This window comes from Mobula birostris, chromosome 1, assembly GCF_030028105.1.
Source record: "Mobula birostris isolate sMobBir1 chromosome 1, sMobBir1.hap1, whole genome shotgun sequence".
Classification (NCBI taxonomy): Eukaryota; Metazoa; Chordata; class Chondrichthyes; order Myliobatiformes; family Myliobatidae; genus Mobula; species Mobula birostris.
Genome location: NC_092370.1, coordinates 140449647 through 140590478, shown reverse-complemented (window position 1 = coordinate 140590478; position 140832 = coordinate 140449647). Strand labels below are relative to the sequence as shown.

At 42.6% G+C, this 140832-nt stretch overlaps 2 protein-coding genes across 2 annotated transcripts; one reads left to right on the top strand and one right to left on the bottom strand.

The window, feature by feature from the left end:
- Positions 1–28451: 28451 nt before the first annotated feature.
- On the top strand, positions 28452–78407 carry cyb5a (cytochrome b5 type A (microsomal)). The gene is made up of 5 exons (XM_072262612.1): positions 28452–28629; positions 62206–62334; positions 69938–69967; positions 71289–71323; positions 71856–78407. The coding sequence occupies exons 1-5, from the start codon at positions 28504–28506 to the stop codon at positions 71935–71937; spliced, it is 402 nt and encodes a 133-aa protein (XP_072118713.1). The 5' UTR covers positions 28452–28503; the 3' UTR covers positions 71938–78407.
- A 31816-nt stretch (positions 78408–110223) lies between these two features.
- Positions 110224–136332, bottom strand: LOC140206091 (uncharacterized). The gene is made up of 8 exons (XM_072274271.1): positions 136157–136332; positions 131459–131594; positions 125854–125998; positions 124558–124662; positions 117792–117936; positions 115209–115357; positions 112506–112645; positions 110224–110840 (listed from the first exon to the last, which is right to left on the bottom strand). Exons 2-8 carry the CDS (start codon positions 131562–131564, stop codon positions 110740–110742), a joined length of 891 nt encoding a protein of 296 aa, XP_072130372.1. The 5' UTR covers positions 131565–131594; positions 136157–136332; the 3' UTR covers positions 110224–110739.
- Between the last annotated feature and the right edge of the window lie 4500 nt (positions 136333–140832).

Here is a 140832-nt window from a genome sequence, read left to right as displayed (position 1 = left end):
CATTTCCCAAACATCCATGCTCACCCCAGCTTCTCACTTAACAGTGATAGAGTTCCTCTTGTACTTACCTATGAGCCTTCACATTCGACACATCAACCACCACCTCCAAAGGGATTGGACCATTAGTCATATCTTTACTTCCACCCTTTCTGCTTTCCACAGGGATCACTTCCTCCACAATTCCCTTGTGCATTCATCTGTCCTCACTAATTTCCCTTCCAGCATTTGTCCCTGCAAGTGGCATAAGTTCTACACCTGCCCATTCACCTCCTTCCAATTCCATTCAGGGCCCTAAACAGTCCTTCCAGATGAGGCAATGCTTCACCAGTGAATCTGCTGGGGTTGTCTATTGTGTCTGGTGCTCCCAATGCAGCCTCCTCAACATAGGTAGAGGAATAAAAAGGGGGACCACTTCGTCAAGCACCTCCGCTCCATCTGCCAAAATTGGAACTTCGTGGTGGTCAAACATTTAAATAACAATTCTCATTTCCGTTCCAACACGCCAGTCCATGGCCTTCTCTTAATTCAAGATGAAGCCACACTGAGTAGAGGAGCAACACATTAAATTCTGTCTGAGTAGTAAAATTTTTCTGACCCTCCCCACCCCTCTTCTTCCATTCCTCACTCTGGCCTTTTACCCCTACTCACCTGCCTATCATTTCCCCTGGGTTCTTTCCTCCTTCCCTTTCCCCTATGGTCCACTGTACTCTCCCATCAGACTCCTTCTTCTATAGCCCTTTATCTTTCCCACCCACCTGGCTTCATCTCTCATCCTCTAGCTATCCTCCTTCCCCTCCCTCCACCTTTTTATTCTGGCATCTTCCCTCTCAACCTTGAAGAAGGGACTCAGCCTGAAATGTTAACTGTTTAATCATTTCCATTGATGCTGCCTGACCTGCTGAGTTCTTTCAGCATTTTGTGTGTGTTATTTTGGATTTCCAGCATCTGCAGCTTTTCTCTTGTTGAGGAAAGGCTGTTACAAAACAAAATGATATGCAACTCACTACTTAGAGGATGGTGCCCAGGGTTATGGGGAAAGAGTAGGAAAACAAGGCTGATTGGATTATCCCACAATGATCTGGCAGTTACTTAATGGGCTGAATGGCATCCAGCAGTACTGTAATAATTCTCATTCTATATCCCCTTCTGGCTTTTTGGTGAAGATTATTGCAGTAACTGAAGATAATGGGTTCTAGAGCCTTGCCCTGACAACCTCCTACAGCAATGTCCTTGTGCTAAGGTAGTTGACCTCCAGTGACCACAGCTGTCTTTCTTTGAGCAGTGGATAATTTTTGACCTTGGTGCTCACTGCCAAGTTTTATCAGAGCTCCTTGATGCTTCACTTGCTCAAAACCAATGATATCCAGGACCGTTGCTCATTCATCTCTAGAATTTTGGCTATTGTCCACATTTGTGATCTGCAGCTGAGTCCTGTAAGCTGTAAGTTAAACTTTGGTGAGCAGGCGATATTGATCAGTAGGGCAATTATGGAATTATTGATCTCCAGGGAAATTAGGGAAGGGCTCTGTCTGCAAGCCCACATCCCATGAATGAATAAAAGTGTTGTTAAATAGCACTGGCAATGATACTCCATTATTGTATTGAAGGTTGAGAATAGATTGAGGTGATAGTAATTCACAAGACTGGATTTCTCATGCTTCCTTTGGGTGGGATGTACGGTGCCATGTTAGGGAAATTAATTTGCGAAGGAAATTCAATTTAAGTTAATCACAAGTAAATTAGATACGGACTTTGATGTAAAGAGAACTTTATTCACGATGTCGTGGGGAGTGGAACCTCTAACAGTGGGTTTCAAACGACAAATAATACAGAGGTCACAGCTGCTTTTATACATGTACAAATCAATTGCAAAAGCAAAGGCTGTTCGATTAACCCTGTGAATTAGAAAAGATAAGTTAGGTTCACATGCAAGCAACACACACAAAGTACTGGAGGAACTCAGCAGGCCAGGCAGGCAGCATCTATGGAAGAGAGTACAGTTGATGTTTTGGGCTGAGATGGGACAATACTTCAGAAGGGGTCAACCTAGTGGTCCTATTAACAATTTCTCAAGGTATACAGAACAATCAGCAGCATCTCAGGCCATTTCGGTGTTGCCTTTGGCATACTTTGGCCAGAATGTCTTTCAGTATTCCATTCATCCTTTCCGCTGTTCCAGATGACTGTGGTTGATAGGGCACATATCACTCCCAGGAGCATCCCTGGCCTTGCCCAGTGCTTCAGTTAATTTCCCCATGAAGTGATTCCTTACAAGGAATCCCAAATCAGGGAATAATCTTCTTCATCAGTAATTTAGCTACTGTCCTGGTGTCTTCTTTTTGTGTGGGAAAGGTCTCTATCCACTATTGCTAACAGATATTTATATCCCCCATAGCTGGCATATGTAAAAAGTCTATTTAGTCAAAGCACAGACTCATAAATTGTACCGTCAGCTAGGATGCAGGATCTAGTGAGAGCAAATATCTCAGCTGCTTGCTTGATGTTCCTGAAGGGAGATAACCCGCTTCCAATACCTCATGACAAGTCACCAGGGCATACCCAGCTGGTGTCTCAAAATCATTAGGTTTACACGATCAACCATCAGTAAAAATAATTAGATCTGGGTTATTTAAAGGGGCAGAACTCACATCAGGACCAGAGTAGGTAATGGCTTCTACAGTTTACACACAATCATTTTGTATGGCGTCATCGTGAATGGTAACAAGGGTGCTCTTTTAAGAAGCAAATTTGGCTTTGATAATAGCAAACACTGTTTGCCTTTCTGCTGTAAAGTGCTGTCAGCCGCTGAATTGAGGAGTAGCATTACTGCGTCAGGAGTCAGTACTGTGCAGAAGTGTTCCAATATTATAGGCGTTGCCTTTTCGATCATCACTGCTGTCGCCGCTGTAGTTCGTAGGCAGCCAGGCAGGCCACGTACCATGGGTGGTAATTGAGTGGAGTAATATGCCACCGGTCTTTTCAAGCCACTGTGTTCCCGAGTCAGCATGGCGAGGGCAAATCCCTCCTTTTCATTAGTATATAACTGGAAGGATTTAGAGCAGTCAGGAATGCCCAAGGCTGATGCGTGGAGCAATTCCTTCTTTAGAGCCTCATATGCCTGTTCCATTTCTGGGCTCCAATGGATTTGTGACGGTGCCTCCTGTAGTACAGCTGACCATAGCACAGCATCATAGGTCCTGTATTCAGGAACAGTGTCGACAGTAATCTGTCATTCCGAGAAGTGCATCTCTTTTTTGACATTTTCTGGTCTACGAGATTGTGTGATAGCAGACACACGTTCAGGACCAAGTCTCCCAGTGCCTTGCTGCAGAACATAGCCCAAGTAGGTAGCAGTTGTTTGGCAGAACCGTAACGTAGATAACGAGGCTCGGTGTCCATGGGCGGCCAGATGGTTTAACAGTGTTACAGAGTCTTTCTGGCAATCTGCCAGTGTCTTGGAGGCCAGCAGCAGATCATCAGCATATTGTAAAATGACACTGGTGCCTGGCAACAGGAACGCATTCTAATCGCCTCGTACTGCAGCTCCGCATACCGCAGGGCTCTCGGTATAACCCTGTGGTAAATTCGTCCAGGTATATTTTTGTTCATTATACATAAAGGCGAACAGGTATTAACCGTCCTTGTGCAGAGGGACCAAAAAGAATATATACTGAATGTACTGTACACCCTTTTCTCAGTATGTTTATTCATCGGACCCTTTGTCGGTGGATCGGCAGGCCTCGAGGCTGTGTTTCTTATCTGCGGCACAACACTGGTGGCATTTGCATATTTACTTTCATTACTACCCGTTCTTACCTGTTAGTTTTAGGTTAACCTGTAATCAAATTTAGTTTTCAATCACAATACAATTTCCTTATCCTTTTCTTGCCAGAATTTATCTCAGTCTTCGAAGTTCCTAATGCCCTTTAATTTGACTATTCACTGGACTCGCTGTGGGTCTTGGACCTTGTCTTCCATGTTCCGTCTTGCCCCTCTCCAGGAGCTCAGGGATGGTCATCCCTGGAGACTCAGGGCGGCTCACGGTCAAACGTTCCCACGAACGTTTCCCACATTGTCAGAGAAATTTGCCTTCGCCCCGGTTTGCTTGGACCCCGTATCTATAGGGATCCCATTCTTGTCGCCAAATTGTTAGCAGATTAATTTCTCTAACAATGGCCACAGCTGCAGTTTTGTCTTTGACAGCTGTTCTCTGCAGTCTTGATATCACATTGATTGAATCAAATTGAGCATTGGCTTCTTGTGCTAGTGGGAATATCGGGATGGATCAACCAGATGATGGTTAAGGCTGGGCTTTGTCTTTGGCAATCACATGCTGGCTCTGCTTTTGCTAAGAACTGAGATATTCTTGGAGATTTCCACCATCTCTTTATGGTATTCTTCAGTCATTCACACCTGAATGTGGTATTTCTGCAGAGCTATGATTTGATGCTTTGGTTGAGGGATTGTTTAGCTCCGTCTTTTCCATTCCGTTTTAGCTGTTAAGCACATATATTTGTTGTTGCACATTCACCAATTTCACGCCACATTTTATTTTTAGGCATACAGTTGATTGCAGTTAATTGGGATACATCGGGACTTGTATATGAGAACATAAGAAACAGGAGCAGGAGTAGCCCATCTAGCCTGCGGAGCCTGCCCCGCCATTCAATATGATCATGGCTGATCTGGCCATGGATTCATCTCCAACTAACTGCCTTTTCACTATAACCCTTAATTCCTCAGTTATATTTAAGACAAAACTGGATGCAAAAATCTATCCAACCTTATTTTAAATATATTTACTGAAGTAGCCTCCACTGCTCAATTGGGCAGCGAATGCCACAGATTCACCACTGTCTGGGAAAAGCTGTTTGTCCTCATCTCCATCCTCAACCTACTCCTCCAAATCTTGTGGCTATGTCCCCTAGTTGTAGTCTCACCACCAATAAAAACAACTTTCCTACCTCTATCTTATTACCCTTTCATAACTTTATATGTTTCTATAAGATCTCATTCTTCTGAATTCCAGCGAGTACAGTCCCAGGCGACTCAATCTCTCCTCATAGTCGAACCTCTTCAGCTCTGAAATCAACCCTGTGAACTTTCTCTGCGTCACCTCCAAAGCCAGGATATCCTTCCTCAAGTAAGGAGTCCAGAACTGCACGCAGTACTCCAGGTATAGCCTCACCAGTACCCTGTACAGTTGCAACATATTCTCCGGCTCTTATATTAAGTCCCTCTAGCAATGAAGGCTAACATTTCACTTGCCTTCTTGATTGCCTGCAGCTCCTACAAACCAGCCTTTTGTGATTCATGCACAAGCACTGCTAAGTCCCTCTACACATCAGTATGCTGCAAATTTGTACCACTTAAATAATAATCTGCTCTTTTATTTTCCTTCCAAATTGGATGACCTCGCTTTTATCAACATTGTACTCCATCTGCCAGACCCTTGCTCACTCACTCACTTATCTATATTTCTCTGCAGACTCTCCATATCTTCTGCACAATTTGCTTTTCTGGTTAACTTAGTATCATCAGCAAACCTATATACACTACACTCCGTCCCCTCTTCCAGATCGTTAATGTATATCATGGACAGTTGTGGGCCCAGCACTGACCCCGGTGGCACACCGCTCACCACTGATTGCCAACCAGAGTAACACCCATGTATCCCAACGCTCTGCTTTCTACTTGTTAACCAATCCTCTATCCATGCTAATACATCACCCCCAACTCTATGCATCCTTATCTTATGAATGTCTTTTATGTCGCACCTTATCGAATGCCTTCTGGAAATCCAAGTAAATTTAACGTCCATCTGTTTCCCCTCTGTCCACTGTGCTCATTGTATCCACAAAGAACTCCAGTAAGTTTGTGAAACAGGACCTGCCTTTGCTGAATCCATTCTACATCTGCCTGATGGGTCCATTTCTTTCCAGACGCCTTGCTACTTCTTCCTTAATGATTGCTTTAAGCATTTTCCTAACTACAGATGTTAAACTAACTGGCTCTGTTTACCTGCCTTTTGCTTATCTCCTTTTTTGAAGGGTGGCATGACATTTGCTGTCTTCCAATCTGCCAGGACCTGCCCAGAGTCCAGAGAATTTGGTAAATCATCACCAAAGCCTCTATTATGACTTCTGCCATTTCTTTCAGTACCCTGGGATGCAATCCATCAGGACCAGGGGACTTAACTAACTTCAGGCCCACAGGTTTGCTCAGCATTACCTCTTTAGTTCTAGCTATTGTATCGAGGTCCTCACCTCCCATTGCATCCATAACATCGCTCTTTGGCATGTTAGATGCATGCTCCACCATGAAGACCAACACAAAATACATTTTGGCCAAATTAAGCAGCTTCCCCAATCAGTCAGAGTTTCATGAAAATAGTTAAAAGGTTTAAAAAAGACAAATAACTATTTAACTCAGTTACAAATTATGTATTTAAATGAAATACAGAACAAATTAGAACACAACCAATGCTACTGCAGTACCATAAATCTGTGTATTAGTTCCTAATAGTTATTGACAGAGGTATTCATACAGTGTATATTGCCGTGAATGGGGTGTCCAGGGAGAGGTCACACCTCTGGTGAAGGGACTTGTGTCCATTCTGGGGGAGCTCACACACCTTGGTCCCCGCTGGACACTCATCTCTCACCTGTGGCTCCAAGTAGCTGCTTGCTTGCGACAGCAGCCACACACCAGTACACCACTTTGCAGACAGTCTAAACCACAGGAGGATAGCCTGAAATCCTCATACCCTGGTGAAATAGGGAAATTCATATGAAGTCAGCTTCAGCTGACTGGGCGGATAAGATCACCAATAATGCATTGATGAGATCGATGGCCAAGAAGATGGTTCTGCATCACTTTGTGATAAAGCACAGAAGAAGTCATGATTATCCACTGTAACCAAGGAAGACCCCAGTTTGTGACAACAACTCGTACAACTGCACCAGGCTTCTGAGGTTGAGAGTGTGGAACTGTCCCAGTGCAATGGCTTTTCCATTTTCAAAACTTTGCTGCACAGGTTTTGCATTCACTGCCATATACGACGGACAACCAACACTTTTGATTGACTGTAAATGAACAAAATTAACCAGTGCGGACAATGGACTGTCTTCATACAATGCTTTGACGATTGCATCCTTATCTTCATTTTCCTTGTAGCTTTCAAGATGATTGTGGTACCTCCAAATTCTTTGTAGTTCCTCACTTGTTGAAATAGTAAAGTTGTTTCATTTTCACTTCCAGCCGTTTCTGGCATCTCAAAGCCTGAATGCTTGAAACCACAGTGAGCAAAGCAACTCTTAAATTGTTTTACTACTTATTTCTCGTCAACTATCACTGGCAAAAATCACTGCTATTTGAAGACACACAAATAAACCTGTTTAAAAACTGTTTGCTCTAACGATGGTGTAGTGTCTAACAGCCACCCACGTTCACACAACTGGTGCTAGCTAGTTAGAAAGTGTTACATAGAAACATAGAACATAGAAAATAGGTGCAGGAGTAGGCCATTCGGCCCTTCGAGCCTGCACCGCCATTTATTATGATCATGGCTGATCATCCAACTCAGAACCCCGCCCCAGCCTTCCCTCCATACCCCCTGACACCCGTAGCCACAAGGGCCATATCTAACTCCCTCTTAAATATAGCCAATGAACTGGCCTCAACTGCTTCCTGTGGCAGAGAATTCCACAGATTCACCACTCTTTGTGTGAAGAAGTTTGGTTATAGTCTCCTGTCCCAATTAAGTGGCATAGTGTCCCAAATAAATGAAGGGAATCCTGGCTATTTTCTCGATTAATTTTTCTTCTTTAAGAGTTGTGCCAAGTAACCAGCTGCCCCGATTAAATGATGGACCAATTAACCAGAATTCAGTATACTCAGCACTATTCCCAGCATATCTGACTGAATTACTTGTTATGTTATGATGTATCTTGTGGCATGATAGGTATTAGTACAGTGAAGGATATGACAAAACAATGTGATAGATGGTGATGAAATATAATTGTCTGACATGATAGCTAACTAGTAACCATGCACAATAGTCAACTTTAAACACTGTTTTATTGAGTCTGTCTCAATTTGCATAATATTTATGCCCCATGATGTGATAAAGGATTATCTCAGTATAAAATACTTAAATTAATGAGCTAAGGGCTGCTGGAAAAAATGTTTTTATTTTTCTGAGAGTTTTGAGGTAACTCTCAAGTTCTGAAGATGTCCATGCATCAATACTGCTTTAAAAAAAATAAATACTCCTTTATTTTGACAAATTGTTTAATGTTAAAATATGTTATTAATATGGTAAACAGTTTGTACTTTTATTATTTTATTATCTGGTTTGTAGCTATGAATAACATTCATAGGTTATATGTGTGTTAAAAATTCCAATGCCGTGAATTCCAATTACAGATTTGTTCTGTAAGGATCATAATTGTACTGCCTTCTTGCAGACGTATTTTCTACTGGAAAGCTGCTTCCAAGGATTTGATAACAGTTCAATATCTTACTCATGATTTCCATAAGAGAGCAGAACTAGGTCATCTGATTCCAGTGAAAATGATGACTGTCACAGACCTTCCATATCACACTCTCAAGACTATTTCAGACATTGATCAGTTCTTGCTTGTAGAAGTGTTCTTGATATCAGTACTGAACCTGATGTCTTTCCGAACACTTGCCTGCAGCTGCCAGGTAACACGTCAAGGTCTTAGATTACCTCTTAAGTTTTGCAGCAAAAATAAATTACGTCTCTTATTATTCACCTCCTTTAAAACTTTTAATTTAGCTTTTACTCACATTAGAACAGAACATGAAAACAGAACACTACAGCATGAACCCTTCGCCCCATGATGTTATACCAAACTAATTAAACCTATAGGAGCTACGTATCTAGTTTTGGATCTGTAGGAGTCATGTATCTATTTTTCATCTGTATTGTATTTTGTGGCACATTTATTATGATAATCTGTCATGTGGGTTGGGGCTTGGGAGAAACAAATGAGTATAGTCCTTACTCACAAATTGAGCACACCCCTCCCTTCTCTACATATTCATATGTTGATCTAAGAGTCTCTGAAACACTCCTATGCTATCTGGCTCTACCACAACCCCTAGCAGTGCATTCCTGGCACCCATCACTCTCTGTATAAAAAATCATGACCCACACAACTCCTTTGTACTCCCAGCCCCAAACCTTAAAGGATGCCCTTTAATACTAGACCTTTCAATCCTAGGAAATAGATACTGGCTGTCTACTCTGTCTAGGTCTTACATTATTTTATAAACTTCTAACACATCTCCCCTCAGCCTTGCCACTTCTGCAAAAACGTTTCTCCAGTTGACCAATCTCTCCTTATTGTACGCGCTCTCTAATGCATGTAAACCTCTTCTGCATTCTCTCCATATCCTTCTTATAATGAGGCAACTAGAATGGAATACAATACTGTAAATGTGACCTAAACAGAGTTCAGAATTTTATAAAGCCCAAAGATAACCTTCTGGCTCTTGAACTCAATGCTTGGAAATGAAAAGTTGATTACTTTATTCCAACTGAAGAGGGAATTGCCCCTAACCTGATGCAATCCTGGTGTACATTAGGGTTTAGGTAAATCTCCCTGCTTTCTCCTGCTCCTTCTGTTTTAAAGACTTCTCTTAATACTCTTCTCATTGACAAAGTTTCTGGTTATTTGCAAACATTTTCCTTTGATGGCCCGATATCAAATTTGTTTACCTTTGGCGTCCAACAGTCTGTTGATCTCCACCTTGAATATTTCTTCTCTCATTACAGGTTCCTATTGGCTCCAAATCTGTATCATCAAGCAGGTCATTGGAAAATTTATATCAGTTAAAATTGAATACTTTAAATCTGAAAATTCTTACAAATTGTAATCAAGTGACATGGTTGACAATAGGGCTTTGTTTCCAGGTTGCCTCACTGTCTTTTATGCTCACTTTGACCATCAAAACATGGAAGAACCAACTACCACAGCATCCAATGACCCTGTGTATTTTTGATATTTTATGGTGTTAACCACTTGGTTCTATTGCCAAAAGGAACGCCTTCATTTATGGAAAGAAGAGTCCAACTCTGAGCCACGCATTCAGTGCTTCCTTTTCGATATTTAGTCTGCTGAAGTTGTAGGGATGTCTTCCATAGAGGGTCATGCTCTTCCATTGGTTAACTTTTTCTTCTATAATAATAATTTCTTCATTTTTCTGTGTTGTGTTTTCATTTAAGTTTCGTGGTGTGTACCTCTTATCAGAATTGCATATGATTGTCTGGAATGCTGAATTCTATTTTTTGTTGATGAAACTATGTCCTTTGAAGTTTTATCTGACTGTTGCATAATTTTTTTTTATCTCTGTTATTCCTTTTCCTCCTTCTGTCCTAGGTAGTGTTAGTCTAAGTGTATTCGAGTGTACATAGTGTCTTCTAAAATTTGACTTTTCAGTTCTTGTTTTTCTTTGTAAATTTTCCAGATGGGTTTCAGATCAAAATATTATGACAAAAGAATACATTAATATAGGTATTGCAAAAGTGCTTATTGCCAATGTTATATTTTTACTGTTGAGCTCTGTTTGGCAGATTTCCTTTAGCCTTGAAGTAAATTCTGTTGAAAGTTTTCCCTTTATTGTGAGGTCAGGCTGGGTAAATTCCTTTAATTAATTTAATTAACTTAGGAGTAAGTAATGGAGGCAGCAGTTAGGGCAGTCGAGTGCTCTATATGCAGAATGTGGGAAGTCAGAGACAGCACAGTTGTCCCTGATGACTACACCTGTAAAAGGTGCATCCAGCTGCAGCTCCTGACACACCGAGTTAGGGAACTGGAGCTGGAGCTGGATGAACTTCGGATCATTCGTGAGGCAGAGGCAGAAATCGACAGGAGTTTCAGGGAGATAGTCACTCCTAAAAGTCAGGAGGCAGGAAGCTGGGTGACTGTCAGGAGAGGGAAGGGGAGTAGACAGAAGGAGAAGAACACCCCTGTGGCCGTTCCCATTAACAATAAGTATACCGTTTTGGATACTGCTGGTGGGGACGACCTACCAGTGATAAGTTGTAGTGGTCACGTCTCTGGCACTGAGACTGGACCCTCAGCTCAGAAAGGAAGGAGGGAAAAGAGGAGAGCAGTAATGATAGGGGATTCGATAGTTAGGGGGACAGATAAGAGGTTCTGTGGGAGAGATCAGGAACCCCGGATGGTCTGTTGCCTCCCTGGTGCCAGGGTCCACGATATCTCGGATCGAGTTCTCGGTATTCTCAGGAGGGGGGGTGAGCAGCCAGATGTTGTGGTCCATGTAGGGACCAATGACGTGGATAGGAAGGAGGAGGAGGTCCTGCAAAGACAGTATAGGGAGTTAGGTGCAAAGTTGAAGGACAGGGCCCCTAGGGTTGCAGTCTCAGGATTGCTACCCGTGCCACATGCTAGTGAGGCTAGAAGTTGGAAGATAATGCAGCTAAATACGTGGCTAAGGAGATGGTGCAGGAGGGAAGGCTTCATGTTTCTAGACAATTGGACTTTGTTCCAGGGAAGGTGGGACCTGTTCCGACAGGACGGTTTTCACCTGAACTGGAGGGGGACTAACATCCTTGTGGGTAGATTTGCTAGTGCTGCTCTGGTGGGTTTAAACTAGATGTGCAGGGGGAGGGGAACCAGAGTGTTAGAGCAGGTAGTGAGGTGGAGAAGGATAAAGGTCATGCGAGGACTGCATGTGTAGACAGAAATCAAAGGTTTGTCCATGATAGAAATGTTCTCAGGTGCATCTATTTCAATGCAAGGAGTATTGTAGGTAAGGCAGATGAGCTTAGGGCATGGATTGACACGTGGGATTACGACATTATGGTATTAGTGAGACTTGGTTGCAGGAGGGGCAGGACTGGCAGCTTAATCAGAATCAGAATCCTTTATTATCGCCAAGTATGTGGACACATACAGGGAATTTGATGTCGGTTTGCCTGAGCTCTTGCTGTACAGAATCAAAAAAGCAAACATTGTTTGCTTAATGATCCAGGGTTCCGTTGTTTCAGATGTGACATAGGGAGAAGGATGAAAGTGGGAGGAATGACATTACTAGTCAGGGAGAATATCACAGCTGTGCATAGACAGGACAGCCTGGAGGGCTTGTCTACAGAGGCCATATGGGTGGAGCTGAGGAATGGGAAAGGGGTGACCACACTAATAGGGTTGTATTATAGACCGCCCAATAGTCAGAGAGAATTGGAGGAGCAAATCTGTAGAGAGAGAGCAGACCGATGTAAGAAACAGAAAGTTGTAATAGTCAGGGATTTTAACTTTCCACATATTGACTGAGACTCCCACACTGTGGAAGGGTTAGATGGCGTGGAGTCTGTCAAATGTGTTCAGGAAAGTTTTTTAAATCAATATATAGAGGTACCAACGAGAGAGGATGCAATACTTGATCTCATATTAGGGAAACAGACAGATCAGGTGACAGAAGTATGTGTAGGCGAATATTTTGGGTCCAGTGACCATAATGTCATTAGTTTCAAGTTAATTATTGATAAGGATAGGTCTGGTCCTCGAGTTAAGGTTCTAAATTGGAGAAGGGCCAATTTTGAGGAAATGAGAAAGGATCTAGGAAGAGTGGATTGGGATAAGTTGTTTTCTGGCAAGGATGGGTTCAGTATGTGGAAGGCATTCAAAGGCGAAATTTTGAGAGTGTAGTTGCATTGTTCCTGCCAGGATTAAAGGCAAAGTTAACAGACATAGGGAACCTTGGTTTTCAAGGGATATTGACGATCTGGTTAAGAAAAAGAGAGAGGTGTATAGCAGGTATAGACAACAAGGAAAAAATGAGGTACTTGAAGAGTATAGAAACTGAACCAAATTGGTAAAGGTGCTGAGGAAGAGGATTTCTTGGAATGTACGCGGGATGGTTTTTTGAACCAACATGTCGAGGAACCAACTAGAGAGCAGGCTATTCTAGACTGGGTTTTGAGCAATGAGGAAGGGTTAATTAGCAATCTTGTCGTGAGAGGCCCCTTGGGTAAGAGTGACCATAATATGGTGGAATTCTTCAGTAAAATGGAGAGTGACATAGTTAATTCAGAAACAAAGGTTCTGAACTTAAAGAGGGGTAACTTTGAAGGTATGAGATGTGAATTAGCTAAGATAGACTGGCAAATGACACTTAAAGGATTGACGGTGGATATGCAATGGCAAGCATTTAAAGATTGCATGGATGAACTACAACAATTGTTCATCCCAGTTTGGCAAAAGAATGTCAAGGAAGGTAGTGCACCCATGGCTGACAAGAGAAATTAGGGATAGTATCAATTCCAAAGAAGAAGCATACAAATTAGCCAGAAAAAGTGGCTCACCTGAAGACTGGGAGAAATTCAGAGTTCAGCAGAGGAGGACAAAGGGCTTAATTAGGAAGGGGAAAAAAGATTATGAGAGAAAACTGGCAGGGAACATAAAAACTGACTGTAAAAGCTTTTATAGATATGTAAAAAGGAAACGACTGGTAAAGACAAATGTAGGTCCCCTACAGACAGAAACAGGTGAATTGATTACGGGGAGCAAGGACATGGCAGACCAATTGAATAATTACTTTGGTTCTGTTTTCACTAAGGAGGACATAAATAATCTTCCAGAAATAGTAGGGAACAGAGGGTCCAGTGAGATGGAGGAACTGAGCGAAATACATGTTAGTAGGGAAGTGGTGTTAGGTAAATTGAAGGGATTAAAGGCAGATAAATCCCCAGGGCCAGATGGTCTGCATCCCAGAGTGCTTAAGGAAGTAGCCCAAGAAATAGTGGATGCATTAGTGATAATTTTTCAAAACTCGTTAGATTCTGGACTACTTCCTGAGGATTGGAGGGTAGCTAATGTAACCTCACCTTTTAAAAAAGGAGAGAGAGAGAAACCGGGGAATTATAGACCGGTTAGCCTAACGTCAGTGGTGGGGAAACTGCTGGAGTCAGTTATCAAAGATGTGATAACAGCACATTTGGAAAGTGGTGAAATCATCGGACAAAGTCAGCATGGATTTGTGAAAGAAAATCATGTCTGACGAATCTCATTGAATTTTTTGAGGATATAACTAGTAGAGTGGATAGGGGAGAACCAGTGGATGTTGTATATTTGGATTTTCAAAAGGCTTTTGACAAGGTCCCACACAGGAGATTAGTGTGCAAACTTAATGCACACGGTATTGGGGGTAAGGTATTGATGTGGATAGAGAATTAGTTAGCTGACAGGAAGCAAAGAGTGGGAATAAACGGGACCTTTTCAGAATGGCAGGCAGTGACTAGTGGGGTACCGCAAGGCTCAGTGCTGGGACCCCAGTTGTTTACAATATATATTAATGACTTGGATGAGGGAATTAAATGCAGCATCTCCAAGTTTGCGGATGACACGAAGCTGGGTGGCAGTGTTAGCTGTGAGGAGGATGCTAAGAGGATGCAGGGTGACTTGGATAGGTTGGGTGAGTGGGCAAATTCATGGCAGATGCAATTTAATGTGGATAAATGTGAAGTTATCCACTTTGGTGGCAAAAATAGGAAAACAGATTATTATCTGAATGGTGGCCGATTAGGAAAAGGGGAGGGGCAACGAGACCTGGGTGTCAATATACACCAGTCATTGAAAGTGGGCATACAGGTACAGCAGGCGGTGAAAAAGGCGAATGGTATGCTGGCATTTATAGCAAGAGGATTCGAGTACAGGAGCAGGGAGGTACTACTGCAGTTGTACAAGGCCTTGGTGAGACCACACCTAGAGTATTGTGTGCAGTTTTGGTCCCCTAATCTGAGGAAAGACATCCTTGCCATAGAGAGAGTACAAAGAAGGTTCACCAGATTGATTCCTGGGATGGCAGGACTTTCATATGAAGAAAGACTGGATGAACTAGGCTTGTACTCGTTGGAATTTAGAAGATTGAGGGGGGATCTGATTGAAACGTATAAAATCCTAAAGGGATTGGACAGGCTAGATGCAGGAAGATTGTTCCCGATGTTGGGGAAGTCCAGAACGAGGGGTCACGGTTTGAGGATAAAGGCGAAGCCTTTTAGGACTGAGATTAGGAAAAACTTCTTCACACAGAGAGTGGTGATTCTGTGGAATTCTCTGCCACAGGAAACAGTTGAGGCCAGTTCATTGGCTATATTTAAGAGGGAGTTAGATATGGCCCTTGTGGCTAGGGGGATCAGAGGGTATGGAGGGAAGGCTGGTGCAGGGGTCTGAGTTGGATGATCAGTCATGATCATAATAAATGGCGGTGCAGGCTCGAAGGGCCGAATGGCCTACTCCTGCACCTATTTTCTATGTTTCTGTGTTTCTATGTAAGAAAATACTAAAGAAGGAAGTCAGGAAGGCAAAAAGAAGAGATGAGGTTGCTTTGGCAGATAATGTGAAGGTAAACCCGAAGGGTTTCTACAAGTATATTAAGAGTAAAAAGATAGTAAGGGACAAAATTGGTCCCCTAGAAGATCAAAGTGGTCATCTATGTGTGGAGCCTCACGAGATGGGGGAGATCTTAAACAATTTTTTTTCATCAGTATTTACTCAGGAAAACGGCATAGCATGTATGTGTACGGGGCCTTTTTTATGTTAAATTTAAAATGGCTTCTTTGTTATGTTAAATGCTGAGAAAGTCTCTAGCTAGACATTTGCTTGGGTTAGTACAGATAGCAGGGTGCTATTAGCCAATGGGTGGTCATGTATCATTTTGTTTTCAGATGATAATGCTGTATCATATGACTAGGGACGGGGTTTTGGCGGAGAGTTGGAGGAGAGACGGGGAGGATGGCGGACATGCGGCAAGGCTCCGGTTGATCACTTCGGGTGGTCCCGAGCTGTGAGTCAACAGGATTTGGGTGGTCGTCAGGAATCGATTGAGCTCCAACAGTTGCGCGCGAAGAACTTGGACTTTGATAAGTCTTGGCACCTTTTTTTTTCATTACTTCCTTTTCTGTATGGAATTTATATTGATGTCATAGAATTAGTAATATCTATAAAGTGTACCTGGTAAAATGTACTGCGTGTGCTGGCTGATGATTGATGTTTGGGATTGATTCGGGCGGCAGTGCTTCAGCAACCGACTCCGTGGGAAGCGTTGAGGCAGATGCTGGGTGGGATTTCCCCTAGACATATATGAGCCAATATAACTGAGCGTTACATATGTAAAGGAAGGGAAACAAGCAGCAGTGTCATGGAACATTTAGAGACTAAAGAGGAGGAGGTGCTTGCTGCCTTACAGTGAATAAAGGTAGATAAATCGCCCGGGCCTGACATGATATTTCCTCAGACCTTGAGAGAGACTAGTGTAGAAATTGCAGGGGCTCTGACAGAAATATTTAAAATGTACTTAGCCACGGGTATGGTGCCGGAGGATTGGAGGGTAGCTCATGTTGTTCCGTTGTTTAAAAAAGGCTCCAAAAGTAAACCAGGTAATTACAGGCTCGTGAGCCTGACATCAGTAAGTAGGTAAATTATTGGAAGGTGTTCTGAGAGATTGGATATACAAGTATTTGGACAGCCAGGGTCTGACTAAGAATAGTCAGCATGGCTTTGTGCGTGGTAGATCATGTTCAATGAATCTTGAAGAGTTTTTTGAGGAGGTTACCAAGAAAGTAGACAAAGGAAAGGCTGTGGATGTTGTCTACATGGACTTTGGTAAGGCCTTTGACAAGGTCCCACATGGGAGGTTAGTTCAGAAGGTTCAGACACTAGGTATCTATGGAGAGATTGTAAACTGGATTCAAAATTGGCTGTGTGGGAGAAGACAGAGAGTGGTAGTGGATGATTGCTTGTCACACTGGAGGCGAGTGACTAGTGGTGTGCCTCAAGGATCTGAGCTGGGACCATTGTTGTTTGTTGTCTATATCAATGATCTAGATAATAATGTGGTAAATTGGATCAGCAAGTTTGCTGATGACACTAAGATTGGAGGCGCTGTGGACAGTGAGGAAGGCTTTCTGAGCTTTCAGAAGGATCTGGACCAACTGGAAAAATGGGCCAGAAAACGGCAGATGGAATTTAATGCAGACAAGTGTGAGATGTTTCATTTTGGAAGGACAAATCAAGGTAGGACATACACAGTAAATGGTAGGGCACTGAGGAATGGGGAGGAACAAAGAGATCTGGTTCAGATACATAATTCACTGAAAGTGGTGTCACAGGTAGACAGGGTTGTAAAGAAGGCTTTTTGGCATCCTGCACTCATAAATCGAAGTATTGAGTATAGGAGTTGGGATGTTATGGGGAGGTTGTATAAGATATTGGTGAGACCAAATTTGGAGTACTGTGTACAGTTCTGGACACCTAACTATAGGAAGGATATTAGTAAGATTGAAAGAGTGCAGAGTAGATTTATTAGGATGTCACCGGGTCTTCAGGAGTTGAGTACAGGGAAAGATTTAACAGGTTAGGACTTTATTCCTTGGAGCATAGAGGAATGAGGGAAGATTTGATAGAGGTTTAGAAAATTATGAGGGGTATAGACAGAATAAATGTGAATAGGCTCTTTCCACTTTGATTAGGAGAGATAATATGAGAGGACATGGCTTTAGGGTGAAAGGGGAAAGGATTAGGGGGAACTTCTTCACTCAGAGAGTGGTGGGAGTGTGGAACAAGCTGCCATCTGACGTGGCAAATGTGGGCTCACTCTTAAGTTTTAAGAATAAATTGGATAGACACATGGATGGGAGAGGTCTGGAGGGTTATAGACTGGATGCAGGTCAATGGGACTAGTGGAATAATGTTTCGGCACAGACTAGAAGGGCCGAATGGCCTGTTTTCTGTGCTGTAGTGTTCTATGGTTCTGTGGTTCTATTGCACTATCTATTTTCTTTGCTTGTTGACATCCCGAATACTTACATATTTCATTTTTATCCATCTGTTGTATCCTGCTGCTCTGTTTTATATTCTAATAACTCTGTTGCACCTTTCTTTATGTTTAATATAATAATTATTTTTCTCTATTTTTATAATTGCACAGTTTGTTATCTTTTGCACACAGCCAGTTGGTGCAGTCCTTCATTGATCCTACAATGGTTATTATGTATGCCCACTAAAAATGAATTTCTGGGTTGTATATGGTGACATATATGTACTTTGATAATAACTTTATGTTTAACTTTGAACAGTGCTTTTCATTTGCCCATGATAAGCTCTACCTGCCACACTCCAGCTGAAAATTGCTGCAGTCAATCCATCGATTGGAGTTGACTGTCTCTGCCAAAAATGCCATCTAGTATTCTAATTAGACTATGACTATTTTACATTTACAGTAGCAATTTACACTGTTGCTGTATAAAGTTTGAAATTTATATGAGGATGGGGAAAAAAAGGAATCAGCAAAGAGATATATTTGAAAGCCAGGATGCGAATTGGAACATGTCTTCCATTTCTCTGAAATTGCTGGTCATCCACTGTTCCAGCATGGATCCAGAACAGATTTTCGCTAGGAGTTCATCTCCTAGCAACTTATTATGGCTGAATGCAGAACAGGGACTGTCAGCACAGACATCTTGCTGGACTTGCAGAGTTATCTTACTTACTTTTAATGTACTAATAGATTCTGTCCCCACCACCATTAAAGCTGCCTCTGTGACAGAGGTCAGAGAGTTAGGAAGCCTATTGAAGATAACACTGCCCATGAGACTCCATGAGGTGCTCAATAGATCTCAATAGAGACAACTGCAGCTGACTGGAGCAAAAAGATGCCTCTATCTGGACGCATTAAGGCTTGGTATGGCAACTGCTCTGCAAGTGACCACAAAAAACTGCAGGGAGTTGTGGAGAAAGTTCAGCACATCATAGGATCCAGTCTCCCCTCTATGGACGCTGTCTATAATTCTTGCTGCCCAGGTAAAGCAACCAGAATAATCAAAGACCCCACCCACCCTGGATGTACTTTCCTCCCCTCACCCATCAGGCAAAAGTTTACAAAAGCTTGAAAGTAGATACTACCAAGCTCAAGGACAGCCTCTATCCCATTATTATCAGACGCTTGAACATACCTCTAGTATGATAAGATGAACTGTTGGCCTCACAATCTACCTTGTTATAATTTTGTAATTTATCAGTTATCTGCACTGTACTTTTTTGGTAGCTTTTACACTTTGTTCTGCATTGTTATTCTGTTCAATTCAAGTTTAATTGTCACTCAACCATACATGACCACACAGGAATACAGTCAAACGAGACAGTGATACTCCAGGGCCAAGGTGCAAAACAAAGCGCCGATGGTCGCACATAGCACATACAGTCGGCCCTCCTTATCAGCGGGATCCGCATGCGCGGTTTCAACCAACCATGGATCGAGAAAACCCCGAAGTTCTCTCTCCAGCACTCGTTTATTGAGCATTTTTTCTTGTCATTATTCCCTAAACAATACAGTTTAACAACTATTTACGTTGTATTAGGTATTATAAGTAATCTAGAGATGAGTTAAAGTGTACAGGAGGATGTGCATAGGTTATATGCAAATACTACGTCATTTTATATAATGGACTTGAGCATCCACTGTACAAGATAGCAAGCACATGTAAAATATCAGTAAAATACAGCACGCAAAAAAAAAATAGTCCAGGCACTGTGTCCATGAATGCCGCAGAGATCTGCAGTCGACCACAATACAGGTTGTCTCCTACTGAGTGAGCACTGGAGGGGCAGAGGGCAGCACAGACTCCAGCCTGGATGCTGTGCCACACTGCCCCCGGTGGACCACACTGGCTTCAGCATGTATTGATTTACTTTATTCAGGCTCAATGCACTGTGTAGCGATTTGATCTGTATAAACGGTATGCAAGACAAGCTTTTCACTGCATCTTTGGACATGTGACAATAATAAACCAAAGGCAATACCAACACCCATGGGCTGACACCAACGCTGAGTGTTGATGCGCAAGTGGAAAGCCTATCCCATTGTTTTAACTAATACTAAGCACACAGGTGATGATTGATTGGGCGATTTAAACTAGGATATGGCAAGTAAAAGTTTAGATGCCCTCTGTATTCTAGCTGCTGGAACAAGGAGTTGGTGGAGTTTGTTAAGTGTGTTTGAGAAGGTTTCTTGACACAATATGTAGATAAGCCTACAAGAGGAGAGGATGTACTTGATCTGGTATTGAGAAATGAACCTGGTCAGGTGTGAGATCTCTCAGTGGGAGAGCATTTTGGAGATAGTGATCACAATTCTACCTCCTTTACCATAGCATTGGAGAGGAATAGGGACAGACAAGTTAGGAAAGTGTTTAATTGGAGTAAAGGGAAATATGAGGCTGTCAGGCAGGAACTTGGAAGCATAAATTGGGAACAGATGTTCTCAGGGAAATATATGGAAGAAATGTTCAGGGGATATTTGTGTGGAGTTCTGCATAGGTACGTTCCAATGAGACAGGGAAAAGATGGTAGGGCACAGGAACCGTGGTGTACAAAGGCTGTTGTAAATCTAGTCAAGAAGAAAAGAAAAGCTTATGAAAGGTTCAAAAAACTAGGTAATGATAGCGATCTAGAAGATTATAAGGCTAGCAGGAAGGAACTTAAGAAAGAAATTAGGAGAGCAGAAGGGGCCATGAGAAGGCCTTGGTGGATAAGATTAGGGAAAACCCCAAGGCATTCTACATGTATTTGAAGAGCAAGAGGATAAGACGTGAGCGAATAGGACCAATCAAGTGTGATGGTGAAAAAGTGTGTATGGAATCGGGGGTCATAGCAGAAGTACTTAATGAGTACTTTGCTTCCGTATTCACTACAGAAAAGGACCTTGGCAATTATAGGAATGACTTACAGCGGACTGAAAAGCTTGAGCATGTAGATATTAAGAAAGAGGATGTGTTGGAGCTTTTGGAAAGCATCAAGTTGGATAAGTCACCAGGACCGGACGAGATATACCCCAAGCTACTGTGGGAGGCAAGGGTAGAGATTGCTGAGCCTCTGGCGATGATCTTTGCATCATTAGTGGGGACGGGAGAGGTTCCGGAGGATTGGAGGGTTGCGGATGTTATTCCATTATTCAAGAAAGGGAGTAGAGATAGCCCAGGAAATTATAGACCAGTGAGTCTTACTTCAGTGGTTGGTAAGTTGATGGGGAAGATCCTGAGAGGCAGGATTTATGAACATTTGGAGAGGCATAATATGATTAGGAATAGTCAGCATGGCTTTGTGAATGGCAAGCCGTGCCTTATGAGTCTGATTGAATTTTTTGAGGATGTGACTAAACACATTGATGAAGATAGAGCATTTTTTGAGGATGTGACTAAACACATTGATGAAGATAGAGCATTTTTTGAGGATGTGACTAAACACATTGATGAAGATGTAGTGTACATGGATATCAGCAAGGCATTTGACAAGGTACCCCATGCCAGGCTTATTGAGAAAGTAAGGAGGCATGGGATCCAAGTGGACATTGCTTTGTGGCTCCAGAACTGGCTTGCCCACAGAAGGCAAAGAGTGGTTGTAGACGGGTCATATTCTGCATGGAGATCGGTGACCAGGGGAGTGCCTCAGGGATCTGTTCTGGGACCCCTACTCTTCGTGATTTTTATAAATGACCTGGATGAAGAAGTGGAGGGGTGGGTTAGTAAATTTACTGATGACACAAAGGTTGGGTATGTTGTGGACAGTGTGGAAGGCTGTCAGAAGTTATAGCTGGACATTGATAGGATGCAAAACTGGGCTGAGGAGTGGCAAATGGAGCTCGATCCAGATAAGTATGAGGTGGTTCACTTTGGCAGGTCAAATATGATGACAGAATATAGTGTTAATGGTAAGACTCTTGGGAGTGTAGGGGACCAGAGGGATCTTGGGGTCCGAGTCCATAGGACACTCAAGGCTGCTGTGCAGGTTGACTCTGTGGTTAAGAAAGCATACAGTGCATTGGCCTTCATCAATCATGGGATTGAGTTTAGGAGCCAAGAGGTAATGTTACAGGTATATAGGACCCTGGTCAGACCCCACTTGGAGTACTGTGCTGAGTTCTGGTCGCCTCACTATAGGAAGGATGTGGAAACCATGGAAAGGGTGCAGGGGAGATTTACGAGGATGTTGCCTGGGTTGGGGAGCATGCCTTATGAGAATAGGTTGAGTGAACTTGGCCTTTATCCCTTAGAGTGATGGAGGTTGAGAGGTGACCTGATAGAGGTGTATAAGATGATGAGAGACATTGATCTTGTGGATTGTCAGAGGCTTTTTCCCAGGGTTGAAATGGCTAGCACAAGAGGGCACAGTTTTAAGGTGCTTGAAAGTAGGTAGAGAGGAGATGTCAGTGGTAAGTTTTTCACGCAGAGAGTGGTGAGTGCGTGAAATGGGCTGCCGGCGATGGTGGTGGAGGCGGATACGATGGGGTCATTTAAGAGACTCCTGTACAGGTACATGGAGTTCAGAAAAATAGAGGTCTATCAGTATCCCTGGGTAATTTCTAAGGTAAGGAATACACATCAAAGTTGCTGGTGAACGCAGCAGGCCAAGCAGCATCTGTAGGAAGAGGTGCAGTCGATGTTTCAGGCCAAGACCCTTCGTCAGGACTAACTGAAGGAAGAGTGAGTAAGGGATTTGAAAGTTGGAGGGGGAGGGGGAGATCCAAAATGATAGGAGAAGACAGGAGGGGGAGGGATAGAGCCAAGAGCTGGACAGGTGATAGGCAAAAGGGGATACGAGAGGATCATGGGACAGGAGGTCCGGGAAGAAAGACAAGGGGGGGGGACCCAGAGGATGGGCAAGAGGTATATTCAGAGGGACAGAGGGAGAAAAAGGAGAGTGAGAGAAAGAATGTGTGCATAAAAATGAGTAACAGATGGGGTGCGAGGGGGAGGTGGGACCTTAGCAGAAGTTAGAGAAGTCGATGTTCATGCCATCAGGTTGGAGGCTACCCAGACGGAATATAAGGTGTTGTTCCTCCAACCTGAGTGTGGCTTCATCTTTACAGTAGAGGAGGCCGTGGATAGACATGTCAGAATGGGAATGGGATGTGGAATTAAAATGTGTGGCCACTGGTAGATCCTGCTTTTTCTGGCAGACAGAGCGTAGATGTTCAGCAAAGTGGTCTCCCAGTCTGCGTCGGGTCTTGCCAATATATAAAAGGCCACATCGGGAGCACCGGACGCAGTATATCACCGCAGTCGACTCACAGGTGAAGTGTTGCCTCACCTGGAAGGACTGTTTGGGGCCCTGAATGGTGGTAAGGGAGGAAGTGTAAGGGCATGTGTAGCACTTGTTCCACTTACACGGATAAGTGCCAGGAGGGAGATCAGTGGGGAGGGATGGGGGGGACGAATGGACAAGGGAGTTGTGTAGGGAACGATCCCTGCGGAATGCAGAGAGAGGCGGGGAGGGAAAGATGTGCTTAGTGGTGGGATCCCGTTGGAGGTGGCGGAAGTTACGGAGAATAATATGTTGGACCCGGAGGCTGGTGGGGTGGTAGGTGAGGACCAGGGCAACCCTATTCCTAGTGGCGTGGCGGGAGGATGGAGTGAGAGCAGATGTACGTGAAATGGGGGAGATGCGTTTAAGAGCAGAGTTGATAGTGGAGGAAGGGAAGCCCCTTTCTTTAAAAAAGGAAGACATCTCCCTTGTCCTAAAATGACAAGCCTCATCCTGATAGCAGATGCGGCGGAGACGGAGGAATTGCGAGAAGGGGATGGTGTTTTTGCAAGAGACAGGGTGAGAAGAGGAATAGTCCAGATAGCTGTGAGAGTCAGTAGGCTTATAGTAGACATCAGTGGATAAGCTGTCTCCAGAGACAAAGACAGAAAGATCTAGAAAGGGGAGGGAGGTGTCGGAAATGGACCAGGTAAACTTGAGGGCAGGGTGAAAGTTGGAGGCAAAGTTAATAAAGTCAACGAGTTCTGCATGCGTGCAGGAAGCAGCGCCAATGCAGTCGTCGATGTAGCGAAAGTAAAGTGGGGGACAGATACCAGAATAGGCACGGAACATAGATTGTTCCACAAAGCCAACAAAAAGGCAGGCATAGCTAGGACCCATACGGGTGCCCATAGCTACACCTTTAGTTTGGAGGAAGTGGGAGGAGCCAAAGGAGAAATTATTAAGAGTAAGGACTAATTCCGCTAGACGGAGCAGAGTGGTGTTAAAGGGGAACTGATTAGGTCTGGAATCCAAAAAGAAGCATAGAGCTTTGAGACCTTCCTGATAGGGGATGGAAGTATATAAGGACAGGACATCCATGGTGAAAATAAAGCGGTGGGGGCCAGGGAACTTAAAATCATCGAAAAGTTTAAGAGCGTGAGAAGTGTCACGAACATAGGTCGGAAGGGATTGAACAAGGGGTGATAAAACTGTGTCGAGGTACGCAGAAACGAGTTCGGTGGGGCAGGAGCAAGCTGAGACAATAGGTCGGCCAGGACAGGCAGGTTTGTGGATCTTGGGTAGGAGGTAGAAACGGGAAGTGCGGGGTGTGGGAACTATAAGGTTGGTAGCAGTGGATGGGAGATCCCCTGAGCGGATTAAGTCGGTGATGGCGTGCGAGACAATGGCCTGGTGCTCCTTAGTGGGGTCACAATCGAGGGGTAAATAAGAGGAGGTATCCACGAGTTGTCGCTGTGCCTCGGCAAGGTAGAGGTCAGAACGCCAGACTACAACAGCACCCCCCTTATCGGCGGGTTTAATTATAAGGTTAGGATTAGTGCGGAGGGAGTGGAGAGCAGAGCGTTCCGAAGGAGTGAGGTTGGAATGGGGACAAGGTGCGGTGGAGTCGAGACGGTTCTAAAGTAAGGACATGTTTGGCACAGCATTGTGGGCCAAAGGGCCTGTATTGTGCTGTAGGTTTTCTATGATTTCTAGATGTACCATGGAGTGCATCACCATCTGGTATGGGGGGGTGGTGCTATTGCACAGAATCAAAGTAAGCTGCAGATAATTATAAGATTCGTCAGCTCCATCATGGGTACTGGCCTCTGTAGTATCCAAATACTACAAAGATCGGTGACTCAGGAAAGCGGCTTCCATTATCAAAAATCACCTCCACCCAGGACACGCCCTCCTCTTGTTGCTACCATCAAGAAGGAGGTACAGAAGCCTGAAGGCACAGTAATTCAAGAACAGCTTCTTTGCCTCTGCCATCCGAGTTCTAAATGGACATTAAATTGATGAACACTATCTCACTGCTTTTTTTCTTAAATTTCTGTTTTTGCACTACTTATCTTAACTATTTAATAGATAGATCCTTTATTAATCTCAAAAAGAAATTACAGTGCCACTTTAGCATTATAAGTAGACAGATACACAAATATTAGAAGTAAGTAAAAATAAAAAATAAATTACACCAGTCTAACAGGAAGGGGTCACCAGTACCCCAGCAAGAGGTTGACTCATTATAAGGCCTAATCGCCGATGGTAAGAATGATCTTATGTAGCACTCTTTGGAGCAGTGCAGTTATCTTAGTTTATTACTAAAATGCTCCTCTGTTCAGCCAAAGTAGCACGCAGAGGGTGAGAAACAGTGACAAGAATTACCAAGATTTTCCGTAGGGTCCTTTGTTCTACTACAGCCTCCAGTGTGTCCGGTTTGACTCCAATAACAGAGCAAGCCTTTCTGATCAGTTTATTGAGCCTGTTGGTATAGCTCATGTTGATGCCACGACCGCAGCACACCACCGCGTAGAAGACTGTACTGGCAACGACAGACTGGCAGAACAAGTGAAGGAGAGGCTTGCATACTCCAAAGGACCTTAGTCTCCTGAGGAAGTAGAGACAACTTAGGCCCTTCTTGTACACAGCCTCTGTGTTGGTGCTCCACTCAGGTCTGTCATCCATGTGCACTCCCAGGTACTTGTAGATTCTCACCAGATCCATATGCCCACCACAAATAGTAACAGGGAGCAATTTAGTCTTCCTGAAGTCCACCACTATCTCCTTTGTCTTACTGATGTTGAGCTGCAGATGATTCAGCTGGCACCGTATGTGTTAATATACATATATACAGTGTACTCACTGTAATTTAGTTTTTAAAAAATATTTATTATGTACTGCTGCCACAAAGTTAACATTTCATGATATATGCCAGTGGAAAAGTAAGCAGTGAGACGGATATTAAAATGTCTGCAAAAGCCACATCGGAGGGTTCAGGACTTAATGTTTAATTTTGCAACTTCCGAAAGCGACATCTGAAACAGAAGTAGGAGTAGGAGTAGGCCATTGATTCTCTTGATCCTCATGCTCCATCTTTTTATCTCAGAGTCACTTCCTTTTCAAAGTTTAAAGTAAATGTTATAATCAAAGTCCATATATGTTCCCATATACAACCCTGAGATTCATTTTCTTGTGGGCATACTCAACAAATCCATAGAGTAATAACTATAACAGAATCAATGAAAGACTGTCCAACAAGGGCATTCAACCAGAGTGCAGAAGACAACAAAATATGCAAATGGAAAAGAAGAAACAATAATAATAAATAAATGAGCAATAAATATTGAGAACATATTGATGAAGAGTCTTTGAAAGTGAGTCTATTGGTTGTGGGAACATTTCAATTATGGGGTCAGTGAAGTTGAGAGAAGTTATCCCCGTTGGTTCAAGAGCCTGGTGGATGAGAGGTAGTAACTGTTACAGGAGTCCTGAGCCTTCCTCCTTCCTGATGGCAGTAGTGAGAAGAGAGCATGTCTTGGGAAGTGAGATTCCCTGAGGATGGATGCTGCTTTCCTGCAACAGCATTTCATATACAGTAGATGTACTCATTGGTTAGGAAGGCTTTACCCATGATGGACTGAGCCAAATCCATTATTTTTTGTAGGACTTTCCATTCAAGGACATTGGTGTTTCAATACCAGACTGTGAAGCAGACAGTTAATATACTGTTCACTACACATGTATAGAAGTTTGTCAAAGTTTTACAAGTCATGCCAAGTCTCCGCAAACTCCTAAGGCAGTATAGGCATTGCTGTGCTTTCTTCATAGTTGCACATACGTGCTGGGCCTGGGACAGGTCCTCTGAAATAATAAACTAACAATTTAAAGTTGCCAACACTTCCCACCTCTGATTCCTTGAGTACCCATTTCCAGCATTAATCGCTGATTCGTTAATGCCCAAAAAATGTGTTCCTCTCAGCTGTGACTGATCATAGCAAATCAACTTCCATAGCTTAGGGGTAGAGAATTTTTAAATATTCAATTTCTGCAAGTGAAGACATTTATCCCCAATTTAGTATCAGTGGTGTACCCTTATTCTCAGTCCATACCCTGTGACCTAAACACCTCATTCAGGAGAAAATTTTCTGCTTACATCTCTTCTGGAAGTCCATCAAGAGTTTTGTAAAAATCAAAGGGGGCTCCTCTCATCTTCCTAAACTCTAAAGATTACAATCGCTATCTACTCAATTGCTTCTCGTCTTGTAATCCCAGTATCCCAGTCTAATGAACCCTTCTTCTGATGATGATGGCTGGGTTCTTCGCTTGCGAAGTTCTAGAGGGAAAACTCTATCGTTGTAGGACTTTTCTTCCCGCCTGCGTGGGCTTAAAGTGAGGATCGGTGTACACTGACCGAATCCTCTCTTTAGGCCGGGGGACGTTTCACAGTGGCACAGTGAGATGCTAGACAGACTTCCTGGCAAGGTTAACAAGCCCCATCTGCCCAGCTTTGAAATCGGAGTTGTCTTTCTCCTAGACTGGCCGCCAACCAAGGCTGATGAGCCCAGCCTGCCTGCCCAGTTATACCGCTGAACACTCGGTCCAGCCATGACATAGCAAACTCAGTAAGAACAGGGACGCCAAGTGAAGGCATTTCTATGGACACAGTAGTGTAGGAGAGGCTGTATGCAAGCGACCTCCTGCATGGCAAGCCGAAGGGAGGTCCTGCTGCAATCACTACATCTGGAAAGGAAAGGCTATGGAAGATGCATCACCTTCCAGCAGGACATCCAGCTCTGGGCTCACACGCCCCAATCCTTGCTATACTTCTATGGTAAGTACCTCTTTTCTCAGGGAAGGAGACCAGGACTGTATACAATAGTCCACTGTCGTCTCACCAAGGCCTCATACAAATGCAGAAAGACTTTTCTACTCCTGTAATCTCTCATTTTCAAGGGTAATGTACAATTCCCCAATGTATGACTTGCTGCTCTTTCAGGTCAGGTCCCTTGTACGTTTGACAGTTCTGGTCATTACTTTTACAAGAAATTTTATAATTACTGTCAATCACCTTTTGACAGGATAATTCTTGGAAGATAAGCAGTATGAATCCCTAACTTCATAAATTAATTCAGGTAGGTAGCTACTTTCTATTAAATGCATTTAAGACTGAGATGGGGTTCATTTGTTCAAGGCCGGTCATCGAATTAAGTACATCAAGATATTCCAAAGTCGGACATTTAACCTTTTTTTCGCAACTGGCTTTATATCCCCGTTTCGAACTTTGGATAGTGTGATGTCATTTGAGTAGCACGTCGACTAACCAATGGAGCTCCGAGACTGGCAGTAACCCGGTAACTACCAATAAAAAAACGAGATCTTTAGCAAGTTACTTGAAGTGCAAGTCAGTGCTCTTAGTGGAAGTTCGTCTAACATGGCTGAGGATAAGGAAGAAGTGAAATATTACCGACTGGAAGAGTTAAAGCAGCACAACAGTGGCAACAGCGCGTGGATTCACGTTAATAACAAAATATATGACGTGACCGAATTTCTGGACCAGGTATTTTGTTTAATGCTCCGACTTCCTTCAATCCCCTTTCCGCAGCTCACCACTTTGTGTTCGCATTTACTTTTGATGGAAGTGATTTCGAATAGTTGTTGTGTGGGGCTCCGTTTATGGTTTAAATCCGAAACTCAATTGAAGCCGCAAGAGATTTGCATGGTTCTTGTAAACAAGTTGTCCTTTTCGTGCTGCCTTATAGTCAGTTTGAAAAGTGCTCGCTCAGTTTGTGTTTGGGAATTGTTTTCAGTTCCCTAGGGGACAAGTACTGAGAGGCATTCAAAAGTCAATCCAGTTTCAAATTTCCTGAATGAAAATCTTTGCATAAAATCCAAATGTTATAAAGATTGATATATGTATGTATGTATGTGTGTGTGTGTATATATATGTGTGTGTGTGTATATATATGTGTGTGTGTGTATATATATGTGTGTGTGTGTGTATATATGTGTGTGTGTGTGTATATATGTGTGTGTGTGTGTATATATGTGTGTGTGTGTGTGTATATGTGTGTGTGTGTGTGTATGTGTGTGTGTGTGTGTATATGTGTGTGTGTGTGTATATGTGTGTGTGTGTGTATATGTGTGTGTGTGTGTATATGTGTGTGTGTGTATATATGTATGTATGTATATATATCAACCTCCCTTGTGCAAAACAGACTGGTGAATCTGTGGTTCCATTTTTTTTTGGTTTTGGTGTTGTAATTTGTCTAAAGAAATGTGTTCCAACAAGTGCCATGAGCGGATTTCGATGAAATATTTGGGCTAATTTTTAATATCCATTTTACTGGACCAAGCAGTAGGATCTTCTGAGGTCTGTTATTTGACCCAAGAGTAGAGGGAGAACGGAAAGAGTTTGGGGGAGAAAGTCACGGCTGCGCTTGGAGACGGTCTCATCTACTGAGGCAATGTGGGGGGGAGCTCAAAATGGGAAAAATGCAGTTACACTTAGGCAAACTTTGGAAGGATTGAAAAGCAACAGGGTTGCTGTATTGGGTGATTTTTAAACTTCCTCAATAATTATTGGTACTTGGTGCAAGAGGCTTATTGGGGCCAGATATATTCGGTGCTACTGAGGTTTTCTTGAAATGGTATGTGGATTGGCCGAGGGGAGGGTATACTGGACCTTGTATTGAGAAATGAGCCTGACTGTGACTGGCGTTCCAGTGGGCCAGCATGTTGAAAACACTGATCATGAAGTTATGAATGTGGACAAAGTCTGGTCAAATTGCAACATCATTAGGTTTGGTGATATAAATTGAGAGCAGCTGTTATTAGGCAAGTCACATCTGATGTGGGAGTCATTTAAAGAACAACTGAGCAGAGTTTTTAGAACAACTATGTTTCAGTAAGGAGGAAGACAAAGGTAGTAAGGGCAGGTCATGACTTGGCAATTTAAGGTTCTGAGGAAGTGACTGAGGTTTTTGCACGAAGGGAAGTAGTTGACATTTAAAAAGGCTCCTATAGAAGGTTGATCAAGAGAATTAAGGTTCATTGGATGCATGGTGTTATGATGGTGGTTTCAGGATGGGTTTTCCCATAGGGGGCAGAAAATGGTGGTGAAAGTGGGTGATTCTGTTTGAAGGTCTGTGACCAGTGGTATTCCACAGGATTCATGCTGGGGGCCCCTTTTTATGATATAACTAAATTAGTTGGATAAAATACAGATGATTAGAATACATGCAGGCAATGCAGAAATTGGTGCAGTTGTGCAAAGTGCAGAAGGTTGTCAAAGAATGCAGCAGGATATAGATCAGTTACAGTTATGAACAGATATGGTAGATGGAGTTTAAACTGGGCAAATGTGAGATGTACCTTGGAAGGGCAAACGTGTGCAGTTGCAGGACCCATACTGATGTACAGGGGGATCTTGGGTCCAAGTCTATACCCCTTTGAAAGGGGTAATGCAAGCAGGCAGTGGTTAAAGAAGGCATATGGCATGCTTAGCCTAATTGCTAGGAGCTTTGTGTATGAGTCAGTAATATTGTGTGGAATATTGTGTGCATTTCTGTTCACTCCATTACAGGAAGGGTGTGAAAGCTTTGGAGAGCATATGCAACCGGATACTGGCTAGTTTATAGAGGGCATAAGGAGTACTGGACAAACTTGAATTGTTCTCCTCAGGAGCATTGGAGGCTGACAGGAGGCCTGATAGTTTATAAAATTGAGAGGCATAGATGACCAGAATCTTTTTGTCTAGGGTAGAAACATCAAAAACCAGAGGGAGTTACTTCAAAGTGATGGGAGGAAAGCTTATTTTTGTTTTTAAAAACAGTGATAGGTGTCTGGAATGTACTGCCTGGTGATAGTGGAAGCAGATACACTAATGGTGTCTGAGGCTTTTGAGTAGGCACATGAATATGTGGAGAGTAGAGAGATGTGGATTATCTACAGATAAAAGGGATTAGTTTAATTTGGCATCATGTTTGGCACCGATTATTGTGGGCCAAAGAGCCCATGCAGATGCTCTACCTAATATTCTAGCGGTCAGTAGTCCGGGGATGCCTTTTGTGAGGCCTTTGCATAAGCCTGTGATGGTAATGTGTATTTGGAGGCCTGTGTTGGATAGTAATAGTAGCACCATGAGATGTATCAGTCTGGTCTAATTAAATGGACTGATACACTCTGAAAGATAATTGAAATTGGCCAGGTTGCTTGGGGCGGGGTGGGGGGGGGGAATTTGGTATGGATAGAAAAGGTCTATTTGGCAAATCTTCTCTTGAGATGGCCTAGGAAGGCTCTGAGGTATTTAGGTTTGGTACATTTTTTCTTTTTTCTGTGGTTTGGAAAAATAAAGCCTTGCTCCAAAATATTCAATATAATCTGGTTGTTATTATTCTTGTATTTTAAAAGGCTCTGAGAATGATACCAGAAAGGAATAAAATGATGGAAGTACTCCTTTCCTAGAGATGTTGAAGTTCAATGTAAATTTATTATCAGTACATGTATTGTATACACCTATCATGTAAGGAGGAGGAGAAGCTGGTGGCGCGACGCAGCTTGCACGGACACTCCGGTGAATGATATCTGTAATCTGTCAGGTAGGGTGCTGTGCACAATCCTGATTTGGTAGAGACAGATGTGAGAGGACGGAGGAACATCTGGAGAAACTTCTGAAATGCCTTTCTCGCTGCCGTTGTTACTCTGTGATCCAGAATCTCCGGAGGGAAAGGCCCTGAGTCCTCGGCTTTGCTTGTTGCTTGGTGGCCGGGACGGGGTCGAAGCGCTCGGCAGAGATGGTGCTCGATGTCGAAGGGCTGGTCGGAGGCTCGAAGTTTTCGGACGGACTCAGTCGTCTGTGGTCGGGTACTTCCAATGCATTGGCAGTTGTCGGCGCCTGGAGGTTTATGGCAGAGAGAGTTTCTCCCTTCTGCCACCTGTTATCGGGGACTATCAGGAGTTGATCGGAACTTTGAGACTTTTTTTTTACTGTTCCCATGGTCTGCTCTTTATCAAATTATGGTGTTGCTTTGCACTGCTGTAACTATATGTTATGATTATGTGGTCTTGTCAGTGTTAGTCTTTGGTTTGTCCTTTTTGTGATATCACTCTGGAGGAACATTGTATCATTTCTTGCATGCATTTCTAAATGACAAACAAGGACTGAGTGTCCTCATAATCTAATCTAATATTCATTTTCTTGCAAGTATTCACAGTAGGACAAAGAAATGCAACAGAATCAATGAAAAAAAATATAAAAAGGCTAACAAATGTTCAAAAGATAAACTGCAAACAAACAACTACTTAAATAAGCAAACAACTAAATAAATAAAACTGAGGATATTAGTTGTAGAGTCCTTGAAAGGAAATCTATAGGGTGTGGAATCTGTTCAGTGTTGAGGTGAGTGAAGTATTGGTTCAGAAGCGAGATGGTTGAACAGTAGTACAATGCCTTGAAAAAGTATTCACCCCCCACAATTATTTTCATATTTTACTGTTTCATTTTCTAAAATTAAAATGTATCGAAGTTTTCAAGTTAATCTACAAAACATTGGGCATCATGTCAAATCAAAAGAAGAATTCCAAAGCCTGTCAACAATTTACTAAATTAAAAACCAATATTATAAGTCTGAAAAAGTATTCAACCCCGTTGTAATTACTATGCTAACTTTCCGCAGTGCAATACTGTATGTTGTCTTACCAACTCGCCAAGTTTGTTCATGTAGAATATTGGAGGATGACCCGTTTTCAAGGATTCTTAGGAATAGATACACCCCTCTCTCTGTAAGGTCCAACAGAATGATAGATTTTCAACAGACCAAACCAAAATGAAGACAAAAAAGCATTTAAGGCAAGTTAGGGAAATGATAATAGAGAAGCACAAATCTGGGGAAGGGTACAAGTCTATCCTCATAGGCACTGATCTTGCCTCCTGAGAGTGGAGAAGAAAAAACATGAAGCACAGCCACATTGCCTAGGTCAGGCAGCCTCTCTAAACTTGGCCAGCAGTGAAGAATGGCACTTATAGGAGAGGCTATCATGACACCAACAAGTGAGCTGCAGAAGTCGGTGGCTGCAACTGGAGATGAAGTTCGTGGCTCCACAATACCTAAGGCCTTGCACAGAGGGTATTTATGGAAGAGTGGCAGGGAAGAAATCCTGGCTTTTTAAAACAAAACATGTCCTTGCCTGTAAGGACTTTGGAAAGCATCACTTAAAAGGTACTGTAAAGATGTGGAAGACGTTCTTGTGGTTGGTTGAGACTAAAGTGGAAGTTTTTGGCTTCATCATTAAGTGGTACATGGGGCATAAACCTAATACAGAGCATCAGCCAGGTAACACATCCCTTCTGTAAAAGATGGTGGAGGTAGCATCATGCTATGGGGATGCTTTTCAGCAGCAGGGACTGAAGTCTGGTTGGAATTGATAGAAGATGAATGCGGTTAAATACAGAGATCCTGGAAAATGTGTTGGCTGGGGAGGAAGTTTGTCTTTCAGCAGGACCGTGTCAGAACCATGAAGTGGCTTCAGTTGAAGAAAATTATGTCCTTGTGTGGCCCAGTCAGATTCCTGACCTTGACCCAAACAAACATCTCTGGCAAGCCCTCAAGATGCTGTCCATTGCTGCTTCTCAATTGACCTGACACAGCTTGAGCAATTTTGCAAATCTTGCTTGAGCACATTGTGCAAAATTTATGGAGACTAACCAAAAAGACTATTGGCTGCAAGAGGTGGACTTTGTTCAGTACTTAGAATAAAGGGCGATGAATACTTTTGAACTGCATTTGTTTTTGAGTATGTTTTTCATTATTTACAATTTTCTGTTTTTGGGCTCTATTGTAGGGATAGGGTGGGGGGAAAGGAGCATGTGATTCATGAATAAATATTCTCAATTAAATTGATGAAAATCCCTGGTTTTAATACTCATTTATGTGAACAAAGGGTTGGGGGCTGAATACTTTTACGAGGCATTGTAACTTCCTAAACCTGGTGGTGTGGAACCGAAGGCTCCTGTACCACATCCCTGATGGCAGCAATGAGAAGAGTGTATGGCTGGGATAGTGGAAGTCCTTAATGACTTTCCCATGAGAGTGAGCATATCTACAAGGAACAATAGTGGGAGTGAGCTTTTTCTATGATGAACTGAGCTATATCCACTACCTTTTGGAGGCTTTTCTGTTCTTGGCCATTGGTCTTTCCATACCAGGCCATGATGCAGTAAGTTAGGATTCTCTATATATCTATAGAAGTTTCTCAGAGTTTTAGGTGGCTAACAAATCTACATAAACCTATTAAAGCAGAGAAGCTGCTGTGCCTCCTTTGTAATGGCATTTAAGTGCCTGTCCCAGGACTGATCCCCTCAAATGATAACACCAAGAAGATTAATGTTACTGACCCACTCTGTTATGTTTTGTAACTCCAGACACTAATCAGAGGAAAAACATGGGAGCATGGAATAAACATGTATTCTTCGTTTTGAGGTGAGCACTTATGACAATGGCATAATGACACATGCCATTCACATACTTCATACATATAAACCCATAATGGATTGTGTAAATGAACATGGAATGCTTAAACAACATATTTAAAACATTACTCAAATTACTGAAATATTAAATACACCACACTCCTCCCTGCTTGGCTGTAAACTCCAACTCCACATAGAATGCATCTTAACTCAACTGTAATGTATTGCTCTCTAGTCATATATAATATATACAATGACAGACAAACACAATCTGCCTGAGCTAATAGTACACAGACAATTCTGCTTCTCATCAATACTGAGTACACCATTTAAGCAATCAATCTGAGTTCAAAAGAATTCCTTCGGCATCTGTGACCTAGCTTTCAGGCTGCTTTATCATGAATGGTATTAGGAATCAGACATGCTCTGTAAAACTTTGTGGCGTATTCATTAACACTATCTTACCTTTGATATGTTTAAGTTTTCTAATGCATTCTTGAACACTGCTGTGATGCCATCCAGTACCATTCTTAATTTACTTTCAGTTGCCTATTGCTGGGGAAGCGGATGTATCTCAACTCAAGTTGTAGTTGCCTCAGCAGCTCAAGTGGGGGGCACAGTGCTAGCCCCCGCCCCCCCCCCTGTTTTTTTTTTAGTCTACATAAAAGCTCAATGTAGCTTGGTTGTTGTATTTTACTGTTAAGAATGTCATTCCCACAGGAGTTATCTCTTCAGTGTAAGTTCTTGGATAGCTGCAGGCTACAGTTCGGTATCTTTGAAATGGTGCTCAAACTCATTTTGTGGAATGACTGAAATGTCCAAGCCAGTGTCCAATTCCATTTTGATTAATTTGCTGTCTTCTTGTGTAAGCCGTATTACTTGCCTATTATTAGTTTTCAAACTTTTAAACCTCAAGGTTACCAGTCCAGTGTCACTCATCATTATCAGGTTTTTTCATCAACAGCATGCAGATTAGTGCTCCTCTGGAACTGCAACTTGACTTGTTATCTTTTTCTCTTCCCTGTGCAGTGCATTTATTTTTGTCTGCCCAATATGCTCTTCGAATGCTTTTTGGATTTTCTGCAAATTTCACCTTTAAACCTGCAAAGGTCTGATGTATGACAGCCCTGCGTAATGGTAATGACCTCACAGTGCATCACTGAACTGACTGCGCAGGCCACTTCCTGAATTTACATTAAAATGGACTCTCCTTCCTTTGATTCTGCTTATGAAATGTAAAGCATTCTGCAATTAACAATAACTTTGGCTCTAAATGTTCCTGCATTACTTTCTCACTATCTGCAAAGTTAGAGCAGTTAAACTTCTAAGCAAGTTGTATGCTCTTGTATTCAGCCAAACTAGCTCTCGGTTCTCATCTCATTTGCTTTAAAATACTGCTCAATTCATTCAGTATACATGCCTCTGTTACTGTTGTGCAATCAAATGCCTGCCTTTCCAATGGAGCCAGCGTGTTGTGTGTGTCGCTGTGGGTAGTCATCTTGGTTTGATTTAAAACTACCTCATCACGGTTATGTTTTGGTAACTCTTAGAAACTTTTCAAAAGAAGAACACAGGAGCTTGGGATAAATGTGTTTGTTTTACTTTAGTGAGGCACGCACTTATGTGATGGCATATTGATGTATGCCATTCGCTTACTTCATACTTATAACTCATAATGAATTATGTAAACAAAAAATGCCTAAACAACATATTTACAATATTAATCAACTATTAATACACTACACTTTCCTGCTCCAATCCCCTGGTGAGATCTGGCTCATGATCCTCTGACTTCTTCCTCCTGTAGCCGATAATTAGCACTTTGGTTTTGCTGACATTGTGTGGAAGGGAGGTGATAGGCAGATGAGGAGAAGAGGTAGGAGACCAAAGTGGGGAACAGAGGAGAGGAGGGGTGGGAACCTTTCAAACTCCCCTGCTCTGAGAATGGCCTCATCGTGGCAAGTGACAAGGATACAAGCCAACATGCTAGAATTGGGATGAGAATGGAAATGGTTGACCGCTGCAACATTATGCTTTTGATAGGTGGAGTAGTGGTGCTTGATGAAGCAGTCCCCCAGTTTACGTCTGGTTTCACCAATGTAGAGGAGGCTGCATTGGGAGCAACGGATACAATGATTGACCTCAAAAGATTTGCAGGTGAAGTGTTGCCTCACTTGGAAGGACTGTTTGAGGTCCTGAATAAGGGCAAGGGAGGAGGTAAGTTGGCAGGTGTAGGATTTCAGTCACCTGCAGGTGTATGTACCAAAAGGGAGATTAGTGGAAAGGGATGAGTGGAGAAGGGAATCATGAAGAGAGCAGTTCCTGCAGAGAGTGGCGTGGGTATGGGAGGTAAAGATGTATTTTGTAGTAGGCTCCAGGTGAAGATAGTGGAAAATGATGTGCTGAATCCGAGGGCTCATGGACTGGTGGGTGAGGACACTTGGAGCCCTTGACCTGCAACTGCATTATCCCTTCCCATCCATGTACTTACCCAAACTCAAATGTTGCAATCAAACCCACATGTACTACCGCTGGCAACTCATTCCACACTCGCACAATCCTGAGTGTAGAAGCTTCCCTTAAATATTTCACGTTTCACATTTAACCTATGACCTTTTGTTCTTGCCTCTCCCTACCTCACAGGGTAAATGCAGCAGGCTTTTTCCAATCTATACCTCAATTTTGTGAACTTCAATCAAATCTCCTCTGTTCTCCTACACTCCAGAGTATAAAGTCTTAACCTATTCAACCTTTCTCAATAACTCGGGTCTTCAAACCCAGGCAACATCTCTGTACTCTTTCAGTCTTGATGTATTTCCTGTAGGTAGGTGACCAGAGCTACACCAACATTCCAAATTTGGCCTCACCAACATCTCGTACAACTTGAACACTACATGCCAATTCTGTACTCAATAGTTAATTTTATGAAGAATAATGTGCCAAAAGCCTCTTGCAACCCTATCTACCCGTGCTGCCACTTTTGACGAATTATGGACCTGTAGTCCCAGATCCCGTTATTCTACCACGCACATCTCAGTGCCCTACGATTCATTGTGTAAGTTCTACCTTGGGTGGCCTCTCACAGTGCATTAAATTCCATTTCTATTGAATCAGCTTTTTTTTTTATTTAAAGCTAGTCCAGGTCCCTCTGCAAGGTTTGATAGCCTTGCTGTCCATTACACCCCCATTCTGTGTGTCATCCACAAATTTTCTGATCTGGTTTACCACACCTTCCCAGTCTTTAATATAGATAACAAACAACAATGGACCTAGTATCCTTGTGGTCTAACCCACTAGTCACAGGCCTCCAGCTGGAGAAAAAGCCACCTAAGCAACTCTTTGGCTTCTCCTGCAAAGCCAATGTTGAACCCAACTTTCTACTTCACCCTGAATGCCAAGCAACTGAACCTTCTGGATCAGACCCCCATGTGGGCTTTGTCAAAGGCCTTGTATTTGCATTCTGGAATATCTGTGACAACTTTGCCTCCATGCCTCCCTGTAGATTGTAAATGGTTGCAACCCCAGCACTTACCTTTGCAGGATTACAATGTTGTAACCAGGCAATCACAAAGTGACCCATTATATTTAATGAAGCAAACACTCTCATATACATAGTAATATACATTATACCCTGACATGTAGGCTTGACTTCTAACTACTAATGGCAAGTCAGAGTAATAGAAAGAGTGTAGTGTTGTGGTGTCATGACAGTGATCTTTGCTTCAGTGTCAACAAAACCAGTGGGCAGGTCATTGACTTTGAAGTTGTGGGGTGGGGTGGTGGTGGGAGGCTGTGCATTTACTCCACTTTGCATCAGCAGTGTAGAGGTTGAAGGCTTCATGTTCCTGGGTGTGATCATCACCTGCCTGGTCTAACCACATTGATGTCACGACCAGGAAAACCCACCAATGCCAACAACAAGTATCACCAATACTTCCCCAGGAGTTTTTTTTAAAAAAAAAAGATCATGGGCTCATCCCTATTGACTCAACAAATTTTATTGATGCCCCAATGGCTTGGTACTGCAATTGCACTGCACCTGACTATAGGAAACTGCAGAGAATTGTGGAAGTGGCTGAGCACATCACAGAAACCTTTATGGGCTCTGTCTATACTTTTCACAGCTTCAGTAAAGCATAATCAAAGACCCCACCCACCCAGGCATATTTTGTGTTTTTTTTTTTCTCCCCCCTCCTCCCCCTCCTCCCCCTCCTCCCCCTCCTCCCCCTCCTCCCCCTCCTCCCCCTCCTCCCCCTCCTCCCCCTCCTCCCCCTCCTCCCCCTCCTCCCCCTCCTCCCCCTCCTCCCCCTCCTCCCCCTCCTCCCCCTCCTCCCCCTCCTCCCCCTCCTCCCCCTCCTCCCCCCCCTCCTCCCCCCCCTCCTCCCCCCCCTCCTCCCCCCCCTCCTCCCCCCCCTCCTCCCCCCCCTCCTCCCCCCCCTCCTCCCCCCCCTCCTCCCCGCGTACCACTAGGCTCAAGGCTAGCTTCCATCCGACTGTAATCAGACCCCTGAATGGATCTCTTGTACAATACAATGAATGCTTGGCCTCACAATCTACCTTCTTATCAGCTTGCACTTTATCATTAATCTGCTCTTCACTTTTTCAATAGCTTTTACAATTTACTTTGTATTTTTATACTTGAATTTGTAGTGCATTGCACTATAAGTTTTAATTTTGTAAACTGTGTAAGACAAGCTTTTTACTGTATCTTGGTGTATGTGACAATAACATAAAACTGATGCCAATCTCCTTAAAGTCTGCAAGATCTCCAACCTCCTTGGCTTTCACTATACATACAGACTCGCCTAGCAAGCTTGGAAATGCTATGGTTTTTCTTTCTGGCAACTCAGTGGTATTCTGATGATGTGCTCTGTTATTGTATTCTTCATTGTAGATTGCAGTGTTTTCCCTATCACTGATGTTCAGCTTTGTTTTGTTCTTATTGCTGCCAAGTAATAGGATCATATTTGCTGTTGGCCATTCTTCAGAAACTATTCCCAAATCTGCAGAGCCTTGGGTGATTAACGTTAGGAATAGTGGATGGTGCCACCTTTAAAACTGCAATATAGATCAATATGTCCTTGGAATTCAAGTTCTAACTAATTTGAAAACTTCTCTTGCAAAGTATTTGCACACCCCTACCCTGGAAGTTTTCTTGTTTTATTGTTTTAGAACATTGAATCACAGTGGATTTAATTTGGCCTTGGTCAACAGAAAAATACTTTCATGTCAAAGTGAAAACAGATCTCTATAAAGTAATCTAAATACAAATGTAAAACACAGAATTGCATAAGCATTCACCCCTTTCAAGTCAGTATTTAGGAGATTCACCTTTGTCAGCAATTACAGCTTTGAATCTGTGGATAGGTCATCTTTGCACATCTGGACACTGCAATTTTTCTCCCATTATTCTTCACAAAACTGCTCAAGCTCTGTCAAATTGTATGGGGATTGTGTGTGAATAGCCCTTTTCATGCCCAGCCACAAATCCTGCATTGGATTGAGGTTTGGACTCTGACTTGGCCTCTCCAGGGCATTAACTCTGTTTTTAAGCCATTCCTTTGTAGCTTTGACTTCTGCCAAGTAGTCTGCCTCAGGATTAGGACATCGGGAAACTCAAGTAGAGTCTTTAGATTTAATGCTGTGTTTAACCACGCATACATCAGGATGCTTTTTTTTTTGACTTCGGCCTAGCACTCAATACCATCATCCCCTCCAGACTAATGAATCCGCTTCAGGATCTTGGCCTCAATGTCTCCTTGTGCAGTTGGATCCTCTGTTTCCTCACTTGCAGATCCCAGTCAATTCAGGTTGATAACAACTCCACAGTCACTGCTGCACCACAAGGCTGTGTGCTCAGAGCTCAATGAGATAGTCGTCATTGGAGGATGAGAGGTGGAGAGGGTCAACAGCTTTAAATTCCTCAGTGTTTTTATTTCAGAGGATCGGTTTAGGGGCCAGGGCTCCAACACCACCCCCACCCCCCCCCCAACACACACACACACACACACACACACACACACACACACACACACTTTTTCTACTCACTTTATACTTGTGACTATGAGGTTAAACACAGCTCCCAGTGGCAAACTTAGTTTGCTGATGACACCACTGTTATTGGCTGAGTCAAAGGTGGTGACAAATCAACATGTAGGAAGGAAATTGAAAATCTGGCTGAGCCATGCTGAAACAGCAATTTCTCGCTCAATGTCAAGATCAAAGAGCTGATTATTGACTTAAGGAGGAGGAAACCAGAGGTCCATGAGCCAGTCCTCACTGGGTGAATCAGAGATGGAGAGGGTCAGGAACTTTAAATTCCTCAGTGTTATCAGTTCAGAGGATCTGTCCTGGGCCCAGCCTATGAATGAAATTATGAAGAAAGCACAGCAATGCCCCTACTTCCCTGAAAGTTTGCAAAGATTTGGTATGACATTGTAAACTTTGACAAACTTTTATAACTGTGTGGTAGAGAGTATATTGACAGGCTGCAACATGGCCTAGTATAGAAACACCAATGCTTTTGAATGGAAAATACTACAAAATGTAGTGGATGCAGCCCAATCCTCCCCACCATTGAGCACATCTACACCGAGTGCTGTCACAGAAAAGCAGCATCCACTACCAAGGCCCCCACTACCAAGGCCATGTTCTCTTCTTGTTGCTGCTATCAGGAAGAGTGTACAGAGCTGTGGGACTCTCACCACCAGGTTCAGGAACAGTTATTACCTCCTCAACCATCAGGCTCTTGAACCAGAGGGTATAACTTGCCTCGTTCCTGAACTGTCCCACACCATATGGACTTACCTTCAAGGACTTTTTATTTCATGTTCTCGATATTTATTGCTTATGTTCAGTTTTGTATTTGCACAGTTTGTTATCCTTTGCTCATTGGTTGTTTGTCCTGTTGGGTGTGATCTTTCAGTGATTCTATTGTGTTTCTAAGTTTTACTCTATGCCCACAGAAAATGAATCTCAGGGTTGTAAATGGTGATGTATACACATAATTTGGTAATAAAGTTACTTTGATCTTTGAATTACAGTCGGCCCTCCTTATCCATCCGCGAGATCCGCATGCGCGAATTCAACCAACCGCGAATTGAGAAAATCCAGAAGTGCTCTTCCAGCACTTGTTGTTCGAGTACGTACAGACATTTTTCTTGTCATTATTCCCTAAACAATGCAGTATAACAACTATTTTATGTAGTATTTACATTGTATTAGGTATTATAAGTAATCTAGAGATGATTTAAAGTTTACGAGAGGCTGTGCATAGGTTATCGTGGATCGGGATCGAAAAAAAACCGGAAGTTCTCTTACTAAGTAAGTCGGAACAGGTACATCCGGGATTATTTAGTGTTAGTTAGTCAAATGTTTGTCTTAGTATATAGTATATATTTTACCTTTCTCTGCATATAAAATACTCAAGAAACGTATGTTTCAGCGCCGGGCTCGGGAACAGAAATTCCCGAGTTCGATCCAGCGACAGATCGCTCCCGAGCGCACTCTCCATCCGTGCTGAGTTGATGTGGAGGATCAAAAACCCAAAACCCAATAATTAAACCACTGCGTTGCTTAGTAATAATTGCAGCTTTCAACAGGGCAGGACCTTTCTCACTTTATCCTTTAAAATTGTTCCAATCGTTGACCGACTGTAGCCTAACGCTTTTCCAAGGATTGATGGTGTTTCACCTCTTTTTGATCGCTTTATTTATTTCCACTTCATATAAATTGCGATCATGATTATTTTCGCGAACAGAAACACTGCAGATTCAGAGCTCCACCGCCAGGTCCTAATGCCTACCGCACTGGACAGGTTAAATAAGGTCCGGGGTTCCGCTGGGTCCTAAGATCCACCGCATTTAGGTTGAATAAGGGACTTGAGCATCCGCGTTTTTTGGTATCCGCGAGGGATCCCGGAACCGATCCCTCACAGATAAAGAGGGCCGACTGTACTTTAATCAGTCTTGGTTGAATAACTTTTCATTATGGAAATCCAAATATTAGATGCCTGCTTATCTTCGTCTTATCGACCCTTTTGATCTGCAAGTCTAAAGTTCAGATTTTTTTTCCATCCTGAATGTAGTGTAGAATTACAAGTGTTTGCAAATATTTAAGTGAATGTTCTAAAATCTTTGAAACATAACTGATCGTAACATGCTTTCAAGACCACAGGAGGAACCAGTTCTTCATGACTATGTACATTAGACACTGCTGATTTGTACTGATGTGTACAAATTCATGGTTTGCTGCTCAGCTGCTTAATCCTTGTACAGTAGTAATCTGCAGCTTTCTAAAAACTGATATGATAGATACCAAGCAAGCAATAGCTTATCTACCTTGTATGTCACAGGACCTATTCGGTACATATGCAATACACAAAAGGCAAAAGGTCTGATTTTATTTATTTTTCTCCCCAATGAGAACTAGTTTGAGGACCTCCAGTTTCCTCCTCCTGAAGTCAATAATCAACTCCTTGATCTTGCTGACATTGGGTGAGAAGTTCCTGTTGAGGCATGACTCAGCCAGATTTCAGTCTCCCTCGTACACATTGCAAACACTGGAGGTCAGTGAGTTGGAAGTTACTCAGAAAAGCCTCAACCACTTCTGTTGGAAGCTCGGTCCACACAGCTACTATTCTCTGAGTAAAGAAGTTCCCCCTCATGTTACCCCTAAACTTTTGGGTTGTTTCAAGGAATCTGTGTTGCATATTACATTGAGAAATCTCATACATTTTTTGCATTCAGATTTGGAAAGGGGTGGATGCTTTAATATGTGTAAACTAGTCCCTATGTGTTTTGGAGCAAGTGAGTGGGAGGTATTTCAATGGAGAATTTTAAAGTATCAGTCATCTTGAATGTTACAATTAAAATGAAGATTTGTGGGATGCAATTGTCAAAACACTTTTTGTTCATTTAGTCAATCAAAATAATACAGTAGTGTACAATAAATTCCTGTCACTGGCTATTAGGAACTAATGCACAGTTCTATAGTACTGTAATAGTTTTGGTAGTGCTGTAATTTTGTATTTTATAAATGCATAATTTTTTCAGCTAAACAGCAGTTCAAAGTAAATTTATTATAATGTAAATTTATTCTCAATGAAACCGAGTTTCATTTTCTTGCAGACATTCACTGTAAATACAGGAAACAATAGAATCAGAATGATAGCTACTATCCATTAGCTGTGCAATAGATTTAGATTATGAGGACACTCAGTCCTTGATTATTGTCAGTTAGAAATGCATGTATTAAAAAATGATACAATGTTCCTCCAGAAAGGTATCACAGAAACACAGGACAAACCAAGACTAAAACTGACAAAACCACATAATTATAACATAGTTACAACAGTGCAAAGCAAGCCGTAATTTGATAAAGAGCAGATCATGGGCACGGTAAAAAAAAAGTATCAAAGTCCCAATAGCCCCATCATCTCACGCAGACGGTAGAAGGGAGAAACTCTCCCTGCCATGAACTTGCAAGTGCCGCAAACTTGCTGATTCATTGGAAGCACCTGACCGCAGCTGACTCTTGAGTCCGTCTGAAAACTTCGCGCCTCCAACACCGAGCACCATCTCTGCCGAGTGCTTCGACCCACCCCAGCCACCAAGCACCAAGCAAAGCCGAGGACTCGGGGCCTTCCTCTCTGGAGATTCTGGATCACAGTAGCAGCGGCAGTGAAACAAGCATTTCAGAAGTTTCACCAGATGTTCCTCCGTGTTCTCACGTCTGTCTTCATCAAATCAGGATTGTGCACAGCACCCTACTTGACGGATAACAGATATCATTCACCAGAGTGGCCGCTGCAAGCTGCGTCACGCTGCCATCTTCTCCTCCTGACCTTTGTTGACCAATATATTAAAAAAAATAAATAACAACATGAGGTGAAAAATTCTTGAAAGTGAGTCCATAGTTGTGCAAACAGTTGAGTGATGGGGTGCGTAAAGTTATCCCCTCCGGTTCAAGAGCCTGACAGTTGAGGGGTAATAACCATTCCTGAACCTGGTGGTATGGGTCCTGAAGCTCCTGTACCACCTGCCTGAAGGCAGCAGTGAGAAGAGAGAATAGCCTGGGTGCTGGGGTCCTTAATGATGAATGCTGCTTCCCTGTGACAGTGCTCTGTATAGATGTGCACAAAGGTAAGGAGGAATATACCAGTGATGGCCTGGGGCATATCCACTTTTTTTTTTTTGTGTAGGGTTTTCCATTCACAGGCGTTTGGTGTTTCCATACCGGGCAGTTGTGCAACCAGTCAGTACTCTTCTCTACACATCTATACAAGTATTTGCAAGTTTTAGATGTCACATGGAATCTTTGCCAAAAAAGAACTGCTTCATAATGGCACTTGTGTGCTGATCTAGGACGGATTCTCTAAAATGATAACCTTCCAGTCCGACCTGGGCATTAAAATTGCCGAGCACAGCCAGGAAGTTATGTGCTGGTATTGAAGTGACAGCTTCGTGAAGTTTACTGTAGAAGGCCTCCACCTCCTTCTCCTCGCTGCAGTTGTGCTGATGAACCTCCAGTTTGCTCCTCGTGAAGTCAGTAATCAGCTCTTGTGTTTTGCTGACAATGAGATATTATTGTTGTGGCACTACTTGGGCAGATTGTCAATCTCCCTCCTATATGCTGACTCATCATCACCATTGATTCAGCCAAAGACGGTGATATCAACAGCGAACTTAAATATCGCATTGGAGCTGTGCTTGGTCTCATAATCATAAGTGTAAATTGAGTTGAGCAGGTTGCTAAGCAACAGCCTTGTGCTGCCCCTGTGCTGATAGATTGTCAACAGCATCTCTTGCACAATCTGAACCGACTGGGGTCAGCAAGTGAAGAAATTGAGGATCCAGTTGCACAAAGATGTATTGAGACCAGGGTCCTTAAGTATATTGATTATTTTTGAGGGGTTAACATTATTGAATGCTGATCTGTAGCCATTGAAGGGTATCCTTGTGTCGAGCGAACTGCGCCTCTTTTGCGCTGTAAGGTAAAAACGATCATCTCAACCTTAAACACAAACACCATCCGCCTCTTGCCTCGATGCACAGAGTTGGCATCACAGGCAAGCAACTATGAGATCTCCATCCTGGGGATCCAAGAACACCGTCATGTACACCCTGACAAAGAGATGAGGTTCACAGAGGTAGAGGGGATGCACCTCATCAGCTCGTCTGCATGGAGAGAGCCGACAATGATGTCAGCACAAGGTGGAGTAGGGCTGATGTTGATCTGCAAGGCGAAGAAGACACTGAGGGGCGTAGTCTCAGTCAGTGACAGAATCCTTACTGCGGAATTCGACGGAAACCCGACGACCAATGTCATCGTCTGTTACTCCCCGCACAACTGCAGCGAGGAGAAGGAGGTGGAGGCCTTCTACAGTAAACTTCACGAAGCTGTCACTTCAATACCAGCACATAACTTCCTGGCTGTGCTCGGCAATTTTAATGCCCAGGTCGGACTGGAAGATGTTCCATACTCATACCAAGACTTTACCAACAGAAATGGACAATATCTAGTTGATTTCATTCAGGAACACAGTCTCATTGTCACTAAGACACAATTCAAGAAGCAAGCTGGTAAACTGTGGACATACAAAAACAGAGCCTCCATCTACAGGAAACAGATCGATTACATCCTCGTAAGAACAAAATAGCGTAATTGTGTGATCAACACAGAAGCCTACAGCACCTTTAACTCTGTCAGTTCTGACCACAGAGTAGTGTCAATGCAAGTGAGACTGAGCCTGCGGCAACCCAAAGCCACAGGTCCCAAGGAGAAGGTAGACTGGAAGGTATTCTCCTCACAACCTATTCTTCAAGCCCAGCAAAGCTATACAATTGGATGATCTTGAACAGGATTCGCACTGCCATTGACCCTAAGATAAGGTTCAATCAGAATGGTTTTTGGCAGAAGCGCACAACAGTAATGCAAATACTTGCTCTCTGTAGAATCATCGAGGAGGTCAAGAAGAACAACCTACCAGCTGTAAACAACAGGAATTCTGCAGATGCTGGAAATCCAAGCAACACACATCAAAGTTGCTGGTGAACGCAGCAGGCCAGGCAGCATCTCTAGGAAGAGGTACAGTCGACGTTTCAGGCCGAGACACTTCATCAGGACTAACTGAAGGAAGAGTTAGTAAGAGATTTACTCTGGCACCCCTACATCTTTATAATCGTCCTTGATTACGCTCTGCGTCAAGCTACCAAAGATCATGACAAGCTTGGTTTTTACCATAAAACCAGGACAAACCAAAAGGGTCAGAGCAATTATGCTTACAGTTTCAATTTTTGCTGATGACATAGTCCTGCTCTCTGACCAGATGGAGGAAGCACAGCAGCTACTGACAAAAGTGGAAATTGAGTGCAGTAAAGTTGGACTTCACCTAAACACTAAAAAGACAAGAGTACATGGCGTTTAACTGCAATGAAGGTACTCTCAAGACCATAAACAATGATACCATTAAGAAAGTCTTTGACTACAAGTACCTCGGGTCAAGAATGATGAGTTCGGAAAAGGACATAAAGGTATGGAAGGCGCTGGCATGGAGGGCTATGAACGACATGAAGGAAATCTGGAAGTCGAACCTGACCAGAGGCTTAAAGAGGATTTTCATAGCAGTCATAGAGTCCATTCTCACGTACGGATGCGAGACATGGACACTCACCAAGACTATGCGGAAGTCTGTAGATGGTTGCTATACACGAATGCTCTGGATGGCTCTTGATGTGAGTTGGCAACAGCACATGACGAATGTCAAGCTCTATGACGCCCTACCGATGCTCACCACTAAAATTCAGGCAAGAAGACTGCAACTAGCGGAGCACTGTCTACGCTACCCCAAGCTACCTGCCAGCCTAGTCATCATATGGGAGCCCAAGCATGGGAGGATGAACCCTGGGTGCCCTCCCAAGACTATGGTCAACGCGCTCGTAGAACACGGCAGCGTGGCTAATGTAGATGAACTGAACATACTGATGAGGGAGAGGGAGAAGTGGAGAGTTCATCATCATGCCCAACGCCAGCCCCCTAGGCCTGAGTCGACGCAGTGGTAGTACTTGTGTCTTCACCTTGCTGTCCAGATGTTAAAGATTGAGTGAAGAGTCAATGGCATTTGCTGTAGAGCGGTTTGAGGGTAGGTAAATTCAAGCACATGCAAGTCACTTGAGCAGGAGTTGATGTGTTTCATCACCAACTTCTCACAGTGGATGTAAGTGCTGCTGATCACTAGTCATTGAGGCAAGTTACCACGTTCTTCTTGGGCACTGGCATAATTGAAGTCTGTTTGAAGCAGCTACATATCTCAGACTGCTGAAGTGCAAAGTTAAAATGTTAGTGAACACTTTTGCCATTTGATCAGCACAGGTCTTTAGTACTCAACCAGGTACTCCGTCAGGGTGGATGCTTTCTGTGGGTTCATCCTTCTGAAAATACTCAGGTCAACGTTGGAGATTGAAATCACAAAGTCATCGGTGCTGTGGGAGTTCATTAAGTTTCTTCTGTGTTTTGACAGTCAAGGGAAGCATAAAAAGCATTGAACTCATCTGGGTATGAGGCCTGGTTGTCACCTATGTTTCACTTTATAAGAAGTGATAGGATTCAAGCCCTGCCACAACTGTTGACCATCTTTCAGTGAATCATGTTTGGTCCAAAATTGCCACTTTGCACATGAATTGTTTCTCTGGATATCACACCTGGATCCCTAGTCTTTTACTTGGTCGCCAGACTTGAATGCTACTGGTCTGGAGCTCATCAGATTGCGGATCTCATGGTTCATCTGGAGCTTCTGCTTGGAGAAGACTCTGTATGTATTGTGGGAACGCACTCTTCTATGGCACTTTTTCTAAAGTCCATAGCAACCATGGTGTATTGGATTAGATCCTCCGAGTCCTTGAACATGGCCCAGTATACAGACCTGAAGCAGTCCTGTGGCCACTCCTCTGCCTCCTGCATCCACCTCTTTGTCCTTCTCTAAATGCTTGTGCTTTGTCCTCTCCCTGTAAGCAGGTAGGAGGAGAACAGCCAACTGATCAGATTTCTCAAAATATGGTCTGCGTGGAAGTCCCTGATAATGATTTGCAGGGTGTCAGGTTAGCTTGCTGATGGCAGCACTCAATACATTGAATGCTTGCTTAATGTTTGTACCTTTTTAAATGTTTGCATGAAAATTTGCCTAGTTGAGGCAGCCACTTAATTGGGCCAAAGTGTACTGGTCCTGATGTGTCCCAATTAACCAGAATCCACAGTCTGAGAAAGTTAATAGAAAAGCTACAGCACAATACAGGCCCTTCAGCCCACAAAGTTATGCTAAATATGTCCTTACCTTAGAAATTGCTAGGCTTACCAATAGCCCTCTATTTTTCTAAGCTCCATGTACCTATCCAAAAGTCTCTGTTTTTTTTAAAAAAAAAAACCCTATCGTATCCGCCTTCACCACAGTTGCTGGCAGCCCATTCCATGCACTCACCACTCCTTGCGTGCGCGTCACCCTTGGGTGGGGGGGGGGGGGCTTCTGACTATCCACACGATCAATGCCTCTCATCACCTTATACACTTCTCAGGTCACCTCTCATCCTCTGTCGTTCCAAGGACAAAAGGCTGAGTTCACTCAACCTATTCTCATAAGGCATGCTCCCCAATCCAGGCAACATCCTTGTAAATCTCCTCTGCACCATTTCTATTTCTTCCACATTCTTTCTGTAGTGAGGCGACCAGAACTGAGCACAGTACTCCAAGTGGGGTCTGACCAGGGTCCTACATAGCTGCAACATTACCTCTTGGCTCCTAAATTCAATTCCATGATTACTGAAGGCCAGTACACCATATGCCTTCTTAACCACAGAGTCAACCTGCGCAGCTGCTTTGAGCATCCTATGGACTCGGACCCCAAGATCCCTGTGATCCTCCACACTGCCAAGAGTCTTACCATTAATATTATATTCTCCCATCATATTTGACCTACCAAAATGAATCACTTCACATTTATCTGGGTTGAACTCCATCTGGAACTTCTCAGCCCAGTTTTGCATGCTATCGATGACCCGCTGTAACCTCTGACTCCTCTCCACACTAACCACAACACCTCCAACCTTTGTGTCATCAGCAAACTTACTAACCCATCTCTCCACTTCCACATCCAGGTCATTTATAAAAATCACGAAGAGTAGGGGTCCCAGAGCAGATCCCTGAGGCACACCACGGGTCACTGGCCTCCATGCAGAATATGACCTGTCTACAACCACTCTTTGCCTTCTGTGGGCAAACCAGTTCTAGATCCACAAAGCAATGTCCCCTTGGATCCCATGCCTCCTTACTTTCTCAATAAGCCTTACATGGGGTACCTTATCAAATGCCTTGCTGAAATCCATTTACACTACATCTGCTGCTCTTCCTTCATCAATGTGTTTAGTCACATCCTTTTTTTTAAAATAAATAAAATAAAAAAATAATTCAATCAGGCTCGTATGGCATGACCTGCCCTTGACAAAGCCATGCTGACTATTCCTAATCATATTATACCTCTCTAAATGTTCATAAATCCTGCCTTTTAGGATCTTCTCCATCAACTTACCAACAACTGAGGTAAGACTCACTGGTCTATAATTTCCTGGGCTATCTCTACTCCCTTTCTTGAATAATGGAACAACATCCGCAACACTCCAATCCTCCGGAGCTCTTCCCATCCCCACTGATGATGCAAAGATCATCGCCAGAGGCTCAGCAATCTCTTCCCTTACCTTCCACAGTAGCCTGGGATACATCTCATCCGGTCCCGGCGACTTATCCAACTTGATGCTTTCCAAAAGCTCCAGCACGTCCTCTTTCTTAATATCTACATGCTCAAGCTTTTCAGTCTGCTGCAAGTCATCTCTACAATCACCAAGATCCTTTTCCATAGTAAATAATGAATACTTCAGTAAGTACCTCTGCTATTTCCTCCGGTTCCATACACACTTTCCCACTGTCACACTTGATGGTTCTATTCTTTCACGTCTTATCCTCTTGCTCTTCACATACTTGTAGAATGCCTTGAGGTTTTCCTTAATCCTGCCCACCAGGGCCTTCTCATGGCCCCTTCTGGCTCTCCTAATTTCCTTTTTAAGCTCCTTCCTGTTAGCCTTATAATCTTTCAGATCTCGAACATTACCTATCTCTCTGAACCTTTTGTAAGCTTTTCTTTTCTTCTTGACTAGATTTATTACAGCCTTTGTACACCACAGTTCCTGTACCCTACCATAACTTCCTTGTCTCATTGGAACGATCTTATGCAGAACTGCACACCAATATCCCCTGAACATTTGCCACATTTCTTCTGTACTTTTCCCTGACTTCATCTGTTCTCAATTTCCTGCCTGATAGCCTCATTCCCCTTACTCTAAATAAACACTTTTCCTACTTGTCTGTTCCTATCTCTTTCCAAAGCTATTGTAAAGGAGATAGAATTATGATCACTGTCTCCAAAATACTCTCCCACTGAGAGATCTGACATCTGACCAGGTTCATTTCCCAATACCAAATCAAGTACAGTCTCTCTTGTAGGCTTATCTACATACTGTGTCAAGAAACCTTCCTGAACTCCCCTAACAAACTTCACCTGATCTAAACCCCTTGCTGTAGGGAGATGCCAATCGATACTTGGGGAAATTAAAATCTCCCATCACGACAACTCTGTTATTATTACACCTTTCTAGGATCTATCTGCCCTATCTGTTCCTCAATATTGCTTTTACTATTGGGCGGCCTATTTTAAAAAAAAAAAAAACACCCAGTAAAGTTATTGACCCCTTCCTGTTCCTAACCTCCACCCACAGAGACTCTGTACACAATCCATCTCTCTTTCCTGAGGAGACTGAGGTCCTTTAACATTTGCCGGACGATGCTGAGGACATTCTACGAGTCTGTGGTGGCCAGTGCTATCATGTTTGCTGTTGTGTGCTGAGGTAGCAGGCTGGGGGTAGCAGACACCAACAGAATCAACAAACTCATTCATAAGGCCAGTAATGTTGTGGGGATAGAACTGGACTCTCTGACAGTGGTGTCTGAAAAGAGGATGCTGTCCAAGTTGCATGCCATCTTGGTCAATGTCTCCCATCCACTACATAATGTACTGGGTGGGCACAGGAGTACATTCAGCCAGAGACTCGTTCCTCCGAGCTGCAGCACAGAGCGTCATAGGAAGTCATTCCTGCCGTGGGCATCAAACTTTACAAATCCTCCCTTGAAGGGTCAGACACCCTGAGCCAATAGGCTGGTCCTGGACTTATTTCCTGGCATAATTTACATATTACTATTTTAACTATTTATGGTTTTATTACTATTATTGATGGTGCAACTGTAACAAAAACCAATTTTCCCTAGGATCAATAAAGTATGACTATGACTATCCCTCCATGATGTCCACCTTTTCCGCAGCCGTGACACTATCTCTGATCAACAGTGCCCACGCCCCCACCTCTTTTGCCTCCCTCTCTATCCTTTCTGAAACATCTAAAACCCAGCAACTGAAGTAACCATTCCTGCCCCTGAGCCATCCAAGTCTCTGTAATGGCCACCATATCATAGCTCCAAGTACTGGTCCATGCTCTAAGCTCATCCGCTTTGTTCACAATGCTCCTTGCGTTAGACACATCTCTAACTGTCCATCTGAGCATGTCCGTTCTCTATCACTTGCCTATCCTCCCTCACACACTGTCTCCAAGCTTTCTCTATTACATTATGTTTATTTTTTTTTGCGATGCTGAGTAATCATCCTTAAGTAAACATTGTGGTTGACCGGAAAGAACCTTAGACTTGTTATCGTTATACTTTGGATTTTAAATAAAGTGTACTTTGATCTCTTTTTAAATGTACTGTATTTTAATTCTTCATCTAGGTTCAGATTTGTGTAAAAAGCTATTCCAGAAATTTAGAACTGAGCTAAGTGTCTTTTGGATGGAACAGTTTTATTTTTACTCTTAAACTATAGAACTGTAGAGTACAGCAACAGCTGTTTACTTCTGTGCTAAACACTATGCCAAAGTAAACTTGCTCTCTTCCAGCACACACAATTTGTATCCCTCCATTCTATCTGTATTCGTGTGTCTATCCAAAATCCTCTTAAATGCTACTATGATTTTTTTTCCCGGTTTCCACCATTACCCAACATGGTGATTTTTGTTTTTTTTTTAAAGAACAAACTTTACTTTCATCAGAACTTCTACTCTTTCCCATATTGGGGTGTCCAGAATTGCACACCACACCAAGAGTTTTAAATCATTGCAATATGAATTCCTTGCTGTTTATTCTCAGTGTCCCAACCAATAAAACACAAGTATGCCACTTTTCCTAATCTATCTACTGTGCTACATTTAGGGCATTATGGACTTGGACCCCAAGATCCCTTCACATGTTAATACTCTTGTGGTCTTCCCATTAACTGTATGCTTGGTATTTGACTTCCTGAAGTGCATACCTCATGGAACCCCAGATTAAGCTATATCCTCCATTTCTTTGCCCATATACTATATGCAACTAATCTAGATTCTGTTAGATCCTCTAACTGTTCCTCAAATTTATGTCCATCCGTCCATCATACTGCTGACCTCTGTGGAACAACACTGGTCATGTACTTCAGACAAAATAATCCCCTTCCACCACTACACCTTAATGTGTGTCAGCTAATTCTAAATTCAAACTCTGTCCTCGTGCATTCCTTTACCTCATTTCTTATACTGTCCACAATGGAAGCATTACAAAACTGCTTTCCAGGTGTTTCATTAGTCATGATCATTTAAGAATCACTAGATTTTGGAATGGTTCCAGAAGACAGGAAAATTGCAAATGTCCTTCCTCTCTAAGGGAGAGAGGCAGAAGAAAGAAAAATTTAGGCCAGTTAACCTGATCTTTTGCAGTCCTTCAACGAGCGGTTTGACAAGTTTGAGCACTGTTTCCAGAGCCTGTTGTCTGTCCAGCAAGCGCTCACTGAGAGACTGTCGAGCACCGAAAATCAGATGCCGACCACAAGCAGCGAATCCATGCTGTGGAAACTTCAGTTGCTGAGCTGCAGCAAGAAAATAAAAAGCTGCAGGCCAAACTTTCAGATCTGGAAGGGAGATCCAGATGCAATAACATAAAGATTGTTGGCGTCCCAGAAGGCGACGAAAAAGGGAGGCCGACTGAATTTGTCGCTAACCTGGTCCCCAAGCTGCTGGGGGATAACAACTTCACCAAGCTGGTTGTTATCGATAGAGCGCACCGCACACAACAGCCCAAACCACCGAAAGGCTCAAGGCCCCACACAATAATTGCATGGGTGCATTTCGCACAGGAGAAAGAAAAGATTCTGTGGCTTGGGAGGCAACTCTCGATGGATTTTGCGGAGGTCATCGAATCTTAATCTTTCCCGATTACACTGCGGAGGTTATGGAGCAATGGCAGAGTTTCCGTGAGGTGCTGCAAGTGCTGAGAGAGGAGGAGGTCCGGCATTCGCTACATTTCCCGTCCAAGCTCCATGTTCATCACCAAGGGCAAGTAAAAGTATTCAGCAACTGGCTGAATCCAAGACTTTTGTAGACCAAAAACTTTGAAAGGCTATTTTTCACAACATAAATGAAGTGAGTCTAAACGTGCTGTGAGCAGACTTTAATCATGGCAGTTTTTTTTTTCTATCCTCAATTTGTTCTTTATTATGTGTGCTAATGAGGGGCTGTTAGTTGGAGGTGTTTTTCTCTGCTTTTGTTCGGCAGTCCCAGATTAGGATGAGGACAACTCTGCTTCGTTTGGGGAAGCAATAGGTTGGGGTTTTGATCACATATTTGACTGTTCATGTTATTTTTTTTTGTTGGCTGCCAGACTGAATGTTAAGTTTGTGTTTCATTACAATGCAAAAGGTACCACAAATGAATAATACTCTTGACTCCATATCCTTGGTCTCTTGGAATGTGCGCGGTTTAGGTCACCCAATAAAGTGAGGTAAAGTTTTCGCACATTTGAAGTCATTGAAATCTGACATTATATTCTTACAAGAAACTCACTTTAAAGCCACTCAGTATAGGAAATTCAGGGCTAATTGGATTTCACAAGTCTATCAGGCACCTTTCACATCCAAAGCCAGAGGCGTTGCCATTCTCTTCTGTAAAACTGTACCTTTTGGTTTTCATTGATTCAAATGGCAGGTTTATAATTTTAACTGGGCATATCAATTTACTTCCCATTACACTGGTAAACATTTACGGGCCAAACTCGGGCAATCCTGTTTTTTTCCGTAAGGTGTTTGACTTGATCCCAGATAACGATTCAAGCCACATATTGATCGGGGGTGACTTTAATTGCTAGCTGGACCCGTATTTAGATAGGCTGTCCCCTGCCCCCCCCACCCAATATTCTTGCTGTGCAAACTCTTAACAATTTGATGAAGTTGAAGAAGATGGTAGATATTTGGAGACTACAACTCCCAACTGACCGTGATTATTTTTATTCCCATGTACACAGATCATGTACACGGATTGATTTTTTTTTTTTTTTAGTTGACTCCAGATTAATCTCTAATATTGATCACACCAAATATCACAGCATAATAATATCTGACCATAGTCCTGTCAATCTCAATCTTCAAATGTCCCTCCCTAAGCAAGCTTGTAACTGGCACTTTAATCCCTTTTTGCTCAAGGATCAGACATTTATAGAACACATTGCGACGCACATCTCGCAGTTCCTTGAGACCAACGACAACGGCGAGGTGAATGACTCAACACTGTGGGAAACACAAAGTGTATATCAGAGGACAAATTATTTCTTATGAAGCAACACTGAAAAGGGCTAAGCGAGGTCAATTGGAAGTGATTAAGAATTACTAGCGGCTGAACAGGCTTACAAAAACTCTTTGCTCCAATCAGATTATAATAATCTCAAATTAAAATATGAATACAACTCCATTCTAGGGGAACAAATTGGCAACATACTACTTAAGCTTAAACAGCGACACTTTGAGTTTGGTGACAAACCACAGAAGTTATTGGCAAGGCAGTTAAAAGGAGAACAAGCAAAATGAGCCATTTACAAAATAAAATCCAAATCTGGCCTGATGCTTATGGACTTAAAGGATATTAACAAACGATTTAGTGAGTTCTATTCAGAAATTTACACCTCCAAATCAACAGCTACACAGGAAGATTTTGATAAATTTTTTTGATCTGCTTCACTTCCCACAATTAGATGCAGCTTTCAGGGAAGATTTGGATTTTTCGCTATCTGAGTTACAGGATGCCGTTGAAGCATTTCCCACCGGTAAGGCAGCTGGATCACACGGGTTCAGGTCAGAGTTCTACAAAGCCTTCTGAGATGTCCATACACCAACTGCCGAGAATGGTTCAGGATACCCTCTCTCAGTGAAGCAAATATCTTTTTATTTTTATTTAAAAAAAAAAAAGGTAAAGACGAAACGGACCCTGGAAGCTCTTGGCCCATTGCACTACTAAATTATGATCTGAAAACAATTACAAAAATGTTAGCAAATCGGCTCGGTAAGCATATAGTAAATATCATTCACCCGGACCAAATGGGATTTATCCCGGCAGGTACTCCTGTAATGTCCGCAAAATTCTCAATATTTTGTATGCTGATTATGGGAAAGATGATAGAGCTGTTATACTGTCTCTAGATGCCCACAAGGCATTCGATATGATAGAGTGGCCCTATCTAATTGCAACACTCAGGAAGTTTGGATTTGGTGACACTTTTATAGAATAGGTCAAAATATTATATACTAATCCAAAATCTTTCATTCTCACAAATGGGGATAAACCCAATCCGTTCTCTCTGCAATGTGGTGTTTGCCAAGGGGACCCATTGTCCCCGCTGCTGTTTAATATAGCGCTGGAGCCCCTGGCAATTGGCATTAGGGGCCACACACACATTAAGGGCATTAAGTTGGGCAATATTGAGACCCGTGTGACCTTGTACGCGGACGACCTCCTTGTCTGTCTAGCGGATCCATCCTACTAGAATATATAAATTCCTTCGGGAGTATTTCTGGCTATACCGTAAATCGGGGAAAGAGCGAATTCATGTCCTTAGTGGATCAATTTACTGAAAACTTCCTGAAAAAGTTGCCTTTTAGAGTAGAGAAGGACTGTTTCACCTACTTGGTGATTAAACTGGCTAAGAACCCAAAGCATCTTTTCAAACTTAATTTTATAGAATCTTTAGAGAAACTCAGAACAAATATCGAGTCCTGGAGGATACTGCCCTTATCCATGATTGGATGGGTAAATGCGATTAAAATGGTGAGCCTACCCAGGTTTCTATATCTTTTTCAAAACCTGCCTATATATTTAAATGCATCCTTTTTCAAGAAACTTGATTCTATTATATTGCCCTTTGTGTGGGGCTACAAATCACACAGGATATCTAAGGCTCACCTACACAAACCTCTTAAGAAGGGCGGTCTTGGTCTGCCAAATTTCAGACATTACTACTGGGCAGCTAACTCCAGGGCTCTTACATACTGGAAATGTGGAGGTGATGAGACCCAAGTTGTTAAATATTCTCCACTTCCCGCTCTCCTGCTTTCTACTTATGCCTCAACAGACAAGCTAATCCAACAAAACTTTTTTTACGAATATTCTTTACGAATATTAAACCAGATATACTTTATATGCTTTATTGTCGCCAAACAATTGGTACTAGAACGTAAATCATCACAGCGATATTTGATTCTGCGCTTCACACTCCCTGGATTACAAATATTAAATACTAAAAATAGTTAAAATTAGTAAATATTAAAAATTTAATTTAAATCATAAATAGCAAATAGAAAAATGGGAAGTAAGGTAGTGCAAAAAAAAAAACGAGAGGGAGGTCCGGATATTTGGAGGGTACGGCCCAGATCCGGGTCAGGATCCATTCAGCAGTCTTATCACAGTTGGAAAGAAGCTGTTCCCAAATCTGGCCATACGAGTAGATAAAAGTGGCTCACCAAATTCCCAGTGTTTCCATACATGCTCCCATTTGTCAAAATCATTTATTCAAGCCTGGACAATTAGGCGGGGTGTTTGCAGTCTGGAGAGAGGGGTATCAAAACTTTCTTAGATCTGTACATCGGCCAATTTACATCATTCACACAATTAAGCACTAAGTTTAACCTTCCAAATTCACATTTTTTTTTTTCGCTATCTTCAACTTCCTCACAGACAGAACCCAGGCTGTAAAAATAAGAGACAAGCTCTCCTCTACAATTACTCTGAGCACCAGTGCCCCACAAGGCTGTGTACTCAGCCCCCTGCTGTACTCACTGTACACCCATGATTGTGTAGCCAAGTTTCCATCAAACTCAATATGTAAGTTTGCTGATGACACAACAATTGTAGGCCGTATCTCGGGTAATGATGAGTTTGAGTACAGAGAAGAAATTAAGAATCTGGTGGCATGGTGCGAACACAACAACCTATCCCTCAACGTCAGCAAGACGACGGAATTGGTTGTTGACTTCAGAAGGAGTAGCGGGCCACACGATCCAATTTACATCAGTGGTGCGCAAGTGGAACAGGTCAAAGACTTTAAGTTCCCCAGGGTCGATATCACAAATGACCTGACTTGGTCCAACCAAGCAGAGTCCACTGCCAAGAAGGCCCACCAGTGCCTTTACTTCCTGAGAAAACTGAAGAAATTTGGCATGTCCCCTAAAACCCTCACTAATTTTTATAGATGCACCTTTGGCTCAGTGTTGTATTACCTCACATACATAGTGACCTTGACCTGTCTAGTCTCATGAGTGAATGTGGTGCCTAACTGGATTTCTTTATTCATTTTACTTTACATTGCTTCCATGATGTCACTATTGTGTCAACTCTTTATCTGAAAGTTTATTTAGGTAATCTTCTAAATTGTCTGGCAGCCTTTTTATTTTTTTGTTCTTGATTTGTTTTGTCTGTGCTCCACCTGGAGCTGTATTTCCTTTGTATTGTTTCGAATGTCTTCAATTTATTTTGTCTTTGTGAAACTGAAAATTGTAAATAAAGTATTTTTAAAAAAAAACTGAATCTCAGTGGTTGGAAAGATGCTGGAGTCTATTGAGGATGAATTTTTGAGGTACAGTCAGCATGGTTTTCTAAAGGGGAGAATCTGACCTGACAAATATGGTGGCATTCTTTGAGGAAACAGGCAGAACAGACAAAGGAAAGTTAGTGGATGATGTTTATTTGGATTTTCAGAAGGCCTTTGACAGGATGCTGCAAATGAGGCTGCTTAACAAGATGAGGAAAGATAGTAGCATGGTTATCAAGTTGGCTGACTGGCAGGGGGTAGTGGGAATAAATGGAGCCCACGCTGACTGCTGGTGACTAGTGGTGTGCCACAGGGGTTGGTGTTAGTACTGCTTCTTGTCGTATGTCAGTGATTTTGATGAAGAAATTGGTGGCTTTGTGATCAAGTTTGCAGATAGCTGGGGAGGGGCAGGTAGTGTCTGCAGAAGGACTTGGGCAGATTAGGGGACTGGGCAAAGTGGTAAATGGAATAAAATGTGGGAAAGTGCATGGTTATGCACTTTGGCACAAGGATTAAAGGTATGGGCTACCTTCTAAAAGAGGATAAAATTCACAAATCAGAGGTGCAGAGGAATTTGGAAGTTGTTGTGCAGAATTCCTTGAAGGTTAACTTGCAGATTGAGTCAATGGTAAGGAAGGCAAATGCAATGTTAGCTTTAATTTTGCAAGAACTAGAATACAAAACCAAGAATGTGATGCTGAATCTTTATAAGACATTGGACAGACCACACTTGGTGTGTTATGAGCCCCTTGTCTAAGAAAAGATGTGCTGATATTGGAGAGGGTCCAGAGGAAGCTCACAAGAATGATCCCAGAAGGTGAAAAATTTAACATCTGATGAGTATTTGATAGCAGTGGGCTTGTACTTGATGGAGTTTAGAAGAATGAGAGAGGATCTCATTGCAATCTATCAAATATGTTTAAAGATCTGGATAAAGTGCATGTGGAGAGGATGTTTTCTATAGTGGGGGGGAGCCTAGGATCCGAGGGGCATCCATTTGGAGCAAAGATGAGGAAAATTTTCTTGAGCCAGTGGGGGTCTGAATCTGGACTTCATTACCACAGATGGCTGTGTAGGCCAAGTAATTGGATGTATTTAAGGTGGAGGTTGATGGGTTCTTGATTAGTGAGGGTGTCAAAGGTTATGGGGAGAAGGCAGGAGAATGGGGTTGAGAGGGATAATAAATCAGGAGCCGACTCAATGGGCTGCTTGGCCTAATTCTGCTTCTATCTTGTGGTCTTTTTCAGAACTCCAGGGTATAGTCCGCTTAGTTCAGGTGACTTGTCTATTTTCAGACCTTTGAGCTTCTCAAGCACCTTCACTCACTCTTGAGTTTCTGACCTACTACTACTGTCTTCCGTAGTGAAGCCTGGCACAAAATAATTATTTAAGTTTGTCTTCCATTTCCTTGTTCCCCATTACTACCTCTCCAGCATCATTTTCCAGTGGTCCAATGTGCACCTTGCCTCTTGTTCTTTATATATCTGGAAAAAAATTGCTATCCTCTGATATTTTTGCTAGCTTACCTTCATATTTCATCTTGTGCTTCCTTATGGTTTTTTAGTTGCCTTCTGTTGGTTTTTAAGTTTCCCGATTCTAATTTCCGATTAATCTTTGCTATATTATATGCCCTCTTTTGCTTTTATGCTATCTTTGACTTGTCACCTCATCCTACCTTTTTAGAATACTACTTCATCTTTGAGATGTATCTATCCTGTGCCTTCCGAATTGCCCCTAGAAACTCCTCCATTGCTGTACTGCCATCATCCTGCTGGTGTTCCCTTTGGCCAGCTCACATTTTCATACATCTCATTCTCTTTACTCCACTGCAATACAGATACATCTGACTTTATTTTCTCTCTCTCAAAACTGCAGGATGAATTCTATCATATTTTGAACCCATGGGAGACAGTAATCCTTTACCTTGTACTCTCTAATCAAATCTGGTTTATTATGCAATGCCCAATCCTGAATTGCCTTTTCACTAGTTGGCTCAACTACAAGCTTCTCCTTTTAAAAAGCCAGCTCATAAGCATTCTATCAAAGGATTCAGCACCAACCTGATTTCTTCACCCCCCCCCCCCCACCAACCTACCTGCATATTTGAAATCCCTCATGACTATCATATCATTGCCATTATTGTACACTTTTTCTATTCCCCATTGAAATTTGTATCTCACATCCTGGCTACTGTAGTATTTCTTGCATTCTCTCTCCTCTGCCTTGTTTAAAAATTTCTCTTTTGCATGATCAAATAAATTGCCTTTTTGAACATTAACCCAAACGGCAGAGGGATAGAGTTAAAACAGAAGTACCAAAGATGATCAGCCCTGTTGAATGATAAAGCTGTCCTGAAGGGCTGTTTGGCCTGTTACTGCTTTCTATTTGTTGATTTTAATTTTTTTTTAAATTGCCTCCTCTGGTTTTATGCAAGGTGGCATGCAAAGCTAAACTGGCAGCTCTGTTGCTTTCCCATGTACTGTCTGATTTTCATTTTTTGATGCAACTCTGAAGCTTAGAAGTTCTATAACCACCTAGTAACTAATTCTGTGAATGTATTCACTTAGCCCCACTGCATTCTAGCTGTACAGGGTCCATGTTAAATGGGACCTTTTTGTATCAGAAATAAAAGTATAGCATTTCCTGAAATTATTTTGGCTTGCTGGTTTGATTTAAATGAGGCTCAGCGCCAGGTTTTGATCTGGCCAGTGTAGAGGATGTGCCACCTATCCAGTCATGAGTTGGTCCTAGTCATAAAGATGCAAAATAAAAAGAATGTTGGTAACACCTGGAGCAGGTGACACATCTATATTTTAAAAAGAAACTGATTTAACATTTCAGGAAAGGGGCCCCTTTATCAGAACTAAAAAGGAAAAACTGCATTTTTCAGTAGTAAATAATTTGGGGGAGGAATGTGCAGATCGAAGGGATTATCACTGACTGGTTGAGACCTAGTGAAGATAATGAAACGCATTGGGATTATTGTTGGGAGTAGGCAGTTTAAATGGTTCTGCATGGAGTAGATGGGTTGAAGGGCCTGTTTCTGTGCTGTGCTTCTCTATGGCTCTTTTATGCTTTCTGTATTATGCCTTGCCAAGAACAAGGCTGTGGGACGTGCCAAGCCTCAGAACTTCCTTTTGGTCTACCCATCCATTCTTCCTGTTCTCCTCCCCCTCTCCCCCCCACATTGAAAACTAATTTATTCCTTGAGCTCGAAACAATAAATGCTTCTTTAGACAGATGCCACCTGATCTGTTAAGTATTGCTTGCTTTGTTTTTCGAGTATCTGCAGTTTTCTTTGCCAAGGAATGGGACCTAATCTTTCTCAAGCAGATACAAGTAGTGCAGGTGCCATTGTAGCAGGTTTAAATGGGAGTCCTGGGACAGTTTCCTCTACTCTCTCCCAACCTTCAATTAGATGTCATTGGGGTGGGGGGGGGGGTGGAATGGAATGTTTTTGGTCCATCATTAGTCTGTTTTGAGCGATTGCTAGTTTTTATTTTGATGTCAGAACAATAATTTGCTAAATGTTTTTTTTAAAAAGGTCTTTGGGAAATCTTGAAGGGGATGTAAAAGAGGATCTACAAATACAGATCACTCTGCTAAACATCCAATTCAAATCCATTTCATGTCTTGCAGCATCCAGGTGGCGAAGAAGTGCTGAAAGAACAAGCAGGAGGTGATGCTACAGAAGCCTTTGAAGATGTTGGACATTCTACTGATGCACATAAAATAACCAAGCAGTACCTCATTGGAGAGCTTCACCCTGTGAGTTCTTTAACAATATCTGAAACACAAGTGTTGATCATTGCATGTTTAAATATTGTTCAATTTGTGTAGGATATCAAGTTGAAAATATCCAATGCTGTAGTGAAAAAAAATTAAAAGGGTATTCTGAGCTGGTCAAAGTTTAAGGGGAGAATGTGAGGATTAAGAATGGTCCCAAAATAAATCTTGGCTAATCGAATGAAGTGACAGCAGTGATGAAGCAAAATGGGGTGATGTGCTATATGGAAGGCAAATGTTTTTGAAAGCTGTATTAGTGACCAGAAGGACACGGAAATAAAGCGATTCTTGAATGCAAAAATAATGAATTTAATTTTGAGGAATTGAAGCTAGGAGCTTGTGGTCCACTAATGGCAGATTTTGAAGTTAAGTGTGAGTTGCTAATATAGGGTTTGGATGAGCTGGTCTACACAAGATGAAGAACAAGAATATAGTAAGGAGAACTTGAGAATCTAGAGTTAAGAGCAATACCAGTGAGGTTCAGCTGAACTCTATTTCTCTAGAGCAGAAGCTGTGGGTGGAGGGGAATTCCTTTGGCCAAGGTTATCAAATGCAGGTGAGATTTCAGACTTGTTACTCTTAGGACACCCATTGTACTTGATAGGCAAACTGCCTTTACACTTATTGCTTAATGTTTTCATGTGCTTCTTTAAGAAAAAATTAAATCTAAATATTGAAGTTAACAACCTACTCCAGGACCTCTGGGAACTGTCTTGACTATATTAAGTTTTTGTTGTTGTTAATTTTGCCAAATGGTATTTACAAGGATATAGCTAATGATGTGAATACAATGTATTGCTTTTCTGAAACACTGGAAATTTGGCCTCCAACATCTCCAGAGCAACATCCCACAAAAATGTTCCAATAGTTTGGTTATGTAGTGACTTTTGTATCTGAAGGAGGGAAGAGGTACCAGAGTTGGTCACAAAAAGGAGAATTTTGTATCCATCAAATTAGCATCTGAAGCAAAAAAGACCAAATGTGCCATGCCCTTGTGCTGGCTTGCAGTTTGGTTACCTGCCTTCTAGAAGTATTTTCTGCTATCACATAATACTTTATTGATCCCAAAAGAAAAGGAAATTGGTGTCATAGTAGCATTACAAATGCACAGATATACAAATTATTAGAAGTAAGAAAGAATTTTTTAAAAAAGTTACCTCAAATAGTCTAACGGCGGGGGGGTCATCACTTCCCCAGCTATAGGTTGACTCATTATTGAGCCTAATGGCTGAGGGTAAGAATGACCTCACACAACACTGTTTGGAACAGCATAGTTGTCTTGGTCTATTACTAAAAGTGCTCCTCTGAACAACCAAGGTGTTATGCAGGGGGTCATAAATATTGTCCAGAATTGCCAGGATTTTCCACAGCATACTGTGTTTTCATTTTGACTCCTATAACAGAGACAGTCTTTCTAATCAGTTTATTGAGCCTGTTGGCAACACCCGTGTTGATGCCATTGTCGCAACGCATCACTGCATAGAAGATTGTACTGGTGCTAACAGACTAGTAAAACGTGTGAAGGAGAGGACTGTATACTCCAAAGGACCTCAGTATCCCCAGAAGTAGAGATGGCTCTGGCCCTTCTTGTACACAACCTCTGTATTGGTGCTCTACTCAAGTCTCTCATCTAAGTGCACCCCCAGGTACTTGTAGGTCCTTACCACATCAATGTCCTCACCATCAATAGTAACAGGGAGCAGTGCAGGCTTAGTCTTAAAGTCCATCATCATCTCCTTTATCAAATGGTGCAAGCTGAGCCATCTGCAGCTTAACGTTAGTAAGTCAAAATTGACCCAGGAGGGTCCTTTATACACCCTTTTATCCTCCTTTATACACCCTTTTATCCTCCTTTATACACCCAACTATTGCTGAATCATCAGAGAATTTCTGCAGATGACATGAGTCAATGTTGTATCTAAAGTCAGAGCTATACAGAATAGACAGGAAGGGAGCCAATGCAGTCTCATGTGGGGCCCCATTGCTGCTTATAGCCAGCTCTGAAGCTGCACAAACTATGGTCAGCCAGTTGGGTAGTCCGTTATCCAGGATACAATGGATGTGCCAACCTGCATTAAATGGAGCTTTTCCCCCAGCACTGGGGGCTATATTGTATTGAAGGCACTTGAGAAATCAAAAAACATGACCCTCACAGTGCTGTCCTGCTTATCCATATGGGAGTAGGCTCTACTCAGCAGGTAAAGGCAGCATCGTCTACTCCAATGTGCTCCTGGCAGGCAAACTGCAGGGGATCAAGGACTGACCTGACCAGGGGTCAGAGATGAGCGAGGACCAACCTCTTTAGAGCCATCATGATGTGTGAGCAGGTGGGTGTCAGCATCATACCACTGGACAATAGTCATTCAAGACTTTAGTTGGCCCTCCGTGGGTACTGGGACCACACATGATGTTTTTCACATGGTCGGTACCCTTGCCAGGCTGAGACTCAGATTGAAAATGTGTTGGAGGACTCCACAGCTGCTCAGCACACTCTTTCAGGACCTTGAGGTTCACACTATCCAGTCCCAACGCCTTTGGTGAGAAGGGCTCTGGGGAAACTCAGACACGGCACTCAGTAGCGAGTATGAGTCTGTGATGACTAGAGAATTGGTGGAAGATGGAGTCTGGAGGTGAAGATTGGGACAATAGCAGTTGGTCTGCAGCTGGTAGGTGCAGGACCAGAAGGAGATGTAGACATTGGTGGTCTGTGTTGTTTATCCACGTATTGAACTGCAAGGGAGGAGGGAGGCATTGGTGCTGAGGGAGCATTGGGTGCCTGGACACCTGGACTGGTGTGCTGAGGGGGTGTTAACAGGACAATTGTCAAACCTATTGAAAAATTGGTTTAACCCTTTAGCCCATTCACGGCTACATTCTGAGGCTCTATGGCTAGGATGATTGAAGCCAGTGAGGTTCTCCATGCCTCTCAGCACCTCCCGTGTGGTACTCTGTCCAAGCTTGCTCTCCAGCTCTCTCCTATATTCCTCTTTAGCCACCTTGATCTTCTCCTTGGCTGCCTCTGCATGTTTCAATCCTCATGGTCTCCTGATCTAAAGGCTTTCTGTGGTTGAGAAGAGCTTTTAGACCCCTGGTTTGTTGTTGGGGAAGCAGCGAACAGTCCTTGATGGTATTGGTGTCAGACAAGTTGATGTAGCCATTGATGCAATCAGTAAGTCTGTTAATGTCCTCCCCATATGGTTCACAAAGCAAATTATGTTGGTGATTATTTTTTTTGCCCCAAATAACAATCTGCAAAGAGACTTTGACTTGGAAGCTGGAATCAGAATTGGGTTTATTATCACCGGCATGTGACGTGAAATTTGTTAACTTAGCGGCAGCAGTTCAATGCAATACATAACCTAGCAGAAAGAGAGAGAAAAAATAATAAGTAAGATAAAACATAATAAATAAGTAAATCAACTATGTATATTTATTGACTTTTAAAAATGTACAAAAACAGAAATACTGTATACTTTAATTAAAAAAAAAAAAAGTGAGGTAGTGTCCAAAGCTTCAATGTCCCTTTAGGAATTGGATGGCAGACGGGAAGAAGCTGTTCCTGAGTCACCCGAGTGAGGCTTCTGTATCTCCTACCTGATGGTAACAGTGAGAAAAGGGTGTGCCCTGGATGTTGGAGGTCCTTAATAATGGATGCTGCCTTTCTGAGACATTGCTCCCTAAAGATGTCCTGGGTACTTTGTAGGCTAGTGCCCAGGATGGAGCAGACTAGATTTACAACCTTCTGCAGCTTCTTTCGGTCCTGTGCAGTAGCCCCTCCATACAAGACAGTGATGCAGCCTGTCAGAATGCTCTCCATGGTACAACTATAGAAGCTGAGTGTATTTGTTGACATGCCAAAACTCTTCAAACTCCTAATAAGCTATAGCCACTGTTTTGCTGCCTTTATGACTACATTGATATGTTGGGCACACACAAAATAATCTGCAGATGCTGGTGTCAAAGCAACACTCACAACATGCTGGAGGAACTCAGCAGGTCGGGCAGCATCGTGGAAAAGATCGGTCGATGTTTTGGGCCAGAACCCTTTGTTAGGACTGTAGAGGGAAGGGGCAGAGGCCCTATAAAGAAGGTGGGGGGAGGGTGGGAAGGAGAAGGCTGGTAGGTTCCAGGTGAAAACCAGTAAGGGGAAAGATAAAGGGGTGGGGGAGGGGAGGCAGGGAGGTGATAGGCCGGAAAGGTGAAGAAAGAATAGGGGGAAATACAATGGGTAGTAGACGGAGGTGGAACCAAGAGGGAGGTGGTAGGCAGCTGCGGGGGGGGGGGGGGGGGTGTGGAGTGACATAGGGATAGGGGAAGGGAGGGGGAGGGAATTACTGGAAGTTGAAGAATTCTGTGTTTATACCAAGGGGCTGGAGACTACCTAGACGGTATATGAGGTGTTGCTCCTCCAACCTGAGTTTAGTCTCATCATGGCAGTAGAGGAGGCCATGTATGGACATATCTGAATGAGTGGGAAGCAGAGTTGAAGTGGGTGGCTACTGGGAGATCCTGTTTTGGCGGACGGAGCGGAAGTGCTTGACGAAGCGGTCCCCCAATCTGTGTTGGGTTTCACTGATGTAGAGGAGGCCACACCGGGAGCACCGGATGCAATAGATGACCCCAACAGACTCACAAGTGAAGTGTTGCCTCACTTGGAAGGACTGTTTGGGGCCCTGAATGGTGGCAAGAGAGGAGGTGTAGGGACAGGTGTAGCACTTGCGCTTACAGGGATAAGTGCCAGGTGGGAGATCCGTGGGGAGGGACCGATCCCTGCGGAAGGGGGAAGAGGGGTGGAGAGGGAAAGACGTGCTTAGTGGTGGGGTCCTGTTGAAGGTGGCGGAAGTTGCGGAGGATAATGTGTTGGATCCGGAGGCTAGTGGGGTGGTAGGTGAGGACAAGGGGAACTCTGTCCCTGTTGTGGTGGTGGGAGGATGGGGTGAGAGCCGAAGTGCGGGAAATGGAGGAGATGCAGGTGAGGGCATCATTGATGACAGCAGAAGGGAAACCATGATCCTTAAAGAAAGAGGACATTTGAGATGTCCTGGAACGGAAAATCTCATCCTTGGAGCAGATGCGGTGGAGACGGAGGAACTGGCAATAGGGAATGGCATTTTTGCATGTGGCGGGTTGGGAAGAGGTATAGTTGAGGTAGTTATGAGAGTCAGTGGGCTTGTAGAAGATGTCAATGGACAGTCTGTCTCCAGAGATGGAGACCCAGAGATCAAGAAAGGGGAGAGAAGTGTCTGAGATAGGCCAAGTGAATTTGACAGCTGGGTGGAAATTTGAAGTAAGCTCAGCATGGGTGCAGGAAGCAGCACCAATATAGTCGTCAATGTACCGAAGGAAAAGTTGGGGAGCAGTACCAGAATAGGTTTGGAGCACAGACTGTTCCATATAACGAACGAAGAGGCAGGCATAGCTAGGGCCCATGCGAGTTCCCATAGCTACACCCTTGGTCTGAAGAGAGTGGGAAGAGCCAAAAGAGAAGTTATTGAGTGTGAGAACCAGTTCCACCAACCGGAGGAGGGTAGTAGTGGTGGGGAACTGGTGAGCTCTATTATCCAGACAGTAGCGGAGGGCTTTGAGGCCTTCTTCATGGGGAATGGAGGTATATAGGGATTGGACATCCATAGCGAAAATGAAGCGGTTGGAACCGGGGAACTGGAAGTTATTGAAGAGGTGGAGGGCATGGGATGTATCCCGGATGTAGGTGGGGAGAGACTGAACTATGGGTGACAAAATGGAGTCCAGGTAGGCAGATACAAGTTCGGTGGGACAGGAGCGGGCAGAAACTATGCGTCTGCCGGGACAGTCAGGCTTGTGGATCTTGGGGAGGAGGTAAAACCGAGCGGTACGGGGTGTGGGAATTATGAGTTTAGCGGCTGAGGATGGAAGGTCTCCGGAGTTGATAAGGGTGGTGATGGTACGGGAGACAATGGTTTGATGTTTTTTGGTGGGGTCCTGTTCCAGGGATAACTAAGAGGAGCTGTCAGGAGCTGCTGCTTGGCCTCAGTGAGGTAGAGGTCCATCCGCCAGACTACTACAGCACCACCTTTGTCAGCGGGTTTGATGGTGAGGTTGGGATTAGGTCGGAGAGAGTGGAGGGCAGTGCGTTCAGAGGGAGTGAGGTTGGAACAGGAGAGAGGAGTGGTGAAGTTGAGATGGTTGATGTCTCGGTGACAGTGGGAGATAAAAAGATCAAGTGCAGGTAGAAGGCCGGGGCAAGGTGTCCAGGAGGAGGAGGAGGAGGATTGAAGGCAGGAGAAGGGGTCCTCAGTAGGGGGAGGGGAATCCTTGCTGAAGAAGTAGGCTCGGAGACGTGTTATGTTGGGGCCAGGTTAGATCCTCAGATCTTGACACCAAGGAACTTGAAGCTGCTCAATCTCTCCACTTCTGATCCCTCTATGAGAGTTGGTACATGCTCCTTCATCTTACCCTTCCTGAAGTCCGCAATCAGCTCTTTCGTCTTACTGACGTTGAGTGCCAGGTTGTTGCTGTGGCACCACTCCACTAGTTGGCGTATTGATTTCTTATACAGTGGTTAGTATATACTTAAAGCACATTTTCATTCAGAGAGTTGTTGCACTCAAATCAGTGACATTTGTGTAGAGAGCAAACTGTTTGCATTTTCTGAAAATGACTGGGTGCACTGTGTTTTCACTGATAAAGCAGAATATATTTAAACTGCAAGAATGAAGAACATTTAATTTTAAGTAAAGTCGAATGGCAATGTTTCTTTAATTCCTTTTAGCACTGCTGCAGTGCAGAGTCAATGTTTTGCAACATGAGTGAAGGTCGTTTAGCCTGTCCTGTGCATTCTGGAGTCTCAGTACTGGATCTTTGGTCCCATTCTCCTGTACCTTATTTGCATTTATACTGAAAAGCAGTTCAATTCTCTGATTTGGAACCTGTTAATTGCCCTAATAAGTTTTCAGTATTTTTTTAAAAAATAATAATAATTTCTCCTATCCTTGCTGTCTGTGTTTATGGTGCTCCTTAAGCTAGTTGTCTAGTTGACACCTAACTAATTGGTGAAAGTTGTTGCATTGGCTTGGTTTATTTATTTGAGATGCAGTGTGGAATAGGCCCTTCAAGCCATGTTGCTCAGCCCAGCAACCCACCTAATTAGCCCTGTCCCAATTACAGGACAATTTACAGTAACCAATTAACCTACCAACTGGTAAGTCTTTGGACTGTGGGAGGTAACCAGAGCAACTGGAGGAAATACACGCAGTCACAGGAGGAACATACAAATTCCTTATAGAGAGCGGTGGGAATTGAACCTGGGAAAGGGGTGTTGATGTATTAATTGTTTTACTGTGTTAATTGCACCATTGATATCAAAATCTTTCACTTCTGTCAATTAGGTGTTTTGTGCACTGCTTTCTAATTTGTCAATGCTAGTCATATGTATTTTATCTATATTGGATTTCCCTGTAAATCTATTCATCTTAATTACTAAACTGTGCTCCTGTAAGGTTTCTTACTGTGCTTTCTATAGTTAATTAACTTAAATTTGGAAGTCAATTTATTGGGTTAAAATCCATTTTTTAAATAGTTGCGTATTTCATTTCTCTCCTAACAGGATGACAGAGGTGTTTTTGTAAAGCCAAAGGTAAAGTTTCTTTCTTCCTTCTTTGGAAAAGATATCAGAAATGCAGTAGGTAATTTTGAAAGATCAGAATTGAGCCAGTATAGTATAATGGATGTAATGAGGACTGGGGTAGTTCGGCTATGATCAGATTAATCATAGATAGGGTGGATTTAAGAAGCCAAGTGCTTTTTTGTCCCCCCTGCTGTTTTATTCCTTTACCACTTGGTTTTAAATAATGGAAGCCGTCTAAATAGGTTCCCTCATTTTTGATTATTGTCTGTGGTCACCTTTGATCTGTTGAACATTAGATCAAAGTTGTGCACACAGAAAACATGATCCGCACACTCTTTGTTCTCCCATTTTACTTGATGCCAATCCCTTGTTACATGCAGGGTCTGAGGGGAAATTTGATGTACTACTGCGATATACAATCACCATTATAACAATGGTCTCTCATTGCTACAGCACAGCATTGCTTTTATAGTTTTTGAATTTTATTCAGAAATGCATTGCAGGACAGGCCGGGCCCAACAAGCTACACCACCCAGCAATCCGCCTGACTAACACGAGCCTAGTCACAGGACCATTTGCAATAACCAATTAACCTAATAGCCAGTACATCTCTGGATTGTGTGGGAGGAAACTGGAGCACCCGGAGGAAACCCAAGCAGTCAAAGGGAGAATGTACAAACTCCTTATAGACAGTGCTGGAATTGAACTCTGGAATGCCCTGAGCTGTAATAGCACCATGCTACCGTGTCACAGTTCAAAGCATTCATAGGGGCAGGAGAATAGAAGGTGGTTTCAAGTGGAGAAGTGTCTTGTGTATGAACCAGAGAGAGCACATCTATTTTTGGTTTACAGTTGTGATTGGAGTTTATTTCCCATCCTGTGTTATCTAGAGAAAGGGCAGTGGGACTGCTGACTATTGACTTGCTGTGTAACAGTTTAATACTTAAACAAGTGGTGTCTTTGCCTACTTAGAGACCGAAAATCAGACTGGTAACTTGGGACAGCCTGGATAATGATAGGAGATCCACTTTACTAGGAAATGCTTGGCATGTGCCAATGAAGTTTCAAGATTTCTTTTACAAGTTTATATACAAGTTATACTGGAATCTTATTCGTAGCGAGATTGAACTTAAACTAATTTTCTGGAGTATTTTTCTGTTAAGTAATTAAAATGCTATGCTATAAATCAAAATTGGCACAACGATGTGGGGGTTGGAGGGAGGGTAGAAAAGTGAATGCAATAATAAGCTCTCCACACTATGCTGTTTTTTTCCCAAATTGGGTGGAGCACCTAACATTAACGAACCTTGTCCCTTTCCCTCTTTTACAGGAGCCATTTGTTATTGCAGAGTCAAGTGAATCAAGGTATTTCTTATCTCCATTAGTAGTTCTTAAATGATCAAAATTTTTCTGCAAAAAATCAAAATGGTACATTGAATAGTCCATAATAAACCAAGCTTGAGGTGCCGAGTTCATCAATGTTTGTTGCTTCAATTTCTGATTTGTGCTATTTCATGTCTGTAAATAAAGACTTTATTTTTCTTAGGTTGCAGCTTCACCAATATTGTCCTCCAACCCATGAATTTTAAATTTTAAAATCTATCTTTCAATTTCATTCAGTTCACTTCATTTTATGGTGAACTCTAGGTTTGTTTGCACCTATGCAGCATTTGCATTGCTAACCCTTTCCACCTCTTGTTCTCTAAATTTTAATGTTTGAGAGAAGCAAGCAATGTATCTCACTGCGGGAGCATAATAAATGTATTCAAATTTGATGTTGCATTTGCTTGTGAATAGGGGGGTAATAGCTTTTTACTTACAGTAGGGAAAAACCCACAAACACTCAAGTTTTAAGATCTTTTAGCCCTTTCATTAATTATCTTTTCTTTTATTGCAGTTCGTGGTCCGGTTGGATAGTCCCAGCATTAGCAGGTGTGACTGTGGCTCTCCTGTATCGCATTTTTATTGCAGATCACTGAATGCAGCACACAGAAGAAATTGGCACTACTTTGCATTGACGGAAATCTATTACGAATCATTTCTAAAGATAGAAAACAACAGGAATTCTGCAGATGCTGGAAATTCAAGCAACACACATCAAAGTTGCTGCCTGGCCTAAAGATAGAAATTACTTCCATGGAAGGAATTTTGGAGCCCAAAAATTAATTGCGAGCCCATACTTATGCATAAAATGCATATCATGCCAATATTGATTCGTGCTATTTCTGTTTTGGCATCAAATCTGTTGATGGTATCTCTCAATGCTATTTTGTTAGCACCCCTGGATAATGTTTGGTTTCCTGAAATTGGTTAATGAGGGAACCACCATTTTAAGAATTTCTTGAGAAATTGGTTTGCAGTATAGCAAGTACTAGCCTTGAGTATATGGTGGGGAGATTAATAGAATTTCAGTTGGGTGCTGACTTTGTCTGTGATTGAAGTCACCAGAGACACACTGATATTGGTGATATAAAGTCTTTATTCATCACAATAAGCAGTCATTCTGTTGGAGACACTTGTGGTAGAGTCTCAAACCCACTTTTTTTTTAATACCCTTAAAATCCATGCAGGTGATTCAATAAAAATTTCAATATTTACAATTACATGTTTACTTCAATATTTTGGGTTGGCAATGCTTCCTTTGATTTACATATCTATATAGTTGGAGATGCCTCTGTATATTCAAACACTTGTCACAAAATAATTTGCACAAATAGTCTAAAACTTTCTGGGGAACAGGAATTCCAGACATCCAAAATTAGTGTTCCAAGGAACACACACAAAATGCTGAAGGGGCTCAGCAGGCTAGGCAGCATCTGTGGAGGTGGTGGGGGGGGGAAGTACAGTTGACGTTTCGAGCCAATACCCTTTGGCAGGACACTGAGTCCTGCTGAAACATGTTGGGCCAAAACATCACTGTACTTTTTTCCATACATGCTCCCTGGCCTGCAGTGTTCCTTTAGCACTTTTTGTGTTGATTGGATTTCCAGCATCTGCAGATTCTCTTGTTTGTTAATGTTCCAAGGCCTTTCTCTGAGTACCCCATCCCCGCAAAAAAAAATCTGTGGATTGACTATACCTGTGAACATGTTTGATATGCTATGTAACAATGTCAGTCTGATCTACCAGTTTAAACTTGAATCACAATGTTACAAATAACTTGGTCCATGTTGCCTGGTTTGATGCAACTCCATTGTATTACTGCTTGACTGATGTATATGCAAACATCTCATGGTCTCCATTTTGCAAACCATGGACCAACCTGTGCTCCAGACAGTGCAAAGGCATTTTTTTTTTTTTTTAAACTTCAATTTGCTGCATGCAATTTACAATCCATATTAAGTACTGAAGACTGATCTTGTGTTTGAAGTATTATCTGCTACATTCACAAAACCCTGGAATACAGGTACTCCATAACATTGACAATTGTCCACTTAGTCCCATTACTCAAGCTAATCTTCACCTGGAAGCCTACTCCAGGATCACTGCTTGGAACCCATAATGTTCTTTTATGGATAAATCACTTGAGAATACATGAGAAGTCCTGGCAGTTTGCCCTGAAGATGCTGATAAAACCCAAGGAACAGGTTTGCACTCAAAATTTTATTTATTATTAGGACCACAATATAGACAATTTTTTTTTTTCCTGTGCAGCCAATATTTGATCTAATGAACTTGTCTGGCTAGACTATGCCATTGTTTATTCTCTGCAAATGGCTACCATTTGCTGGTGCCTTTCCTGTCCAGAATCATAATCCTAAATTCTTCCCCTTTTCATAAATTTTCCTTGCATTTACAAAATTCCACTGCGGCCAATAGTCCCAGATTTCTGTCCTTTTATCTCCTAATAATGCTACCAAGCATATTTCACACATTTGGTTTATAACCTGTACCTTGCCAATTGACTACTTTTGACACTACAACTTTTATTGAAAAAGCATTGAAAACAATATAGTTTGCTCTGTGCCTTTGGCCTACTTAGGAGGGAGTGCCAAGTGAATTTTGAATTATTCCAAACAACAGGAATTCTGCATTTGCTGACGAAGGGTCTCGGCCTGAAACGTCGACTGTACCTCTTCCTAGAGATGCTGCCTGGCCTGCTGCGTTCACCAGCAACTTTGATGTGTGTTGCTTGAATTATTCCATTTTAGTTTTGAACTCTGACCACTTAACGTTTGCCAAACTCTCCAAGCCTATGTTTTATGTGGTTTGTACACAGTAATGATGCTTGGTGTTGACTACTGCACTGTGTTCTTGTTTAATTTACCTGAATAAAGTACGTCTATGGGAATGCAGAATAATAAAAGCATAGATTTTTCTGTCTGCATTTGTGTAGCTGGATATCTTTTATAGTTGTGTTGAATGGCCTGTTCAGAATTGCATTGAATTACTTCAGCTATTCTAACTGAGCCATGCCTTGTATACTCTGTTCAACTTCACTGCCTTCCCAAAATGCCCCACAATCATATCATTTTTCCACAGGACATCTAGTCTCCCCTACGACTGCTGTGATCATTCCTTGTGGTTGCACGTCCACATTCAAGTCAATAAATCCTTCAGTTAAAATTGCACTTAACTAAAAATGTGCACCTTAGTGGCTTTGCCAAAGGGTTCTTCAGCTTACAAAGAATTTTATAGCCTCCTGGTTCACTATAGTTCAGAAATGCTACTTCCACCAGTAAGGTTTTTACATTAAGGAAATGAGTATACCCAAATGTTCAACTTATCAAAAGGGCATTGATGCAATGATGTGTATGTGGGTGATTGTATTGATTTAGTATGAGATGTGCGGAAAACATTCTGTTGATATTTTAACCCTGTGGCTAAATGTGGGGGGAAAATTAGCAAGTTCTGACTTTATTATTGTGATGGATGGTTTTGACTTTGTTCTGAATATGATATGGGAAAAATAGCATCTGATATGGCATTTGTTTTTTTTAATTAGTGAAAAATGGTTTTAAAATCCTGTGTACATTGGTGGAAGATGGGTTGGAAAGGGAAATGGCCAATGGGAAGCCTTGCATGATTATACCCAACGAAGTGTTTCAAACTTGCTTTGAACCTTTTAAGAGCCATCAAGGTAACTTGGATGAGGTTTGGCTGATTAATTATGTATTGATTGATGAATGATTGGGGGGTGGGAATCAAATTAAAGAGGCTAGACGTGAGGAGGTTAGTTCACAACAGGGGGATGGGAACCAGTGCAGAGAGACAGAGGGGTGTAAAGTGAGGGTAGAAGCAAAAAGTACTAAGGAGAAAAGTAAAAGTGGCAGGCCGACAAATCCAGGGCAAGCATTAAAAAGGGCCACTTTTCAGCATAATTGTATAAGGGCTAAGAGAGTTGTAAAAGAACACCTGAAGGCTTTGTGTGTCAATGCAAGGAGCATTCGTAATAAGGTGGATGAATTGAAAGTGCAGATTGTTATTAATGATTATGATGTAGTTGGGATCACAGAGACATGGCTCCAGGGTGACCAGGGACAGGAGCTCAACGTTCAGGGATATTCAATATTCAGGAGGGATAGACATGAAGGAAGGGGAGGTGGGGTGGCGTTGCTGGTTAAAGAAGAGATTAACGCAATAGAAAGGAAGGACATAAGCCGGGAAGATGTGGAATCGATATGGGTAGAGCTGCGTAACACTAAGGGGCAGAAGACGCTGGTGGGAGTTGTGTACAGGCCACCTAACAGTAGTAGTGAGGTCGGAGATGGTATTAAACAGGAAATTAGAAATGTGTGCAATAAAGGAACAGCAGTTATAATGGGTGACTTCAATCTACATGTAGATTGGGTGAACCAAATTGGTAAAGGTGCTGAGGAAGAGGATTTCTTGGAATGTATGCGGTGATGGTTTTTTGAACCAACATGTCGAGGAACCAACTAGAGAGCAGGCTATTCCGGACTGGGTTTTGAGCAATGAGGAAGGGTTAATTAGCAATCTTGTCGTGAGAGGCCCCTTGGGTAAGAGTGACCATAATATGGTGGAATTCTTCATTAAGATGGAGAGTGACATAGTTAATTCAGAAACAAAGGTTCTGAACTTAAAGAGGGGTAACTTTGAAGGTATGAGACGTGAATTAGCTAAGATAGACTGGCAAATGACACTTAAAGGATTGACGGTGGATATGCAATGGCAAGCATTTAAAGGTTGCATGGATGAACTACAACAATTGTTCATCCCAGTTTGGCAAAAGAATAAATCAAGGAAAGTAGTGCACCCGTGGCTGACAAGAGAAATTAGGGATAGTATCAGTTCCAAAGAAGAAGCATACAAATTAGCCAGAGAAAGTGGCTCACCTGAGGACTGGGAGAAATTCAGAGTTCAGCAGAGGAGGACAAAGGGCTTAATTAGGAAGGGGAAAAAAGATTGAGAGAAAACTGGCAGGGAACATAAAAACAGACTGTAAAAGCTTTTATAGATATGTGAAAAGGAAAAGACTGGTAAAGACAAATGTAGGTACCCTGCAGACAGAAACAGGTGAATTGATTATGGAGAGCAAGGACATGGCAGACCAATTGAATAATTACTTTGGTTCTGTCTTCACTAAGGAGGACATAAATAATCTTCCAGAAATAGTAGGGGACAGTGAGATGGAGGAACTGAGTGAAATATATGTTAGTAGGGAAGTGGTGTTAGGTAAATTGAAGGGATTGAAGGCAGATAAATCCCCAGGGCCAGATGGTCTGCATCCCAGAGTGCTTAAGGAAGTAGCCCAAGAAATAGTGGATGCATTAGTGATAATTTTTCAAAACTTGTTAGATTCTGGACTAGTTCCTGAGGATTGGAGGGTGGCTAATGTAACTCCACTTTTTAAAAAAGGAGGGAGAGAGAAACCGGGGAATTATAGACCGGTTAGCCTAACGTCGGTGGTGGGGAAACTGCTGGAGTCAGTTATCAAAGATGTGATAACAGCACATTTGGAAAGCGGTGAAATGATCGGACAAAGTCAGCATGGATTTGTGAAAGGAAAATCATGTCTGACGAATCTCATAGAATTTTTTGAGGATGTAACTAGTAGAGTGGATAGGGGAGAACCAGTGGATGTTGTATATTTGGATTTTCAAAAGGCTTTTGACAAGGTCCCACACAGGAGATTAGTGTGCAAACTTAAAGCACACGGTATTGGGGGTAAGGTATTGGTGTGGGTGGAGAATTTGGTTAGCAGACAGGAAGCAAAGAGTGGGAATAAACGGGACCTTTTCAGAATGGCAGGCGGTGACTAGTGGGGTACCGCAAGGCTCAGTGCTGGGACCCCAGTTGTTTACAATATATATTAATGACTTGGATGAGGGAATTAAATGCAGTATCTCCAAGTTTGCAGATGACACGAAGCTGGGTGGCAGTGTTAGCTGTGAGGAGGATGCTAAGAGGATGCAGGGTGACTTGGATAGGTTGGGTGAATGGGCAAATTCATGGCAGATGCAATTTAATGTGGATAAATGTGAAGTTATCCACTTTGGTGGCAAAAATAGGAAAACAGATTATTATCTGAATGGTGGCCGATTAGGAAAAGGGGAGGTGCAACGAGACCTGGGTGTCATTATGCACAAGTCATTGAAAGTGGGCATGCAGGTACAGCAGGCGATGAAAAAGGCGAATAGTATGCTGGCATTTATAGAGAGAGGATTTGAGTACAGGAGCAGGGAGGTACTACTGCAGTTGTACAAGGCCTTGGTGAGACCACACCTGGAGTATTGTGTGCAGTTTTGGTCCCCTAATCTGAGGAAAGACATTCTTGCCATAGAGAGAGTACAAAGAAGGTTCACCAGATTGATTCCTGGGATGGCAGGACTTTCATATGAAGAAAGACTGGATGAACTGGGCTTGTACTTGTTGGAATTTAGAAGATTGAGGGGGGATCTGATTGAAACGTATAAGATCCTAAAGGGATTGGACAGGCTAGATGCAGGAAGATTGTTCCCGATGTTGGGGAAGTCCAGAACGAGGGGCCACAGTTTGAGGATAGAGAGGAAGCCTTTTAGGACTGAGATTAGGAAAAACTTCTTCACACAGAGTGGTGAATCTGTGGAATTCTCTGCCACAGGAAACAGTTGAGGCCAGTTCATTGGCTATATTTAAGAGGGAGTTAGATATGGCCCTTGTGGCTACAGGGGTCAGGGGGTATGGAGGGAAGGCTGGGGTGGGGTTCTGAATTGGATGATCAGCCATGATCATAATAAATGGTGGTGCAGGCTCGAAGGGCCGAATGGCCTACTCCTGCACCTATTTTCTATGTTTCTATAACTTGATTATTATACTTGTTCCTGTTGGAAAGTTTTTCTGGATGAATTACTGCTGAAATTCTTCAACTTTTCTCAATGTGCTTTGCAAAGTAATGCCATTTTTAATTGGTTTGTGTGTTTTGTAGCCTATTTGCTGAAGGTAATTTTCCATTAACCTTGAGACAGAATAATGTACTGATGAAGCGTAAATAAATGCTGTATTAAAACTTGCAGTTCTCCCTTATTCTAACTTTCAGAAATAGAATGTGAAGTTTGAATTGTGTGCCTTTAAACTATTCAGATTGTACTTTGTTTCTCAAATTTCCACTTAGCAGCATATTATATGGACAGTTTGAAGCTCCTTCTCTTGTAACTACACCTGTGTTGGATTTATTTTTAAAAATCTCAGGCTATTTGGCTCATGAAATTGGTCAGCTGGCAGTTGAAGAAAGAGGTGGTGTTTTCAGGTCAAAAATTCTTCAGAGCTGGAGGGAAAACAAGTTGGGTCTAAAATGTAGGGAAGGCAGATTAACCAAGAGAAATATCCCTGATTTGTGAGGGGGTGGGTTGGGTATGTGTGGAGGATAGAGATTAACTGGCAGTTTGTTTTCTTTAAACACTACAGAAGTTGCTGATAAATGTGCCATGCATTGGAAGGCTGTGGCAGACAGTATCTCCTCAGCCATTAACAACAGTAGGCACCTCTGCCAATTCAGAAAACCCATAGCCTTTGTCTAAGCTGGAACCCAACCACAGCCTCGGCCCAGATCACCAGCAAGCTTACTCACCACAGCATCTGACTGACAACTAAAAGTTGACCTTGGCAAACAATTACAGATCCCTTGACTTCATCACATCATCATCCCTGAATGACGTGGTCATTCTGTCAAAAACCATGAAACAGATGGTCATGATGGAACTGACAATTCTTTGGAAAGACCAGATTGAGGAGGTGTTTGGATGTAGGAAAGCCAAATACCAGGAGCTGGTAGAGCACTGCCAGAGACTGGGGTGGAGAGCATGATGCAAGCCTATAGATGTGGGGTGTGGAGGTTTTGCTGGCTGCTCGCTCTGCAGAACTTGCTGTCTCCTTGACATTACTGCAAAGAAAAGAGCCATCAGGACTGTCAGAGACTGCTGAGCGAGCCTCCAGATAGCTGTAGATCAAGAGGTGTGATTGTGTCCCAGTGCTACCGGGGAAAAGCTGTGCTTGATCTCACTCAGATGACCTAGCCAGGTTTGAGTGTCTGGAAGACCTGAAATCCTTGAAGACCCCAGGTTCCATCACTGTGTCCCAGTGCAGCCTAGGACGTATGACGAGGGCAACATAACACTGGAATGATGTGAGCACAGACCAGGTATTTGAGTTGCGGGGCCCATCGTTCTGCCCAGACAACATAAGTCAGTTCTTGACTATTGATGAAGGCCCCATTGTGAAAGGATGTGCTCTCATTGGAGAATGCCCAGAGGAATTTCTAGCTATAGCTTAAAGTTGTTTTATAAAGAGTAAACAACAGGAATTCTGCAGATGCTGGAAGTTCAAGCAACACACATAAAAGTTGCTGGTGAACGCAGCAGGCCAGGCAGCATCTCTAGGAAGAGGTGCAGTCGACGTTTCAGGCCGAGACCCCTCGTCAGGACTAACTGATAATCTAACTGACTGGGTTAGTCCTGACGAAGGGTCTCGACCTGAAACGTCGACTGCACCTCTTTATAAAGAGTATTTGCTTTAAAATTTTGTTAAAGTAGAATAACTTTAAAGGGCACATTTTATATCTGAGAAAACAGTTTTTAGTTTCTCTTCGGGTCTCTTTGACAACTTGAAAGAAAATGCATTGCTTTCTGTAAGCTATACAGTGATAATACTAGCTTGTTTGAATTGTGTGGATAGTCCTCTATTAAATGTGATTGAGGAAAATATTGTCTAGGATGAAGCTCCTCTAAAGTTGCCAATATCTCATTGGTAAGACTCAATCTCTGAAAATACATGTTAGAGTGAGTTTTTTTTGGGGTAGATGATTTGTTTACACTTGTGACTTTGGCCACCAGACTTCTATTTGACAATGCGCTTCCTAAAAAGCGCATCTGTGAATACCAGATGCTTCTGGCACCATAGTTTGACCAGATGCTGTAGTTTCAAAGACAGTATCTATACATTATAAATATTAATTGTCTTCTATGTTAGCACTGTTACATACCCCGTAACTGGGTTGCCAAACCAGCAGAAATGGAACACTCGTTGGAGTCTGGATTACTAGGAACTAATAAAATTTTATTAAAGAAACGAATAATACAGTACTCTAATCGTAACGATATGAATGTGACAGGTTAGCAATGATAATACACACACATACACAGAACTAAGGTAATAGGAATCAACCAAGCTCTATCGCAGTCTAGGGGTAAAATGATCAGTCTTAAGTGATGCACAGTTCAGTTTAGTGCAGTTCGCAGTAATCACTGTTGTACTGTTGGAGAGCGGGGGGGATGCAATTTGGTTCAGGCAGACCTTTGATGTCTTCTATCCTGCTGTGGTCACCGACTGTGACCCCTCTGTTCCGAATACGGTCATTCTTCCGCGGTGAACCCGCCACCCAGGCAAGGGTGGATACACACACCAGGTTTCCATCCATCGTACTTTTACACCCTGTGAGCCTATGGTCTATTCCTGCGAGCCGGACCTCCAAACTCCCACCACTTGTGGGAGCACACCGCTCTTTCCAGGGTCTCGTTGTCTCGTGGTGTGTTGTGCCTTAGCGAACCTGCTCTTTTTATCCCCTGCTGGGGTATCACCTGTCCATCAAACTTCAAACAGTTCAGGTTCAAAGCAACCGGTCTGTCAATATTCTGAATTGTGATTCTTTTCCGTTAATCCCTCTCTCCTCTCTTATTAGCATTTTGAATGTTTCTCCATTTTCTCTCTTATCTCTCTCATTAGCATCAATCGTCCAATAGCTTGGTTTGGTGTCACACCCCTACCCTTCAAAGGATTTTTACCGGGGTAAAAATCATGGGCATGAATGTACATTATCAGATACACACTAATATACAGGGTCATCTGCTATTCGGCTAATACAGAGAACTTTCAGATTCAACACCTTGACAGACAGTCAGCAATCACATTGTCCGTTCCTTTTATGTGTTTCATTTTAATATCAAATTCCTGTAAGACCAGGCTCCAACTTATTAACCTTTTATTTTTATCCTTCATAGTGGCCAAAAACACTAATAGGTTGTGATCAGTGTAAATTATCAGTGGTTTCTGTGCTGGACAAATATAAACCTCAAAATGTTATAATGCTAGTATGATGGCCAGTAATTCCTTCTCCACAGTGGAATACTTTTTCTGATGGATATTAAATTTCTTAGAAAAATAAGCCACTGGGTGGTCAACCCCCTCTTTGTCTGTCTGCAACAGCACCGCCCCGGCTGCTGCATCACTAGCATCTGTTGCGAGGGAGAAGGTTTTTGAAAAGTCAGGCACACTCAGCACAGGCTGGTGACACAAAATCGCCTTCAGACTCTCGAAGGCCTGTTGACAAAGGTCGTCCCACACAAACTTCGCATTCTTTGGCAAGAGCTTAGTAAGAGGGAGGGTAATATCCACAAAGTTTTTGCAAAACTTCTGATAGTACCCCACCATCTCCAAGAACCTTTTCAGGGCTCTCTTGTCTGTCGGGGTGGGGACTTCAGAGATAGCCCGCGCCTTAGCCTGCATCGGTGCCAGCTGCCCCTGTCCTACCACAAATCCCAGATAAGTGACCTTCACGTGGCCGAATTCACTTTTTGCGAGGTTCACTGTCAGGTTGGCTTCAGACAGTGTTTAAACAGTTCCTCTACTACCACAATGTGCTCCTCCCACGTGTCACTCCAGACCACTAAATCATCAATATACGCTTCTGTGTTCTTTAACCCTTTTATCACTGAATTAATCATCCTCTGGAAGGTCCCTGGGGCGTTTTTCATGCCTAAAGGTAAAACATTATACTCGTATAACCCGGATGGAGTGACAAATGCTGAGATTTCTCTAGCCCGGTCGGTTAAAGGAATGCACCAGTACCCTTTTAGCAAATCGATCTTTGTGATGTACTTAGCTCTCCCCACTTTATCGATGCAATCGTCTACCCTTGGGATGGGGTAAGCATCAGTTTTTGTGATGGCGTTCACTTTTCTGTAATCTGTACAGAATCGTATGCTCCCATCAACTTTCGGGACAACCTCACAGGGGGACACCCATTCCGATTTGGATGGCCTAATAATATCTATGGTTAGCATGTGTTCAATTTCTTTCTCCACTAGCTTGCCCTTCTCCAAGTTCATCCTATAGGGGTGTTGTTTAATAGGCTGGTCTGAGATGACAACAACATCATGCACTGTCCCTTTGCATCGCCTCAGGACATCCAGACATATGTCTGTGGGCCGGTTAATTAGCTTTATCAGTGGCTCGCTCTGTTTGGGGGTTAGGTGAGAGACCTTATCAGCAAAATTGGCCAAAACAATAGAGTTCTCCAATCTGGTCGGCACCATATTTATCTTTTCAAGATGGGTTTTCCCCTTATCATTTGACACCCCAGTCTCATTAATTTTCGTGATAACACCAACTAGATCTGCTTTCTGATCGTGGTAAGCTTTTAATATGTTAATGTGTACCAATTGTGTGGGCTTATGCCTGTCCGGCGTTTCAATAACGTAGTTCAAAGAGTCTATCTTTTTAATCACTTTGTACAGACCGTGGAATCTCGTCTGGAGGGGGTTGGTTACCACTGGGAACAGAACTAAGACCCGATCGCCCACTTGAAACACTTGTTCGCGGGCACGCCTATCATACCATTGTTTCATTTTAGTTTGGGAGTGTCGTGGATTTTCTTTGGCAAGGTCACAGATCCTTTTAAGCCTCTCACGAAATTTTAAAACATAATCAATCACATTGACTTGGACTGCCGGACTGGACCATTGCTCTTTCAGTAAGCTCAGGGGGCCTCTGGGCCGATGACCGAAGATGAGCTCGAATGGGCTGAACCCCAATGACTCCTGAACTGTGTCCCTTACGGCAAATAGCAGAAGAGGCAAGGTATCATCCCAGCCCCTAGCATTCTCTTGACAATAAATTTTAATCATGGTCTTTAATGTTGCGTGAAATCTTTCCAATGCCCCTTGGGACTCTGGGTGGTACGCAGAGGTCAAAATTTGCTTTGCTCCCATCTCATCCAACATCCGTCGGAATGTGTGAGATGTGAAGACACTCCCCTGATCTGACTGGATTTTCCTGGGCAGCCCCACCGTAGTGAAAAATTTTACAAGTGCCTTTACCACTGCGGAAGTCTTGGCGCTTGCCAGGGGCACAGCCTCCGGAAACCTGGTGGCGGTGCACATCATAGTCATCACATACTCTCGCCCATTTGCAGTTCTGGGCAGGGGACTGACAAAATCCACAATTATTCGGGAAAAAGGTTCCCCGAAAGCGGGTATCGGTCGAAGGGGTGCTTTAGGCAGGACCTGGTTTGGCTTTCCTACCACCTGACATAAATGACATCGCCTACAATATTCAACAATATCCTTCCTCATGTTTGGCCGGTAAAACTCTTTCATAATTTTATCGACTGTCTTCCTCACCCCAAAATGTCCACCGAGGGGTATCTTGTGGGCCAGGTTAAAAATCTCGTCCCTATAAATTTTCAGCACTACCACCTGGTGTATCACCCCCCATTCCTCATCTGCGGGCATGGTACTTGGTCTCTATTTCCTCATTAGTACTCCCTCCTTCACATAATAGCCCACCGTCTCCCTTTTTAATTCTGCTTCGGAGAGAGCTGTCTCCGTCAAAACCAGCAGCTGCTCGTCTCGCTCCTGTGCCTGTATAAATTCCTTCCTTGCCAATGATAAGTCTATCTCAACTCCCTCACTTCCTTCCCCTCCACTATGCTCCTTCTTCTCACTTTCTAACCCCTCCTGGTACAAGGCTGGTAAAAACGTCTCAGCTAAATCTATATTCACTTTGGCAGCCTTTCTGGACCTTAGCCGAGTCACTGCGCAAACGGGATAAACCTGTGAGTCTATGGGCACGTCTTCAATCCTGGCAGGTTTGCTTGTCAGTTTTACTGCTGGGTACACCTCTCCGCCTGCAAGGTCATTACCGAGTAAGACCTCCGCGTCCATCGATAGTTTGGGCCTCACCCCGATCGTGACCGGTCCGGAGACCAAGTCGCTTTTTAGGTGTATCTGGTGCAAAGGTACTGCTTCAGTCCCTTTCCCCATGCCTTTTATCACACTGACCTCCCCAGTCTCGGTCTCAGAACTAAAGTCTAAAACACACCTTAAGATCAGTGACTGACAAGCTCCAGTGTCTCTCCAGAGCCGTACTGGAACTGGGTTTGACCCCTCCTTCACCGACACCAATCCGGCCGAAATAAACTTCTTGCACCCTTTCTGAACTCTATCAGACCTCTTCTCCCCTAGCAGTTTGTTTGCCGACTCAATACAGCCAGTCGGAGTCGTCGATTTTCCTTTCCCCGTCTCCTTCTTTGGGGCAAAGCACCTAGATGCAAAGTGACCGGCTTTCCCACAATTATAGCATACGACCCCAGGAGACTTCCTACCAAACTGCTTCTTGTCTTCCTTATCCTTCTCACTAGTCCCTGGCTTACTTTCTGGCTTTTCCGGCGGACCCTCTCCGCCCTCTCGACTACCCTTCTGATAGCTTTTACTCGGGGTAAACTTCGTTTTGGTTGTTAACACGTACTCATCCGCTAACTTAGTAGTTGCAGCTAAGGTTTATGCCTCTTTCTCATCTAGATAGGGCCTCATACCTTCAGGGACACAACCTTTAAATTGCTCAATCAGTATTAGCTGTAGCAGTCTGTCATAATCCCCACTGACCCCTTTCGAGGCACACCAACGCTCACAATACATCTGCATCTCATGGGCAAACTCTAAATACGTGCAGCCCCACCGCTTCCTCACATTCTGGAACCTCTGCCGGTATGCCTCCGGGACCAACTCATAAATCCTGAGTATAGCCTCTTTCACCACATCATGCCTCTAGGCATACCTCTAGACAATGCCGAGTAAGCTTGCTGAGCCTTCCCTTTAAGTACGCTCTAAAACAAAACAGCCCACTTATCCCTCGGCCAGTCCTGACTTGCAGCGACTTTTTCAAAATGTGGAAAGTACCGATCAACATCGGCCTCCTCAAATGGGGGAACCAGCCTAACCTCCTGGGTTGCCCTGAACCCTCCACCTTGGTTCGGCATGGGGCCCTGCGCTAGCATCATCCTTAACTTCTCCAGCTCAGATTCCCTTTCCTTCTGTTTCTCTCTCTCTTGCAGTTCTAACTGTCTGTCTCTCCCTTCTCGTTCCAGCTGCTTTATCCAGAACTTGTGCTCGAGTCTCAATTTTTCCATCTGCAGCTGTACTGCTTCTCCACCAGGTTTGCTCATAGATACCACCTCCAGCTCCCCTTGGGGAAACACATCTTTAGATACATAATACTCAATGATGGCTCTATGCATCTCCACTCTCCTCATTGTCTGCTTCCCCTTAAAAAGATTCAACCGTTTGGCAACAGTCGCCAATTCTGATTTCCTGGCATCCTCTAATGCCTCCAAGGTTGGCGCCTTTAAAAATTCCTCAGTCTCCATTTCTGCTGTTTGCCCTTTCTTTCTTTTGGGAATTATAACCCAATCAATTTACCCAGTCCCAAATTTGGTGTTCAAAGTCCCGGAGAGCCTCCACTTATGTTACATACCCCATAACTGGTTTGCCAAACCAGCAGAAATGGAACACTTGTTGGAGTCTGGAATACTAGGAACTAATAAAGTTTTATTAAAGAAACAAATAATACAATACTCTAATCGTAAGGATATGAATGTGACAGGTTAGCAATGATAATACACACATATACACAGAACTAGGGTAAAAGGAATCAACCAATCTCTATCACAGTCTAGGGGTAAAATGATTAGTCTTAAGTGACGCAGAGTTCAGTTCAGTTTAGTGCAGTTCGCAGTAATCGCTGTTGTACCATTGGGGGAGGGATGCAATTTGTTTCAGGCAGACCTTTGATGTCTTCTATCCCGCTGTGGTCATCGACTGTGACCCCTCCATTCCGGATACGATCATTCTTCCGTGGCGAACCTGGCACCCAGGCAAGGGCGGACACACACACCAGGTTCCCACCGATCATACCTTCACACCCTGTGAGCCTATGGTTGGTTCCCACGAACTGGACCTCCAAACTCTCACCAATTTGTGGGGGCACACTACTCTTTCCGGGGTCTCGTTATCTCGTGGTCTAGTGGTGTCCCGTGCCCTAGCGAACCTGTTCTTTTTATCCCCCTGCTGGGGTATCACCTGTCCATCAAACTTCAAACAGTTCAGGTTCAAAGCAACTGGTCTGTCAATAAACAGGAATTCTGCAGATGCTGGAAATTCAAGCAACACACATCAAAGTTGCTGGTGAACACAGCAGGCCAGGCAGCATCTCTAGGAAGAGGTACAGTTGACGTTTCAGGCCGAGGAAAGGATGAAATCCGAAGGTGTGATGTTTGTATGTAGCTTCAAAAGGAAGCATTGTCTAAGCATTGTCTATAACTTTTTAAGTAGCGATTGCCTTTCTGTTTAGCATATAAACATTGAGCCCACATTGAGCTAGCAGACCTTTCTGCGGAAAGCAACTCCATCTGTAAGATACCTGCTGTACCTTGTTGTGTTGAATAAAGAAACTGCTTTGTATCTACCAATGATTCTGTCTCTCCAGTAATCTCATCCATGCTACAACATTACAGAATTCTCACTGGGGTGCATAATTTGGAAACTGGAAAAATGATGGCATATAATATATAATTAGAACAATATCCTACACACTAGATGTGATTAATGTATGGAATTATTTTAACAATTTTATATGGGGTGTTCTAAGGAGCAGGAAATATGAAATAGCAGTATACTCTTAAATGAGATGAACAGTGAAATACTTCATTTGTGTTAACAAAACAACCCAAGCATGATAAACCTAACCTAGATACCAGCAAAACCAGCAAAAGCATAACCTGCCATTGTGCGATGCGTACAGTTGACCACCTGAGTGAAATCATGATAGCACACGGGCATGGGAGTCCACTGGAGCACAGGAAGTTACATAAAACTAAATGTGCATGCTTAATCAAAAACATCATTTCGCCTGCACTGAAAACTGATCTCACTGATGACTTTCAGAACAAGAAATATGCCACCATTATAGATGAATATACTGACATTTCAACACAAAAATACTTGTGTATTTTAGTTTGATTTTTAAAAAGAGGCTACAGGAGTCGGTGACTTGTGGAAAAGACCAAAGACGAGGTTCAGGGTCATGAATAACTCCATCTCGAAGCGACGAGGAAGACTGAAGCATCCAGGTGAATGCGGGGGGAAGGTGGTCAGCATTGGCTCTCAGCAGAGACGGTCAGCAGCCAGGACATCGGCATTCAGACCTGGATCGCAGGTGTTAGGATTCAGGTCGGCATTCATTCTTTACGGAAGGGCTGAGTACATGTGGTTGCTCTCCTCCTATGCAGACAAAAAAACATTTCCCATATTCTGAGATTTATGTCATTATTGGACTGTACTTAACATTGGGTTTCCTTCACTTCTTTCTTATGAGCTATTGATGAGTGGGTGATCTGTTAATTTTTGTGTGTGGGGGTTTAGTGCTACTGTCACTGTTCTGCGAGTGAGAGGGTCGGGGGCTCTTATGTGTCGGGGATTATTATTGTGGTTTTTTTTAACTGCAGGGAGAGGGGATTTTGGGGTCTGTGTGTCTTGTTTCTTTTCTTTGTGCCCAGGGATGGGGGGAAGTTGATGTTTTTCATCAACACCCATGGCCTTTCTGTATTTAATGGCAATCTGGTGTGGACAATATCAGTTATTTTGTACATGTATACTTTGACAATAAAATGAACCTTTGGACTCTGATGTACTGGGATCCTATTTTATTGCTTTATTTCATAGGAAAATGAGGCCACTTGGTCCTTCGTTCTGCCATGAATCACTACCATGGCTCCTATGAGGAAAAAGGATTGTTGGGTTGTGAGGTAATGTTAAATAGAATATAGAGAATCCCCTATGTGCATGTGAACAACTATAGAGATTTTATCCCCCACAGTCAACCGAAAATGCATATGGCAGTCATATTATGTGACTAGTAATCCAAAAAGCACATTCATTTTTCTTTTTAGCAATGGAATTTAAATTCAGTTATTAATCTGAAGTTGGGGGGGGGGAAAGGAACTTAATTCTAATAATGATGAGCACAAAACTAGTGGTATGTTCTTTAAAAATCCAATTCATTAATTTTCTTGGACTAAGAGATATGAAATCCTTACTCAGACTGGCTTGTATGTAATTCCAGACAGACACAGCCCATCCCCTGGTATTAACTCTTAAATATCCTCTGAATCGGAGTAACAAACTGCTGTTGAGGGACTTTGTCAGTGAGAGTCAGTTTCGCCCACCCCCTACGAACCTCAGAAAGAGGGAAGTAAAAGCAAGTCTGCTAGAGAGCAGTATTGCATTTGTGGAGAGGAAACACAGATTATTTGATTAAAATAGAGTTTAGAGTGTGCATCCAAAACGTCAGGTTCAGAGGTAGGTATGCTAACATTGCAGTAAGACTAGCATATTTTTCTTTATTTAAATATTCAAAATTTTCCCCCATTTATTGCATCTGATTTTTTTTTTCACTTTTTTATTCTGTTATTGTTCCTTTATAATTAAACAGTAGGAGAGGCGGTCAACTGATTGGCAAATGAGATAGACTTTTAGGGAGTGAAATTCCATGCAACATAGAAGCTGAATTACTGTATGCTGTTTGGGCCTTGTGGCTGCAGTGCCAATTCATTTACTTTCAAACCCAGTCTCCGGCTTTCTTCCTGTAACCTTTGACCTTGCTAATTAAGTACCTATCAATCGCCACTTTAAATATACTCAATGACTTAGCCTCTACAGACCCACTCCCTCTGGCTGAAGAAATACCTCCATCTCTGTTCTAAGGGACGTCCTTTTATTCTGAGGCTGTGCCCTCTGGTCCTAGACCCTCCCTCTATTAGAAACATCCTTGCATATCCATCTAGGTCGTTCAATATTTGATAGGTTTCAATGAGATTCCCTCTTCAATTTTCTAAACGTCAGTGAAAACAGACCTAGAGCCATGAAAAACTCCTTTTGCATTAATCCATTCACTCACAGGATGATCCTTGTGACACTCTTCTGAACCCTCTCCAATGCCAGAACATCCTTTTGTAGTCTGAATGGCAGCGATGCTTCACTGCCTAATGAACTCAATGCTTTCTATGCACACTTTGAAAGGGAGAACACACTATAACCGTGACGATCCCTGCTGCACCTGATGACCCTGTGATCTCTGTCTCAGAAGCCGATGTTAGACTGTTTTTAAAGAGAGTGAACCCTCGCAAGGCAGAAGGTCCTGATGGAGTACCTGGTAAGGCTCTGAAAACCTGTGCCAACAAACTAACGGGAGTATTCAAGGACATTTTCAACCTCTCACTGCTACGGGCAGAAGTTCCCACTTGCTTCAAAAAGGCAACAACTATACCAGTGCCTAAGAAGAATAATGTGGGCTGCCTTAACGACTATCGCCCTGTAGCACTCACATTGACAGTGATGAAATGCTTTGAGAGGTTGGTTATGACTAGACTGAACTCCTGCCTCAGCAAGGACCTGGACCCATTGCAATTTGCCTATCGCCACAATAGGTCAATGGCAGACACATTCTCAATGGCTTTCCATACGGCTTTAGGTCACCTGGACAAGACAAACACCTATGTTAGGATGCTGTTCATCGACTATAGCTCAGCATTTAATACCATCATTCTCACAATCCTGACTGAGAAGTTGAAGAACCTGGGCCTCTGTACCTCCCTCTGCAATTGGATCCTTGTATTCATAACCGGAAGACCACAGTCTGTGCGGATTGGTGATAACATATCCTCCTCACTGACAATTGACACTGGCGCACCTCAGGGGTATGTGCTTAGCCCACTGCTCTACTCCCTATATACACATGACTGTGCGGCTAGGCATAGCTCAAATACCATCTATAAATTTGCTGACAATATATCCATTGTTGGTAGAATCTTAGGTGGTGATGGGAGGGCATACAGGAGTGAGATATGCCAACTAGTGGAATGGTGCCGCAGCAACAACCTGGCACTCAACGTCAGTATGATGAAAGAGCTGATTGTGGACTTCAGGAAGGGTAAGATGAAGGAACACATACCAATCCTCATAGAGGGATCAGAAGTGGAGAGAGTGAGCAGCTTCAATTTCCTGGGTGTCAAGATCTCTGAGGATCTAACCTGGTCCCAACATAACAATGTTGTCATAAAGAAGGCAAGACAGCGGCTATACTTTATTAGGAGTTTGAAGAGATTTGGCATGTCAAGAAATACACTCCAAAACTTCTATAGTTGTACCATGGAGAGCATTCTGACAGGCTGCATCACTGTCTGGTATGGAGGGGCTACTGCACAGGACTGAAAGAAGCTGCAGAAGGTTGTAAATCTAGTCAGCTTCTTCTTGGGTACTAGCCTACAAAGTACCCAGGACACCTTTAGGGAGCGGTGTCTCAGAAAGGCAGTGTCCACTATTAAGGACCCCCAGCACCCAGGGCATGCCCTTTTCTCACTGTTACCATCAGGGAGGAGATACAGAAGCCTGAAGGCACACACTCAGCGATTCAGGAACAGCTTCTTCCCCTCTGCCATCCGATTCCTAAATGGACATTGAAGCTTTAGACACTACCTCACTTTTTTAATATGCAGTATTTCTGTTTTTGCACATTTAAAAAATCTATTTGTTATACATAACTGATTTATTTATTTATTTATTATGTTTTATTTTATTTATTATTATGATTTTTTCTCTCTCTCTGCTAGATTATGTATTGCATTGAACTGCTGCTGCTAAGTTAACAAATTTCACGTCACATGCCAGTGATATTAAACCTGATTCTGATATGGAAACTAAAACCGCCAGCAATACTCCAAACATAATATAACTAAAACTTTTGGCTTTTGCAGCAGATGGGACATAGTTGTTTAACAAAGCGATTTTCCCCCATACCCCAAATCTGCATCACCAGATACGATAAATAGGAGATTGCACCATATATGATAAATAAGAGATTGCACCAGATACGATAAATGACACTAATGGATTCTAATGTGATGCATTGTCTGTCTTGAAAGATTGAGCGATTGCTTTGTCAAACACCTTCACTTTGTTTGGTGCAAATCAAGAATCTCCCAGTGCCCAACTATATTAATTCCACTTCCCATCACCACACTGTTATGTCTGTCTACGGCCTCCTCTACTGTCACACTGAGGCCAGACCCTGGTATGAGAAGCAACATCTCATAGTTCCTTTTGGTTCCAACCTGATGCCTTCTCTAACTTCCAGTAACCACTTGCCTACATATTTACCCCTCCCCTCTCTTTTCCATTATCCCTGTGACCTCATTATCTTTATCTTTCCCTTCCCCTGCTCTCCGAAATTGCCCATCAACGTCACCCTCCACTCCTATCATAACCTGTCTTCTTCAATCTTTTGCCTTCCCCCACTTATCACCTCCCAACTTTTCATACGAGTGAATTCTGGTTAATTGGGCCATCAATTAATTGGGGCAGCCGCTTATCTGGGACACCTCTTAAAAAACAAAAGGTAATCAAGAAATTAACAAGGATTCTCGTTGTTTTGTTTTTGGGACTCTATGTTGCTTGATTGGGACAGGAGACAATTGTCAAGCGGTTTCAAAGTTGAGTCAGTCGCATGCACTTTTGTGGCTGTTGGACACTACACCGTGCTTAAAATGAACAGTTTTTTAAAAAAATAACATCAGTTGCCTGTGCTTGTGTTATGTAATCCACTTGAAGTGAGTGCAAGTTTGTCACTGATGGTTGGCAAGAAATAAGCAGTAAGACAAATCAGAGTTGTCTTGCTTACTGCGGTTTCAAGCATTCAGTTGACCAAAACAGCTGGGAATGAAAATGAAGCGATTTCACTACTTCAACAAATTAGAAATTACGAAAAATTTGAAGGTATCCGCAATAATCTTGAATATTACAATGAACATAAAGATTTGTCAAAAGCATTGTATCAAAACACCAAGGTGGGAAATATGAAGATGACACACCTGAACTTCAGAATCGGGTTTAATACAACTGACATATGCCATGAAATTTGTTTTGAGGCAGCTGTACATTGCAATACATAATTTAAAAGCTATATCTTATATTAAAAAAATATATCTAATATAACTAAAAAAGTAGCGCAAAAAGAGCAAAAATCAAGAAAAAAAATAATGAGGTAGTGTACATGGGTTCATTATTCATTTTGAGATCAGACTCAGAGGTGAAGTAGCTGTTCCTGAAATGTTGAGTGGACTTGTAATAATCACCACATTCTAAAATAAACCCATCATCCTGCAGGGGCTTAGGCTATTGCCAGCAGCTTATCAGAGTCCTCTGTTCATGTTAAGATCCTTCCTCACCCAGGGATGAGGTCTTTGGAGCTTCTGTTGCTGTTTTTAGGAATGGGGTTGCTAGCCCCTTGACCCACCCTCCTCTTTTACAGCCAGGCTGAATGCCGTCCACCACTGAGCTGCATTCTAAACCAAGCTATTGCTTAAATAGCACTCTAAGCAACCAAATCTAAAGAATGAACATAAAGATTAGCTTTATTTGTCACATGTACATGAAACCACAAACTGTATAATGCTCTGGTTAAGATTTCTACTGCTATGCTGTGAGGTATTTTTATTTTGGCAGTTTTTTTGTAAAAGCAGTGTGTCCTGCTAGTAAAAGTGTTTTGGCTTCAGATAAAAATAAGGAGCCGTGTTGCCCAACTTAGGAATGTTGTGTCAGCTAATCAGGACTGTCTGGGTACGTGTTGGAACTTCCTGCCCAGTGGGATGCAAGGGAAGATTCTAGAGAGCTGGGCGGGATGAGATTTCTGAAGGACAGCTTGGAATCTTTTGGCGGGAGGTACGGAGAGATGAGCACCAGTGAAGACGGTTGGAGGATCCCATCCGAAGGGGAGATCCTAATGCAAGAGTACTTTGCAAGATGAAGGATGCCAAGAAGGGAAGTTCCACCTGTGCTTGTTGATGGGAATTCAGTGCCATGAGTAAAGCATTACACCCAGCTACTACAGAAACGAGCTCCAACGTTTATGTGTACATTTGGATTGGTTTAATTGCAATGGGTTTTTTCATTTTTTTTCTTTCTTTTCATATTACATAATTGGAAATTGAAGTCAAAAATTGGTAAATATACTTTCTTTGCAATTTTATACTAGTGTACGATCTGTTATTTCTTGATGACCGATAATTGTGTATGGGCAGTATTTACACAGCATTCACTACAATTGACGTTCCCTAACTGGAACATCCTAGTTTGGTTGAACCCCAGATCATACTGACCCTAAGTGTATTTTGCTTATGAAAGGTGGCCTTCTCACAGCAGAGTCACGTGGCTGTTAACAGAGTTAGCGGTGAGAGGGTTGCAACTGCAATGTGTCATTTGGGGTCAATGGCCAACACAGTCTGAGGATTGTGCTGGGGGCAGTCAGTGAGTGCCATGCTTCCATGCCCCTAACCATGTCTTTGGAAAGTGGGAAAGTGGAAGAAGAACAGAGGAAACTTGAGCAATAATGGGGAGAATGTAAAACTCCTCACAGTCAGCAGTGGGAAACAAACCCAGGAAAAGGTGCTCAGGAAACTGAAAAATCTGAAGGTAGCTAAGTCACCTGGTCCTGACAGACTACACTACAGGGTTCTGAAAGAGGTAGCTGAAGAGACTATGGAGGCATTAGTAGTGATGTTTCAAGAATCACAAGATCCTGGAATGGTTCCTGAGGACTAGAAAGTTGCAAGTGTCACTCCACCTTTTAGGAAGGGAGGGAGGGAGGCAGAAGAAAAGAAATTATAGGCCAGTTAGCCTGAGTTCAATGGTAGGAAAGATATTGGAGTCCATTATTAAGGTTGAGGTTTCGCGGTACATGGAGACAGATGATAAAATTGGCCACAGTCAGTTCGATTTACTAAAGGGGAATCTTTCCTGACAAGTCTGCTGGAATTCTTTGAGGAAATAACAGGCAGGATAGACAAAAGAAAGTCGGTGGATGTTGTTTATTTGGATTTTTAGAAGGTCTTTGAAGAGGTGCCACACATGAGACTTTTTAACAAGAAAAGAACCCATGGTATTACAGGAAAGGTACTAGCATGGGTAGACTGGAAGGAGGCAGTGAGTGAGAACAAAGGGGCCTTTTCTGGTTGGCTGCCAGTGACTAGTAGTGTTCTGCTGAGGTCAGTGTTGGGACCACATCTTTTCACATGATATGTCAATAATTTAGATGAAGGAATTGAAGGCTTTGTGGCCAAGTTTGTGGACAAAACAAGTATAGGTGGAGAGGCAGGTAGTGTTGAGGAAACATGGTGACTGCAGAAAGACTTAGATTGGGAAATGGGCAAAGAAGTAGCAGATGAAGTATAGTGTAGGGAAGCACAGGAGCGTGCACCTTGGTAGGAGGATTAAAGGTGTGGAATATTTTCTAAATAGGGAGAAAATTCAAAAATCAGAGGTGCAAAGCAACTTAGGAGTTCTTGTGCAGGATTCCCTGAAGGATAACTTGTGGGTTGAGTCAATGGTAAGGAAGGCAAATGCAATGTTAGCATTCTTTTCATGAGGACTAGAATATAAGAACAATGATGTGATGCTGAAGCTTGATAAGGCACCCATCAGACCACACTCAGAAGACTATGAGCCATTGTGGGCCCCTATCTAAGAAAAGTTGTGTTGGCATTGGAGAGGGTCTAGAGGAGTGATCCCAGGAATTAATTGGTTAACATATGAGGAGCACTTGATGTCTCTGGGTCTGTACTTGATGGAGGTTAGAAGAATGAGGGAGGATCTAATTGAAAACTATCAAATATTGAAAGGCCTAGACAGGATGTGGATATGGAGAGGCTGTTTCCTATACTGGGTGAGTCTAGGAATAGAGGGCACAACCTCAGAATTGAGGGACGTCCATTTAGAACAGATGAGGATAAATTTCTTCAGCTAGAGCAGGGTTTCTCAACTGGGTTTCCATGAGAGGTTGCTAGGGGTTCCACGAGATTGTGATTTTTAAAAAATCATTTTTTGAACTTCGCTCGACACACGATGCTAGCGCTCGCAGTGGTGGATTGTGACTGAGCTGCCCCGTTGTCTGTCTCAGCATGGCAGTACGCAGTAGAACCACGTTGATTTGGTTGAGTCCATTCTCAGTTTTCGACGCGAGATAGAGGACGGCAGGCTGATAATTGGTGAGTGCTGTATTGCGCGGAGGGGAGGACGGTAGGTTGATAATTGGTGAGTGCTGTATTGCGTGGAGGGGAGGACGGCAGGCTGATAAGGAGCATGAAGTGCATTCTCCAAGTATTCAATGGACTAGCCTAACTTGGGCTGTGACGTCAGTCTCTCCTTCCTGAATTACTTCCCCTTACGTTCTGCAGACCAGCTTATGGAAGCAAGCAGATTACCAGTGTAGTAGAAAATTGGAGGGAAATTTTAATTCTGAAGATTGTCCAGTATGACGATTTTTGAAGAGGAGGTGTAAGATGAAAGAGGAGGATTGTAGACCTAAGCCTACGGACAATTCTGATAAGGGTAATGATGAAGGATTACAATCTTCTGAGTCATTTCACTGCACTGGTGCAACAACAGACACAAAAAAGTCCATTTTTACAATGAAAGCTACTTACCAATGGGTTTTACTTGGACTTGTGATCCAAGTTGTCCTATTCCATTGTGCCTAGTCTGTGGCAAACAATTTACAAATGTAGCAATGGCTCCAGCAAAACTGAAAAGACACTTATCCACAAGTCACAGTCATATGACATGTAAAAGTGCTGATTATTTTAAATGACTATTAGAATCTCAAACCAAACAGATTAAAGTGTTTGAAAATGAGGTCACAGTCAGTAAAAACATTCAAGAAGCAAATTTTTTAATGGCTTTAAGACCAGTTCCCTAGAGAATGTTTAAAAAAACAGTGTGAAAACCTGGACAAAGAGCACACCAATCTCCTGATGCATACAGAAATCCAGTGGCTTATCAGAGGAAGAGTTCTCCATAGGGAGTTTGAGCTGAAAGGTGAATTGCAGAAGTAATTTAAGAAAATTGTAAGCCAGATTTTGCTAAGTGCTTTAAAGTTGAAGAATAGCTGCAGGAACTAGCCTACTTGAAAAAGTCTCCGCAAAGCCCTGGAGAAAATGTTTTGACTTTAAGTGACAAGATTCTTGGATTTAAAAGGAAACTGAATCTTTGAAAAAATCATGTTGTGAAAGGAAATCTTGAAATGTTTCTGCTGCTGCTTGGGCTTGAGAGTGAGGAAGGATATCAGAAAGTTGCAAGTCTTATTGAAAACCACCTGGAAGAACTGCAGAACAAAATTGAACAGTGATTTTCCTCCCTTTCAACACAAGTGTATGACTAGATGAGGGACCCTTTCTCCGAATCTTCTGCTCAGCCTGAGAACTTGACTTTGAAAGAAGAGGAAGAGCTTTGTGAGATGCACTCTGATCATGCACTCAAGATGAGATTTACTGACCTGCCTCTGGACGAGTTCTGGATTTCTGTGAAAGAAGAGTTTCCTACCATTTATAGGAAAGCAATGGACCTTTTGCTGCAGTTTTCAACTTCTCACATGTGTGAGCAAGCTTTTTCTTATTTAACAAGCACCAAGAGCAAGGATCATTTCAGTTGAAGGTGAAATCCATGTGTGCTTATCTCATTCGATCCAGAATTGAGAAATTTATTATGTTTGCTTTATGAGTTTTTTTAATTTATGAAAGGGAAAGAGGGAGATTAATTTTGAGAAAGGTTGGATGAAAATTCATTCTCTACTTGAAAGATCATTGACAATTATGTTTGGATTATTATATCTACAAGTTACTAATCATGTTAATGTACCATGAGCTGTAGATATAATAATTTTTATGCAGGGGTTCCCTGAGACCTGAAAATTATTTCAAGGCTTCCTTCAGGGCAAAAAGGTTGAGGAAAGGTGAGCTCAAGGTGCTGAATCAATGGAATTCTTTGCCACAGATGGCTGTGCAGGCCATGGGTATATTTAAGGCTGAGGTTGTAAGATTCTTAATTAATCAGGGTGTCAAAGGTTACAGGGAAAGGGGAGAAGAATGGGGTTGAAAGTGATCATAAATCAACCATGATGGAATGGCGGAGCAGCCTTGATGGGCTGAATGGCCTAATTCTGCTTCCGTGTCTTATATCATTTTCTTTTTCACCAATGCTCTTATGCAAATTTGTTGTATTATTGTAGAATGTGTCATTGCACAGCTAGTATGTTGCAGGTAACTTGAAGTGACCTGTAACATGCCATTAATAGTCATACAGTCATGGAGTACCTCAGCACAGAAACAGGTCCTTTGTCCCATCGAGTCCATGTGCTAAATGATTATTGGTGAACAAGAAGGAGAGTAAAGTGCCCTCAGGAATGGTTATTGTTTCAATAGAGTCCAAATCAGGTTTAATATCACCAGCGTTTGTCGTGAACTTTGTTATTTTTGTGGTAGCAGTACAATGTAATACATAATAATAGAGAAAAAACATGAATTACAGTAAGTATATATGTATTGAAACACCCTGGTATCCTTGGCTGCATAAGTCTAGGGTAGACACTCTCAAGTCCCACCAAACTTGTGAAATTGAGACAGCTCGTTCCACCCCAAACCCCGGTTTGTGTGGATGCTGTGTCATTTGCTACCCTGTTACAAATTAGTGCCACGAAATAACAGACAGCACACTGCATATGATTAAAGAAATTATATTTATGAATCTTAACTGAAGGGTTAGTAAAGAATAACGAAAAGAAAAGGGCCCATCCTAATTAAACAGTCAAACGTGCGCAAGTTGGAGCTCATCTTGAACTTCTCTGTCACTCACACACTGGGCCCTCGGTCAACGTGAAAACACACACCACCTTCTGAACGTCGCTCGCAATCCATCTTGAACAGACGGGTCTCCCACCAGATCAGATGCTACCACCGGTTCTCCCCAGCATCTTCTCTCTTCATCTCCTCTCAAACAAAAGCCCAAGACCAACCTTATTGTCCCTCACCAAGAAAACCTCCCACTGATTGGATGGCACACATTCCACATCATCCCGTATCTTCAACAATAACCTAAACAGGCTGACAGCAGAACAGACTGCTCTTACAGAGCTGCTAAATGAAATACCGACAGCATAACAGTAAAGATGTGAACCAGAGCATTACATATCAAATAGATAAAGTAATGCAAAAAAAAATTAGCGAGGTAGTGTTCATGGGTTCAATGCCCATTCAGAAATCGGATGGCAGAGGGGAAGAAGCTGTTCCTGAATCACTGAGTGTGTTCCTTCAGACTCCTGATGGTAGCAATGAGAAGAAGGCATGACCTGGGTGATGGGGGTCCTCAATAATGAGTGTCTCCTTTTTGAGGAATTGATCCTCGAAGATGTCCAGCATACAACAGAGGCTAGTGCCCATGATGGAGCTGAGTTTACAACTTTCTGCAGCTTATTTTGATCCAATTATTATCAGAAAGAATAAACATTGGCAACAGACTAAAACGTTATCAAAATATTTCCTGGTTTCCCCCTTTTAAGCTTCAAAGCTAAGATAAGGACAAATATCAATTTTGCACAGAAAATCTGCTTTTATTTAAAGTGCAAAGTGATTAGCCTCGTCCACAGCAGTGAAACCCCATGAATAGAAGATGCAGAACATATGACAGGGTACTTGGCCCTGTAAATGAAAAGATACCTTACAGTGAATGTCTTCATCTCAAATAGGCCTTTTAAATGGATAGGACAGAATAAAATGGTGCTTTTCTCATCAATATCTGACTCTTTATGTGATCAATTTCCATTCATCCCAAGGAAGCTGTTATCCATTTTATCATGAACCTCTTTATTCATTCCTACTTATTCCCCGCTCCCAACACCACCCCAACTGAATGTGAAAATTAATATTACTCTCTGAACCACCAATAACGTTGAGACCATTACCGCATTTGTATTTGCAGCATGTTGCAAGGCAGCTCAGAAAATGTTAGGGCTGATTTTGAATCAGACTGAACAGATCTAACAGTTTTATTTAAAATAAGCAGTCCCAATGGCCCAAAACATTGACTGTTTATTCTTCTCCATAGATACTGCCTGACCTGCTGAATTCCTCCAGCATCTTGTGTGAGTTTTAAAAAGAGAAACTGTATTTAGTTCCTATAGAAAGGATAAATCATCTGAAGATACAAATGACGTTGTCGTGTGCCAGCACTCTCCATCCACACAATGAAAGAGACAGATTATGAAAAGGGAGAATCAAAGATATACATGGACTTTGTATCTTATATCACCAGGTCTTTAATTGTTAAAGGCTGGAGTCACAGGAAAAAATCTGTGCTCATTTCACACTGATCCACAATTCTGCAGTGATAGAAGACAGGAACTTTCCTTAAATACTGAAATATGGCTAGGGGTCTTCTGCAAGAAATCTACCAACGTTTTTGCATAACTCAGTGTGAGCAATGTTTACTGAAGAAGAATCATTGGTTATTCTAGTGTAGTAAGTAACCAAGAGGATAAGAATATTCCTATTGTTGTCATTCCATCTCTACTACTTCACTCCCAAAAGGAATAACACAATTGAGTTCCAGTAATGATGACCAATCAGCTAATTGACAAGTGTGTGAAGGCCCAGCATTCAGAGGGTACACCACAAGTGAACAGCATGTCTCCTTGTATGGTGACAAAATGTTTGCAAATGGATTGCCAAGATCAGGGAACAACTCAACTCAACTATCAACCACCTGAACTAAACATTTTCTGAGGAATAGCATATTTTGGATGAAGAAAGGGAGAAATGGAAGAATAATCAAGTGGGTTTCAGTTTTGCCACAGAAGGTGCATGCCTACCTGATGGTGAGTGCATGACTGAATCTTCGATGAGGAGTACGTACCATTAGAAGATTACATCATGCAACATTCTTTATCCAGAGGGTGGTGAATCTGTGGAACTCATTGCCACAGACGGTTGTGGAGGCCAGGTTATTGGGTATATTTAAAGTAGAGGTTGATGGGTTCTTGATTAGAAAGGATGTCAAAGGTTATGGGGAGAAAGCAGGAGAATGGGGTTGAGAAGGATAGTAAATCAGTCCTGATGGAATGAGGGAGCAGACTCAATGGACTGAATGGCCTATTTATGCTGCTAAGTCTTATGGTCTTATATCTTTCTCTCAACTCAGTTTGTGAATGCAGACTCAAGGATACAAATTTGAAATAAGGTTTGATTAAGTCCGAAATCTATCTTGGAAGTATCCCAATCATGTCCTTAGTGGGATTACAAAGAGGGTAACATTGGCAGAGTGGATAACTCCTATTAGCTCTCTCTCAAACCAACGTACAAAAATCTTGTACAAAGTGAAGAGTATAAGAATATAAATATACCTTTTACATTTACTACTAAAGAAATTCATATTCTTTAAGTTCAATACAGCATTCTGCATAGAATAGACTGTGTCATGCTATAGAGCACTGCAAGCAGGCATCTAGAAATAATAAGTCAGATTGACCTTACAATGTCTAACTGAAACAGGATAGAAATAGAAACATAAAAAACCTACGGCACAATACAGGCCCTTCGGCCCACGAAGCTGTGCCGAACATGTCCTTACCTTAGAAATTATCTAGGGTTAGCCATAGCCCTCTATTTTTCTAAGCTCCATCTACCTATCCAGGAGTCTCTTAAAAGACCCTATCGCTTCCACCTCCATCACTGCCGCCGGCAGCCCATTCCATGCACTAACCACTCTCTGCGTAAAAAACCTTACCCCTGACATCTCCTCTGTACCTACTTCCAAGCACCTTAAAACTGTGCTCTCTCGTGCTAGCCATTTAAGCCGTGGGAAAAAGCCTCTGCCTATCCACACGATCAATGCCTCTCATCATCTTGTACACCTCTATCAGGTCACCTCTCATCTTCTGTCGCTCCAAGGAGAAAAGGCCGAGTTCACTCAACCTATTCTCATAAGGCGTGCTCCCCAATCCAGGCAACATCCTTGTAAATCTCCACTGCACCCTTTCTGTGGTTTCCATGTCCTTCTTGTAGTGAGTCACCAAAACTGAGCGCAAGAGGGGTCTCACCAAGATCCTATATAGCTGCAACGTTATCTCTCAGCTCCTAAACTCAATCCCACGATCGATGAAGGCCAATACACCGTATGCCTTCTTAACCACAGAGTCAACCTGTGCAGCAGCTTTGAGTGTCCTATGGACTTGGACCCCAAGATCCCTCTGATCCTCCACACTGCCAAGAGTCTTACCATTAATGCTATATTCTGCCATCATATTTGACCTTTCAAAATGACCCACCTCACACTTATCCGGGTTGAACTCCACCTGCCACTTCTCAGCCCAGTTTTGCATCCTATCAATGTCCCGCTGTCACCTCTGACTGCCATCCACACCATCCACAACACCCCGAACCTTTGTGTTTTCAGCAAACTTACAAACCCATCCCTCCACTTCCTCATCCAGGTCATTTATAAAAATCACGGAAGAGTAGGGGTCCCAGAACAAATCTCTGAGACACACCACTGGTCACCGACCTCCATGCAGAATATGACCTGTCTACAACCACTCTTTGCCTTCTGTGGGCAAGCCATTTCTGGATCCAGCAAGCAATGTCCCCTTGGATCCCATGCCTCCTTACTTTCTCAATAAGCCTCGCATGGGGTACCTTGTCAAATGCCCTGCTGAAATCCATATACACTACATCTACGGCTCTACCTTCATTAACGTGTTTAGTCACATCCTCAAAAAATTCAATCAGGCCCGTAAGGCATGACCTGCCTTTGACAAAGCCGTGCTGACTATTCCTAATCATATTATGCCTCTCCAAATGTTCATAAATCCTGCCTCTCAGGATCTTCTCCATCAATTTACCAACAACTGAAGTAAGACTCACTGGTCTATAATTTCCTGGGTTATTTCTACTCCCTATCTTGAATAATGGAACAACATCCGCAACCCTCCAATCCTCCGGAACTTCTCCTGTCCCCATTGATGATGCAAAAATCATTGCCAGAGGCTCACTAATCTTCTCCCTCACTTCCCACAGTAGCCTGGGGTACATCCTGTCTGGTTCCAGTGACTTATCCAACTTGATGCTTTCCAAAAGCTCCAGCACATCCTCTTCCTTATATGCTCAAGCTTTTCAGTCCGCTGTAAATCATCCCTACAATCACCAAGATCCTTTACTGTAGTGAATACTGAAGCAAAGTATCCACTAAGTACCTCTGCCATCTCCTCCAGTTCCATACATACTTTCCCACTGTCACATTTGATTGGTCCTATTCTTTCACGTCTTATCCTCTTGCTCTTCACATACGTGTAGAATGCCTTGGGGTTTTCCTTAATCCTTCCCACGAAGGCCTTCTCATGGCCCTTTCTGGCTCTCCTAATTTCCTTCTTAACCTCCTTCCTGTTAGCCTTATAATCTTCTAGATCTCTAACATTACTTCGCTCTCTGAACCTTTGGTAAGCTTTTCTTTTCTTGACTACATTTACCAAGCCTTTGTACACCACAGTTCCTGTACCCTACCATAACTTCCCTGTCTCATTGGAACATACCTATGCAGAACTCCACACAAATATCCCCTGAACATTTGCCACATTTCTTCTGTACTTTTCCCTAATAACATCTGTTTCCAACTTATGCTTCCAAGTTCCTGCCTGATAGCCTCATATTTCCCTTTACTCCAATTAAATGTTTCCCTAACTTGTCTTTCCTATCCCTCTCCAATGCTATGGTAAAGGAGAAAATTGTGATCACTATCTCCAAAATGCTGAGAGATCTGACACCTGACCAGGTTCATTTCCCAATATCAAATCAAGTACAGTCTCTCCTTTTGTAGGCTTATCCACATACTGTGTCAAGAAACCTTCCTGAACTCACCTAACAAACTCCATCCCATCTAAACTCCTCGCTCTAGGGAGATGCCAATCAATATTTGGGAAATTAAAATCTCCCACCACAACAACCCTGTTATTATTACACCTTTCCAGAATCTGTCTCCCTATCTGCTCCTCGATATCCCTGTTACTATTGAGTGGTCTATAAAAAAACACCCAGTAGAGTTATTGACCCCTTCCTATTTCTAACTTCCACCCACAGAGACTCCGTAGATAACCCTTCCATGACTTCCTCCTCTTCTGCAGCCGTGACACTATCTCTGATCAACAGTGCCACACCCCCACCTCTTTTGCCTCCATCCCTGTCCTTTCTGAAACATCTAAAGCCTGGTGCTCGAAGTAACCATTCCTGCCCGAGCCATCCAAGTCTCTGTAATGGCCACAACATCATAGTTCCAAGTGCTGATCCACGCTCTAAGCTCATCCACTTTGTTCATAATTCTCCTTGCATTAAAATAGACACATCTCAAACCACTGGTCTGAGCACATCCCTTCTCTATCACTTGCCTATCCTCCCCCTCGCACTGTCTCCAAGTTTTCTCTATTTGTGAGCCAACCGCCCATTCCTCCGTCACTTCAGTTTGGTTCCCACCCCCCAGCAATTCTAGTTTAAGCTCTCCCCAATAGCCTTTGCAAACCTCCCCAGCAGGATTACATGGGGAAGAAACCTGCAGGGAAATCATGCAGCAATTGGGGTTTGAGGTTGATTCAATATTAACTCAAACTCTTTCTTTACAGTCATAGAACATAGAACAGTACAGCACAGTACAGGCCCTTCTGCCACAATGTCGTGCCGACCCTCAAACCCTGCCTCCCATATAACCCCCCACCTTAAATTCCTCCATATACCTGTCTAGTAGTCGCTTAAATTTCACTAGTGTATTTGCCTCCACTACTGACTCAGACAGTGCATTCCATGCACCAACCACTCTTTGAGTAAAAAACCTTCCTCTAATATCCCCCTTGAACTTCCCACCCCTTACCTTAAAGCCATGTCCTCTCGTATTGAGCAGTGCCCTGGGGAAGAGGTGCTGGCTGTCCACTCTATCTATTCCTCTTAATATCTTGTATACCTCTATTATGTCTCCTCTCATCCTCCTCCTCTCCAGAGAGTAAAGCCCTAGCTCCCTTAATCTCTGATCATAATGCATACTCTCTAAACCAGGCAGCATCCTGGTAAATCTCCTCTGTACCCTTTCCAATGCTTCCACATCCTTCCTATAGTGAGGTGAACAGAACTGGACACAGTACTCCAAGTGTGGCCTAACCAGAGTTTTATAGAGCTGTATCATTACCTTGTGACTCTTAAACTCTCTCCCCCAACTTATGAAAGCTAACACTCCATAAGCTTTCTAAACTAACCTATCCACCTGTGAGGCAACTTTCAGGGATCTGTGGACATGTAACCCAGATCCCTCTGCTCCTCCACACTTCCAAGTATCCTGCCATTTACTTTGTACTCTGCCTTGGAGTTTGTCCTTCCAAAGTGTACCACCTCACACTTCTCCGGGTTGAACTCCATCTGCCACTTCTCAGCCCACTTCTTCATCTTATCAATGTCTCTATGCAATCTTCGACAATCCTCTACACTATCCACAACACCACCAACCTTTGTGTCATCCGCAAACTTGCTAACCCACCCTTCTACCCCCACATCCAGTTCATTAATAAAAATCACGAAAAGTAGAGGTCCCAGAATTGACCCTTGTGGGACACCATTAGTCACAACCCTCCAATCCAAAGGTACTCCCTCCACCACGACCCTCTGCCTTCTGCAGGCAAGCCAATTCTGAATCCACCTGGCCAAACTTCCCTGGATCCCATGCCTTCTGACTTTCTGAATAAGCCTACCGTGTGGAAAACTATCAAATGCGTTACTAAAATCCATGTAGATCACATCCACTGCACTACCCTCATCTATATGCCTGGTCACCTCCTCAAAGAACTCTATCAGGCTTGTTAGACACGATCTGCCCTTCACAAAGCCATGCTGACTGTCCCTGAACAGACCATGATTCTCTAAATCCATAGATCCTATCTCTAAGAATCTTTTCCAACGGCTTTCCCACCACAGAAGTGAGGCTCACTGGTCTATAATTACCCAGACTATCCCTACTACCTTTTTTGAACAAGGGAACAACATTCGCCTCCCTCCAATCCTCCGGTACCATTCCCGTAGACAACGAGGACTTAAAGATCCTAGCCAGAGGCTCAGCAATCTCTTTCCTCACCTCGTGGAGCAGCCTGGGGAATATTCCGTCAAGCCCCAGGGACTTATCTGTCCTAATGTATTTTAACAACTCCAACACCTCCTCTCCCTTCATATCAACATGCTCCAGAACATCAACCTCACTCATATTGTCCTCACCATCATCAAGTTCCCTCTCATTGGTGAATACCAAAGAGAAGTATTCACTGAGGACCTCGCTCACTTCCACAGCCTCCAGGCACATCTTCCCACCTTTATCTCTAATCGGTCCTATCTTTACTCCTGTCATCCTTTTGTTCTTCACATAATTGAAGAATGCCTTGGGGTTTTCCTTTACCCTACTCACCAAGGCCTTCTCATGCCCCCTTCTTGCTCTCCTCAGCCTCTTCTTAAGCTTCTTTCTTGCTGTCCTATATTCCTCAATAGACCCATCTGATCCTTACTTCCTAAACCTTATGTATGCTGCCTTCATCCACCTGACTAGATTTTCCACCTCACTTGTCACCCATGGTTCCTTCACCCTGCCATTCTTTATCTTCCTCACCAGGACAAATTTATCCCTAACATCCTGCAAGAGATCCCTAAACATCCACCACTTGTCCATAGTACATTTCCCTGCAAAAACATCATCCCAATTCACACCCACAAGTTCGAGCCTTATAGCCTCATAATTTGCCCTTCCCCGATTAAAAATTTTCCTGTCCTCTCTGATTCTATCCTTTTCCATGATAATGTTAAAGGCCAGGGAGCTGTGGTCACTGTCCCCCAGATGCTCACCCACTGAGAGATTTGTGACCCAACCCGGTTCATTACCTAATACTAGATCTAGTATGGCATTCCCCCAGTCGGCCTGTCCACATACAGTGACAGGAATCCGTCCTGGACACACTTAACAAACTCTGCCCCATCCAAACTATTAGAACTAATCAGGTGCCAATTAATATTAGGGAAGTTAAAGATACCCATGATAACAACCCTGTTATTTTTGCACCTTTCCAAAGTCTGCCTCCCAATCTGCTCCTCCATATCTCTGCTGCTACTAGGGGGCCGAAAGAATACTCCCAATAGAGTAATTGCTGACGTTTACCCATACTGACTCAAAAGAGGATCCTGCTACATTACCCTCCCTTTCTGTAGCTGTAATAGTATCCCTCCCCTTTTCCCCCGTCTCTATCCCTTTTAGAGCACTGAAATCCAGGAATATTGAGAATCCATTCCTGCCCTGGTGCCAGCCAAGTCTCTGTAATGGCCACTACATCATAATTCCATGTATGTATCTAAGCTCTCAGTTCATCACCGTTGTTCCTGATGCTTCTTGCATTGAAGTACACACACTTTAGCCCTTCTACCTTACTATCTATACACCCTTTATTCTGTTTCTCTTTCCTCAAAGCCTCTGTATATGTTAGATCTGGCTTTACTCCATGCACTATACTTGCAGTTCTCGCATGGCCTTTATCCTTCTCCACCTCACTATCTGCTCTAACACTCTGGTTCCCCTCCCCCTGCAAATCTAGTTTAGACTCCCTGGAGCAGCACTAGCAAACCTTCCCTCAAGGATGTTAGTCCCCCTCTGGTTCAGGTGCCACCTGTCCTGTCGGAACAGGTCCCACCTTCCCTGGAACAAGGCCCAATTGTCCATAAACATGAAGCCCTCCCTCCTGCACCAACTCCTTAGCCATGTATTTAGCTTCATTATCTTCCTATTTCTAGCCTCACTAGCACGTGGCACGGGTAGCAATCCTGAGACTGCAACCCTGGATGTCCTGTCCTTCAACTTTGCACCTAACTCCCTAAATTCTCTTTGCAGATCCTCCTCCTTCTTCCTATCCACGTCATTGGTCCCTACATGGACCACAACATCTGGCTGCTCATCCTCCCCCTTGAGAATACTGAGAACTCGGTCTGAGATATCGCAGACCCTGGCACCAGGGAAGCAACAGACCATCCAGGATTCTCGATCTCTTCCACAGAACCTCTTATCTATCCCCCTAACTATTGAATCCTCTATCACTACTGCTCTTTTTTCCCTCCTTCCCTTCTGAGCTGAGGGTCCAGTCTCGGTGCCAGAGACGTGACCACTACAACTTGTCCCTGGTAGGTCATCACCATCAACAGTATCCAAAATGGTATACTTATTGATGGGAATGGCCACAGGGGTGCTCTGCTCATTCTGTCTATTCCCCTTCCCTCTCCTGACAGTCGCCCAGCTACCTGCCTCCTGACTTTTAGGGGTGACTATCTCCCTGAAACTCCTATTTATTTCTGCCTCTGCCTCACGAATGATCCAAAGTTCATCCAGCTCTAGCTCCAGTTCCCTAACGTTGTTTGTCAGGAGCTGCAGCTGGGTGCACCTTTTACAGGTGTAGTCATTAGGGACAATTATGCTCGCCCTGACTTCCCACATACTGCAAATGGAGCACTCGACTGCCCTAACTGTGCCTCCATTACATACTCCTAAGTTAATTAGATTAATTAAAGGAACTTACCCAGCCTTACCTCACTGGGAGCAAACTGGTCCTTAGCATCTGCTCGCCGAAGCCTCTCGAGCCAAAGCCTTCCTACTCTGTCTCCCTCTACTCTGTCGCCTGCTCCTAAGACGCCCACTCCATTAATCTGCTCGCTTTTAAAACTCTCCCACTGTCTCATGGGCCGACTTCCACGCGCTTGTGCAGTCATGCCCCGTTCAAACTACCGAAGAAATGACCACTACAGTACAGAACCAGGCCCTTCGGCCCATCTAGTCTGTCCCGAACTATTAATCTGCCAAGTCCCATTGACTTGCACCTGGACCATAACCCACCACACTCCTCCTATCCATGCACCTATCCACATTTCTGTTAAATGTTGAAATTATTATGGCCCATTCAGAAACTCTAGTTTCATGTTTTTTTGACTTGTGGCCCCTAAGAAATCCAGCGTGGATTCCATCACTGCCTGCAAGGAGTTTGTACGTTCTCACCGTGACTCCATGGGTCTCTCCATATGCTCCAGTTTCCTCCCACATTTCAAAGATGTATTGGTTGGAAGGTTAATTGGTCATTGTAAACTGTCCCGTGATTAGGCTAGGGTTAAATCGGGAGTTGCTGGGTGGCGCGGCTCGAAGGACCGGAAGGAACTATTCTGTGCTGTATCTCGGTAATTAAGTAAATTCCACCACTTTCCTCAGGCTCTCACCAGCCTCTGAGTGAAGAATTTCACCTTCCACTCTTAACCCACGACCTCTAGTTCTGAAAGCATACAGCTTTCGTATCTGTGAAGTAGGATGTCGTGCACAATCCTGATTTGATAGAGACAGACGTGAAGAAGCACGGAGGAACATCTGGAGGAACTTCTGAAATGCTTGCTTCGCTGCCGCTGCTACTGTGCAATTGAGAATCTCCAGAGGGAAGGCCCCTAATCCTCGGCCTTGCCTATTGCCTGTTGCCAGGGCCAGGGTCGAAGCACTTGGCAGAGAGGTGGTTGGAGGCTCGGAGTTTTTGGACAGACTTGGAGTCCGACTGTGGTTGGATGCTTCCGGGATGCTGCATCGGCAAGTTTGCGGCGCTGGAGGTTTACCGTCTGCGTGAAATGATGGGACTTTCGAGAGACTTTGAGATTTACCGTGCCCATGGTCTGTTCTTATCAAATTACGGTATTGCTTTGCACTGTGTTACATGCTCAAGGAGATTTTTTTTGTGAGAATGATGTAATGGTCTTTTGGAGGTCACCTGATGTGATTTTCTCGTCGATGTGAGGTCACGTGATGACATGTGCACCACGGGTATATAAGGGTAGACCCCAGATGACGCAGTTAGTTTTAAGTTTGTAGATTTTTCCAGATAGAACGTGCTGTGTCTCCGTTTCTGTTGCGTATTTGTTTTTATGACTCAGTTTCATTTTTAAAATGGAGTGTTGCGTTCTGTTGCAAGATACAATATTATTGGACTGGAAATTTTTGCTAGATGTGCTGCTTTACCCTACTCCAGCAGTAGTAGGGAGAGTGAAGACTTTATCGAAGTACAGGACTCGAAGGATTCAGAGGAGTCGGCATCATTTGGCAGTTTAACAAAGGATTGACCTTATTGAGTCTTCGTTGAAGGAGTAGCAACCTGCATCGAAGGTAACTCTTGCCAAAGGAAAAAAGAGTTCATGCAAAGTTTGCTCTCTCTATCTAAAAGAATTTAAGGTCAGTTGTTTTAAACTGTTTATTTTCTGCATTGTGAATCCTTCAGACAGAACCAGCAGGAAAGTCGCGTCTATGACGAAATCCTTCTCCAGGGAAGTCTCTCCCAATTGAACGCATAAATCTGTTGGACTTTCGAATTTACCATTTTAAGAACTATATCTGACTGTATCACTTTAAGAACTGTTTTCGCATTTAACACTTTAAGAATCAGTGCCGAGTGACGATTTGTTTAACGGTTGCATAACAGTTAACTTCCAGTTAAAGTTTTCGGTTTTTTTTGTTTTTATGGTTTATCCGTGTTTAATAACTGTTTGGTTGTTTTTATATAACTTGTCTTGATTGATATTCATTGTTGCCGGTTACATAACAACTGTTGCAACTGTTGCATAATGTTATAATTATGTGGGTTTTGTCAGTTTTTCCGTCTTGGTTTGTCTTGTGTTTCTGTGATATCATTCTGGAAAAACATTGTATCATTTCTTAACGCATGCATTACTAAATGACAATAAAAGACGACTGCGTGTCCTCATAATCTAAAAATCTAATATAATCTAATCTAATATTTTAGTGCATTCTCAGAGTTCTAGTGTTCTTTATATTTTTATTAAACCATTTATTTTGTCTGAATGAATCTAGTGGTGACAAGGACAGTTATAAAATAAAAATGAAGCCAAGCTCTTGAATAAAATGCAGATCTTCAGCTTTGTTCTTCTGTTTCTACTTGCAAACATGTACAAAAAATGCCTTTGGTTTACAGCTGTGCAAACGAACCACGAAGGCTGACTATTCCCCAGCTCCCGTAATCCATTACCAACAACCTGCAGCAAAATTTAGGCCCTAATGCACAAACATTCTCAAACTTTAATTGATCCAATTGCCAACATGAGTTTCCCTCAATTATTTCACCGGATGAAATGGAATCAAGTTTCAGCTGATAAAGTGAGGAGCCTGTACATCAGCACAGCCTGGAAAGACAAGCGGAGTAAGGGTTCTTGAATTTAATCAGCAATGATTATATTTCTATTCCTATTGTTTCTTAAACAGTTTGAAGAGAACTATTGCTCTAAATGGATACACTTTATCTTCACTTTTCTTGCATCGCTTTTCCAGTCAGTTCTCTGTGCTCTGATAGAGAGGACGTTTGAAATGACGCCAAGTAACCATGGCAACGCGCGCTACAAAGGCGATGCAGGCTATGGCCAGCAGCACAGCTGGGGGAACAAGACAGCAGTGTTACTCATTTGCAATTCAATTATGTGATGAATATAATGTACAATGGGGAAAAAACAGCCAAAATAAAACACAAAAGTCCTTTCACGTGATCTCACTTGGTCTCTGGGTTGTGAGTAGCTATGAATAACTTCACAATTATTGAATTCTAGATAGAACCTGAATACTAAATGCAACAGGATCCTACTGGAGCAACACACCTGCCTATCTCCCCTCTTACCTCTTCTCTTCTCGCCTGCCTATCACCTCCCCCTGGTGTCCCTCCTCCTCCTCTATCGTCCATGGTCCACTCTCTTCTCCTATCAGATTCCTTCTTCTCCAGCCCTTTAGTTTTTTCACCTATCACCTCCCAGCTTCTTCATCCCCCACACATCTGGCTTCATCTATCACCTTCTAACTTGTTCCCCTTCTCCTCCCCCCGGCTTCTAATTCTGGTTCCCCTCCCCCCCTTCCTTTCCAGTCCTGATGAAGAGTCTTGGCCCGAAACATTGATTGTTTATTCCTTTCCATAGATGCTGGCTGACCTGTGAGATCCCCCAGCATTTTGTATGTGCTGCTCTGGATCTCCAGCATCTGCAGAACCTCTGCAGGCTTGTACATCTTTGGAGTGTGGGAGGAAACCCACGAGGTCATGGGAAAAATATATAAACTCCTTTTAATGACTGTGAGAGGAATTTGTATTAGATGTCTCAGAAATAACTATTGCTGGGCACCCTGAGGGAGGAAGATTTTTTACATTTCATCAGGTCATTACTAAGCAGCCAGCTCCACCCCATCACTTGTGTGGCTTTGACCCACCCTAATGTATAGTGCTGAGCATAATCTGGGGAGACCAGCACCCCAGCCCACCCCACCATCCCCAAACCTCACTCTGCCAAAGCAACCCATGGGCCCATAAACACCACTACTCTTCCCACCAGCATAGTAGGGCCTGACAGCAAGTTGAGACCTAATGGTCATGACCCCACTTGTCCCTCTGAACCTGTGTAACGCCTCCATCCTCGTAGCATCAAAGCCACGATGGCCTGAGATCCTGGGAGCCACTGATACTTAAAGCAGACAGAACAAGACCCCACAGTGTAAAGCCCATCTTGTGCACCAAAATGGAGTTTTTTTTTATCTATTAGGGAGGAGGGGAACAGATGGCAGAATTTCAACTTGCCTAATGCTTACTATGGAGAACATCTGAAGTAACTCCCAACACACAACTGTATCTACTAGCCTCATACTTCCCGTACTCTGGCAGCAATTCTTTGCAACTCACCTTGGGAAGAGTTTTAGGCAGTGACTCTAGGACTTACAGGTCCTTCTGTATAAACAAGAGATTTTGTAGATGCTGGAAATCCAGAGTAACACACACACAAATGCTGGAGGAGCTCAGCAGATCTGGTGGTATCCTGCGATAAAGGGTCTCGGCCCAAAACTTCGACAATTTATTCCTCTCCATAGATGCTGTCCGACCTGGTGAGTTCCTCCACTGTTTTGTAGGTCTTTTTGTATGTTATGATAATACAGTAAATTACCCTGCACTAACTTCAACTTATCCTATAAACTATTACTCAATGATGACTACACTAAACTAATCCAGTACCCAGTTTCCTATAAACAGTGCACTGATGGATATGAAAGCTATGACATTTACTCACCGATATAAATGTTGTTCCTGGTTGGTGAGGTGGCATTGTAATGATTGTCCAAAGATCCTGATAATGCCACAATGATAACAGGGTAGATTGTAAGTGTGTATCGCACATATTTATCAAACACAAAATTTTCCAACCCAAACCTATGGACAAAAGTTTAAAAAAAATTAATAATTATTAAATTTAATTTAAGTCGCTTTTAAGTCAATATCATAACTTGGCAAAAAGAACATTGCTTTAATGCTACACTTGGTTTAAAACAAGTAACTCAATAACACTAATTAAAGAGAAGTGTATCATTGCCCAAGTGCAATATTCTTCTGATGCTTGGCCTGTGTCAGTGAATAGCAGAGAGAACAGCAGCTTACCAGTTTTGACCCCGAATCGCTACTTTGCTGAAGGCACTGACCAGTGAGTCACTGTCCATTCCTCATTAGCAGTTAGAGAAATGGTACAGTAGGTTACCAGATGACAATGCCAGCCCAGGGCTTTTCCAATATTCACATATGTGGTATTGTCATATGTACCAAGACACAGTGCGAAGTTTTTGTTTGTGTGCTATCCAAGCGTGTACGAGTTAGGGTTAAGCTGTGGGCATGCGACGTTGGCATTGGAAACATGGCAATACTTGCAGGCTGCCCCCATCACATCCTCACTGCAAACAATGCATTTCACTGTATGTTTCGACGTACCCGTGACAAATAAAGCTCATCTTAAACCATAAATCCAGACAGATAGTCCCATACGTTAGATTTCATAGCCTTGTTTTAAGGGCCTTATGACAATTCTACCCTCTGTATTTTGAGCTGTTCCAAATAGAGTTTAAACCAAGTTGATTAAATTTGCAAATATATTACAGGTGATTGGAGAAAAGTATAGGGGAGATATCAGAGGTAATTTTTTTATACAGTGAGTGCATGGAACATCCTGCCAGGGGTGGTGGTAGAGGCAAATACATTAGGGACAATGAGAAAACTATTAGATAGGCACATGGATGATAGAAGGATGAAGGGCTATGTCAGAAGGAAGGATTAGATTGATCTTTGAGTAGGTTGAAAGTTTGGTACAACATTGTTGGCTGTTTTGTTCTATGTCCAATTTTTAAAGTACAATGGCAGATTACACTTAATATACATGATTCATTCATGTAGCTGAGGATGATGTGAAAAAACACGGAGATATTCCGTTGTTGAAGGTAGTACAGATAAGCTCTAAGAGATTGCTCATAGGCTTCACAGCTTTGGAGAGTGAGAAAAGGCTCGAGAACTGCAATTTAACTGCAATAAAAAAATAAGTGGTCTGAGTTAGATATAAATATATATAATAAATAAGATTGAAAAAGTTAATTTGGAACCTTAAACTGTGGTAGTAGTTCAGGAATTAAACTCCACAAGTCGCAATTTTAGGACCATAGCAGGAGATTACACTCAGTAATCACTGTGCCAAATAGACCACTGAACAGAATGGAGAAAGACATACCTCTTCCAACTATACAATTAGAGATCAGATAAAAATGAGTAAAATGAGTTTTTCAATATAAGTTGTTTTTGATTTTATTAGTTAAGCAGAGATTGTAGATTTTTTTTTAGTGAAGATATGAGTGAAATCTGTTTTTGAATAAAATGCTTGGTTTATGAAACAAGAGCCTCTCACCTATTTCTAAGCTCTCAATTGACACGAGCTAGTTAAAGTCAGCCCATTGAGTCTTAAACTTCAAATTTAACTAGTGAATCAGTACTGTATTGCTACTGCAAAACAACAGATTTCTCAAAAAATGTCAAGTGATAATAAACCGAATTCTGAATCTGAGGAATTCCTGCCAGAATGTGTGGCGGCATTTGCTGTCTGCCCCCAGCATGTCCATGGCTGTGTTGGTTGTTAACACAAACAATGCATTTTACTGTATGTTTTGATGTACGTGTGATAAGTAATTGAATCTGAATCTTTACCCTTAGTCAGGAACACAGAAATAAAATAGGGATTAAAAAGCAGGAGGGGTTTGGCTAAAACATACGAAATACAGGGGGCCTCTCAAAATCCAACCCTACAAGCCGATTGTGAGAGGTGGAAATGGGTAAGGCCAGCCAGCAGGGCTCTGGTGAAGCTGTACAGGCCAATCCCCCGTACAGTGGATACAATGGATTACAGAAACGTTGACGAACTCCAACCAGACCATCAACTGGAGGTCATCAATAGCCTGTGCTCCACTGGGAGCTGAGGGCCCAAGAAGAAATACAGAGGAATCTTTGAGAGAATGTAGAGAGGATATCTGCTTGTGGGTGAATCTCAAACCAATGAGTTTAAGAATAAGAGGATCACCTATTTAAGACAGATGGCATGAAAAACATTTCCTCAGAGAGCTGTGAATGTTTTGAATTCTGTACCTCAAAAGTTAGTGGAAGTAAAGGCTGAATAATTTTTAAGGCAGAGATACAAAGACGGTTGATAAGAAAGGGAGTGAAAAGTAAGCTGAGGTTATGACTAGATTGACCATGATATTATCAAATAGATAAGTAAGTCTGAGGGTCTTAGTGATCTAATTTGTATGCTCACGTGTTGCATTTTGACTGGGATCTGTGATTTCCAACAGACCAAGAAGTGAGTTAGTTGTTCTTGGTTTGAAGACATTGTGTCATAGGACACAGTCCATTTACCTAGACAGAATTTCTCTAACTAAATGAGTGAGCACTTCACATTGGTACGTACCATAAGACCACTTCGATGGCCAGGAGAGAAAGGCAAGTCGTACCAGATGTTACCGTGGAAATATTCGCACTGTAAGTCAGTACAACTGCAAAATTAAGTAGTGTTGCTATGGTTGTCCATGTTGCATAAACAGCTATTCCATTCTGTACCTGTAACATGCACAAAGGTAAGGAAATGTATCTGCTTAAAGTTCATTTCACATTGTCCTAAACTAATACAACCAAGGTAAAGGCATTGCATCCGAAGTGGAAGAGATCACCAGGACTGAAACTCTTGTACAGCTGCAACATGACTTGCCAAATTTTATACTCATTGCTCAGACTGATGAAGTCAAGCATGATGTATTCCTTCTTTACCACTCTATCCATTAATCTTGCCACTATCAGAAATTATAGACCTGCACCTCACAATCTCCCTGCATATCAGTACTCCTAAGGGCTCTACCATCTACTGTATACACAAATCTTCATTTCATTCTCTATTGGATCATCTGAGATTTCTAACCATAGAGAAGGTGCTTTTCTCAGAAATTACTGAATCCTTAAAATGATCGCTTTTTTTTGCCATTATCACGGACAACCATGTAAATATACATTCAGTGGCCACTGTATTAGGTGCATGTCTACAGCTGCTCATTAATGCAAATGTCTAACTGGCCAATCATGTGGCAGCAACTCAATGCATAAAAGGATGAAGACATGGTCAAAAAGTTCAGTTGTTGTTCAGACCAAACATCAGAACGGGGAAGTGACTTTGACCCTGGAATTATTATTGGTGCCAGACTGAGTCGTTTGAGTATCTCAGAACCTGCTGATTTCCTGGGATTTTCATGTACAACAGTCTCTGGAGTTCACAGAGAATGGCGTGAAAAATTTTTTTAAAATCCACTGAGTGGCAGCTCTGTGGGCAAAAACTACTTGTCAACGAGAGTGGTCAGACGAGAAAGACCAGACTGATTCAAGCCGACAGGAGGGTGACAGTAACTCAAGTACTCATGCGTTACAACAGTTATGTGCAGAAAATCACCTCTAAACACACATCATGTCAAAGTGGATAGGCTACAGCAGCTGAAGACAATGAACATACACTAGGCGGCCACTACAATTTTATTTGAAATATTGCTTCCTTATATAGAGACCCTATCTCATTACAGGTGCCTGATTCCATTTGAGAACCAAGCATGATTCTGTGGTTGAGTAGGAAGCTGAACAATAAACTTAAAGTCACAAAGAATGCAACATAAACCCCTGTCCATTTCCAGGATCCAATAATAACCCTGAATCACAGACATCTTATGTGCTGTGACAAGCTCTTGTCAAAGACCCCTCCCATCCTTCCCACAATCTCTTTGACCTCCTACCATCAGGCAGAAGGTACCACAACATAAGAACCAGAAATGAGTGGTAATAAGAATTTGTCTGTCTGTCTGTGTCTTGTTTTACGGCAGTTGGCATCCAGCTTAATGGTGCATTACCGCCACCTTCTGCTCCGGAATGTGCATTAGACATATAATCTAAATCCCTTCACCCAATCTTGCTTGCACGTGCACACACCCACACACACACACCCACACACACACACACACACACACACACACACACACACACACACAAACCTACACTTCACCCTCCCATCTTTGACCATCCTAGTATCTATTCCTGTTTATCCGTCATATCCTATAAAAAAAACCCTGTACCCCTTAAGAACACTAAAAATACCCGGACCTGTGCTCTCTCACTCATGCCCAGCAACCCTTTTAATGTGAATTCCTGAACCCCCAACTCCCTTAGTTTAATTCTCATCATCTCTCTCTGTATCCCATACTTCCTGCAACACAGAACTGCATGTTCTACTGACTCCTCTTCCTGACATTCCTCACACAATCCTGTCTGGTGTTTCCCCATCATTTTCAATGTTTTGTTTAATGCACAATGCCCCAGCCTTAACCTAATCCACACAGTTTCCTCTCTTCTGTTTCCATTGCCTACCCTAGTAACTGCAACACTCTTTTGTATTTGATATAAATGCCTCCCTTTCCCCTCCCTGTCCCATCTTTCTTGCCACATTTGGTTGACTTTTCCCCAGATTACACACTTAACCTCTGCTTTACTGATACTAATGTGCATTTCTACATTCTCTTTCTTTAACGCCCTCTTTGTCAACTCATCCACCCTCTCATTCCCCCTCACCCCTACATGTGCTGGAACCCATAGAAATTTTACCTGACCTCCCTGATTTGCAATTCTTGTAACTAACTGAAGGACTTCATAAAGTACATCTTGCCGACTGTTTGTGTGAAAAGACCTTAAACTTGCTAGAACTGAGGATGAGTCTGAACATATCAATGCTTTGACTTGTTTGGCTTTCTGCACCCATTGCAACGTAACCAACACTATCAGCATTTCCACTGTAAACACCCCTAACTTATTAGATGTTCTTCTGCTGATTCCAATTTCTTTTGCTGGTATAACCACCCCAAATAAGAATTTCATAAGAACCCAATGCGTGCAGTGCAAAAATATTTCCAACCAATCTTATGAAGTTTTAGGCAAGACAGCATTTAGGTATTAGATATATACATACCAGTATTCTGACAAGCCACAAATCAACCTTTCTGTACTCCTGAAGCCAAGGACCCTGTGTAAATAGGCCACGATAACAGAAGAAAAGAACCACATAATTTGTGAAAGCGATTAATGCCAGGAAAATGAGGGCAAGTATAATGTGCCTGAAATAAAAGAAAACTTGCTTCAAACAGCAAAAATAGGTAGCACCTAAATGATAACAGAACTCATGGATGGACGATGCAAATCATTTACAAAAATTTATAATTATTGATTTTCTTTCCACAACTATTTGAAATATCTCTGATCCCAAGCACATTGTGGAGATTCAACAAATCCCCTTGCTGAATTTACTTACTGATTTATTTACTTCTTTATTTATAGCAGTACAACATGGAATACGTTCCTCTGGCCCTTTGCCCACATCGCTCAGCAATCCCCGACTGACCCCCAGTTTAATTACGGGGACGATTTACAATGACCAATTAACATACCAACCGGTACTTCTTTGGACTGTGGGAGGAAAGTGGAGCACCTGGAGGAAACCCACACAGTCACGGGGAGATGGTACAAACTCATTACAGGCAGCGGCGGGGACTGAACCCAGGTCACTGGTACTGTAAAAAGTTGTGCTAACCACTACGCTACTGTGCCCGTCCAAGTAAGCAGTAAAGTAATTGCTACACCAGTATTTGTGGGAGGTACACTGTAGGAAAGAAAGGGGATATGGTTATAAGTGTGGAGAACAAGGGTTGTTTTAAACAAAGGGATTGTTTCATTGTTGACCATAAAAAAACAATATTGCACTGGAACCTACAACGTTTGTGTCAATGAAGACACCAATTTAAACTGCACATCTGCTTGTACATGGTCAACATCCCACAATTCCCTGCTTGCTCACTTGTCTAACTAAATGCCTCTGAAACTTTGCTATTGCATCTGCTTTTGGCAGTGTACTCCAGGCACCCACCACTCTGTAAAAAAAAAATAAACATTCCATATAAATCTCCTTTAACTGCCCCCCCCACCATCTTAAAGCTATGTCCTGTAATATTTAACATTTTCACCTCAGGATAAAGATTCTGATTATCTGCCTTGTCTGTGTCTCCCATAGTTTTATATATTGTCAGGTCACCCATCAGCTTCCAGTACTCCAGGGGAAGCAATACAGGTATGTCCAACCTCTCCTAAAAGCCAGTACTCTCGAATCCAGCAACAACTTGCCGATTCTCTTCTGCAGCCTCTCTGCAGCCTCCACATCCTTCCTATAGTACAGCATGCAGTACTGCAAATGTGGCATAAGCAGAGTTTCACACAGCTGCAACATTACTTTGTTACATACATATTCGACACGCCAACCGACAGAGGCAAGCATGCTGTACACCTTCTTTACAAACGATACAAAGATAGATGGAAGGGCAGGCAGTGTTGAGGAAGCAGGGAATCTGCAGAAAGACTTAGATAAGGAGGATGATAAAGTGGCAGATGGAATACAGTGTAGTGAAGTGTATGGTCATGCACTTTGATTGAAGGAATGAATCCAAATGGGGTGCAAATTCAGAAATCCAAGGTGTAATGGGACTTGGGAGTCCTTGTGCAGGATTCCCTAAAGGTTAACTCGCAAATGAGTCACTAGCAAGGAAGGTAAATGCAATGTCAGCATTCATTTCAAGAGGACTAGAATATAAGAGCAGCGATGTGATTCTGTGGCTTTTTAAGGCATTGGTCAGACCTCTCAGAGTATTGTGAGCAGTTTTGGGCCCCTTATTTAAGAAAAGATGTGCTGACACTGGAGAGGGTTCAGAGGAGGTTGAGGAGAATGTTTCTGGGAAGGAAATGGTTAAAGTATGAGGAGTGTTTGATATCTCTGGGCCTATACTCACTGGAGTTTAGGAAAATGATGGGGATCTCATTCAAACCTATTGAATATTGAAAGGCCTAAATAGAGTGGATGTGGAGAGCATGTTTTTGATAATAGAGGAGTCTAGGACCAGAGGGCACAGCCTCTGAATACGAGGGCGTCCTTTCAGAACAGAGATGAGGAGGAATTTCTTTAGCCAGAGTGTGCTGAGTCTGTGGAATTCTTTGCCACAGGTGGCTTTGGAGGCCAAGTCACTGGGTATATTTAAAGAGGCTGCCGATAGGCTCTGATTAGTGAGAGTGTCAAAGGTTATGGAGAGAAGGCAGGAGAATGGGGTTGAGAGGGCTAATAAGTCAGCCATGATTTAACGGTGGAGCAGACTCGATGAGATGAATGGCTTAATTCTGTTCCTATGTCTTATGGTCTTTAACATGTGGCTACTTACGTTGCCGCTTTCAGAGAGTGATGGACTTGCTCCCCATTACCCTTCTGCACATCAGTGCTCCAAAGTGTCCTGCCATTTACAGTACATTTTTCTCCCAATGTGCACCATCTCATACTTAGTCCAGATTAATTCATCTGCCATTCCTCTTCCATAATTCCAACTGCACTATACCCTGATGAATCCTTTAACAACCTTCCTCACCATCTACAACTCTGACAATTGTTGAGTTGCTGCTGGTTTACTGATCACCCGTCCAATATTCCCATCCAAATTATTTATACATATCACAAATGGCAGAGATCTCTGAACCTTACACAACACTGGGTCACAGACCACCAGTCAAAATAACAACGCTCCACGGCTAACTTCTGTTTTCTATAGCCGATCAAATTTTAAATCCTAACCCATCCTCCTCCTTGATATCAACAACCCTTAGTATACAATCTCAGTATATCCTTCCACAAACTTGTTATAGTCAATCTCCTTCTCCTTGCTGCATAGTGATGCAAAGCACTCTGACTAGGTTCAGACCCAGATTTATTTATCACATATACACTGAAACATACGGTGAAATGTGTCGTTTGCCTTGACAATCAACACAGCCTAAGGAAGTGCTGGAGGCAGCCCGCAAGTGTCACTTCACTTCTGGCACCAACACATCATGCCCACCATGCTCGGCAGGACAACAACAAAATAGAAATATCAAGTGACAAAGCAACAGCAAAACTAGCCCTGTTCCTCCTACCCGCCTATGCACACACACAGTCCTCTACCCCCAGCACAGACTACCTCACTCACTTTGTCTTCCTCCGGGCATAAATTCCCTCCTTTGTCCTTGAATGGTTCTGCCTAATTACCCTCTTAGTTTTAATGTATGTATAAAATGGCTTGTAATTCCCTTTAACCCTATTTGCCAAAAACATTCCGTGGACCTGTTTAGCCGACCCGATCCCCTGTTTGAGCTTTCTCCTGCTTCCTTTATGTTCCTTAAAGACCTTGTTCAAATTCAACTTCCTAAGCCATATATTGTGCTTCTTTTTTTAAAAATAAATTTACAACCTCTCACCATTCAAAGGTCCCAAACCTTACCATCCTTGTCTTTCTTCTTCACAGGAACGTGTTGGTCCTGAATTCTGACCAACTGACCTTTAAATGACTTCCACATGACAGCAAGAACGTCATTTGAAGACAAGACTAAGGCATCATTTGAGAACATGGAAGAGGAACTTGGTCCTCGCTATCCTGGGAACAGTCATCATTCCTGGGATAGCAGCTCTTGTAGACTGGAAAGTCATATACTAACCTCTCAGTGCTCAGTGTGGCCTTCCCCATTCCACAGTTCATTAAACCCCATTCCCCATTCCCTGACTTAGTTCCTCATCATCCACACCTCCCCAAACAGCAGCCATTGCCACTTGGCTCCAACACCCATTTCTCCCTTCACACCCCCACCCAAACATTCCCGAACAGACCTGTGGGCAAGTGTCACCCGAATCCCCTAAAAATAAAAGCAGCCAGTGAACAGAGTCCCAGCAGCACCTTTACAGAGTGTCCCAGGCTTAGAGGCTTGTGTGTGTGTGTGAGAAAGGAAAGGGGCTTGCGTTACTGTTGTTATCATTGTTCTGCTGAACACTGGGGGTACGCTGTGTCAGTATCACTTAAGGGCTGCCCCTAGCACGTCCTTAAGTGGAGTTGGTTGTCTACATAAGTTCACTCTATGTTTCGATGTATGCTTGATAAGTGAATAAATCTGAATGTGAATCTAAACTTTCAACTACAGACTAACCCACACACACTTTTGAAAGTTGAATTTGAAAGCAGAGTACAAGGTTAATGGCAGGATTCTTGGTAGTGTGGGGAACAGAGGGATCTTGGGGTCCATGTCCATAGTTCCCTCAAAGCTCCCATGCAAGTTAATACAGCTGTTAATAAGGCCTATGGTGTGTTGGCTTTCAATATGGGAATTAAGTTCAAAAGCTGTGAAACTGTATTGCAGCTCTATAAAACTCTGGTCAGACCATAACATTGTATTCAGTTTTGGCCCCCTCAGTAAAGATGTGCATGCTTCAGAGAGGGTGCAGAGGAGATTCACCAGGATGCTACCTGGATTAAAGAGCAGGTCTTATGAAACACACAGATGGTGGAGGAACTCAGCAGGTCAGGCAGCATCTATGGAGAGGAATAAAGGAAGGGGGAAGAAGCCAGATTAAGAAGCTGGAGGGAGGGGAAGGAGAACGAACTGATCTTCAGATCCATCTTAAATCTTTAGCAGAAATCTAATTGAAGGGTTATCGCTGGGGACTTCCAGAATTCCTAGGCTGACCTATCCTAGTCAGAGTATGCCACCTGTAATGCAACTTGCAACTTGGACAGCATCCTCTATTCAGACACCACTGTGAGAGAGTCCAGTTCCATCCCCACAACATCACTGGCCTCACGAATGAGTTTGTTAATTCTGTTGGTGTCTGCTACCCTCAGCCTGCTGCCCCAGCACACAATAGCAAACATGATAGCACTGGCCACCACAGACTCGTAGAACATCCTCAGCATCATCCAGCAGATGTTAAAGGACCTCAGTCTCCTCAGGAAATAGAGACAGCTCTGACCCTTCTTGTAGATAGCCTCAGTGTTCTTTGACCAGTCCAGTTTATTGTCAATTCGTACCCCAGGTATTTGTAATCCTCCACCGTGTCCACACTGACCTCTGGATGGAAACAGGGGTAACCGGTACCTTAGCTCTCCTCAGGTCTACCACCAGATCCTTAGTTTTTTCCACATTCAGCTGCAGATAATTCTGCTTACACCATGTGACAAAGTTTCCTACCGTAGCCCTGTACTCAAATTCCTTGCTGATGCATCCAATTATGGCAGAACCATCAGAGAACTTCTGAAGATAACAAGAGTCTGTGCAGTAGTTAAAGTCCGAGGTGTAAATGGTGAAGAGAAGGGCCAGTGATGTTGTGGGGATGGAACTGCTCTCTCTGACGGTGGTGTCTGAAAAGAGGATGATGTCCAAGTTGCATGCCATCTTGGACAATGTCTCCCATCCACTACATAATGTACTGGTTGGGCACAGGAGTACATTCAGCCAGAGACTCATTTCACTGAGATGCAACACAGAGCGTCATAGGAGGTCATTCCTGCCTGTGGCCATCAAACTTTACAACTCCTCCCTTGGAGGGTCAGACACCCTGAGCCAATAGGCTGGTCCTGGACTTATTTCCTGGCATAATTTACATAATACTATTTAACTCTTTATGGGTTTATTACTATTTATTATTTATGGTGCAACTGTAACATAAACCAATTTCCCCTGGGATCAGTAAAGTATGACTATGACTATGACTATGAATTAAAGGTAACTGTACAAGCTGATGAGGAATCTAGTGATTTTGAAGCATTCATAGAATGCACATTAAACAGATGTTCGGTATGGGGGGGGGTGTAAAGCGTATTGCAGATTAGTGTTCAAGAGAAGTGAAGTAGTCAGAAATCATCAGAGATAAAGGTGGGAGTTCAGGATTTCCTCTGAAACCACTCAGACTGCACATGGAAACGCTAGAACAGAAACTAAAACACTAGAACAGAAACAAAGAGAAAGTACTATGTGCAAAGACATTAACAGGATGAAGTAAAGGATGGGGAAAAAGGAGAGTTAAAGGTTCCTGCACTCACTGGAGAAGATACCATTTTAGAATATATATACCTCCTTAATGTAACATTGAGCAAAGTCAATATTTCATCCCTTTCAGATATCCAAGGAGGAAAAGTTGAGGTGGAAAGGCATTTTCTGATGTGTTATGCTAAAATAAATCTCAAACAAAAGAAAATCTGTGGATACTGGAAATCTGAGCAACACACACAAAATGCTGGAAGAACCCATCAGGCCAGGCAGCAACTATGGTAAAAAGTACAGTCAATGTTTCGGGACAAAACCCTTCCGCAGGACTGCTAGGATTCGGTCTGAAACGTCGACTGGACTTTTTTCCATAGATGCTGCCTGGCCTGCTGAGTTCCTCCAGCATTTTATGTGTGTTGCTAAAAATGAATCTATAGATCTTACATAAAGTTGTGTAAAATCTCTATCTCTGTAGATAGTTGTCTCTAACCCAAAGGGGGTAGAGGAGACCAGTCGTCAAACCCCTGAGCTACCCGTACAAACAAAATAAAACATTTCAGTTTCACTGCAGGGAAGACAGTGTTTGGGATTGGTATGAGTCTTTTTGGACATTTAGTTTGAGAAAAATGGTACTGTGTGTGCTTCTATTGCCTCACCTACAGTATTTCTGGAAGTATTCTTTGATTTAGATGGTAGTCATTTGAAAGTTACCACATTGCAAGCACAAGTCCCTGCATCACATAATTCTATTAAATAAAAAGAAGAAAGTTCAAGCACTTTGGTAAAGTGTCCAATATTTTCTCCAAGAACCAGTGTGTCATTCTCCTCAGATTCTGATGAAATTAAATTGCATTACTTACTCTCTGTCCCAAAGAAACAGCCAGCCTATGTTCAAAAGGTTGTTTATAATCCAGATTATGTAAAACAAACAAGGCAGCACAGAAGGCATCCATGTCAAGGTATTACTGTGAGAGCAACAAAGAAACAGATGTTAGTAACAATGGTGATTTAGTAAATTGTACTGAGAAAATATATTGAGAAGAGAATTATGTGTGGAATTCAAGAGTTTATGCTACATAGAGAAATGTCTTATTTTGAAGGGATTAAACAATTATTGGCACTCCTTAAAAATCTGTGAATTATGTCTATCTGGCTTAATAACTCTGTTCTATTCAGTGAATTAATGGTACAGAAAGGGTCATCACCAATTATTAATGCATCTCTGGTCCCAATAATTGACATAGAAGCCCACCTGCTATCTTTCTGAAATAGTCAATCTTATGCTATGTAATTCGTCAAGTACTTTGAAAATTCCATTTTACTTTCTGGATTTCCACTGTTGAAAGTCCATCTTTCAGTCTTATGCTCCCAAAGCATTTACTGGGTTACATCGTAGACACAAGAGATTCTGCAGATGCTGGAAATCTCGAGCAACACACACAAAATGGTGTTTCACCCCTTCTCCACATCTACCCATCACTTTCCTCTGGTTGCCCTCTTCCTTCCCTTTCTCCCGTGGTCCTTGGTCCTCTCCAATCAGATTCCTTCTTCTTCTGCTCTCTTCCTTTCCCACCCTGATGAAGGGTCTCAGCCCAAAACGTTGACTGTTTATTCCATTCCAGCCTGATTTGCTGAGTTCTTCCAGCTTTTTGTGCATGTTGCTGTATTACAAATGTTGTTTTATCTCACCACTTTTAAAAACTGTATAATGCAAACCTCACAGGCGTATTATATTCCAAAATGCAGAATCTGGTTTATGTTTAAAGCACCACACCAGTTCCTAGATTTGAACTGTTTTATATAGGTGTTACAAACTTGTCCACAAGAATGAAGAAAAATGCAGAAATTCTTATATTGTACATACAGCAAAAAGTTTAGACTTTCTAAAATGTTTCTGTTCAATCTCAAGAATGCAGCCTTACTTAACCACATTTTCTTCTTCCATATAAAAGCAGCAGGAAGCAAGACAGATCACACTGAGTAAAGTTTACAGTCTGTATTCGGGTTAAAGATAGATAGCAGTCTTTTTTTTCCATCTTATTTTGTCTTAGCTTCCTGTAGTCATTATATAGAACACAGTGAAGAAAACTGAATGGTGTTCAAAGCATAATCTTATTCTAGCTATACATACAACTATAATCAGAAGCAGCTCTTACCTTTGACATAATCCAATGAAGACATAGACAAGCCACACAGCTTGCCATGTATAAATGATTCCCCATATAGAAAATGTCCATCCTGCAGGGGTGAATTCAGTGTAGAACTTTCTTGATAAATTTCCAACAGTCTGAAGAAAAATACCTAATATATTTACAGATGCAATTAGTACAAGCTGTAATCATAGGTCATGCAATGTCATTTCCAAAAACCTGTTGAATTCTGTTTCTACTATTTAATTTACTGGCATCTCACTTCCAGGAATGTCCATCTCCAAAGAAGCTCACTAAACACTTGACAACCCTGGGCAACCAACCCATTTTCATTAGAACTAGCCTGTAGTAAGTTAAAGTCATCAACTCACAAAATTATTCATTGTAAATGTAAATTAATAAATTAACAATATAGCCTGTCTTGTCTTCCCTTTTCAAAGTCAAAGTCAAAATATATTTATTGTCGAGGTATTTATATGTCACCATATACTAACTTGAGATTCATTTTCTTGCAGTCATTTACAGGAAAATAAAGAAATAAACAGAATTTATTAAAAACTATACATCGACAATGACTAACGAACCACCATTGTGCAAATAAACAAACAGCATCACCAGCATCAGTTTAGAGTCCTTCAAAGTGAACCCATAGGTTGTGGAGTGAGTTCAACACTGAGGTGAGTGAAGATAAAGTGTGCATGCCAGTTCACGAGCATAATGGACGTAGGGTAATAATTGTTCCTGAAGCTGCTGGCGTGGGACCCAAGGCTCCTATACATCCTGCCCAATGGTAGTACAGAGAAGAGAGCACGGCCTGGGTGGTGGGGTAGTTTGATGATGGATGCTGCTTTCTTGTGGCAGCTCTCTGTGTAAATGTACTCAGTAGTTGGGAGGGCTTTGCCTGTGATGGACTGGGCTGTACCCACCACTTTCCATTTCATTCTTTGTACACTTTTCCATTCCTGGGTATTAGTGTTTCCATACTATGCCATGATGCAACTAGTCAGGATAATCTCCACTGTACACCCATAGAAGTCTGTCAAATTTCTAGCTAACATACTGAATCTAAACAAACTTATAAGAAAGTAGAAGTGCAGTCATGACTTCCTTTTGATGACGCTTAACTGCAAATCTTCAGCAGCTAATTATTTTGTTCTTGCAAACCCACCAGTATTCTCATTCTTGTTTTTTTCTCTCTCTCTCTCCCCCTTTCCCTCTTCCTCCCTCTGTCTCCTCCCCCTCCCCCGGTAGGGTACCAATTTCCTTGGCAATTTTGTACTGGGTGGTATTGAAATACTGTACTTGAATACTGTTGGAGATTCAGTGCAAGAGGAGAGTATCCTATTGTGCTCCTGACCCATGCCCATACATGGTGGAAATACTTTGGAGTATCAGGAGGTGAGTCTGTCATTATAGAATAACAAACCATTGTCTTGTTCCTGTAGCAACAATATTTGTGTCTCATCAGGTACGTTTCTAGTTAATGGTGTCTCCAGGTTGTCGATGGAGGGGGAGTTCATAGTTCAAAGTTCATGCAGACGTGGACTACCTCACTTGCCGAGGAGTTGCAAACTAAATAAAGCATTATATAAAGATTTGATTAGATTAGTTTTATTTGTCACATGCGGATCGAAACCTACAATGAAATGTAGGTTTGTGTCAAATCAAATCAGCGAAGATTGCGCTGTGGGCAGCCTGTAAGAGTTGCTATGCTTTTGGTGCCAATGTAGCATGCCCACAACTCACTAATCCTAACCGTATGTCTTCAGAATCAGAATCAGTTTTATTATCACCGGCATGTGATGTGAAATTTGTTAACTTAGCAGCAGCAGTTCAACGCAATACATAATCTAGCAGAGAGAGAGAGAAAAATAAATAAACATAATAATAAATAAACAAGTAAATCAATTACATATATCAAATAGATTATTAAAAAATGTGCAAAAACAGAAATACTGTATATTAAAAAAAAGTGAGGTAATGTCCAAAGCTTCAAAGTCCATTCAGGAATCGGATGGCAGAGGGGAAGAAGCTGTTCCTGAATCGCTGAGTGTGTGACTTCAGGCTTCTGTATCTCCTACCTGATAGTAACAGTGAGTAAAGGGCATACCCCGGGTGTTGGACGTCCTTAATAATGGACGCTGCCTTTCTGAGACATCGCTCCCTAAAGATGTTCTGGGTACTTTGTAGGCTGGTGCCCAAGATGAAGCTGACTAGATTTACAACCTTCTGCAGCTTCTTTCGGTCCTGTGCAGTAGCCCCTCCATACCAGACAGTGATGCAGCCTGTCAGAATGCTCTCCACGATACAACTATAGAAGTTTTTGAGTGTATTTGTTGACATGCCAAATCGCTTCAAGCTCCTAATGAAGCATAGCCACTGTGTTTTGCCTTCTTTATGACTACATCAATGTGTTGGGACCAGGTTAGATTCTCAGAAATCTTGACAACCAGGAACTTAAAGCTGCTCACTCTCTCCACTTCTGATCTCTCTATGAGAATTTGTATGTGTTCCTTCATCTTACCCTTTCTGAAGTCCACAATCAGCTCTTTCGTCTTACTGACACTGAGTGCCAGGTTGTTGCTGCGGCACCACTCCACTAGTTGGCATATCTCACTCCTGAGCCAGAGCACCCGGAGGAAGCCCATGCAGTTACAGGGAGAACACGTTACTCTTTACGGACAGTTGTGGGGATTGAACCCTGATTGTACAACTGGCGCTGTGATGCATTGTGCAAACCGCAACACAGCTCTGCCACCTCTAGACATTATGCAATTATCCCCACTGAGAAACTATAGATAATATATGCTATTATTATTTGAGATACCAACTGGAAATGGGCAACAATGGAGATAAACATCTAAGACTCGGCATAGAATAAGATACAAAGAGCAGAGTTTTGGGGCACCTCAAATTTATGAAAAATGAAGGCTACACAGACAGCACCATAATAATAATCATCATCAGTGTTGTGCCGGCTCAGTCATGGAAAATTATTTTGGTGGCAGGCAAGCTGAATCAGGCAGAATGTTGAAAAAAATGTACAGATTAAAAATAAGGTAATTTGGTCTGAAGCTGTGCTCAAGCAAAGTTATAGAGCTATTTGTGAATGAGCCAGATTGTCACTGTGCCTAAAATTAATTTAGCACAGTTGAACTCGAAGCAGAGGTAGTTCATTCCAAACTGGATCTTGGGCAAGCTGTGTGATTGCACAAAGAGTGTAGAGAATGGTGCAGAGGAGACAGAGCTGAAGCCTTGGCATGCATGCAAGAAGTAACCCCATGTCCACAGGGAGCATTGTCAAGATTTCAGCCCCTTAATGTTGCATTCACGGATCTTCGGAAGGTATTTGAACATGTGGTTGTTGTGTACAGTATAAGATGGAAGACAGTGGATTCCCCAGGAGTAAATGTAAGGATCAATGCCTCTTAGACGTATTCTGTGCTGGAAAAAAGGAATCATGAAGGCTATTCATATGGGTGGTAAGATCACATTTTAAAAACATTAATTTTAAGTGATTCCGATGTTGCTAAGAAGGCTAGAACTCATCACCCATCCTGAATTACACGAGTTGACTGTGATGAGTGTCTTGAGTTACTGTAGTCCATCTGGTAGTGGTATCTTCACATTGTCAGGTGACAGTAGCATAACAGTTAGCATAATGCTTTACAGCTGCTGTCTGCAAGGAGCTTGTACATTCTCCCCATAACCACTTGGATTTCCATCAGGTGCAAACTTCAGAAGTTCAAAGTTCAAAATAAAAAATTATTATCAGAATGCATACATAACACCACATACAACCCTGAGATTCCCTGTGGACATACTTAGCAAATCTATAGAACAGTAACTGTAAACAGGATCAATGAAAAACAAACTGTGCAAATGCAAATATAAATAAACAGCAATAAATAATGAAAGCATGAAATAACAAGATAGAGTCCTAAAGTGAGACTATTGGTTGTGGGAACTCCAGAAATAGAGTGAGTGTAGTTATCCCCCGTCGTTCAAGAGCCTGATGGTTGAGGGGTAGTAACTGCTCTTGAACCTGGTGGTGCGAGTCCTGAGGCACTTGTACCTTCTACCTGATGGCAGCAGTGAGAAAAGTGCATGGCCCTGGGTGGTGAGGATCTTTGATGATGTATGCTACTTTTCTATGACAACGTTTCATGTAGGTGTGCTCAATCTACATGAAATGGAGGCTCTTTCGGTTTCCTCTCTGTTATGGTGAGCTGAAACAACTAATCCCAGGCTAGCTTTCATTGATTAGCCATTGTCCCTAATAATATCTCGAATGTTCTTGTGTAAGCAGTTTAAATAGTCATGCTTTGGGATGCATTGTTCAGGTGTCTGTAACTGCATGATTTTACTGCAGCGGTTCCCAACCACCGGGCTGCGAACCGGTACTGGGCCGCAAAGCATGTGCTATCAGTCCGCGAGGGAACGATATGAGTCAGCTGCACATTTCTTCATTCCCTGTCACACACTGTTGAACTTGAACATAGGGTTGCCAACTGTCCCGAATTTGCCGGGACATCCCGTATATTGGGCTAAATTGGTTTGTCCCATACGGGACCGCCCTTGTCCTGTATTTCCCCCGCTAAGGTAGAGCGTTCCTATGAAACCTTTTGTGCTGAAATGGCGTAAAGCAAAAAAGCAATTATGATTAATTTAGATGGGAAAAATTTCTGAGCGTTCCCAGACCCAAAAATAACCTACCAAATCATACCAAATAACACATAAAACCCAAAATAACAGTAACATATAGTAAAAGCAGGAATGATATGATAAATACACAGCCTATATAAAGTAGAAATAATGTATGTACAGTGTAGTCGGGAAGATTAAGGCAAAACCGATTTGTGGAAAAAAATCGGCACCTACGCGTATGCGCACACAGGTGCCCGCGCAAGGCTTCATGGTCATGGTAGTCTTTCTCAGGGTAAACTCAAGTGTCCCGTATTTGACTGCTGCTTTTGTCCCTTATTTGGGAGTGAGAAAGTTGGCAACCTTAACTGTAAAAGACATGTTGAGGTGAGTTTAACCCTACCTGAACACCACCCCCCCACCCCCGGTTGGCCGGTCCACAAGAATATTGTTAATATTAAACCGGTCCGCGGTGCATAAAAGTTTGGGGACCCCTGTTTTACTGAATAAAGGTTCTGTTTTCTGGCTTTGGGTCTCATCAGTATTTACAGGCGAGTGAACAAGATAGAGTGAATAAGTTGTGGGCATGCTATTTTGCTGCTGGGAGCATGGCAACACTTGCAGGCTGGTTCCAGCACATCTCAGACTGTGTTGGTCGCTGATGCAAACAATGCATTTCACTGTTTTTTTTCCTGTACATGTGACAAATAAAGTTAATCTTCAGATAAAGGACTTTGACAAAGCGGCAAAGGAATTGTTACAGATTTCCAAATCAGGATGATCACTGACTTGATTCTTCCAATTAAAATTCCAACCAAATAAGTGTATGACAGAATTATACAACCCAGTTCTGTGATAAACAAACTGATGCTACTCGTCAAAGTAGTTTAAGTGGCGTTAACTGTGTCCCAAATCATGTTCTCAGATATTCTCAGATATTCACATAGCAGAATCATGCTTTTCCTACCTGATTCTGGTCCGTTCCCTGCAAGAGCGTTCAGAATCAAAGTGATGATGTAGACCACTAAGGTGAAGACCAGGAGGCAAGTCCTCCATAAATTTATCTTGGCCATTGGGAACTCCCAATCGATCAATTTAATTGACTGTTAGCAAAGAGAATTGGAACAAAAAAAGCACAAATTTATTTTAAGGCATAGATTATAATAGTGCAGTTGGCCAAGAATCCATTCCAATATTAGAAAACCACACATAAAAGTTGCTGGTGAACGCAGCAGGCCAGGCAGCACCTCTTCCTAGAGATGCTGCCTGGCCTGCTGCATTCACCTGCAACTTTTATGTGTGTTGCTTGAATTTCCAGCATCTGCAGAATTCCTGTTGTTTCCAATATTAGAAAAAATACTATTGGGTGTAACAGTAGCACAGTGGTAAATGCAACAGGACTCAGGACTCAGCCCGAAATGTCGACTGTACCTCTTCCTATAGATGCTGCCTGGCCTGCTGTGTTCCACCAGCATTTTATGTGTGTTGCTTGAGATGAGTACCTACCTTTTGAAACGTAGCACGACATTAGAGTTTTTTTAAAAAGGTACAGCAAAACATGAAAGTTAAAATAGTACGGTGAGACATTTGAGGTAAAAGGAGGTACAGCACGTGCTTCTTCAGGAAGGGACAGAGACAGTCGGGTTAAAAGACAGGCAGAAAATAGATACAACCTATGGGTTCATATAAAGTGAGTACAGGCTGATAATAATCATAAGTAAAAAATCAGACATTACTGGCTACATCCGAAAGATAAACACATTCGATAGCACAAGAGATATGTGGATATTGTATACTGAGAGAATTCAGCAGTATTTTGAAGCAATTGAAATAGCCAATAAAAAGCAAGTGGCAGTTTTGCCGTGTGCATTCGGCGAAAAGGAATAGCGATTGCTTAAAAGTTGGACTGCTCCAACCAAACCAATGAAAATGAGCTTTGCTGATAATGCGAAAGTAATACAGGCACACTTAGAACCAAGATCATTGTTGATTGCAGAACATGTTAGGTTTCACAAGCAGAATCAAAAAGAAGGGGAGTTTTCTAAGCTTTGTCAGTTCATGGGTTTAATGATGCACTGAAAGACTGCTCAATTTGTGGAACCCTGCAAGAAAGCATTAAAAAGCGCTCCTAGCTGAAGCACAGCCATGTTTAAAAAAACAGTTGAAATCACTGTATGAATGCAAACAGCAGGAAGATATACTATTGAGATGCTGTCAGGAATGAAAGTAAGCGTGAACAAAATGGCAACATCTAAACAGAATTCTGCCTAGCGGAACAAATTGTGTTGCCATTGTGGCAGGGGCTCACATACATCAAACCTATGCAGTGTTAAAGGTGAAAATGGCAGAAAACACAACAAAGTAGGACAAACAGTACACAAAGAGCATGTTGGGCGAACTAAGACAAATGGACTGCACAGGGAAGAGAAGAAGATAAAAAGTCAAGTTGCAGTTTCAAAAAGAGCACTAATCTGCATGCTGTTGATGAAAGATCTGATAATGATGACAGTGGCACAGGACTGGGGAACTTTGAGATTTATAACATGAAAACTAAAAGGAGACAAGCAGTAGAACCTACACCGGAAGCGAACAGCAAATTAATTCAAATGGAATTGGACACTGGCTCAGCCGCGTCAGTTAATCCACAAAATGAGTTTGAACAGCACCTCAAAGATACTGAACAGAAGCCTGCAGATATCCTGCTAAGAACTTATACAGGAGAACATATTCCTGTGGGAATTACTTTCGTAACCATGAAATACAACAAACAAGTCTCATTGGGTTTGTATGTGGTAAAAACGGAAGGGCCACATTGTGAGGTTTGATTGGCTGAGTCAACCACAACTTGATTGGAGATCCATCCAATCCATTTGCAGACACATCTCCTGCAACAGAGTCAACTGAAAGTGAATTAAAAAGGTGCTGGATGATGCCTTGGCAGTGTTCAAGGTTTGCAATGAAAAACTCAACATATCATAGTAAAATAGTGTTAAATGAAAATGCCACACCCAAGTTAAACAAAGCCCATTGGTTCCATACTCGACTCAAAATAAAATAGCTAGGGAATGCATGGAGGCTGAAGGAGTTTATCCAAGGTTGGGTGGAGCTCATGGGCAATGCCGGTGGTCCGAGAAGCCAAGAAGGATGGGTCTGTCAGGACCTGTAGTGATTTTAAGGTCAAAATCAACCCAGTACAGAAAGTAGACCAATACCCTCTGTCCAGGACAGAAGATACTTTTACAAAACTTTCTGGAGGGAAACACTTCAGCAAAGTGGACTTAGCTGAGGCCTATCTACAGATGAAGTTGGAAGATGAGTCCAAAGTGTTTTTCATCATGAACACTCACAAAGGGCTTTATTACTATAATAATTTTGGAGTAGCATCTGCACCTGCTGCAGTTTGGCAGAAAGAAATGGACCAGGTGCTGTAAGATTGTCAGGCACTTGGTGTTACCTGGATAACACCATTGTAACTGGTAAGAATGACAAAGAACATCTCCACAATCTGAAGAAAGCGTGAAAAGGATTAGAAGATTATGGGTAGAAAACATGATGCAACAAGTATGAATTCTTTAAACTAAGCATCACTTACTCTAGTCACAACATTGACACACAAGCATTTACAGAAGTTTACTGAGAAAATTCAAGCAATGTTGGATGCCCCAAGGCCAAAGGATATGTCATAGTTGCAATCCTTTTAAGGATTTGTCAATTACTATAACAGGTTCCTACCAAACCTGGCTACTGAGCTCCACCCCTTGAACTCATTATTACTGATCAGGAAGAAATGGTAATGGACAAAGCAGTGTGTGGTGGCTTTCGAAAGGTAAAGGAGATGGTGACGTCAGATACTGTACTTGCACATTATGATCCATATTATCCAGCGATGCTTGCTTGTGACACCTGGCCTTATGGTATAGGTGTAGTCACGTCACGTGTTATGAGTGATGGAAGTGAACGCCTTGTAGCCTTTGCATTACATTCCCTTACCACTGCACAGAAAAATGATGCACAAATTGACAGAGAAGGTTTGAGTCTGGATTGGGGTGTAAAACATTTCAACCAATACTCGTATGGTAGGGAGTTTACCCTCATTACTGATCATCAACCACTAGTGTCCATTTTCAATCCACAGAAGGGTTCCGTGAACAATAGCAGCACAAACACACAGATGGGCTCTGTTTCTTGAAGGACACAATTTCAAGATTGAATTCAAGAGGACAACTGATCTTGGAAATACTGATAGATTGTCCCTTTTACCCTTGGGAAAGGAAATACCTGAAAAATTTACAAAAGACAACACTCCTCTTGATGTATTCTCCCAAATACAAATTGACTGGGAGAGGTGATCTAAAGGGAAACTAGAAAAGACCCCACACTGTCTCAGATGGCACCCAAAGTGGCTGGAGTGTGCACCAATAATCCCAGTTCCCCTGTGTCTGCCCTCGATCAGGGTTGCCTCACGTGGGGACTGAGAGTCTTTGTACCAACTAAGCTGAGAGCTAAAGTGCTAGAGGAGCTAGCTGCTAGGCATCTAGGTGTGGCCAAAATGAAAATGGTGGGTCAAAGCTTTGTCTATGGCCTTGGATAGATCAACAGAATCGAACAGCTTGCTGTGCACTGTTCAGGATGCTAACACATCCAAAAGAAAGGTCTCCACAGCTGTCAGATCCACTTCCTGCAGTTTGAGAGTCAACCACCAAGGAGGAGGTCCCAGAAACTAAGATTGTTTCACAGCCACAAGCCTCACCTGGCAAGCAGAGTGACCTTCCTCGCTCTCAGGAAAGATGTTGTCCCACAAGAACAAGAAAGCCTCCACAGCGATTATATCTTTAGGCTTGGATTATATTTTGCTTTGCTGTGGATATCTATATAGTAGTTGTATTATACGGTATACTATATATATTTGAGCAATAATGTAAATATATTGTTTGATTAAGCATGCTTGTTTGTTTACATAATTCATTACAGGTTATATGAAAAAATTCGTGAATGACATAAGTCGTCACCTCACCACGTCTTATTTGAATACATCACTAAAGTAAGAAAAAACTGAAGCATATTTGAGCTATCGCCAGCTCTCCCACTTATTTTTTGATTAGTGACAAAACATAACAGCCCCGTGTTTTATTGAAGTGCCAAGCTCCATGACCTCCTCCAAAACTATTGGCATGAGCTGGCAACTCAGGGACGGGTGTCCGCGATGCAAGTTTACGTTGACTACTGAAGGATTCCTTCGGACAGGAACGAGGTATTGAACACAGTCTCCAGTGTGTTTGCCTATCAACGGCCCTTCGAAATAAACACTTTTCACCAAGTGTACTTATGCTCTGATTGACAGGAGTATGGGCCACGTCCTCACTTGAGGGGAATTCTTAAAAGTACATGTGTTTAAAGGTAAAGGCCACATTTAATTTGATGGGCTGAGGGGAAGGTCGACTTTGGGAAGAATCTCTTTCACGGAAGATTGAAGGGGAAAAGGTCATTAAAAGGGTACAATTTGTCGAATACACTTTTGATGTAGGGTAATTCTGCCGAATTAAAATAAAGTGTGGTGTCCATGCCAATAAATTAACAACATCTCATCGTCAACGGAGTAAGCGAAATTAGGCATCCGTATTTGCTTACAAAAGCAAATTCCGAGGCTCTGAGCGAAAACACTTACTCTGCAGAAGCATTAATTTCCTTCGGGACGAGACGGCAAACTGTTTCTACGTTTTGCAATTAATCCACCGGAGAGTCAACACTGAAAAAGTCAGTATGTAACAGCTTTCATAACAGGCACAGCCCACCCGAGAATGAGTTACACAACCCGATCGGAGGGGCGGGACCGGCAGAGCGTAACCCGATGCCGACCGAATCTGGGACTCGGGCAGTTACCAGTCGGCAGAGCTGAACTTCCTCACTCTGCGGCACATGTCACACGCCAGATGCCAGAGCTAAATGGTGCAGGCGTCAGCAGTTCTCCAAGTCCTGGATACAAACTGTGGGATGTGACACTGACAACGGTCCACACACACACAGCGTTACGAATTCAAGCATCCCTACCGCTCCCGTACCTGGTGCTCCCTTGTCATTGCAGTCCAATGGCGGTAAATGCTGAGATCCCCTGTACAATCGAAAGCAACCCCCTCCCTCACCTCCATCAGAGCCCCAAACAGTCCTTCCAGGTGAGGCAACGCTTCACCTGCGAACCTGCTGGGGGTTGTCTATTGTCCGGAGCTCCCGATGCGGCCTCCTCTACATTGGTGAGACCTGTCATAAATTGGGGGACCACTTCGTCGAGCACCTCCACACCATCCGCCACAAGCAAAACTTCACGGTGGCCAGGTGTTTTAATTCCGATTCCCGTTCCCCTTCCGATGTGTCAGTCCATGGCCTCGTCCTCCACCTTCAGGTGGAGGAGCAACACCCTCTATAGCGTCTGAGTAGCATCCAACCTGATGGCATGAATATCAATTCCTCCTTCTGATAAACTAATTCCCTTCTCCTCAACCTTATATCTTTTCTCACCGGCCTATTACTTCCTCCTGGGTCCTCTCCACCTTCCTTTTATTCCTATTGTCCACTGTCCTCTCCTATCAGATTCCTTCTTCTCCAGCCCTTAACCTTTCTCACCCACCTGGCTTCACCTATTGTCTTCCAGCTAACCTCCTTCCTGACCTTTTTATTCTGACATCTTCTCCCTTCCTTCTCAACCCTGAAGAAAGGTCTCGACCTGAAACATCTGCTATCTATTCATTTCCATAGATGCTGCCTGACCTGCTGAGTTTCTCCAGCATTGTGTGTGTGTGTGTGTGTGTGTGTCTGTGTTGATTTGGATTTCCAGCATCTGCAGACTTTCTCATGCTTATAACTGGTTCTTCCTCTTTTTCCAGTTCTAACAATGGGACCCAGAACTGAAACACTAATTCTTGTCTCTCTTCCCACAAGCACTGCCTATCCTGCAGAGGGTTTCCAGCATGGTCTGTTTTTAGTTCAAATTTCCAACAGGAAAAGAGGCTTTAAGACCAAAGTGATCAATGTGGAAGAAGATTCCCATGTAAGCTAGTCCCATTTGTTCAAGTTTGGCCCAACATTACCTGTCCATGTACCTGTCTAAGTGTTCTTTAAATGTTAGTAATATACCTGTTGCAACCACTTGGTCTGGCAACTCATTCCATATACTGACCACCCTACGGGTGAAGAAGTTGACCCTTAAGTTCCTATTCAACCTCTCCCCTCTCACTATGAAGCTCTTTCCTCGAGTTCCCAATTCTGCAGCCCTGGGAGAAAGACTATCTGCATTCATTCTATTTATGCCCATCATAATTTTGTACCCTTTTATAAGGTCACCCCTTATCTTGTGACACTCCAATAAATAAAGTCACAACTGCTCAACCTCCCTCTGTCCCTCAGGCACTAACGACAGTTCTTATGAGCGTTTGACGGCCTTGGGCCTTTACTTGCTCAATTCTCAAGAATGAGGGCAGAATCTCATTGAAATCTATTGAATATTGAATAGCTTACATAAAGTGGACATTGAGAGGATGTTTCCAGCTGTGGGGGAGTCTAGGACCAGAGGGCACAGCCTCAGAATACAAAGACGCCCCTTTAGAACAGAGATGAGGAAGAACTTCTTTAGCCAGAGGATGATGAATCTCTGGAATTCATTGCCACAGATGGCTGTGAAGGCCAAGTCATTGGGTGTACTTAAAGTGGAGGTTAATAGGTTTTCGATTAGTAAGGGTATTAAAGGTGAATGCAGGAGAATGGGGTTGAAAGGGATAATAAATCAGCCATGTTTGAATGGTGGAGCAGAATAGATGGGCTGAATGACATAATTCTGCTCCTACATCTTGCAGTCTTATCCTCATAATTCTGCTGTGCACCCTTTACAGTTTAATGGCATCTTTACTATAACCGGGTGACCAGAACTCCACACAAAACACAACATCTGCAGTTCTTTTTAAGATTTTTACCTAGAGTCTCTTGTCCATTGAGTTACTTAAACGTAAACATACACTCAGTGACCATTCAGTAATACATTCTGTGCCTAATGAAATAACCAGAGTGTACGCTCATGGTCTTTTGCTGCTGCAGCCCATACACTTCAAGGTTCAATATATTATGCATTCAGAGATGTGCTTCTGCACATTACCGATGTAATGTGTGGTTCGTTGAGTTACTGTTGCTTTCCTGTCAGCTTGAACCAGTCTGGCCGTTCTCCTCTGACCTTTCTCATTAACAAGGCAATTTTGCCCACAGAACTGCTACTCACTAGATCTTTTGTTTGATTTTCACTCCCTTCTCTGTAAACTCTAGAGACTGTTGTAAAAAATCCTTGGAGATCAGCAGTTTCTGAGACACTCAAACCACCCTGCCTGGCACCAACATTCATTCCACTGTCCAAGTCACATAGATCACATTTCTTCCCCATTCTGAGATTTGGCCTGAACAACAACTTGACCGTGCCTTCAATCTTCTCTGCATTGAGTTGCTGCCACATGATTAGTTGATATGATATTTGCTTTAAAGAGCAGCTGTACAGGGTAATTAATAATGTGGCCACCAAGTGCTGTGGTGTTTTTTCTTGATAAAAAGGTAATTCCCAAGTAAAATAAAATTTCACAAACTAAATAAATCTGAATTTCTATAGCATGTAACATTTAACGAAACTTCTGCTCTTGTGATCAAATCAGTTAACTATTCAGCTAATCCAGTCAAAAATATCCGTTTCTTTGCTGAATTGGTTGACTAAGGTGGTACAATAACAGTAAATTTCTGGAAATGTTCAACTGGTGAGCTACAAGAAGAGAGAGAGGAGAATAGAGCAAGGAGCAGAGTGGACGTCTCCAGATAATGACATTTCAGCAGAAATGAGATGGGCAGAGATAGATGTTTCCTGAGGTGTTAAGTGTTGCCAGCATACTCTGCATTAATTTGAGATTTCCAGCATCCATGGTAGTTTGCATTGGTTGAGGAACAATGGTTGGTCCAAGTTAGGCTGAGGGAAAATTTCAGGCAGGATGTTGTGGACTGGAGGGAGTTGGGAAGTGCTGTTCCCTGATGTCATTGTCAAGCCCACCACTTTTTATTAATGTATCTATCAACGGAGCCTGATTCCTCAATATGTTTACGGTTAACGTGCTATTTATTTGATGCCAGTTTAAAAATTAATATTAGTTATGGTGACTCTGTGGTCCAATCATAAGCAATGCTTTCTGAGTGGAACTGCAAATCAAGTCTGTGGTTTACCGGCAATATAATGGTCAACTGGAAATGCTGCAAACAGCGATTCAATATATATTTAGTGGCTAGCAGAGTGGGAGGGACCGATGAAAAATTGAAGGCACAGCTACTGTAAGGTACAGCCAATATTAGGTCTGAGTGCATGTGAGAAGCTCAACCTGGTGAAAAGAGTTTTCATAGTGGCTTCACAGACCAAAGATGACCACACGTCACTCAAAGAACAGTACGCAGATGTCATTGAGGGGCTCAGGAGCTTACCTGGTGTACACAAAATTCATGTAGATAAGGCAGTAGCTGCTGCCGTCCATGCATGCAGGGAAGTTCTGTTTGCACTTAGAGACAAACTTAACAAGAATTAGCACGCATGGAATGGATAAATGTCATACGGAAAACTGAAGAGCCAACTGACTGGGTGAGCTCGCTGGTCATTGTGCAAAAGGGAATTGACTGTTTTATAGACAGTAGTAATCCTATTTTAATTTGAATTTATTCACTGTCTTGTAAATACTTAATGTGTGTACTTTGTGTATTTGTTGTGTAAGTAAACTTTTATAGTTTTGTAAGAAAAAGGAAAATGGAGCATGGCGGATATGTCTAGACCCAAGAGATTTCAGTAAAGCCACCGGAGCCAAAATAATTCAAGTTTTCATCTGGACAATTCTCAAATGCTGTCAGCAAACCAGACTCAACCACTCTCTCAGGTGGTGCATTCAGTCACTCTCCTCTGAGTGAAGATGGTCTCTCTCATATCCTTTCTGAATCTCTTCCACCTTACCCTATACCTGCGTCCTGTAGTTTGATCTGTTCTGATGTGGGGAGAAGTTTCCTGCACTCTACCCTTTCCATAGCCATCATAATGTTATGCACCTCAGGCATGTCCCCTCTTAACCTCTTCTGTTCTAGGGAGGACAGACATAACTTTTTCAATCTCTCCTCATAAAAGGGCTGCTCCATTACAGACAACATCCTGGTGAATACCTTCTGCATCATTTCTACCACCTCCTACTGTATATCTTGATGACCAAAGCTGTTAAGGCCTGAGCAAAGTTTTATAAAGAAGGAACATAACCTCATTATTTCTACATTCATTTCCCCACCTATTGGAGACGA

Bases quoted from the DNA above. Each gene is read 5' to 3' on its own strand.
- LOC140206091 (XM_072274271.1), bottom strand. From the start codon at position 131,564: ATGGCCAAGATAAATTTATGGAGGACTTGCCTCCTGGTCTTCACCTTA. The intron at 115,358-117,791 runs GTATGTATATAT...TGCATGTTACAG, and splicing joins TGTGGCTTGTCAGAATACTG to GTACAGAATGGAATAGCTGT. The intron at 110,841-112,505 runs GTGAGTAAATGT...TTGTTCCCCCAG, and splicing joins CAGGAACAACATTTATATCG to CTGTGCTGCTGGCCATAGCC.
- cyb5a (XM_072262612.1), top strand. From the start codon at position 28,504: ATGGCTGAGGATAAGGAAGAAGTGAAATATTACCGACTGGAAGAGTTA. The intron at 28,630-62,205 runs GTATTTTGTTTA...CATGTCTTGCAG, and splicing joins TGACCGAATTTCTGGACCAG to CATCCAGGTGGCGAAGAAGT. The intron at 71,324-71,855 runs GTATTTCTTATC...CTTTTATTGCAG, and splicing joins GCAGAGTCAAGTGAATCAAG to TTCGTGGTCCGGTTGGATAG.